The following is a 121,896-nucleotide window of genomic DNA, read 5'->3' on the forward strand; positions in this document are numbered from 1 at the left end:
GGACAAAAAGAAAAGGGAAAGTAAAATAAGTGTGTACACTGCTCTCTCTATCTGTCTCTCCGTCATTGTTCAAACAAACATCATCACTGCTGCTGCCTCCAGTCGTCCTGCTGTGCTAATACATTTTGAGGTGTTCCAGACCTCTCTAATATCCTGCCCTAAAGAGGCAATATGGGCACTACGCCACACACACCCTTCTTCTTACTACTCACACACACACCCACACCCACACACACACACACACACACACACACACACACTCAGAGTAAGTTTTATTAGCGTTGTGTAAAGGAGATAAGGCATTCCAGGCTGAAAAGCAGGAGTGAGGAGACGAGGGGGAGGAGAGTTCAGGAGATTGGGCTGTATGCTAATAAAGATGGGAGCAGCTAGCGCTCACGTCTCGTGATGGATTATGCAGGAATGTTCAGCTATTCTGGTTTAAAAAAGCAAATAGAATCTGCTCCATGATGAATAATCAGCACGCAGACATCAAATTTTCCCTCCAAACCACCTCTGCTATGTTTCAGCTGTCCTGCATGTCTGTACCGCCCCAACTTCATGGCTTTACTATGAGTTAAGGCCTGCGGACTGACAATGCGTGAAATCCTTTTTGTTTGTAGGTCTGGTTCGGCAAATCACTTCAACACATAAATAATTAAACAGGCACTCGAAGAGGACAAAACACCAAGGCCAAATACCTTATCCATCCATCCATCCATCCATCAAATTCATCCACTTATCCCGGGGCTGGGTCGCGGGGGCAGCAAGCTGAGCAAGGTACTCTAGTCATCCCTCTCCCCAGCAACGTTTTTCCAGCTCCTCCTGGGCGATCCCAAGCTGTTTCCAAACCAGATGAGATATATAATCCCTCCGGCCTGTTCTGAGTCTACCCCAGGGCCTCCTACCAGTTGGATGTGCCTAGAAAACCTCTAATGGGAGGCATCTTGACCAGAAGTCCCAAACCACCTCAACTGGCCCCATTCAGGAAGGAGCAACAGCTCTACTCCAAGCTCCTTCCCAGTGTCTGAGCTCCTCACCCTATCTCTCAGGCTAAGCCCAGCCACCCTATGGAGGAAACTCATTTCGGCAGCTTGTATCTGCGATCTCATTCTTTTGGTCACTACCCAAAGTTCATTACCATAGCTGAGGGTCAGAACATAGATGGACCAGTAAATCAAGACCTTTGCTTTCTGGCTCAGCACCCTCCTTACCATGATAGTCCAGGGCAACTCCTTGGTTCCTGCTGATGCCACACCAACCCACCTCTCCACCTCACACTCGATTTTACCCTCACTCGAAAGAAGACACAGAAATTCTTAAAATCCTTCACCTAGGGGAGTAAAATCTAATGGTTGGGCGCACGACACTTCTGAAGAGTGTTGCTCAACAGGAATATGTATTTTCAACACAGAAAAGTGTAGTGCAATACTTATTTGTTTTCAGGGACATCATCTTATTTTGTCACAAAATGTGATTGGTGTGATTGTGAAAGTAGTTTTAAGTCCACACTGACTCTGACCTGCTTTCAGCGTTTCTGTCCACAGAAGCACCCATCTGTAAGCAGCAGCTCCTGTGCAGCTCAGAGGACAGCGGCTGGCCATACTGTCTTCACCAGGCTGACTGACAGCAAACATCAACTGAACCAAAATATCTTAACGTCAGCACCAACAGAGGAAGTCAACAGTGTTTGTATTTATCGATTAATTTCATTTATTTACTAATTTTATTTATTTACTATTTATTGTCCCATTCATTTTTGGATTAGCTCTAAAAATGAATGTGTTCTCCCTTTGCCCACGCTGCATCCTTCAATCAAGTGTCATGACAATCAGGCGAGAACATTTTAGGTAATCCTGCAGACAAATAGACAAACAAACCAAACCAAAAACATAACTTCCTTAGCAGAGGTAATATTTAAGAATTCTTTATGATACAAGTTGAATGTTTGCACAGTTTTTGTAGCACTGATACAGAAGCTTCAGCAGATTTCCGTAAAGCTGAAAACTGCAATGATCAGTATATTGATGTTACAAATGCATCAAACGATGGAAATGTGATAGATGTCACTCAGATTATCCAAGTACACAGAATTATTACCCAACTCTGCAGTACCCCTCAGCTCTACAGAGAGTTTTAGCATCTTTCAGCTCATTGTTTTGGATTTCTACTCTGTTTTTTTGTAATTCAGTCTCACTGCTCTTATCAGACTCACAGTAACCCTACTCAGCACCAGCAACAACACAAAGTCAACAGTTAGATAGTGAAGATGGTTGAACGTGTAGCAGTTAAAGAGCTTTCTCCAGAGTCAGGGCCGAAACATAACTAAAAGAAACATGAATATAAAGAAGACAGAACTCCAAGTGAACTCATGTTCTTTTGTGCTGGATGCCTAAATAAGTCGAAGTACCAAAGTTAAGCTTCCAAGTTAAAGTACCAAATAGTCAGTGGTATGGTAAAACAAATTAATTAATGCTTATCAGTAATGCTGATAGGCTAATTTAGACTCACCGTTATCTTTATCATAAGGTTCAAATATGTTTTGCAGCGCCAGACAGCTTTTTTTTGTTTGTTTTTTGTTTTTCAGAAAATGTCTCTCTTGCAAGTCAATTTTGCCAACCCCTGGTCAAGACTCATATGTCACCGTAACAGTAGACCGTGTTTCAAATGTGGATGTTGCTGCTAAGAAGCTACAAATTCTGAAGTGTGGATGCTTCACACACATCTTCAACACGGCAGCAAAGAAGATCTATGCAATCAGCACAATTTCAAGATTAGTGTCACCAGTTCAGTATTGGACCAAATGTCTCCCCTTCTGTTTCTGAATTATGACATTGAATAATGGCCAGAAAAGATGATAATGTATCGGTAAAGCTGACCTTTGACCTTTTGGATATGAAATGTCATCATTTCATCATTTAATCCTATTACACATTTGCCTGTAATGTTGTCATAATTAGCGTATGAATTCTTGGGTAACAAGAAGAAAAAAATGTGTCGTGAAATCACACAATCTAATCACTCTATCTTTTAGTCCAAGTGGACATTTGTGCCAAATTTGAGGGAACTCCCTCAAGGCGTTCTTGAGATATTGCGTTTGTGAGAATAGGATGGACGGACAGACAGACAACCTAAAAACATAATGCCTCTATCCACCACTGTCTTCAGTGCAAAGGCATTGAAATAAAGGTATTGTGTGCATATGTGTGTGTACAAATAATTACTTTTTTGGATGAAATCAAGTACATGTAAATAAATACTGAATAGTACAACGTCAGCATAGTTCCCTTACCTGCCAACTTCCAAACTCACGGTCTCTGTATATTACAGTAACAAGCTACTGTAACATTGCTTGTGGTCATGATAGGGGCACTACAACCTTCAGTCAGTGTTACAAACTCACTGACCTTTAGGAATGGAACAAATTTTCCACTTTGAGCTTATGAACTCAGTGCACTGTGCAGAGATCATTCAGATACAGGTGTCTGAGAAACAGTAAACGGTGCTACTGCTGGACTTTTTTCCAGCTGACTGTTCAGGTAGTAACATTATTCAGCTGTACTTTTGTCAAGATGACTCATCCTGGACTGCTGCTTGATAAGGGAAATACCTCCAGTTTACTTATAGCTCTACAATACAGATGAGAGTAAAAAGGGTGCAGGAGAAACCATATCGCTGTGTCAGTCTGTTTTCCAGGCACTGAGAAGCAGATGGGGAAAAAATGGATAGAAAATAAGATGAAAGACAAAAACAAGTGATGAAAGGATGGATGTTGGACAGTATCATGGAAGACACTGTTTGCGTGTCGCAGTCCCAAAGCGTGGTGAATTTAACCCAGCAGGGAAACCAAACGCTGGCTTCGGTCTGACTGTGAAGCAGCAGAGCCAGATGTTGCAAACGAGACATCAAGTTAGAGACAAAAACAAACTACTGTGCAGACCAGAGGGTTTACAGAGCTGAAATTAAGAGTTGTAAATATGTTTTTACATTGAACAATGTGTGTGCGTGTGTGTACAGACTTAAATGCAGTGTACGGCTTCTTAAGGGCCACACACTCACACTCAGACCTGCAGGTTCCCCAGACAAAACTGATTACTGCATGTATATAAATCTGTTTCTCAGTGTGTTTCTGTGCATGAGATGTGACATTCGGAGCCCATTAAGCTTGTCATCGCATCTCATTCATCTGTCTGCGTCCGTGTGATTCTTTCTCTTACAGCATGACCTACTGTCACCATGGATGGAGCTGCGTGATTGGACAGAGACCAGGAAGTCCTCGGGAAGGTCATTAGCATAACGATGTTCATGGGAACACTTTAAAATGAGCGTGGTGTCGTGAGATCTGCAAAACCTCAGTGGAACCAGTTTCCTCCCATCTGCACGAGTGTTCCCAGTTAGACTGTGATTTGTTATTCATACTGGGTCTCTGCTGCCTTCAGTGATGACAAGAGAGGCCGCAAAGAGGATAAATAATCTAAGATGACTAGAACTGCAAATACAAGCATGATGGCATACAGCACATACACACACTGAAGCTTTACATGTACTGTACACACACACACACACAACTCATGAAGCATCCGTTCATTTGTGGGGAAATCCATAGTTGGAATTCAATTATCCGCTGCAAACACACTACAAAAATATTGAAATCTGAAGAATGTTGTTATGAACAAGCCTGAAGCATGAGATAAGCATGGAGTGACCAAGCTTTAATTACTACTAATTTTGGCTGTGTGACATCCAGGGTGACATATGTTGCTACATTTGAGCTGTTTTATAAAATTTGCAACATGTAAGCCCATACTTGCAATGTGATCACTGTCAAAATGAAAACATTCCCAATGATAATGGTAAATCTGCTGGAAAATAAACCAGTTTGCAACATTTTCATGAATGAAAGGATAGGATAGCATCAACAGTATTGATAAATGTGAGCATTATAACACACACACACACACACACACACACACACACACACACACACACACACACACAGATAGATACACATATTTCAGTCAGGAACACTTTAGTCACAGAAAACTTTATTTCCATTGCAGTATTATATTTGGTAGTATGGTTCTATTCTGGGGCCTCTCTGCCTTTCTTAGGGCCTACGCAGAAAGACTCTTCTACGTGCTTTCGTGGAAAGCCTTAAGGCAGAGAGAGCAGCAGCAAAGACCCCCCCAGGAACAGAACAGAGCAGCATGATAATTCAGACACAACATGAAAAGGAGGAGCTGGGGTGTAGGTGGGCTGCAAAGCGGCTTGCAGAGGAAGCAGCAACAGTAGGCAGGCCAGAGCAGTTTAAATAGGATACTGAATGAGATTTGCCAATTGGTTGCATGGAAAGGAATCGTGTGATCTATCAGTTGAATCCCTTCCATCAATCAGCTTCTCCATCAGTTGATTGGGCTGTTTGAGATCAGCTGATGTAGCTGGGATGTGAGCTGAGCTTGACATTGTGTCCTGCCTGAACTAACGCTATGCTCAATTTATGGTAGAGGTGTACATTGTTGTCTTTTCTGATACTATTGTACCACTCATGGACACCAAAGTCACTTTTTAATATTTATACTGAAGTTGCTCTGATCATATGGTAAATGGTTGCATTTTTATGCACTGTGGCTGACACTTTGGGCTCCTGTGCCTTTGCCCAGTAGGTATGTTAATGTAATCTTTCTGCGCATGGCCCAATGTCAGCAAACAAACATGTGAGATGCTTGTCTATCCTTTGGGAGCAACTTAGGCTTCAGTGTCTTGTCCAGCATCTCTACAAAGATAACCAGCTGCTGCTTGTTGCTTCATATTTAACAGACAGATATGAGAGTGATACCAATCTCCTCATGTAACCGCCAGCAAGATAGCAAATGTGCTTATTTCCCAAAAACTGTTCCTCCTCAACCAGCTGATAGCTAGACCACTTGACAGTTTTCTATTTTCTAACAAAAGCACTTGACTGTGCAGCAGGTTCTTTTTAACCAGAAAAGTTGGCATTTGGAGACTTTAGCAGTCTGGCATAAACAGAGCAACTACAACTTTTCTGACACTGAGATACTGTGTGTACAACAGGAGGACATATGAAGACATGCTGTAAATAAATACATTACAGGAGCATATAAGCTACAGGGTGATGATTGATCACACTACCTACAGTGCTGCAGACTGCAGGCTACAGAGGGCTCTTCTTGATCCCGGCCCAGCTGTGCAGGGCTGGATGTTAACTAATAATCCTCTTATCTGGGTCATCTACTGTGCTGCTCTGCTGTCTTCACGCTACACTGCCCCTGAGATAAACACACCCCTCACCTGTGTATAACTGTGCATGCTCCGGCACCTCTGTTATCTGATGGTGCTGTGCTTTTTCTGTGCCAGCAGCAGGACTGTCACTGACACACAGGTGGTGAGGAGAACCTGGTATGTGAGTGAGTGAGTGAGTGAGTGAGTGAGCCTACCTAATGTTCATTAGCCCAAACGGACAAATTTGCCAAAACAACAATACTGCTTACAAAACTCCAGTGATGGAAATGAACTACGTACACTTGCTTAAGTATGGGGTCATCAAACTGATTGCTGATGGGGGACATGAATGTTTGTACTAAATATAATCGCAATCTACTCAGCAGTTGTTTAGACGTTCTGCTCAAAACCACAAATGTCAACCACGTGGTGACACTGAAGGAAAATTCAGGGGATCACTTAAGTCATCAGGATTCTTCCTCTGAGAAGAAGAAAATTGTTTGCATGGGAGTCCATCCAGTAGAGGATGGCCTTTTTTTAGTAAAAACCGAAAGTGTCAACCAGCAGGTGGCACTAGAGGAAAACTTAGGGGATCACCAAAGTTAATACGCTTCATCGTCTGGCGACTATGAATGTTAGTATCAAATTTTATCTCAGTCTGTCCAGTAGTTATTGTTGAGATATTTGAGGCTGGAGAAAAGTGGTGGACCAACAGATTGACAATGGCATCCGTAGAGCAATCCTGTCAGCATGACAAAAAGGCACCCTAAAAACAAAGCAACATTCAGTGCTGTTTTGAATTCATGGTAAACGTGCACAAAATTTAATTCACACCAACCAATAAATGTTGCTACAATGTAACAAATGGGCGAAGTGATGCTTATTTTAAACAACATGGAGAAAGTTGTGAAGACTGTGAGTTAAGTGAGACAAATCCTAATTACCCATTGTGCATTTCTAATTTGGCGCCTATTTTTTTGGATAGCTCTCCCACTTCTTGTCACATAGTGTGGTCTGAGAAATGTACATCAACAACACCAGTGTAAATTACTGTGGAAAATACATGTTTAAAGTATCAAAGTGCACTCAGTAGAGTGCAGATCTGTACCAGGCGACCCCCCTTACCAAACCCTCCATTCCACCAAGCTGATCGTGGCCTCTCTAGACAATTGTAGTTCCAGCAGTCGCACCGCAGCATGTTTCAGAAATGACTATAGAAAACACTTAACTCGGTAGCCTGCTTTGCAACTAATGGTAGAAGCACAAATATCAAGTAACCAAATCAACAAAATCTGCAGGTCTACAAATTGAGAAAAGAAGATGCTTCATTTCTGAAATGCTCCTGGTGCTGTATGATGCCGTGTGGCGGATGGAACAAAACCGGGTTGCAGCAAGGTCCCAGAAAGCTGCAGCCATCTCACGTACAGTCAAGATGGCGGCAAAGATAACAAAAACTAGGAATTTATTCATCTTGTATCGTGCCTAGCTTCAGTGGATCATAACACGTTGGGTATGGGATTCATCTGCAGATGCTCCAGTTCCAAAAAAAGAGGCCAAACTCTTCTATGGATGTCTGTTTTTGAGCCATGACGAAGGCCAAAATGTGACCTGCAACAGACAGTAAGGTTTTGTTTTCAGGTTAGCCAAATTCCGGAAAAAATGTGCCCCCTGCTGGCTGGTTACTCACAGTGAGGAGTCAGCAGTCAATGACGTTATTAAACAGTCAATAAAACAAGTTTTTCAACAATTGTGAATCACTGCAGCTACAAGAGGTCCTTGAGCATACTAGAGTCATAAATGTGCACACAAAATATGAGGCTGATTTATTATGAGGCTGATTTATTATCCCCTCCAGGCTTACGCCTGGCGGAGATAATAAAACATATAAAGCTACAACACCCAATATGCATAACTGAAAGCCATTTCCATGTTGTTGCTGATAGTACACGGATCCAGGAGCTCCCTTACATCAGTGCTATGGAGAACACTTCACCACAGTTCCCAAACTCTTGAATGCATCTTGCTACAGACAACAGCAGCAATGCACCTGTGCCAAAATGAGGCAGAGAGCTGCACCATCACTCATCTAATAGTGTAAATATTATTGCATGAAGACACTGGCTAATCACAGAGGGATAAGGGATCAGGCCTGATTGAACCCATTGACTTTCCTTTTGTGAGGAGATGTAATTAGTTGCTGAAGGGACAGCATGGTGGAAAAACACAGACAATCTAAGGTTTCCATTGGTTCAGGAATATTTTGGACCAGTGAGAGATGTACTGCAGACAGGGAAAGTATGAGGATCTGAGAAATTTTCTGGGAACAATAGGAATTGCAGAGATGAGTCAGTCTTATGTTGGGCCATGAAAGAACTTTGACTTTAAGACGGCTAGTCAGGGAAATGTGAAGACATTTCTGAGGAACAAACTACATCTCACCTGACTGTGCAGTTCTTAACCTGATCTGTGAGGAAATGACTAGTGAAAGGAGAAGTGAAAAGACCCTGCAGCTCTGTGCATTATCACACTCATCAGATGCTCTACGATTTGTAGTGGAGCAGCACATGGGGAACATAGCCCTCATGTTGAATATCACCTTACTGTAAACTACATGATAAATGCATGGGAGAGCAGAGGGGAGGAGGGGGGCACCACTTTATTCAGAACAGGTGGCCATGCGTGCTAAGGCCTAAATGACAAGCAGCTGTGGTGGTGTGCTCGTGCCAACACACACATGCGCACACACACGCGCACGCACACACACACACACACACACACACACACACACACACACTTTCTACTAAAATCCCAAGTTTAATCTGATTCCCTGTCGGCCTTTTAAGATGCTCAGTCTCTTTTTGTCCAGCTGACCACCAAACCCTGCAGGACAGACAGTGGCATCTGCAATGCAGTTGTTTCATGAGACAGCGAGCACTGTCACTGTCACTGTCATTAGGTTAAAGCTTACTCCAAACAAGCAGTAACTGCATCAGTGTGTAAATATAATACATGAATAATGCTAATCAAAGTCTGACTGCTTGTACAAATCATCAGCCCAGACATCAGAAGAACATATTGGCATCGTACACTTTTGCAAACCACAGCCACATTACATTTGTACATTTCATATGTATCATAGATCGTCTGGCGACCTGTCCAGGGTGTACCCTGCCTCTCGCCCAATGGCAGCTGGGATAGGCTCCAACTCCCCCACAGCCCTAAATAGGGTAAGTGGTTAGGGATAATTAATGAATATGTATCATATCAGTGTTTCTAGATCGATGTAGTATATGAGCTGACTTTGTCATCAGAACAAGGAGGGGATGGTGGATGGCACAATACAAGGCAAGACGCCTACCAAGCTGCAGACATACAGTATATTGCAGACCACTGATCAAGACCAACAAACAACAATGGTTGTTATTTAGTGTCCAGATGCAGCTTTTCCGGCAGTTTTTGTGCTAGTGACAGAGTGAGTGGCCTGACATAGTGTGCTCATAAATTCAGTCTGAAGCTTTACACTGAAATGAGAGCCCTGTTGGTCAAAGACATGGAGTGTTGTATTTCTTTATAAATTAACTAATGGTTAAGTTAATCACGCATTCACTTGGCTCTGTGCTCTGATGCTCCGTCTCTCTAGACAGAGTGCCTAGAGTGTGCTCAGCCACTCTGAGAGCGCGATGTTCTGGATAACCAAACAGTACAGTGTGCTCCCACACTCAGAATGAGTATTTCTGATTGTTCAACTTGTATCATCTTCCTCCATTGTCTAAAACAAGCCAAGAGAACTTGCTAGCTTGCGCTAGTTAATGTCTGTGAAGAACTGCTTTGCCTCCAGCTACGCCCCGCCTACCAAAAATGACATATTGTTTGCGGGCAGTAAAAGGGTCGATAGGCTTCATCCATGAGACAGACACACACTCATTTGGCAAAAGAAATTTCAGAGTACAGAAACCTTTTTTGAAGGATATAGATCTTGCTGAGTTAGCTGGATTCTCTGCTAAAAATATACAGTCCCTCCAGGATGTTGCAATCACAGCAAAAACGCAGATTCAGTCAATCCCTATGCATTCTGCTGACCTTGCAATTTTGTCCAGTCACCGCAAGATTACCAGAAATGGGTAAGATATCATTTTTTTGTAGAGCTACATGGACTGTATTGATTTGCCTTCTACACGTCAAGCCGTTTCAGAGTTGGTGTGAGACTGTTGAGACAGTTTAATAGTTTGCTGCTGGATATTAGCTGCTACTGCTGTTTTAGCTCATACTAACCAGGCAGCGAGAGCAGGAAGAGAGCGATTCATAAGGAAGGTTCTTCTGAGTCAAGCAGCCAACAATCAGCTGCCAGTCACCACCCCAAATCTGGTCTTAGTTTGACAGAAAAAGGTAAACTATGGCCAGAGTACTGAGAGATTTTTGATCTTTTGGAGGGCCACTGTCCTCACATCAAACAAACTGTGTTCATCTCTCAAGTGGCAAGCTAAGACTGTTCACGACATGACTGTTGTTTTTGTTGGGTGGTTTGTGTATATCTTTTTGCTATGAATTTTTGTGTGCTTTTAAAGCATACTTGTATACGCTGTTGATTAAGTGACTGACATCCCCTACTGTGAGCCCATGTTGCAGTCACCTATGGTTTTTGGAGATCTGAGAGCTCTTATCTCTTGCAGCTAGCTAGAGCATGATGCTAGGGGCTAAGGGCACAGATTCATGCCAAGTTGCTCTCTCTTTACCCACCTCCTGTGAACCTGTATGAGTTTGTGTGTGTTTATGAATTTCAGATTGGATGAGTGGCATGCCTGTCTTGCACGAAGGACCTCTGAGTGCCAGTTTCACGCTAAAGTCCATTCCAACGTCAATTCACTTTCTCAGTCAATTTGCTTAATGGACCTCCTCACCTTTCATGTTGAGTTGTTTATCTGGCTCTCTCCCAGCCAATTCTGTTCTTCCATGGCGCAGAGAAACAGTCAGCAGAAAATCCCCACATATAAACTGCTGAGAAAACCTGTGGGTACACTGCAAGTGATAAGCTTCCATCTTTATGTCACGTGTGTATTCATAATTACACTGAAAATCAGCAGCTGGTCATATCAATAAACCTTTTCGCGCAACATGAATTTATACTGTGCTATTCCTCCATAGTTGGAACAAGTAAATACGCACATAGACAGGCAGAGACAAATAAACCATCAGCTTTGCGAATGCATGTCCAAAGACTTGATATCCGGCTGGTGTCCTGAACATCCAATCAGGTCTCAGGTCAAGTCTGAAGCCGGGCCAAGAGTAACTCTCTGTGGCTGCTCTGAAGGAGCCAGGCCGTGACTAACATGAACCACCGTCACCATCACTGAGCTGCCAGCCAGGAAATAAATACAGCTGGACAAGTTATGTTTGGTCCAAGGTGAACCTTCACAGAACGGGGAACTATAGATCAACACACAAACTTTGGACAGGCTTTTAGAGAGGATGACAAGATCTCAAACACATTATGTCACTCAGCAACCGTATATTAACATAACTATAAAAATTATTTCTTATGAACCTTTGGAACTGAAGAAACGTGTAAACAGTCAAATCACAGTTTCCGACACAACAAAGCAGAGTAACATCAACCCAGCTGCTATCGTCCAAACAAGCAATTACTGTTGCCAGGTATATTTTGTCCTGTCTTACTTTATTGTAAACTTCCTAATAAAGCAGAAATTCCATCAGATAAGCCACAGTTTTTCGCATCAAGACTAATTTATACGTCATGGGGAGGACTGCTCATCCAGTATAAATAATTGTTAAATATGTTCTGTGGCTCTGGAAGAGCTTTTTCTGATGATGTCATCAGGGTTACCTTATGCTTGAAGACATTTTCAACAGAACGCCTGTGTTAGAAACAAGGTGGTGTGAACTTCTGTCTATCACATGCAGTACTACTGTAAATTTCTGAACCAAACTGTTAAATAATTCAGTGCGTACAACATTTCTGCACATTTGTCCAGTTTCCATCCAAATGTAGCCCCAAATTTAACGGAATTTCCAGAAAACAGGACAAAGGAAATGCCAAATATTCAAGCATTTGTGTGTTTGATGCTTGTATTACGTTGAAGAAGGTAAAGCCTCAGCATTGCCCTGCACAAATCGACTGTTTTCATCTTTCACTATTTTTTGTCTCTCCAGTGGATCAGAGTTTTCAATGGACTTTTCAGTCATGCGCTTTATGTATGTTATGATCAAATCTTTTTTAAATTGCAGTTTACTGAATTTTGCTTTTACCCATACACCACTGTTTCCACCTCAGCCAGGCCTTTGAAGTTTTTGGTGATATGTCTTTTTTTTCCTTTCTAGTCTTCCAACCACTCAAAGAGCTTTTTACACTACAAGTCACATTCACACACACACACACACACACACACACACACACACACACACACTATATATATATATATATATATATAAGGTACCATTCTCACACATACCATACTCACACTGATGGCACAGCCATTGGGAGCAATTTGGGGTTCAGTATCGAACCACCAATCCTCCAATTTGTGGACAACCTATTCTAACTATCGAGCCACAGCTGCCACACGAATGTGTTGAAAAAACCACAACTGCACTGAAGGAAACACAATTACTGTCTACAGTGACAAACTGATAAATAACTCTGTAATTATCTAACTGAGTGTCATTCAAAACAGAGCTGGTCCAATTCAAGTCCGTTTAGCTAAATAGGTATTTCCTCAATTTTTTTTGTTCTAGTGCTAGCTAAGAACCATATGTCCCCAAGCATTATGTCTGTCTCCACACTTATCACATGTGGGTTGTGCACACCATAGACTGTACAGAATAATAGACGTAGCCACCATGACATCACCCAATAGTTTGTGGACTTCCAGAAGTGACCATATTTGGACAAAGGGGTGGCACTAACCCTAAGGCTAGCTGCTAGCTTGGTTAGCACAGTGCATTTGCAGCTGTGGTTAACTGTGATAATGCTAATGCTAATTTTTCCTAGCAAAAACACACACTTAAAACCATTAAAACAAATTGTACTTAACCTGAAAAAACTGAACAGCCAACTCCTTAGAGGGTCTTTTGGTACAACCAAACACTGGACAAGACTTCTTTAGGTGACTAACATGTTACAATTAACTTTCATGTACTAGAAACACACTGAAATAGCGAAAGCTTCAGCTATGCTTTTTCTCTGAATCTGGGGTTACACCATGGTTAGATTACCTAACCAACATTGTTGGCATTGTAGCAACTTATCAATGAATGGCACGAATGGCCTAGCCACGCCTGTAATTATGCACAACTTTAAGTCTTAATAAAATGTAAATAGTTGAGTCATATAAAAATTCATCCCCTTACAGTTGAGATGAACAGTGAAATTAACTATAGAGACTAAAAAAGTTTTTGTACCAGGCTGTAAACATGTTTATTTCTGCTGTAAAATTGGGCATTTTAATATGGTGGTCTATGGGGACTGACTCCCTCATGGAGCCAGTCTCAAGTGGCCATTTCAGGAACTGCAGTTTTTGGCACTACTGGGTCGGGTTAATTTTTTTTAGCCCTGGAGGTTGATGCTTGGTACACACATAAACACACACACACACACACACACACACATATATATGCACCCATACACTAGGAGCACAGAGAGTCAGGCTTACTTTGATTAGTTTTTGACAGCAGTATCAATTTTGCACGATTTCTTATTCAATTTTCAGTCTGAAATTTCGTTTTTGAGCTTTTTTTTCTAGCTGTAATGTGGCTGATCTCTAAATTTTTTATCAGTCTTTCAGTAGCTACAAATCAGTTCATCTCTATACTTAAATAGAAGTGGGATAATGTAACACTATAGCATTACTGCACATTATTCCCAAAGGGCAGTTTAAATCCAGTGGATGAGGCCATTGCATTTCTTCCTACCCATCAAGGAAAAATATTAAGCATATTATAGAATTACTGTATATTTATAAAACCAACAAAAATGTGTAAAAGTTAAGGATAGATGGAAATGTTCTACAGGACATTTATAATATACAATCCATGGCAGCATCTGTAGCCAAGTTTGGAAGGAACCCCTCTGATCCACAGCCCATTTGAAGTGCCCGGTGGAACCGTGCTGCCCAGGCCTGTGTAACTCCAGTGTTGGTGTGACCCATGTCCCATTCTCTGTGGGCAGAGTAGAGGCATTCCAGCAGCTGTCACGCTCCCATCCCTAAGTAAACCCTGCTGGCGTAATCGTCCGAGGGAAGCAGCCAGAGGAGTTGCTAAAATGCTGGAATCACGAACTCACTTAACAGTGCCCGCATTGAACAAGGCTTAGCAAGCGAGGCGGGCCAGAGCAGATCTGCAGCACCTGCAACACCTGCCCTGTTTAGTGCGGAATTTACGTCATGTGGGAGGGGAGGGACAGCAGATACAAGATTCCTGCTTGAAGAAGGTGTTCACATCAGATGTCAATCAAGAAATATCTTTGAACTTAGTTTTCTGGAGTCAACTAAGACAATTGGGTTTGGCCTCTCTTTTATTTGTTATAACCTACTGGGTATGTGGAGGGAAATATCTGCTTTATAATAGGTAATTATTATGTTTGTTCGAATAATAAGAAGATGAATATATATCATTTTCAAAAATTGAATATCTAATATTATGTTGTTCATGAGAATTTGTATACTTAGAGTTTGCTATGTGTTTTCTGTTCATTTTATATGTTATTGTTTTGTTTTTTAATTGCTACATTCCAAATATATAAATCAAATTTAAGATGCTTTCACACTATATTTATGGTGCTATATGACAACACATTAATATCATTTGTAGTAGTTTTCATTGTAAAGTTTAATGGCATCTTGATTTTGGAGATTAGTGGATCAAGGCCTCATTCATACAGAGAAATGCAAGGAGCACTAACAGGCCTACTCGATACTATTGTAAATGTATTTGACCTCAAATCCCACCACAACTCTCTGCGTTGCATTATCCATTTAAATACATAAAACAAGCGTTAAGCCTTTCAGTATGAGAGCACTTCTGACTTGTTACCAAGCTGTCAACAGTTTTCAGATGGACTATTTCTCTGGTAAATGTTCCAGTGACAGCTGTCAACAGTGAGGTCTGTCAACAATCTAGACTAATTTTTGGAAAAACACATTCAACCCAGTTGCCAGAATACATGTTTGTACTGTACATTTCTGCAAACCACAGATATGTTACATTTGTATGGTTTTTGTCGACTGGACAAAAGCAATGGGTTGCCAAAACAGACCTATGTTTGGTGGCTAAAAAGCCACACCAGAAACATCAATGAGTCACTAAAAAACAAACAGTTTTATTGTCTGTTGGTCTCTAACAGTGGTCTGCAGCTTAGCGGGCATCTCGCCTAGGTCTCATACTATTAACTGTCCCCTTCACCTGCGGATGATTAAGTCAGCTCATAGAGGACGTGATATGATACATGTGAAACGTATGAATGTAACATATTCTTTGTTTGCAGAAACATACAATGGCAACATTTTCCTCTGGCGATTGGACTGTGTTGATTTTTTATAAATGACATTTTTCTGTGTTTTGAGCGTCATGAATGACATTTTGTTCAGCTCATTTGTACTTAGGTGGGAGGCAGAAATCTCACTGACAAATCTCTCAATACTTGTGCATTGCTAGACAGCAGAATGAGAAAGTTGTGCTTTGGAACTTAAGCTTGAAAGTTTGTTCTTGACCTTAAGAAAAGTAGCATATAAAAGTGGGAGATTTCTTGTGCAGTGAGTAAAGTAAAGTATAAGTCCCTTGCAGCAGCCCAAGTTTGATTCCAACCTGCAGTCCTTTGCTGCATACTGTCCCCAGCCCCCCCAAAAAGCGCTAGAAAATTGGCCCTTTCTCATTTTGAACTCATCAAATACTGCTGCTTCATCAGTGATTTCGGCATCAGATACCGACACACAGGCAACTTTCGTGGTGATATGATATGCCTTCAGGTGGCATCAGTGCGTATCAGCAGGTAACAAGGTAATATAAAGAGCCAGAAAGTTCCCATTGGGCAGTTAGGAGGGGAGGTGGATGGTTGCAATGAATACCTGGCACTTTCACTCGAGAGCCCACTTTTTGGTTCCCATGTGGGTTTTGAGCCAAACCATGATGGTTTTTTTTCCTAAACCTTACCATGTGCTTTGTTGCACAAGGAAATAAATGTAACAAGGTGATTTACAGACTAAAGTGTACTCTGAAAAAGATTGTATGCATCTAATGAGCTGAAACTGTATATTTCCTGTGAAAATAGAAGTGTATTTTGAAAAGACACAATGCATGTAACAAGCGTAAATTGACACGCCGTCCCAGAACGTCAGCAACAGAGGAGCAGAAGCAGGAGAGTAACTATCACATCATATTTAGACATGAAAAGTCCACTGACAAAGCAGCATGCATAGCAGATATTGCATGTCATTAAAAAGCCAATAGATTAGTGAAATACTGTTATCTGGAGGCTGCCATAGTGAATGCACATGCTATTTTGGCCTCCAGACATCAGTAAATTGCCACCAAAAGGGCAGAAAGGACCACTGATGCATTTGTTCTGTGTTATTTACCACAGCAAGACTGTTCTTCTCAGTCCATACCTCCTTGTCTAACTCACACTTTCTCCGTCTCTCTCTGACACACACACACACACACACACACACACACGCACAGAGGAGGGCCTGTAAGCGTCCTCCTCAATTAGGAGTGTTTAGCTTTAACAGTGCGCCGGCGTCGGCTAAGCCACGGCTCCCTAGAGACCAAGCCGCCAATCTTACTGAGTCAACACATGCATACATACAGTACCCTGACTGCCCCACAGAATGAGTCAGACACACACAAACACACACCATTTTACACACAGTTTGCTAACAGCTGTAATTGGTGTTCCTAGTAGTTTGCTCCTTCAGCATAGAGAGCGCCCCCTCTGGAGCCGTTTCTACATACATACACAATGCTGATACACAGTTCAGGTCATCAGCCTCACCTGTCTGAGCTGTGGTTATATGCTGAATAGTGTGACAGGGTGTGTGTGTACAGGTGGTATACACTACACTCATTCATACAGAGACACCTGGTTGTCTTGGAGTGCATGTTTCTTTGTGTGTGTGTGTGTGTGTGTGTGTGTGTGTGTGTGTGTGTTTTGACAGCTGGGTCTAACCAGACTGCATGGTGTCCTCAGACGTCCCACAGAAACCTTAACCCTGTGACCTGGCACCTCAGTCACCACCACATGCCACCAACTACACCCTGCAGCTCAATTCAACTGCAGCAACATGTACTCAGTGCCAGAGTCCAGTTCTGGTAACTGTTCATCCAAAGTTAACAAGAAAACAATAGCCGGATTCAGGAGGAGTGTTGTCACTGTAGCCCCGCAGAGATGACCTGCTGGGGTCACATGGAAGACATCAGCATTATTGTTTAAATGGTGAGTTGAGAGACAATTTTGAGAAATCTCTTAAACATGACCACTGACACTCTAAGTGTGTTTTTACATAAATAATAATGTAATATATGTAGTTTATATGTAATAATAGACTCCCCCGTTGCCACCCTATGTTGCTGCTAAAGTACAAGTTACAGCTGACTGGCAAACAAATCTCTTCCCCTTTATAATACCATATGAGAAAGAGGAGCTATATATAAAATACTAAGTAACAGATAACTGTCATAGCAAAGTGTGAGAAGCTGCAGGTTCTAATTGTAAATTAGCAATTAAGATTGATTGCCTTAAATGAATTCCTCAAAATAGCAGATAAAGTGTCTCATGGATATTTTAAAGTATACTGTACTGTAGGTTTGTGTATGGCTGTCAGGTAAAAAACATGTTTGGTTTCTGAAAGTCAAGTCTTTGTATGGCACATGGCTGTAAAAGTGGTCACCAGCTCGACAGAAGAAGCCAATATAGTGGTCATGGTTAGTTCAGACATGGCAGTTTTGTTAGATGCCAGTTACAGCTGAAAGGTTGGTTATTAGTCTCAGTCAATTTTAGATGATTAATAGAAGCAACTGTGACACAGTATTTTGTTTTTAACTGCAAAAACAGTTTTCTGAATTGTGTCAGCGGGCATTTTTGCCATAGAGAGTTCTGGCACTCACTTCGCTAGTATACTTGCTAGTAGCTGCTGTTTGACCAGCTAGTGTAACCAGTGATTGGGATATCACATTACAAAAGTAACATGTCGAAGTAATGCATTACATTTTAGCAGTAACAGAATAATTTAATGCATGACTGACAGAATTTTTGTTGATATTATTACATTTACAATGTCAGATAACACATTACCTAAATGAAATTGTGTATTATTTGCAATTTTCATTTATTCACACTGTTCACACTCCTGCACACTGCTCCACTTCCACCAGTGCGCCATCAGAAAAAACATACCCTGAAGGTTGTTGTGTCTTGCCATGTCATTATAAACTACGTTACAGAAGGGTGCCTGTGATCAGCACATCTGGGTCATGCCGTGCTGTGTGCTATCATGTTCAGTGTGTTTCAACATGCTCTGTTCAGCTTCGCATCCTAAAGCTGCTAAAAAACAGTGAGGATAAGGGGCTGGCCTACTGAATGTTTTTGTTTCCTGCTGATTGGCACAAATGGATATTTTTCCATTTACATCCCCTACAGCTGCACAGCAATGCTGGCACACAGTCCTGTTCTTATGTATAGTTCTCTCTCTGGTGCTGTTGTAGCTAACTGGCACATCAGGAACTGGCAGGTGGGTCTTCCAGCTCTGGTTTATTAGTTTGTATTAGTTTGTGCTAACCTCAGCATTTCTCAACTGTTTCATATGATAGGCCCACAAATATTTATGCTTATCTCATCAATCAAGACTGTTTGAGGTGAGGTAGCAGTTCAAACAGCAGGTATTGGAGATCTAGGCGCTAGAGATGTCCGTCTTCTTTTGAATATAATGTAACTGATGGCACTCAGCTTGTGGTGCTCAAAACACCAAAAATAAATATTTGAAGATCTCAATAGCAATGCCTCTTTCCAGAAATCATGACCCATGTACTGCTAGCTAAACTAGCACCACTGAGCTAGCTAATGTTACAGTTCAGCCTAAACGGATGCCATTAATGTTCACATTTTGTGCTGTCACGAGCATGGGCCTCTCGTCCAGGAGTAGCTTCATGCTTCCCTCTGGGCAGTTACAGTTCCTAAATGAAATTGCTCACAACAAGGTCTTTCTGTATGCTAACAAACTGACAATTTTGTTTAAATCTTGCAGGGTTATACTAATATGAACTGCTGTGGCAGATACCTGAGAACCTATCTTAGAATATGGATATTAAACCCTTGGAATACATTTAATTATTTCAGAAAGGCCGATAAAGGAACATTTTTATGAGAGTTTGCACAGAGTTACACTAGCTGATAGAACGACAGCTAACCCGGAGGTGACTAGCAAGGTGAGTGCCAGGACTTTGGCTCTCTGTGGCAGAGATGGCAACCAGAGCACAAAGCACTGAGTCATGTCACCATATTTATCTAACATTGAGAATCGAAATGTTAATTTTCGGTTTTGATTTAAACTGCAAAATGTTATTGAAGACTTCATTAGTTTCAGTTTACTTGGAACAGAATTTTAAGCTCTGTAATGTTGTTTCTTGTAAAACTTCTCATTGGGTGTCATTGTTACTTCCCTCCACATTTTCATATACACAGACCTGTTCCTTTAATTCTCTATCAAAGTCAACATAGATATTTCATAGTTTGGAAAGGACATTTTCAGAACCCTGGATGCCCAAAATAAATTATTTCACCTTCCAACTCTGCAGGACCTCAATTTATTAGGGATTCTCAGAAAAAATTAAGATAAAAAATACAGAAAGGATAAACCCATCAAGCTTATTAGCCACCCTTGTGCAAAGTCTCACGAAGGGTCCCTGTATAAACTGCACAGAGAGGTTAGGTTCAATAGTGGGTATTATTCATTTTCACACAGTTGATATTGTTACATGATTCATATTGATGTCAAGTAGTGAATGTTCCTGTATGCCCGACTTGCAATAATGTAATTTTTTTGCCAGCGGTGTATTATTTTCAGGCTTTAACGTTGCATAAGGGATCCCCATTTTCCAAAGAAAAGAGTGACTGTTGGTTATAATCCAACATCATTCTGTAACATTTTGACCACAGGGCTGCTGTGTGCCTGGACCCTGTTGGGAAACACTCCGCTCTGGAGAATGTTCACTGAATCGAGTGTGTGTTCACAGTCCTGCTGTGTGTGTATGTGTGTGAAAGAGACCATGGGGTTTTAACCTATGCACAATAGTTTTTATAACTGCTGGAGGGCAGAGCCAGATCTGTCTGTATGTGTGTGTTTACATATGTGTCATACTGAATGCATGTCTACATGTATCTGTGTATGTGTGTGCATGTGCCAGATCCTAAGAATGCATGTATTGTTTATCACATTCTTGGTGCGTGTAGGGAAACAGGCAGGGAAACCTAAACCTAACAGGGCTGTAAGCTTGCTGCTCTCCACAGCCCGTCCACAGGCTGTCCCAGACAGAAAATTGGGAGGGTTGGGGTCCAAATTACACTTGGTGAGAGAAGAGAACGCTGCGTTTGTTTCCTGCACTGTGTGTTCACCGTGTGTACAGTGACAGGAGTGTGTGTTGTGGAGTGTAATGGCAGTGTGGTATATGTTTTTCTCTGGCTTGGCCCACTGTGGGTGAGGGCAGCCTCACTGTGACAGGCTCTTTAAGGAGTATTATCGATTCTATCTAAACTAAACGGGTGTCAGTGTTCAGCAGAACGTAAACACAAGAAACACTGCCACTGTGTGTGTGTGTGTGTGTGTGTGTGTGTGTGTGTGTAGTAGTAGTAGTAGTAGTAGTAGTAGTAGCAGTAGGACAGATTACATGTATTCACTAATGCAAAGTGGGATGTGACACAAAGAGGTTTACTTGAGATTGTTTAAGCTTGGGTCAGCAAAAATCTGAAAAAGCTCTCCCTTTTCTGCCCTAAGCCCCTCCCACCACCCAAAAGCTTGCGCATCACACAGTAACCGGGTACCTCACAAACATTGTTTTATTTAATCTTATTTATTTGACCCTTCACTAAGTCCCACCCCCCGAACGCAGACTGGCCAGTCATAACGTAGCATCAGCCAGTTCCTACAAGGGTCCGACAACAACGCAGCTGCTCTCCATAGACTCTCATGCAATTATTTCAGACACATGTATTCATGATACCTGGTGAGGTTGGAAGGAAATGTATGCCTCTCCCTGCCCCGCTCTCTCCCTCTGTTTATCAGACCACAGATGAGACAAGAATTAGCTTGCTAGCCACCCCATGATCCCTCCACCTGGTGGCCAGCAGCAGTGCCAGGTCTAACCTGTGTAACTGCAGCAACAGAAGGTTTGCTGATCCTGCCGGGAGTCAGGGTGTAGGTGACCAGGTAGTGACAGGGTGGACACACTGTGATTCAAGGCTCTAGTTAATGTTAGCTATACAGCTTGCTTAGCAGAAGGCTAAACTATTAACAACATTGTCTCTCCATCATTAAAACACTTCGCTAATATTGACACGTGTTTTATTGTGGTTATTGTCATACTCTCTTTTTGACACTCCATCTTTCTTTTTTGGGTTGCCTTGCAACGTAGGCAGTTGTCACCAATGCTGGAATAGCAATGTTTTCTGCAGGATTCTCCACCACTGAATCAGGCTTTCACTATTTTAAGGGATGTGCAAGTGCATCTGCATTTGCAGAGCAGCCAATTGGAAATGACCTGTGATTGGCTAAAGTCTCCCGTCACAGCCTTGATTTTCTAAAGATGAAAAACAGAGCCAAGAGGAGGTGCAGACGTCTCGTTTTCTCTCAGACCACTTAAGATATAATATGCTCAAAGATTATAATGGGATTTTGCCCATTGATGCCAAAATGAATGAATGCCTACCTCGGCTTTAATAGAGATAATAGAAAAAATCATCACTAAACCTAAATGTAAGCCTAACCCCAACTCTGTGTGCAACAGAGGTGTTCCTTTTTGTCTTTATCCATGATCTATAAGATGCTTTTAGACTGAATATGAAGCAAATTTGTACCTTGCACAGCATCTTGTTGTATACAGGCAAATATACTATGCACTATGCATGGGTCTTGAAGACCATGGTATTTTAATACTGTCTATTTTCAAACCAGTTACTGTAGGATGCTTCGTTTGGGCTGGTGTGACAGCTGTCAATGGAACTGGTGTGGACGAAACAACCACACAGGACTGCTTGAAAAGGTCCAGTCTACTTTCGAGCAGACTCCAGTTCATTTGTTGTATGAAAGCAAACTGATATGTGATTTTAGCATAATTTTAAAAGTTAAACTATTAATAAATCTGCATGCTGATCGTAACCTGTCGTCTGTTCAGGAAGCAAGCTAAAGTGGTCTGCATAAGTGATGTATATATATGCAAATCATTTGGTAACAATGGTAACATGTACGCATGTGTTACTATGTGACTTTCTCTGATCATTCAGTCAGAAATAGTTAAAACTGCATCCGTGGACTTTAGTAGTGCATTAAATCAATTATAAATGCTAAAATCAATTTATAAATTGATAAAATAATCATCAGATTAATGAAAATAATCTTAGTTATTGATGTAAAAATCTACAAATGATGTGCAGAAAGAAGGTAACATGGTTTAAATAGAGAAAGGACGTGTGTATTTAACAGATGTGCTGACAGCATAATTGGGCTGCAATGAAAAAAAGGTGACAAACATTAAACTTTGTTTGCTGTTTTAAAAAAAACTAAATGACTAAATGATCTTATTATATTAAGCTATTAATGTACAGTAAATGTTACAATATGTACTGGAGATCGAGGTTATGCCTATGGGGGTGAAAATTGGTAGAATGTTAATTCCTGGTAAACATGCTTGTATTCATCACACATTCTGTCTCGTTAGACATGTGTATGGTCGCAGGGGGTGTGTGTCCATGATCGGCAAAAGTAAACACAGTGGTGTGTTTGGCTGATCACTGGCGTTTAGAGGCTTTACTAAGTGCCACCTGGTCACTGCCAAAACAAACAAAACTCTGTGTGTGTGTGTGTGTGTGTGTGTGTGTGTGTGTGTGTGTGTGTGTGTGTGTGTGTGCGTGTGTGCATGTGCGCGCACATGCATGCGTGAGATGCATGTGTGTTTGCATGCACACACGTGGGCGAGCGTGTTGCTGCTAAGTGGCACTGTGTGTCGGCCAAAACAAACAGGCTTAATGAGAAGCAGCTCCTGGGACAGAGAGCGAGAAGGAGGGAGACTGAGAGAGAGATGGAGGAGACCCGGCCAGGCCAAACACACTGACCCCGCTGTCTCTCTCACATGGACTTAAAGGATACACTGTTCCCCTCTGTCCTCCTCCTATAGCATGACCATCACCTTCATCAGCCTCACCCCTCTGACTCCTCCACACTCCTTCCTGTCCCTGACTCTCACCCCTCTATTTACCGCGGAGGTGTGAGGGTGAAGGAGGTGATAGGAGAAGAAGGGGGGCATACGAGGTGAGTGATGGCAATTAGAAGTACATTTGTAACTGTGTGTGGGAAACACAGGGCAGCTCTGCAGAACAGGTTTGTCTGTCGATGCATTGATTCAGGGAACATGCTATAATGAGTCTACAAGAGATTTACATAGGTTTCATTTAAAACGTAAAATAGGTACTGACTTACCCAGACAGACACACTATCTCACACACAGCACACTTATACTGTTGTTGTTAACGTCAGTATTAATGAATGTGCACTAGCATGATCCAAAGAGTTACAGTGACTACATTTATAGGAATTTATAAGTTGAAACCAAGTGGCAACCACCTGATTTGAAAAATGAAGTCAAAATGGAAGTGCCAAAAAAACGCAGTTTCTTGAATGGCCACTTGAGGCTGGCTCCAAAAGCGAGTTGATCCCCATAGACCCCCATGTTAAAATGGCCAACTTACAGCAGGAATAAACATGTTTACAGCCTGGTAGACTATAAAAAACTGTTTTGGTCTCACCAATTTTCCTGTTCATGACAACTGTACAGGGCTTTATAATTTACCCATTTACAAGTTGTGTATAATTAATAGCATTGCTGCTTTGAGTAACAGGTGGGTGCTGTGTGTTGACAAGTTGCTACCACAAGGAAGACGTTGGTTAGTAGCCTAGTGTCGCCATGGTGTAACCCTAGATTGAAAGAGTATAAGTGTTGTAGCTGTTGCTAGTTCAGTGTGTTTTCAGTTCTTGGGAGTTCATTTAAACATTTTGGTTGTCTAGAAAATCTTGGTCAGCATTTGGATGTACTAAAAGACCCTCTCAGGAGTCCAATATTCAGTTTTCATGTTGTCTTAATGATTTGAAGTCCGTTTTTCCTAAACAAAAATTAGCATTAGCATTATCACAATTAACCATAGCTGTTAATGCACCTTGTTAACTGAGCTAGCAGCTAGCGTTTGAGTGATCTTCACTCTCTTGCCTAAGTATAACCACTTCTGGCTCCAAAAATCCAAGATGGCAACAGTAAAAAGCCAAACTCTAGGCTTCAAAACATGAATCCACAAAGGAATAGATATTATCACAGTGGCTATGTCCGTTACTTTATATAGTCTATAATTCACACAGGTAATGAACACTTAAAATTACTAAGGTTCCCACTTATAGGTGCTGTAATGGATGCCAGTTTGTCTTATGACGGTAAACCACAGGAGCCTCATTTTGTTTTTCAGAAAGGTTGATGAAAAAAATGTTCAGTGAGAGATTGTATTGAATTCCAAAATTTTGCGGAGCAGAGGTAATGCCTGATGAAAAGATACTTTACCGATTTTCAACCAGCTTTGCATCATAACAATGCGGATAGTATGTGCCTAGATATCCCTGCTCATCTCCCAGTGAAACTCTTCCAGAAGATGTGTTTCGCATCATCCAGCGGGGCTTAGCTGGCTCTCAGCCTGTTGCTTGAACTACGACCTGAACTTTTTATTGCATTGCATTTTGTACTGCCCGCACCATACTGTTTCCTGCATTGTGAAAATGGAGGCTGAAAAAACTGAGATCAAACTCCAATTAAATGTTAAAACTGTTTATTTTTTTATGTTTATTTTATTTACTTTATTAATCCCCCCGAGGGGAAATTCAATGTTTCACTCTGTTGTCAATTACACACAGGTCCGAACACACACTGCACAAACAGGACCTATACATGCACTAAGTGGAGAGATGTCAGAGTGGGCTGCCCATGACAGGCGCTCCGAGCGGTTGGGGGGTTCGGTGCCTTGCTTAAGGGCACCTCGGCAGTGCCCAGGAGGTAAACTGGCACCTCTCCAGCCACCAGTCCGCGCTCCATATTTTGGTCCGGATGGGGACTTGAGCAGGCGACCCTCCAGTTCCCAACCCAAGTCCCTATGGACTGAGCTACTGCCGCCCCTAAGCAGCGCTGATCAAATTTAAACCATGACTCTGTTACCGAGTTTCCTGTTTCTCACCTCAAATGTTTTCAGAAATATGTTTTAGCTTACCATTTAACTGTAATACCAGATTATTGTTAAAAGCCAGCCACCATTGTGGCAAACAGACAAGTGCACTGCAGTACATTCGGGTAGTTGTAGATTCCTCTTGAGCAAAAGCGAATGCCAAAGCCCTTTTTCTCAGGTCGTCATATAGCAGTGATTTCAAAAGTATTTGCATCTATTTACTGCATAGCGGCCCAGTTTTATGAAAATACCATATTTCCAGCAGTGAAATACTTCTTTAAAAACATTAAAAACAGAAGCCAAACGTACCATCTTCTAACTAAGTGATATTGCCTGCTGACTGACGCAACACACCGAGAGGCCCATCTGTTGCGGCCTGTCTCTCTGTTCCTCCTCTCCAGCCACATTCCCAGTTCTCCAGGCTTCTTCATTGTCATTTTCTATCCACCCACCAGACACCCTCCGCATCATCTGACTGCCCCAATCATCTGCATACTTGTTCCCGTCTGCTCTGCCTACTTACACTCACCTACGTCTCATCCCCTCATCAGCCTCTCGGTTCTCGTGCAGGTCCAGTTCTCTTCATTCCCTGCCAGTTAGTCAAAGTTGCCATATTGCTTCTTGCCATTTGCCTCTGATGCCTGTAATCCTGTTACCTGTACCTGCCTGCTGGACCTTCTGCCTGATTTTGGACTTTGGATTTCCTGCCTTCCCCTTTGGATTTGTTTGACTGTTTGGACTGCCTTCCCAGTTGACCACTGACCCTTGTTTGACACATGATTCCTGTGCCTGCCTGGAACCCTAGAAATATACCTTCACAATAAGGGACTGAACTTGTCTGCCTGCCTTGTCCAAATCCTACATTTCCTGAGTTGTGATACACTGAAAAATGCCAATGAACTGTAGTAGTTTTTGTAATAACTTATGAGCTATCAAATGATGATTAAGGATGCAAAAATAGACTAATATGAGCCAACACTGTTTAGATTTATACTGTTTTTTTCCTTTGGCTGTGAAAATGAAGAAAATCTACTGTAGAAACTACTTTTGAAAATTTGGGCCAAACTTAGATGCCACAGTGACACCTTCTCAGTCTCCATTTCCAAGCTCTTCTGTTTCTCCTTTTTTCCTTCTCAACAGGACATGCTGGAAAATGTGATAGACAATGGAACATGAATTTGCCCTGTCAAATTAATACACAGTGACAGTACAGGACAAGAGGTCCACACCTGCACTGTGAGGTAATATACAGTTTATGTCACTCAGTACCTTATTACGTTTGTCAGAGGAGAGAGCAATTTATACAAACGTTGTGAGTAGGTGTACATGAGAGCAGTCGAAGCACAGAGTGAGTCTGTTTTGTTATGTGAGAGACTGGAAGAGGAGACAGGAGATTAAGTTCTAAAGTCCCTCAGGCTCCAGGAGGATCCTGATGCTGAGAGGGGGGCGGTCCGGAGTCGGCTGTCGAATACAAATGTTTTGGGATTTGGTAGACATTAGGACTTCCCCTGAGTGTTTGCAAGGAGTCTCTGAGAATATGGAGATGGATCGCACAGTGTTCTAAAGCACTGAGACATTCTGCACCTACTTCTACTTCACACAAAGAGCTAAAACCTCAACAATCTCTCAGTCATTAACATCTACATACACAAACACCTCACCCATAGCCAAATATTCACAATACAATATACAATACAAATCTAAGTATCTTCCTAATATCAGCTCAAGCAGTTTTCAAATCAGTACACTATACCATGCCAAAATCCCAGTGTAAAAAAATATTGTGTTTGTGCAAGATACCACCAGAGGTGTAGAGATGAGAGTCGCTCAAGGACTTGTGACTTGACTTGGAATTGGGCTCAAGACCTGACTTAAAACTTGAACTGATGGACTTAAGATTTACCTCTTAATTGGTCTCAAGGACCTTAAACTTGACATGGAATTAACCACAAGGAGTTTATGATTTACTTGAAAACTTAATAGACTTGTGACTTGGCTTGGAATTAGCTTCAAGGACTTGTGATGTGACTTGAGACTTGTTCAAATAGACTTGAGAACGAATTGAACTTGGTCTCAAGGACTTGAGACCTGACTTGAGATTTGTTGTAATAGACTTGAGACTTGACTTGGAATTGTGCTCAAGGACTTGTGACCTGACTTGAAGTTTGTTCTGATAGACTTGTGATTCGATTTGGACTTGGCCTCAAGGACTTGAGACCTGATTTTAACTTTGTTCTTATAAACTTGAGACTTGATTTGGAATTGTGCTCAAGGACTTGAGACCTGACTTGAAATTTGTTCCGATAGACTTGATTTGCAATTGTGCTCAAGGACTTGAGACCTGACTTGAAATTTGTTCTGATAGACTTGTGATTTGATTTGGACTTGGCCTCTGGGACTAGAGACCTGACTTGAACTTTGTTCTGATAGACTTGAGACTTGACTTGGAATGGTGTTCAAGGACTTGTGACCTGACTTGAAATTTGTTCTGATAGACTTGCAACCTGACTTGAACTTGGCCTCAAGGATTTGGGACTTGACTTGAAATTGGCCTCAGTGACCTTAAACTTGACTTTGAATTGGCCACTTGAGACTTGACTTGGACTTGACCTCAAGACTTTTATGTGGACTTGGCTTCAAGGACTTGAGACTTGACTCAGACCTGTCCTGGAACAGCCCTCTGTGTTATCACTTGCTGGGATGTTTGTTGTCAGGAATAGTAACCCCACTGGTAACATCTTCTGTCTTTGACTCTTCTAACCAGTGAAATTCATGAAGTTTCATTTCCATCTGTTTTCCCACCTCCACACCTCATACCTCACACACACACTGCTGAGGTGCCCTTGAGCAAGGCACTTGTCTCTCTGGATCCTCCGCTGCACCAGGCACCTGTAACTGAATATGAGTAGCAGAGCGGTGTTAAGAAGGCATAAAATCTGAAAACCTTTCCCAGCCTCAAAAGAGAAACCTCAAATACAAGCTGACAGGATTCAGAGTGTGTATTTTGTCATGTTTGTATGTCAGTGTGTGTGTGTGACCCCTGCTTGTCAGGTCATATCCTGTCCATATCTTTTTCTTTCTTGTTTTTTGCTGGTTGCAGCTTGCTGTTTGCTTTGGCAACTGCAGGTCTATCAGGGTTCAGGTGTGAAGAGAGCAACCGAGTATGTGTGCATCCGTGAGGGCTTTTGTGTATGCGTGTACAGTAAGTGTACGTGTGTGCATGTGTTTGTGTGTGTCCAGTTATTTTAGGCACAGTCACCATGGTTGTTTATTTTTAGTTCTGAAAGACTTTGTGTGTATGCATATGTACATGTCTATGGGGATTTGTACACACCGTGCTTACGTGTGTGTGTGCTGTGTATGTGTGTGTATTTTTTGGCAGTGGACTGGCGAGCAGGGTTAGGAGGTTGTGGTGAGTTTGTGTGTTCAGGCCCGCTGGTGTGAAAGAGCAGTCAGAGCTGCGCTTCCCCCTGGAGAGAGAGTTTAATTTAGAAGAACAAGGCTCCTAACACACACTTGCACCGCTGCCGTCTCCTTGGCCCGTCTCTCCACACCTCATCCCTCCCCTCCCCGACCCTCTCTGCCACTCTATAAAACTTTAACCATCTCTCCATCTTCTCTTTCCTAACTTCTTAACCTTTTCATCCCTTTTCCTCCTCTGTCTGCCACTCCTCTCTCTGCTCTATATCCAACTTCAGACTGCAGACCTTTAAAGGTCTACTGTGTGGGATTTAGCGGCATCTAGTGGTGAGCTTGCAGATTGCAACCAACTGAAACTTCTTCTGTAAGCCAAGTGTGTATAAGAGAACTACAATAGCTGACAAAAAAAAAACATGAATGGCCCAATCTAGAGCCAGTGTTTAGTTTGTCTGTTCTGGGCTACTGTAGAGGACCCACTTTGTATTTATACATAAACAGTTCATTCAAAGGAAACAAAAACACAAATATTCTTAGTATGCTTTCACACCGGCCAGGTTTGGTTCTCCTCAATCAAAATCAAGTTTGTTTGCCCCCTAAGTGCGGTTCATTTGGGCAGGTGTGAACACAACAATCGCACTCAGGTGCACATCAAAACAACCTGACTGAGACCTTCTTGAAGAAGTGGTGGTCTCGATCTGATTACAACCGAACTCTGGTGCAGTTCGTTGGTGGCAAGAATGTGTTCTGACCTCGATCTGAACCGACTGCAGTCGCATTAGGGGCGCATATTTGATTAAAGGCAGTCGATTGGAACACAACTGTCAATCATTTTTGTAGCATCAAATAACAATTTAAAGCCAAAATTACCTTACCACAAAAACAAACACTTGAACCAACATCAGCGTGACAAAAACTAAATGATAGAAACCATCTTTGGGCAAAATGTTCTCAACCCCCCTGCCAGGGGGCGATTGAGACGTTTTGGCTTCACTTTTGGTGAGCTGTCATTTCGTCCATTTTTATTATACAATCTATGGCTTTTACAATGGGACTAAGGTCATCCTAGCCTTAATATGCTTTTGGTAAACAAGGCCCAGATCAGAAGTGCACAGTACAGAGCACAAGACATGTCATGTTTTGGAGAACTCAAGATTTGACATTTCTAAGAGCTTTTAATGAGTTAAAGAGTTTAAGTGAATAACTGGCACTGTTCATACTGAACTAATTTAACATTTTGTGCACAATGTAAATGACATCTCAGCAGGTTGATTATGGCACCACATAGTCGCTCTTTGCACCTGCACCACCTGATGATTGTTGCTAAGTTTGGTTCAGTCATCACTGTGGGCGTTTGTGCTTACTCTTTCCACAAATCGCTTGTCAATCAAACAGCGTGGTCAGTACTGTGACGTCTTTCACCGTGGATTTTCTGTGGGTGGCATGCTTTTCTGACAGCCATGAAAACTTCCCAACTGCCCACTTTGTTTACTGTTTTTTTCTAATGCACTTTGCTACATGAGATAAATCACATGCTGAGTATTTCCCCCCCATTGAACTCAATATCTGATGAACTATGTTGAGGCTAAATACTAGTGTGTTACATCATGTGCTGGTAGAGAATGGCTAAGAAGACAAGTAAGTTTCATATTATCATTATTCTTATTCCAGCAATGCAATTTTCAGTGTTTTCATCAAAAACCAGTAATATGTATGTTGAAGGAGCACATTGAAGCCATCCGGTTGATTGCCAAGCTTCATAAAAGTGTGTTTCTGCTTTATGCAGTGCATATGGAGCAGCAGGTCTGGCTGTTGTCTGCAGCGTTCAGCAGAAGTTGTTCTTGGCAGGATATTATTTCGAGGGAGAGCACTCTCCTGTAGTTGGGAGAATAAATCCAGGTAAACCGTTGGTATGCCATGTGATAAATCTCTATGGCGTAGCACTGCCAGAGGGCACACATCAGACCCTAGTTCACAACAACACCAGAGACTGCCACACTGTCAGGTAGTATGGTCTGAGAGGACGACTTCCTCATTTCATATGTGAGATTGTTTAGTGATTCTGTCCCTTCATAATGACTGTTTTTGTTTCTGAGGCGATAAACGTGTTCTGGACCACCCCTCGGCTGGTGTCAGGCTCACTCCTCACCCCGATGATTTAGGTACTGAAGAGGTGTCCTGAGGGGAGTCTGTATAGTGTGTGTGTGTGTGTGTGTGTGTGTGTTATCTGAGTCTAAATCAAAAGTGAAAAAAGCAGTAAAACACTCAGAAAATAGTTCAAAAATCTAAATATTCATTCATCCAACATGTGTAAGAGGACTGGGCTTCAACAGGACCAATTCATCGGAGGCTCTCCTGTCAAACTCTCCTTTCCAAATGTACCATCTCAGTCAGATACACACATCAGCTCAAGGTTGAATGATGTCACATGCCTGAAATATCTGTGTTGATGTAAACCCATGCACCCCGACAAATATATAACTGGACTATTAGGCAGGAGTGACATCTTGTGGTCAGACCTACACTGTAAAAAAGAATCCACTGGTTTAACTTAAAAAGAATTAAGGTAACAATTTATATACATCTTTTTAAGTAGTTCCAACTCTGGCATTAAACAAGTCCATCCTATGAGTCTTTAATAATTTAACAAACTCAATAATTTAGTATAACTAACATGATTTGCTTTGACATCAAAAAGCGTAATCAAGCTGAACCAACTTAATATTCATCCTAAAGGTGTGGTGATATTTAGCTATCAAATTATTTCATTTGATCTTCTAACTTACTATTCTAACTCAGTCCTACTCAGAAGTGTCAAAAAAGTTTTCGATTTTGACCAACTTCTAAAAAAAGTTGTCAACTGACTAAAACAAACCTAATTTTTTACCTAAGGTAAAAACTAATTTATTTTAAGAGCTATCCGCTAACCCGATGAATCATTTTCGAGAAAGAGTAAATGAAAATAAATTCCTGGGTGTGATATCAGACCACAAAATCTGCTGGAAACCCCATATAAATATGTGCAAGCAAAGCTGGCAAGAGGCACTGCAGGTCTGGGAAAAACAAGTCATTAGCAAATGTAATAATGATTATAAATAAAGTTGACAATTTGCCATCATTATTACTACCTATTGTAGTATCACAATGTACTGAAGTTTTGCGTGTGGTTTGTCCCAGTGGTGTTGCCCTACACCAGCAGAACACAGTTAACACTGACATTACGTTGTATTTGTCAGATAGCCCACGTGATGTCTCAGTAAAGAGTCAATCATTTATGATATTTTGATATGTGTAATTTATGTAGACAGCACAGCATTCTTTTATTGCATATTGGTATAGTATACTGTATAGCAGTACTTCCTTATGATAGTATAATATAGTTGGAAATGGGTTTTCAAATCTTTAAATTTTTTCTCTTGTTTTTATGACGGTAGCGTCAGGAGCAGCCAAAGACCACCTGATGGCAAGATAGTTATCTACAAGTGTTCGTAAACAAAAGAATAATTAGATATAAAGATTTTTTTTAAAATGCCTTACTCATTTCAATGACAATTTTTTTTTTTTTTTTTTTTTTTTAAATCTGCTTTAAATAAACTAAACTATATAAACTATGTGTTTCATACATGTTTCCCTGTACCCATAAGCAAACGGGGAAACGCATTAACTGTACATAATTATTTATCTTTATCTTTATTTCGGCCATGATCAATATTCTTTTGTTTACAAACACTAGTAGATAACTATCTTGCCATCAGGTGGTCTTTGGCTGCTCCTGACGCTACCGTCATAAAAACAAGAGAGGAAGAAATCTGAGTATCTGATTGGTCGAAGGACCGAACTGAACAGGTGATATCAACATCTGTGATCAACAACATAGACGCATTTATTTTTATCACAAAACTAATAAATAATCATGGTGGATTTACTGAACAGAGTTCCAGAATAAACGCTGCACTTAACAGCTTATTTATCTTTATTTCGCCCATGATAATTATTCTTTTCTTACCAGTTGGTCTTTGGCTGCTCGAAGAAATCTGCACTGACTGAAACACTGCATTTAACGGCTGGATTAAAAAACCTTATGTAAAGGATATAATTGCCCAGACTGCCCACCACAGATCGCCCAAAGGTTAAGTTTCTGATTGTAATTTCTCCCCATTATGTTCCGTTGTGTGTGTTTAGAGATGTTAAAACAACATATTAATGCAACTGCTATGTTTCCTGCCTTTTTTGGATAAGCGGGGAACACAGAGCCTTTTTTTAGTAAGAGGGAAACATAGAACCCGGGAAACATAGAACCTTTTTTGTGTAAGCGGGGAACATAGAACCTTTTTTGCAGGGTTAAATGGGGGACATAGAACCCAGGGAACATAGGGATGACCCCTCCTCCACTACATCCTCATTACATCTCTGATAGACGTAGGCATTAGCAAGGTAACGTTAGATACACGGAAGAGGAGAGCGAGTGTAACGTTACAACCAAGACAATCAAACGCAACCCTGGAGTTTTAAAACTCAACCGGAGTCAGTGATGACTGATGAGTTGTAGAATAAGGTTAGAGTGCTAACGTTAGATAGTAGCGTTAAAGTTACTTGTAATGCCAGGGCCACACCGCCCGCGGAAGCGCTGCGAATAGCCTTGAAGCGCCGAGAAGCGAAGACAGTTTCCTTTTGGCGCCCATGTTAACCGATTGTGTCATCCACACCAGCCTTGTAGCGATCATTTCGGTGTCTGGTCTATTTTCTGCGCGAGCGAATGTGTCAAGTCGGGCAGGAAGTCAAACAAAGGAACAACAGCATCCAGTCAATTTTCAGAATAAAACAAATTTCAAAATAAAAAACCCCATTTGACAAATGCGATATATATGTGTGTGTGTTTATATACATATACTCAGAAGTGGACATACATGTACATTTGTTAGGAAAACATGGCGTATAATTTTATGAGGTTATTTACCCAAATGTGACATTGACAACAGCTGGGAGCAGAAGCGCTTGTCGACCAGTGTGGAGAAATGCGCATCTGATGTGAACGGAAATGCTCCAGCTCACACAAGAATTTCAGTGCGCTGCGCTTCGCAGCACTTCATTGGCAGTGTGGCCCTGGCGTAAGTGGAAACGCACAAGGAATATAACGTTAATGTTTCACAGGCTACACTACAGTAGGCTATCGTTAGCCATTAGCAACTGGATGCTGTGTTGTTATATGACGTTACATGTTATATTAGAAGCAACTAACCATAACGTCCTCGGGGTGGGATACGTGTTGTGCGAGTGTGGCCAGGAGTGGGGATTTCAGCACCATGGACAGTGCGCGTAGAAAGACCTGACAAGCATCTCCTTTTAAATGTGTTTGCTGCTAGCAAAATTATACATAATAAATGAAGACAGTGACATATTTTCAATAAAAAAAAACAATGAGTTGAACATTCATTTCAAGCTTTTGTAGTACAACGAATTTCAGAATTGTGCGAGTGCGGCCAGAGAGGGGGTGGCAGTGTTTGATGCAGGAAACTCGATATGGACTTGAAAATCAGTTTCGGAGTGGGGGTGGTTCGGCGGTGCCCGGCTGGGCAGCGTGTCTGTGCTCATCTAGAGCATCATACCTTGATGAAGTGAAAGGAATAAAGATAAAGATAAAATGATAATCCTTTTACTTTTATTATTATTATCTTATTTTGCCAACTGAAGAATAAACTTGTTTATTTGGGTGTTTTGCTGTTTTCTCTAGAGCGGAAACTGACGCAAATGATCGCATTAATCAGTGAGGGGGAAAACAACATGATTCGATGATTAGTTGGCTAAAGGAAAAATCTGTCAAATCAGATTCGACTATGAAAATTCTTAGTCAGGGACACCCCTAATATTTACATTGAATCATTCAGCATAACGCTTGCCAACCTTTGTTATGTCTGCGATTACAGATAAATTAATGAAACTCAGCTCTAGAAGTTAACGTTAGCTTAACTAGAGCCCTTTGGACAACAGCTAACAGTTATGTACGATCACCACAGTTACGTTAGGCTAACTTTTGCTAACGTTAGCTAGAGATGTTAAAGATTTCTTTCCAGCAAAGTGACAATATGTTGCCTCAAACACAATGTTGACTTACCTTAAAACAGATGTATACATCATTGTTAATCTTATTCACATTGAGTTGATGTTGTGGTCTACTGCACAACTTAATCCAAAGGAGACACTTTTCTCAGTTGAGATGTAGTTTAGGAAAGGGTATAAAATACACCGATCGCCCAGCCTCTCAGGATACCTTGTGTCGGAGTTGCATGTACCCCATGCACACCGTTTGACCATTTTTAAACTTCACATTTCAATGGATGTCCAGGCAGAGAATGTCCAAGTGTATGGGAATCAGTGTTGCCAGATCTGGCGAGACAAATAAGCAACCAGGCCTGTGAAAACAAGCCCAAAACAAGCGACTTTTTCTACAGAGCCCCCCTAGGTTCCAGTGAGAGAAAATTAAATAAACTGTGTGCACGGTTTTACAGTTCGTGGGGACGGATTTTAAACTGTGGGTACAGATTGTCAATTTACATACATGTGAACAGAACAGAACAGTGAAAATAAACTGTGCGCAGTTTTGCAAAACTGTACCCACGGTACAGTTTATTTATTTTTCTCCCCCCTGAGCTTCAGGACAATGACTACAAGAGGGAGTTAAACCACCTTTTAACATTATTTAACATTAGAAAACAGATGGGATATCAAATATAGACTGATGTACCAAGTACATTATATACACAGTAAACCTCTGATAATTAAAATTTGCACACACAAATAAATATCATCCTGAATTCACAAATTCTTTATTTATTATTGCTTTTTATGCACCATCTAACTATAGCAGGTATTTGCAACTCAAAAATAATATTATCCTTAATCTTTGTTAGTGAACAATAATCTAGCCCACTGGCAAGTTTACTCGTTAGCATAGAATACCTTGTCAGCAAGCTAACTTGTTAACCCTGCAGTAGCTTATAAGGCTTTTGTTCAGTGTAACTGAAAATTTTCTTAAATTGTACCAACTTCAATTTGGAAAACTGAGCTCAGAAGAGGCTCAAAGGAATTTTTAAAAAGCATTCATGATGTCAGATGGCTGTGACTGGTTGATCACGATGTTGGTCCAGAGACGCAACAGGGATGTTGATTTAAGAGCATGTCCCACTTGGCAAAATCACATTGTGGAAAACACTTAGTTATGGAAAGGTAATGGTTTTTGAGAATCTGCAATTACTAGACACAGCCTTTAAACTTTCACCAGTGAGTTTTAGATTAATATGAACAGTTCATAAAAACAATCTGAGGGAATTTAATAGGTAGGAAAATAAGTCAGGAGACTGAGTCAGTATGAAGCACTGTATGCTTGTTTTTGTTTGGTAGTTTTTGCGAATGTAAGTGTTTGTAGGTGTAGTACCCCCCCACAAAACCTTATTTAGCAAAAAATGTACAAATCATGTCAGACACAAACAAGTAGCCTACACAACACAAGAGCTGATAACATTTTTTTAAGGTATATAAATATTAGAAAATAAGGGATAAAAACAAAATTAAACATTACAATGAGAGTCAAACATTTCTAAATAAGTTGAATATTAAAACCAATTATAATAATAACAAAAATTAGGGCTGTCAGCATTAGTGCATCAATCACAATGCACTTAAAGTCTAAACATAATGCGTTTTTGTTTAATAACATCTCCAGGCGTCTGTGACCAAAAATCATTTGACCTCGAAATCGTAATCGCGACCACCAGACGATTAATTGCACAGTCTTATCGTGTACTGCTATTTTGCCTCTTCAGTGCACTAGTCCAGCTGCTGCAGCGGCTTCCTGCATCAGTAGTGATGAAGATGACAACACCAGTGCAAATGAATGGCTCAGTTTGCTTTAAAAAAAATCAGTTAAGAAGTCAAAAGTAATATGTGCCTTGTATCACTTAAGATATCACTGAAGTACTGTCAATTGGAGCTACCACCTACCTGAATCAAAGAAGTTAGCTACAGCACTTGCTAAATTGGTGGCAACTGACTGCAGACTAGTGAACACTGTGGAAGACTCAGGTCTGAGGGATGTCCTCAAGTTGGCATGCTGTGACCAGTCATAAGTCTCACTTTCACATTACCTCACATTCCTTTTCAACTGAATGTAAAGTTAATGGAGCTATGGAGTATTTTTGCTTGTTATGCATCTTATTGAAATGTGCTGCACATTGTGGAACAGAGTAATCTTTAAAAATAAAAACAAAAAAATGTATTTCACAGAATAAGCACTTTGAAGTTGTCTCCTGCCTCTGAGTCATGGTTTCAACACCACACTGTTGTAGCAGTGCAGCACTGATTTGAAATGAATAAATCCAAAAGATCAATCAAGATCATGAAGTAAATTTCTTTGCATTGGTATGATTCCCAATCAAGACACTCTGGTAAGAATTGCTTTCCCTTTTTAGGATGGACTTCAAATCTGTTTTGCACCATCATGGAATTTTAAACATGATTAAAAATGTGATTCATTGCAATCAACGATTGAAATCCAGTGATTAATCATGGTTAAAAAAATAATCGACAGCCCTAAGAATAACAATAAAATGTTGAATATGTATTAAAGTTAATAATAATGATATAAAAATACATGAAAATCTTTAAATAAATCCAGACAGACATAAGAAAAAAGCAATTAATTTGACTTCAAAGGGTTTTATCAACTATGTTCCTGTAATATTTTAAATCTGTGGCTTTTCTATTGTTTGTTAGAGCAAGAGAGTTAAGAACTGAATTAAATTCAATTTAAAAAAGAGGTTTGTGAACCTCAAGATTTTTGAGAGTTTTGTTTTTGGCAGCGTGATGGCACTAGATTAATGTTTTTCTTTAAATGTGTGTGAATAATCCCATCAGGGGTGGGCCATGATGGAACAGCCAGACATGAAAAATAAACCATTCATTCATTCATTCATTCATTCATGTTCCATCATAAATACACATACTTGGTGTTTACAGTAATGTTAAGATGTTATGGTATGAGGTATCTCCACCAGTCGGTGCTGTTCAGGCAGCTGGGAGTCCTTGTGTTTGGGTAAAAAGGAAAAACAGCAGGAGAGAGAGTAGAGTTTGCAGGGGATCAAGCAGGTGAAATGGCTGACTGACCTGTGTTCAGACTTCACTAAAGTTATGAGGAAATCCCAGAGCATGTTGGACTATTTCATTCCTTCTCGCACAACCAAGTCACTTACATAACTTTGAAATGGAAAAAAGTTTAAAAAGTTGGGTATAAGCAAAATGTCTCGATATTTGAGTTTCTGTAACTGAAAGTATGCAGAGGCAGTAGTTGATCTAAAAAATGTATAGGAGACCTATCATCACTTTGTGGCCTGTTTAAAAATTCATCTCATGTTGCTCAGAGTCTGAATGTATCAGACAGCAAAAGCACAAACACCCAAGCTGTGGTGAGGTGAGCTGACGCAGACACGCCGACTGGACAAATGGCAGCTTAGAGGCAAAACATATCACCTCAGTGCACTTTATCTTTTTTGTACAATGAGGAATTTACAGGCTCTTTTGGGGGTTATTTCTAGGCTATTTTAATGCAAAAAGGGTGAATGCTTAAAAAAAACATTACTTCATCATATGCTCTTGTAGCCAGTAAAGTAAATGCAAAAAAATAAAAATAAAATAAATACATAAAATAAAAATGGAAATTTCATACTGCTAACTGGGTCTGGAGAACGAGACTGCAGACAAGAAAAAAACGAGGGTATTTTCTAAGAATGTGTAAAGGCTAACCAAAAATACTTGAGTGGAGGAGAAGTTTAAATTGTGAAACTGATCAGAGGAGAGAATACATATAGTCTTATTAATAATATATCTTGTTTTATTCATATTGTATTTCAAAGACAAAGGCGCTGGAGGGCGGTAATAAGGCGCAGTAAATGTTTTAGTCAGTGCCGTTTTAGTTAAACACAAAGAAAAAAAAAAGACAGAAGAAGAAGAAGCGGAACGTCACACAGCCGGAACCTTTGAACAGAAGCTTCACTGCTAAACTCGGATTTGTTTATTGGTTACTCCTTGGGAACAGCTGCTTTGAGCGGCTAGTAGCTAGCTACAGACTAGCTAACTTAACTGTAGTCAAATTATATTACTCCTTTCCACCTTTTACATTTCACGGGTAAGTGCGTCATTAACTGAAATAAAAATGTAATTGTTAATTGGGCTGATGCTTTTAAAAAAGTCGCCTAAACGACGACAAGCTAACACGAGCTAACCGGGCAAAAAGCTAAATGTTAACTAGCTTACGTTAACCTTTTACCTTAGCTTTAATGTACAGCAAATAGCCTCCAGTCAACCGAATAAAAGATGTAAGCTGCATGTGGCCAATGTACAACAAGATAGAAGACGTCTACTGAACTGTTACGATCCGCTCCTGTATTCAAAACATATTAACTACACTCAGTACTGCTCATTTTAACCAATTGTTTAATTTGCAAGTAGCAATTTATGTTAACCCATTTTAGGGTCTGGAGGATGACTTGTATGTCGGGTTTACAAAAACAAACTCTTGTATTATTTGGGGTTGTTTGTATTTTCACAGATAACGTTTTAACTGTACAGTAAGTGAAAGATGTCACGTATATTCTTACCTTAAACCTCCCAGGGTGACAGTTGCCATGGAGCCTGCCTGCCGTAAAGACAAGCCAAAACTGAACTCTACCCCGACCAGAGGAGACAGAGCCAAGCAGAAGTCTGCTCAGCAAGAGCTCAAACAACGACAGAGAGCTGAGGTGACTAACGGCACCATTTTTAAACCTGGCACACATACTGTACACTAGAGATACTCAACTTGCTTTGTCACTGTTACAAAATGAAAGGAGAATAAAGTATAGTATATAAAATAAATGAATTGCCTTTTTCCAACTTCAAATTCAGTAATTGCAGCCCCGCACAGGTCAGGTGTACACAGGGGCATTCTTAGGATTTGAGTACATTTGCCCCTCATGTCCATCCCAGGGGGGTTAACCAACTCTATTTGGATACACTGTGAATCACTTCTTTTTTTCACTGTGAAGTTGACACCGGCACCCTACAGTATATAGAACGCAGGCCTAATTTTAGTGTAACTGCTGTATATAATCCTACTCCCCAAGAGATTTTATTATGGTAGTGTGGCAAATGTTTTTTCTTCTCACTCCTATGTCTGTTTTCTTTTCTTCATTAACAGATTTATGCTTTGAACAAGGTGATGACAGAGTTGGAACAGCAGCAGTTTGAGGCCTTTTGCAAACAGATGCAGTCACAAGGAGAATAATGAGTTCAGCCCAACCTCTTTCATCTGGACCAGGCCCTGTCACCCTGCAGAAACACCATGTATGCACACTATTACCGACACAAAGTCACGCTTAAACCTACACTGATGTTCAATAATATGATCTTTGCTCTAATGTGTTACTGATTCAAATTTGTGAAGCTTTCACCTGGATATGCCAGAGAGTATTTTGTTAACTGAAAGCATTGTAGGTGAAGGAGTCCAAACAAGAACAACTGGAAGCAGAGTTCCATATTTCATCGGGTCTTTACTTATATATATATATATAATATTTGTTGCATTTCTGTAATGGTTAAACTGAGCTTGCCTGCTCATTTTTTCAATACTGTCCAAACTGAAATTTACATGTACTGAGTTTCTGTGGTTGACCAGGTCAAACTCAGATGATCTGTAAGTTTACTCACCCAAGTGGCAGCAGTGTTAATCACTCTGGAAGGGCAATGGTGATCAATTTTCTCAGGTGGTCAGATCCCTTCCAGTTAAAAGCACTTTTGAAAACGGGCTTCAGAGCTTATCACCTCTCACTAGTAGTTTTCTCAAGTCAGAAGTGTAATGTAAGCATCTTTGAGGAACAATTTTTTTCAGAGAACCATCCAATGTGTTTTGCACTCCCATGTACAAAACATCCATTCATGTGAAGACAATGAAGTTTTTAATTGATGAATGATGACTGAAAAGTTTTTATTCTGTTTTCTTTGTCACTCAGGCTGCAATTTGCGATTTGCTTGCTAACAGCACTACAGCTGGATATCACATTGTTTTTGGCTCTGTGATCTAATGAAATGCTGCAGTGTCTCACATTTGCCATGATGAAGGAAAATATTGACTGAACTGAAAAAGTACTAGTAATTTTAGCAACTGTTGAAAGACTGCAATTCATAGAAACAATGTCAGAACATCAGTGACTCATAAACATATATTAATGTAGCTTTAAAACAGGCGGTGCCCTTAAAGCCGGGGTAGGCAGTTTCATTATGGCGTCAATGGGCAAAAATCCAATAATTCTTTCCAGCATATTTTAATTCAAGTGGATAATCAAAATTAGACTTCTGTACCTTATCCTGGCTCTGTTTTTAGGCTTTGGAAAATCTAGCTCGGAACGATATCACTGTGCAGAAGGAAGTGTGCATCTACGGCAGTAGATGCACACTTCCTTCTGCAGGTGTAGTTCAGTAGAAAGAAAATAGTTCCTACATGAAACTGCTCACAACAAGGTCTGTGGATTATCTTGAGTAACCAGGTTATGGTTTCTGGAAAGAGACATTGCTGTTGAGTTTTTTTAAATGTAGTTTTTGGCGCTTTGAGCACCACACACCGAGTGCCACCTAATTCCATTAATTGCAGGGAAGGCAGACAGCTCTACAGCTGATGTCTCCAACACTGCAACTCACAACAGAACAATCTAGATTGATAAATAGAAAAGTACAGGAAAATATGTACTTTTTGATTTTGGGGTTACTGTATGTTGTGGCTGCACATGTCTGTGCTTGTCTGATGGGAAGGATTTAGGACAGAGAGGGGAAAGCTGCAGGAGGAGGGTCTATTTCCAAATTCTGCTTTGTGTTTGTTTTGCTTTCTCCAGAAAACTGCCTGCCCCAGCTTTAATATGCCAGTGTTAATGGTGCTCACCTTGAACACTGTCTTGTGAATGACATTGTATGCAGTGCCAATAGTGTCGCATTCACAAGTTTTGCAATCTTAACAACTTCTATTTATGGCGTTGACTGCAAAATATTTTTATTGTTAAGAACAGTATGTCAACTTTCACTTGAGTTATACAAGTTTGATTTAATGAAAATAAAAATGAGTTGTTTTTTAAAATGTGTGTGTTTATCGATAGTTCTTTGCATGTTATCCGTATACTAAAGTGAAACAGAGGACAACGGTTATGGCTACATGTCTAATCTTATCTTCCTTGTATTTCCTGGCCCTTGTTCTTTAAATGTGGCTTAAAGAGCAACCTGCAGGTTTAATTTTTTTTTTTTTTTACTAAATTCATACTTAGCCTTTACTGAAAATGACCATTTAAAAGTTGATACAGGATATTGTAGCCCTTTTAAATAGGAATTGTGCAAATTTGCAGGAAAGCCCAATCAGCCTTCGTTCAGCATAGGCAGCTTAAAAACAAAATCGGGGAGTGCAGCGAAATGCTGCCTGTCTACATTTGTTCATACAGAATGTGCCTTTTTCAGGGCAATGGGGGGTGTGAGCAAAAAACAAAATGTGTAGCTCAGTGTGTGACGTAAACAGTGACGTACTCCAAGGGAAGCCGCGGCTGGTCAGTCCTTGGGCGATTCTCTCATAAGTTGGCCCGTTCTTTACCGTTCCCGTCATTTGACGGTTAATGGCCCCTTCATTTGCGAGGGCAAGGAGGGCGTGCAATTCCTTGTCTCCACAGTTGCTCATCTTTACAGTGTCTGTCAGGTTTGCGTTTCCCTCTTGCTACTTGCTGCTCGCAAATTCCTGCTATCAGCTGTTTCCTGTTAGTCCACCACCAGTGGGTCGCACATACGGCGTGATCAACAGCTCCTCCCACAAGTCATCAACAGCCCCACCCATGGCGGAAGGGAGCCTTGCTCTGTTTAAACCAAAAAGGTTCTGCCAATATGTCTACCCTATGAGGCAGAAAATTGGGCACCTCGGATCAACTCGCTTTCCGGCTCTGTGTGTCTAAACGCTCGCAGCTTGCCGGCAAAACGGCCCAACATTCGCCAAAAATTTGGCAGTGTAAAAGGGGTAGCACACTTTGCTCCGGTTTGTAATTTCACAGATTCTGCCTTCTCTTTTGCCCAGCAGCCAAGAAACAAGACACAGAAACTTATTGGGTCTTTGAGGGGCTGCATTGTTTATTCATGGGCACATTGTAACCTGCACTGTGCATTTACTGCCACAGGTGACAGTCGCTGCAGTGTTGGATGAATGTTGTTATCACATACTGCTGATGTGATGTTTGTGGTCTAGACCCAGTAATATGCCCATACAGTTGACACTAGACAGTTGATACTGTTGAATTCAACAATAGCCACATTTTTTTTTAAATCATCTATCTGAGTTATTAAGTGTTGATTACTTGACCCTGGATGAGTCCCCATTTGTTATGACCTGGCTCGAGTGGTCACAACAAAAAGGAGACACACCATTAACAAGTTTTAGCAAGTGATTTTTATTTAAACAAATTAAACCATATTAAAAGGTTAACTTAAGTAATTAAAGTATGGAGTGTGAACATCAGTAAGGTCAGTAGTGCGTTATGTGCATTAGTGGAAGAAGGTGCAAAAAAGCAACAAAAAGGACTGTTGACAAAAAGGAACATAACCAAACCAGACGGGAGAGGAGCAGAGATGCAGCAGGAAAGTGGAGAGCCAGCGAAAGAGAAAGACGCAGACTACTGCCATCAACAAGTGCCATTGCCATACTTGGTCTGCAACAGTGTTCGGGTGGGTGGAGCACATCAGGTAGCATTTACATGAATAAACAAGAAAAAGTCAGCAACACTCTGTGTCCTTCGTTGGCAACTGTTAATACCTCGCTGATACAGACGGTTAAACACACAGACCGGTTTCGACAAGTGTCTTCCTCGGTGTGTGAAAAGACAGAAAAGCAGTGTGAGACATGCAGAAATAACCGCCACTCCCAATCACACAGCTGCATGGCATTAGGCAATCACCAGGGCCCAGTATTTCAAAACTTTTAATCTGGATCAGAATGATCCAGATTTTGTAGTCCTCCTTTTTGCTATCCCAGATCAAATTGATCTTGTAGATTTGGTCCTGGTTTTTCAAAGAATTTTCAGATAGGATCATTCTGATCCAGATACCACAAGATCAGGATTACAGAATCTGGATTTGAGGTCTTTGGATATAGGCTGACTACTATGATCATCCCACTTGTATTTTTACCCCTCATCTATTTTTATTTTGCTATTCTTCATGTTGCCTTCAGCACAAGATTATGTTGTTTGTCACTTGTTTTAGACAATAGATGCAATTGTGAATTCACTACAAAAGCAATTCAAAGTTGCTTTGGAAGAAAGTGTCAGCTAAATGACCCTCCACCTTTTTTTCTTTTTCTTTTTGACTTTGTTGTGTGGAGAGAATGTCAAGAGTGTGCAAAGCAGTAATCAGAGCAAAGGGTGGCTATTTTGAAGAAACTAGAATATAAAACATGTTTTCAGTTATTTCACCTTTTTTTGTTAAGTACATAACTCCACATGTGTTCATTCATAGTTTTGATGCCTTCAGTGAGAATCTACAATGTAAATAGTCATGAAAATAAAGAAAACGCATTGAATGAGAAGGTGTGTCCAAACTTTTGGCCTGTACTGTATAAAGTGCCACAGGTCAAAGCAGTAGATCATAATAAAAGGAGCTAAAGTCACTCAGCACAGTAAAAGGACATAAAGTGCTGATATCACGGTAACCCCTCCTATATATAACAAGGCATACATTCTAGTACGGCACACAAACATGGCAGAATAAGGCATAGAATAGAACAAATGTAAATATGTCTTAATAAAGTTAAAGTCAGTTTCCATAATGATTCATATCCATCTAGTTGCTTTATAGTACACAATACTATAAGGTACACAATACATATAAAGCCTGACGGTCGGCATTAGTAGGCTGGATAGAGGGATACTGACACCTTTCAATTTGTTTTCTTAACTTTACTGGGAAACTGAAGTTTGTGAAACCAGAATGTCAGATTACAAAATATAGCCTAGGCTACATTAATTCTCATCATAAGAGCTGCCGTACAAAATCAATAGTAAACAAAATACATGTTAATATTACACAAAGCACAATAAATACCAAAGCACGTTATCACATCCTAGATATTCCTACTGATCACTAGACCCAACCAATTCCCACATGTAACTCAAAATAATTTTACTTTGTTTTTTCTTTTTAACTCTTTATTTTATTCCAGATAGCCAAGACAAAACTCATCAATTGAGCAAACAGAAAATGTATGACTGCTGTCCTTTCATACATAGTTAACACCATTCAAAAAAAATTCAACCAAAAAACACAACAAAGTCAAAAAGAAAAAGAAAAAAAGGTGGAGGGTCATTTAGCTGACACTTTCTTCCAAAGCAACTTTGAATTGCTTTTGTAGTGAATTCACAATTGCATCTATTGTCTAAAACAAGTGACAAACAACATAATCTTGTGCTGAAGGCAACATGAAGAATAGCAAAATAAAAATAGATGAGGGGTAAAAATACAAGTGGGATGATCATAGTAGTCAGCCTATATCCAAAGACCTCAAATCCAGATTCTGTAATCCTGATCTTGTGGTATCTGGATCAGAATGATCCTATCTGAAAATTCTTTGAAAAACCAGGACCAAATCTACAAGATCAATTTGATCTGGGATAGCAAAAAGGAGGACTACAAAATCCGGATCATTCTGATCCAGATTAAAAGTTTTGAAATACTGGGCCCTGGTGATTGCCTAATGCCATGCAGCTGTGTGATTGGGAGTGGCGGTTATTTCTGCATGTCTCACACTGCTTTTCTGTCTTTTCACACACCGAGGAAGACACTTGTCGAAACCGGTCTGTGTGTTTAACCGTCTGTATCAGTGAGGTATTAACAGTTGCCAACGAAGGACACAGAGTGTTGCTGACTTTTTCTTGTTTATTCATGTAAATGCTACCTGATGTGCTCCACCCACCCGAACACTGTTGCAGACCAAGTATGGCAATGTAAATAGTCACGAAAATAAAGAAAACGCATTGAATGAGAAGGTGTGTCCAAACTTTTGGCCTGTACTGTATATTTTTTATTGTACCATGTGCTGCTAAGTAGTATTTTGTACATATTTTTTTCTTTTTTTTTTGGGTGTACTCAAAGTATTTATTACTCTGAAATTCTACCTAAGTGCAGTACTTGACTAAATGCACTTCGTAAAGTTCCAGCACTGCTCACAAGAAAAAAACATTTCCAACAACCTACAGTCTGTTTCTTGTAAACAAGGACAAAACACAGGCACACACCTTTGAATTCTACATTGACGGTAACAACTGAAGGATAAAGGATGACCACATTCAGCTAATTAGATCTTGAAAGGAAAGTTCAACTCCACAAAACAGGCAATGATGTAGTTCACCATGTAGTTCATCATTTTAATTCCAATTTCAATGTTAAACCACTTGACTGCTTACAACAACTCCATCCACCAAACACAGGGTAAGTCACTGTCCAGAGACAGTAACACATCATATCACTGACTGTATTGCAAGCAGTAATTTTAGTATTTAAAGTTAGTAAAGCTGCTTTGGTACCATGATGGTGGGGTTTTTTTTTGCAGATTTGTAAGTACAGCCTTCGTAACAGCAGTGTGTTTTCACAGTATGAACAGCACTATGCATAATATACAGAGGGGTAAGCTAGGTGCATAAGGCAAAGCTGGTCCTCTTAAAACCTGGAAACCTACACTCCAAGCTGGAGTCCTTACATTACTCTAGTTCTCTGTCCTCATCTTCCTCCTTTACCTCTCAGTGTGTCCCTAACTACTTGGCTCCCTTCTCATTTCTTTCTTTTTCCTCTTGTTCAGACCTCAACAGTAACAGAGCTCCCAGTGACCCGGACTCCAAACCAACCATCCCAGAACTTGGTGTCTTGTCCTCCATGTTCAAAGGAGATGAAACGCATTCCAGGTCCGTAGTCAGAAAATGTATGGGTGATCTGGAGTTTAAGCAGAGAGAAAAAAAACACTGTGACTGTCGATTCAGTAAGTGTCCCAAAACAACAAGTTTATGTTAAAGTGAAGGTGCCCTGTCATGGCCATGGTAATTAGGACAAGAGCAAAGGAGCAGGTAAGGTGACGTTTTTATAGCATGACAAAGTCTAAAATAGGTATAAGGTTGACGCAACATTGCCGTTAACACATATAGCGCTGTTTGGTTCTTCTTTCCAACAGTAGTCAACACTGCAAAAACAATGAAGGCAACAAATGTTCCCTAACCTCAATACAGTCATCATTTTAATTCCAAACCACAGTGTTTCTCTAACATTAAGCTGCATTACGACCAATTTTAGTCTTCTCTCTAAATTCAGTAGAGCCAGTCTGGCAACATGCCAATGCAGGGTCGTCTTCCAAAATAATTGAACCTGGTTCAATTATTGCCGCCATTGCAAAGCGACATCACCTGAAATTGACTGATTCTAAGTCCCGCCCCTTAGTTACTGTTGCTAGGACAGAAAAACTAAGAGACACATGGCGGTGCCAGTTTCGTTTAGCCGAATGCCGCAGTTTTTCTTAGATAGTTTCTGGGCATCAAGCAATATAGTTTAAAGAGGCAGACAGTGACAAATGATGCACTTCAAAGGAAGGATATATTTACAATGTAATCTTTTCTAAACAAGGCAAACAGTGTGAATTGAGGCTTCTGGTCTCAACGATAAAGGGTGAAGTAAAGACCAAAGATGAGAAGACTATCAGTCAACATCACTCCTGCACTGCTGGGTATGTATCCTGTACCCTGTAAAGTACTCTATGTATTAACTGTATTACTGACTACAGACCATGGTGCTGCACATCTCTCTTAAAGAAAATTACCTTAGTTACTTTTGGGGGATAGAGAGAGATAATATAAACAAAGGAGCATTAGCTTTGAACTTTTCTGGCTGATGATAATTTGTGTCTTAAAAGTATGTCAGCAACCAATCTATCTGTCCTTTCCCACATCTCTGACATTACCACAGAAATAAGGAGGAAGCAAACCTGGCCAATGTTGATGGTCTGACATTGGGCTTTGATGTAGCTATGTGCTAGCCAGCCAGTTAGCTAGCGTTTGGCTAACATTATTTTAGTTAGGATGTGACCATACAGTATCTACAGTTGTGCAGTATTTTAAGATCTAGTAAGCCTCTTAACACATGAATCTGTAGACTTCCTAGATTGCATTTTGTTGTCTCATCAGTACTTTAAAAAACACATCAACACCAACGCAACCCCCTTCAGTCTTTATACCTGAGAGCATAGGTGTGACCACAAGTGGAGTCACAGAATTAAGACGGACATTACCACTGATGGTGTTTTCCTATCATGACTTTAGTCTGTTTGATATAGAATCACTGTGCTCTTCATGCATGTCCCTGTATTCCAGGGTGAGCCACTGAATGTACAGAGCGTTCCCCTCTCTGCGCACCTGCTTCCACGAACAGTCGTCACACTCTGGGACGAGAGTCACTGGCTCAGGTTTGAACTCCTGTATGACCTCTTGATTCTCATCCAGCAGACACACGTTCATTTGGTAGGTGCAGCCACAATCCGACCTCCCGCAGTACCTGCAGGATGAGCCACCCGTTAATCAGTGACACCAACTATTGACACAAGGTGAATACATGCATGTTAGCCCACCACTGACTTACCAGTCCTCCACTGTGACCGGTGGCTGAGCGTCCAACTGTTCACTGGAGAAATCCTCCGCTATCAAGTCGATCACCTGCCTCTTCAGACACAGCCTAGGACGCACATTTTTTTAGAGAGCAGGAGGATTTTTCATGGGATGGATGACAAATAATTGAAACCATATTCATATAGCAAATCATATATATATATATATATATATATATATGGTTACAGAAATCATGTATTTCCATGTATTTGATGGGTACTCTCTCTGGAAACTGGAGCTGTGTTGAGCGGCGTGTTGATTTCTTAGTACCTAAACATGAGGACTGCAACAAACACTCACTCAAAGGAGGTTGCAAAGTATTTTGTCACTCCATCGTTGCAGAACTCGTAGCCACAGTCTCCTGGCATGTCCTCCACCTTCCACTGACTCCCTCCATTCTCTGTCAGCTCCCAGAATTCCAGCTGCTCTGGGAGGGAAATTCGCAGTTTTAGGCTACTATAGCAGTATTTTGTATTTTCTAGCATGTCCAAGATCAAGTTCAAATCCAAAAGCAAACACTTAAAAAATCAAGTCTCTGTGAGCGTCAGATCTCAGTGACTGTTCAAAGCCATACCAACCACATCCCCATTGTATAGAAACACAAACTCTTGCTAGTGGCAAGTCATTGTCATTCCAAGAGAAATGGTTTCACAGTTTCCAATTACAGTCCATCATTGAAAGGAGTCTTGTGTTTTTACTGCAGAAAACAATTTTCAAGCCAGTCCTCTTTTGGACAGAAGGCAGATGCTGCTCTCATTAGTTCCAGCTTCAGAAACTGGAAAAAAGCCATTTAGTAATTCACAGCGCACCAAAACTCGCAAGTCCGCTGTCACTATGTGACTGTGAGTGCACATCAGCTGAATCCAGTCAGTGTCCAGTGCTCCAGCACATGGGGTAAACAGCAGGAGGTAGCAAGACACTGCTTACAGAAAATTGTTTGTTCTGTGCGACATGTGGCAAAACAGGGACAAGCCTTGAGAGGCCACACTGATGAAAGTGGTAATCTGTATCAACTTCTGACACGCAGAAGAGGATGGTCCCATTTTACTGAAGTGGTTAACAGAGCACACAATAATGTACACAAGCCCCAAAACACAGAATGAAATTCTGAACATCATAGCCAATAAAATAATTCGAGGCATTGCAAATGAAATTTGGTCTTGTCCCATTGTTCAATTTTCAGTCCTTGTGAATGGTACTCAGGATGATTCTGGTGCTGAACAGGAAAGTGTCTGTCTGCGTTATGTGGACCATGACCTTGTCCCACATGAGGAGTTTGGTGGGCTTTACAGGGTGTCTGAAACAACAGGGCAAGCCATTGCAATGATGGTAGCTGATGTTTTGTTGAGGCTCAATCTGCCCATGTCTGGCTTTCGTGGGCAGACTTATGATGGTGCATCAAACATTGCAGGAAAATACACAGGTGCACAGGCAATACTGAGGAAGCAGCAGCCACAAGCCCTCTGTGCGCACTGTGGTGCACACTGTGTTAATCTTATTACACAGGTTGGCTGCTCAGCCTCCCCACTGATTTGGGACTGCCTTTCTTGGGTCAAACAGTTAGGCATCCAGTTCAGCCAGTCAGGAAAATTTCAGAGCATGCTTGAAAACATTGCTGTGTCTGAAAATACACCTCTCACCACCCTGAAACCACTATGCCCTACAAGGTGGACTGTGCGGCATTCTGCAATAATAGCTGTGCTAGGGCAGTATGAGCGGGTACGCTGCAGCCTAGAAGAAATGGCAAAAACCACATCAAGGACAGCTTCAACTGCTTGTGGCTCATATGAGCATTTCAGCAAAGGTAAGACAGTGCTGGGCCTCACACTTGCCTCAGTTGTTGGAGAGCTTGAATGCCTTAACATTTCTCTGTAGAAGAAAACTCAGACTGTCTCTGGTATGCAGGCTGCAGCATTGGTTGACTATAGATTGCACTGACTCTATTGAAATGACACATGGAAGATGCGTTGCTGGCAAAGCAGTGGATGAGTACAGGGCAGAGTTCTTTAAAGTACTGGACACTGTGCAGGTTCAGTTTGGTGACCATTTTAAGAGCCTAAAGATGGTGCACTCCTTACTAGGGAGTTAGACGATTCTCTAAATCAGTACCCTGAGCTCAACAGCAATTCTCTTTCTGTGCAGTTACCTCTCTAGCAAAAAATACCCCTGTAGCAGCATTGAAGAGGCAGCAGAGATTTTCAGAGGACTGCCAGTTGAGGTGCATGGGCTGTTTGAGGTTCTCATCAGACTTCTGTTGGTGGTGTCAATAGTTGCGTTTCCATTACAGTTTTGCACAAAGCAAATGCAATATTTCTAAAGTTTAGTTACTTGCAGGTGTTTCCATTAAAAGGTGTTTTGCGTATGAGCCGTAATTCTCGTAAAATCTTGTCCCGCGAGACTCCACTTTGTTTGCGGAAGACATTCCAAATCTCTTGCGAGCTGGAACAATCATCTCGGTTGCCACTGCCGCTGTTGCAGTAGTCTACAACTGAAGACGAAGAGAGTGAGTGGTGTTCCAAAGGCAAAGTCCTTATGTGTGGCAGCAACCACGGATAAAGGATTTCTGGGAGAGGATCATGAACGAGGAATTAGAGGACTTGAATGTCCGGTGACGTACAGTACAGGCCAAAAGTTTGGACACACCTTCTCATTCAATGTGTTTTCTTTATTTTCATGACTATTTACATTGTAGATTCTCACTGAAGGCATCAAAACTATGAATGAACACATGTGGAGTTATGTACTTAACAAAAAAAGGTGAAATAACTGAAAACATGTTTTATATTCTAGTTTCTTCAAAATAGCCACCCTTTGCTCTGATTACTGCTTTGCACACTCTTGGCATTCTCTCCATCAGCTGTCAGCTGTGTATTAACCTGACTTCTGCACAACACAACTGATGGTCCCAACCCCATTGATAAAGCAAGAAATTCCACTAATTAACTCTGATAAGGCACACCTGTGAAGTGGAAACCATTTCAGGTGACTACCTCTTGAAGCTCATGGAGAGAATGCCAAGAGTGTGCAAAGCAGTAATCAGAGCAAAGGGTGGCTATTTTGAAGAAACTAGAATATAAAACATGTTTTCAGTTATTTCACCTTTTTTTGTTAAGTAAATAACTCCACATGTGTTCATTCATAGTTGTGATGCCTTCAGTGAGAATCTACAATGTAAATAGTCATGAAAATAAAGAAAACGCATTGAATGAGAAGGTGTGTCCAAACCTTTGGCCTGTACTGTACTTCTATATCGACACGTCTGAAAAACCACCTCATGAGAGCGTAAAAACTTTTTCTCGATATTTGAGAGTTTTTTCGAAAGGTTTTATTGCGATATTTAGGTTTTGCACATTTCTAGGGTTAATGGAAACGCAGTGTCTTCATGTGAGGATGAGAGGAGTTTTAGTGCACTGCGCAGATTAAAGACTTGGCTAAAGGCTAGCATGGCCCAAGACATACTGAACAATATTACGGTCTGCAATGTACAGTACATAAAGACCCTAACCAAGTGGTTTTTGTGCCTAAACCTAACCAGACCTTAACCACAGGGCATCATGATGATTTCGGAACAACGGGACTTTGGAACAATGGGTTTAATATGGTCGGAACAATGGGCTGTCGGACCAATGGGCTGTCGGACCAATGGGCAGTTCCCGGCCTCATTGGGCACCATGATGAGGTAAAGAAGGCAGACACCTCACTAGAAAATTTACATGGATATGGAAAACATCAAGGGCTGTCTCCCATAGGGCTAGGTATTGGGTAATTTTGAGGTATTGACTTTAATAATACCAGTACCAAGTAGTATCGAAACGTCTCCAGTCAGATGATACCTGCATTCCATCTGTGAATTGTCCTGTGAATTTTATCCTTTTATTGGTTTCAAAACACCTTGCTAAGGGACTGCAGTTGAAAATTAGCCAGCTGGCTAACACTGGCACATTTGCAGACATGTTGATTAATGTGCATTGTTCATCTAAATAAAATACATGAAATGAAATCATCCTTTTTGCATCCAGGGTCTAATCGCAGACCCGAATCCTCGCCAAACAAGCAAGCTCATTCTTCTTCCAGGTAACGGTCAGCATAACGTTTGCCAATTAGCACAAGCTAACACAGCAGCAAAGGCTAGCATCAATCACTGAGCCCTTAAACAGTCCTAAGACATTCCCACTGTCATTAAGCCCATTGATAACTGTAAGGTAATGTTAGTAATGTGGTGCTAACATTTAGCCCTGTCACTGTGTGTGCAGCCGGGCTGTCACAACTGTCCCTGGAGTGAAGCTCACACTTCCACAGCAGCAGTAGAAGCCATACATCCCATCTGTGGTGTGGTGAAGTTGAGTGCGGTGTATTTGACAGAGTTAACAGTTCAGCATACCAAGATGCCACCAAAACATTCAGAAGTATGGCTAAACTACACACAACTTTATTTGCATCATGGGTATCAAATGAAGTACTCTGTTGGTATGGTATCACTTTAAGGGTACTGGTATTATAATTTTTTAAATGATACCCAGGCCTAGTCTTCCATGTAGCTGATGAGACAATCTCACCTGGGGTGGTAAGCCCCAGAGTTGATCTAGTTACATGGTTGCAGATCCTCTATGAAGAAAATGACCTCTTACCTTCCCCATTGGGATTCTTAAGCAGGTTTTTGGCCATGATTACAGCTTACGCAGAGAAGGCAGGGCCTGCGCAGGAGAAACAGGAAACAGCAACATAGATCAATAATTGCCTCTGCTGCAGTTTCTATCACGCTGCTGGATCCCATCCACCTGCTCGAATCAGCTATTGGTTTGTTCCAAACTGTATCTGCATCCTCTTCATGCTGCTATATCCTCATATTTATATCTCAAACACACACGCACACACACACACACACACACACATACAAGGATCGTCTTACAATAAAAGCCACTGACTGCTTAGACTGACTGAAAAGATCTGAAGTTGAATTTAAAATAAACAGCGGTGGACACAAGCTCATGGACAGGGTTAACCTGATTGAAAGGGTTAAAATTAAAAGCGGCCCATATGAAAGTGGACCTGGAGTCCCAAACAGGGCCGGGTCATCTCCACAGATTCTAAACCCAAACACTAATACCCTGTCTGCTGACTCACAGCACAACAGATGAAGCAAAAGCCACCCTCTTTACATGCTGAATAGAAGGTATCATAGAGGATCAACCAGTCATCAAACAGACATCAGTCAGCAGGAAAACGACCTGGGAGAGCATGTTGGCGTGGAAACCAGTGGCTAAAGGGTCTGTTTTGGGCCAGTTTCATGGGTGTCTCTCTCTCTCTCTCTCTCTCTCTCTCTCTCTCTCTCTCTCTCTCTCTCTCTCTCTATATATATATATATATATATTTATTTATTTATTTTTCTAACCACTATTACCTCATGTTTAGTGGTTCAGTCAGAAACACCTAACTATTCATTTTTCGGGGTTTTCATCAATTTTGTGTTCTTGTGCCTGATGCTTGTGGACTTTAGAGTCTGTGACATTGAAATAAGTCATTACACAAACTATAACTATTTTACAAAGAAGTAGTTTTGGTTCTTTGTTTAATAAATGTCCATGGAAGTCTTCATCTGAGGTGCAGAGAACAGACAAGGCTTTGGTCTACCAGATTTGCATGCATTAAACACTACTTAGTTGCACATTCGTCCTACATTTCACGGCTCACCGAGGCACCAAACACAAACAGCTGAGTCATCTGCTCCTGCAGACTTAAAGTCACAGGCATAAAAGATACAGTACATGTGCTAATGCTATGCTCTTCTGTAACTGTCTATATACGAAATCAAATATGTTACTCACAGCCAGGGGAAAGCAAATGCAGTCTTCTGTTTCGTTTGTCTCTTTCTCTGACTTACACTTGAGCTCCTCTGCAGGACAGCGCCCTCGTGACTGTGTGGCTTTTATAGACATGGAGCACATACACGCACATGCAGTGAGAGAGATGGGGAGGGAGGGACAGGAGGAGGAGAGACACAAAACACCCAGTCTGCAGGTTGGGGCAAGCATCCATCCAGCAGAACTCAGCACAAATGTCAGTGCAAACACATCAGCACCATCAGTGGCAGAATTTAGTGCTCTTCTTTAAAGATGCAGAGTGTCTGTTGCACAAGTTAACAAAAGGAACGCCAATACAGAAGAAACATGTAAAATGCACAGAGAAAATCAAGAAGGTCTCAGGAGGCAGGTTAAGGCCTGTACCTATAAAATAAATGCATAAAACAATATCAGACAGGTACATTAGTCCAACCTTCCCAGGTCATGCAGGAGGACCATAGCTCTGGCAGGTTACCAGGCTTTTGGACAGAGACACCTTAGCTGGCAGAGGCCTCTCCAAAATCCCCAAACACCTTCCATGTATGCTGAGGTTAGCCTTTCACTTACAAGTCGACGGTTATTACATAATATAATGTCCATGAAAAAGCTGTTAACACAGAGACTGTAATGGGGAAGATTGGGTCATGTGCTCTGGTGTCATATCTGAGGTTTTTGCAAAACATGAACAAAAACTAATCCTTACAGCCAGTTTGTTTCCCCACAACTATTTGTATAAGACAGTCTGTCCTTTGACTTTATTCCTGTTTCCATCATAAAGGATCCACATACGCGTGAACCCAACAGGGGAGCTTTGTGTACATTAACAGTAATTTCATTAATTATTTTATAATCTCCCCACACAGACATGGGATCAGTCATAATCTAATGCTTTTTGACCTTAAGTGCTTTTCTGAACATCAGACATATAGGTGAAGTTGTTCCACGCAGAATCCAAGTTTATCCCATCAGATCTTATACAGTTAAGTGGCCGTCCTCTGGATGAGTCCCATCAGAGCTCTAATAAAAATTTTATGCAACTGTTTGCATCAATCTTTTTGAGTTATGAGTTACTTCTAATGAAATAATGTTCAACCACGTAAGTAAGTTAGATTAAGTTAGATTTTCTTCCACAATCAAAGGTCTCGTTATTCAACACTTACTCAACAATTGGTAGCATAAGAATATATTTTTAAGTTGATTATGTATGCTCTGATGAAGGTCAAGTAGACCAAAAGCTTAACAAATGAAGTGAAACACTGCATAGATGTGCGGAAATCTTTTTTTTTACCAGTTGATTGCTCTTAAAAATTGTTACATCTAGCTTTTTCACATCATTTAAAAGGAATTTTTAGATGTTGTGTTTTCATAATTATGAGCATAAGCGATGAACTTTGTGAACAGGTCAAAAACTTAATGACCTGTTGGATAAACAGAGAAAAGTCTTCGTCTGTGTGCAAAACCAACTTAGCCAAAAGCTGGAGAAGACCAAAAAACACATGGCTAAGCAGAAAACCCTGAAAGAAATGTAAATTAACACGAAAAAAGAAACCAGAAGAGAGCTAGAGAGGGTGAGGAAATGGGCAGATCCAGAAACTCAGCACTTACAACATGGCTGTTCAGGTGAGGGACACCATCAGACAGAAAAAGAAGAAGGACCTTCACAATGATTTTGAGATGCTGCAAGTGGCACATTAGATCAGCCAGGACAAGTTTACAGCTGAACTCCAGGTAGAGGCAGAGGAACAAACTTCTCGAAAAGAACTTGAAAGGACCGAGGTTTCACAACATCACCTCACTGTAAAATATGAAACCGAACTCCTCATTCCCAGACAGCAGAATGAATGTCTTAAGCATGAGCTTGACGATGAAATCAAGTGTCACACAGAAAGGGTGTCAACAGACCAGCACCTGTTTCAAAATCTAAAGGTTGAGCAGGATGCCCTTCAGGAAAAAAATGGCAGCGGAAATTAAAATCCTTCAGCAAAATGCTTTGGCCAATGAATCACCTCTACGGAGAGGAAAAGCTTAAGACTTGGTTCAACATTTAGCATGAGCTGAACGAGGAGCTGAAAATTCAGCTCAATCTTCGGTTTGAGGTTAACGATAAAATCAAATCTCACGCAGAAAGGTTGTCAGCAGATCTGCATCTTACAGAAAATTTGAGGGCTGAGCAGGATGCCCTCTGTGAAAACATGGCAGAATAATATCCTGAAGCAACACACCTTGACGAATCAGGAATCTTTTGAGAAAGGGAGGGAGGAGCTGATAACTCAGTTTAACATTCAGATCTGACCCAACCATCAGCTGTCAACGGAGCTCAAGGCTGAGAGAATAGACAATCCTCATCCCCCTAGGAGAAGCCTCAGGATGAGCCATACCAACAGGAGTCTCTTCCTTTTGAACACTTGTAAATGGTTGAAGTCTCTATGGAGGTGCTCCCAGCTGAGGATGACTCATGCAAATATGAGTCTCTCCCTAATGGACCACTGAAACCCCTTGAGACGGCTGAAGTCTCTGAAGAGAACCCCTCAAAGACATCTAAGAAATCTTCGGTCTGGAAAACAACCCCCCACTTTCTTGGGTTGAGAAAACCTGAGAAGTGGATATTCTCAAATTATTCACATGCCAAAAAATTGTACAACTGAATAGATTATATTTTCATATCAGGTGTCAGGACTTGTCAGAGATAAGGTCATTTTTTCTCTGTGTTTTTGTTGCACTTCCTGTTTTATTTTGTAGTAACTCTTCTCTCGTTTCAGGTGTCTTGACTTCCTGCCCTTGTGTTCTTCTGTGTACTGAGTCAATCAGCATGTCTTGTCAGTGTTTTGATCCTCGGTTTTTGATCTTGTTAGTGTTTTTTCGGACCCACTTTAGCCTTTTCCCTTTTGCGCCTGATTTTGCCTATCTAGATTTTTGACCTTGATTCTGCCTGACCACAATTTTGCCCATTGTTTAATAAACTGGACTTTGATATTTTTCTGAGTTGTGCAATTGAGCCCTTATACATTCTTAAATATATAAAAAATATCATACTGAGATATTTATAAGTACAAATGTTAGAAATATAACTCCTGGTGATAGACCATCGATAGATATTATATGGGACACATTTGAGGCCTATAGGCCTATAAGAGGAATAACGATAACATTTTCAGTAAAAAAAAATGGCAACACTTTCTGTGAGGCCCACATCTATAAAGCGTTATGAGGGCATTTATAGTTAATTATAATGCATTTATAATGCTGTATGACTGCACTCATAAACACACATAATGCTTCCTGATGCACTGTATCAACAGTGATAAAATATTATAGATGTGACTTTTTTTTATAATTGTCTTATTGATGTTCTTGACTAGTCATAAACTGTACTACCTGTACTCACCTATACATACCTAAACAATCAACTGTAGTAAGGACTCATAGAGTAGTCCATGCAGTATCATGAAAGTATCATTGTATGTGTAAAGTAAAGTGATGTACATTATGCTTCATCATTCGTTTCATTGTTGAGTAAAGTGTGGTGAATTTTCATGTATTTAAAAGAATCTATCCTGTTTCTTAAGTGATTAATGTCTATTGTAGACTTGAATACTTTGAAAAGTCTGACTCAAGTCTGACACCCTCTCACATCTAAGACAATGTGTCATGAGTCAGAGAGTTTTTAGTCACTGAATAAGATTTTACAAAGACTGGGCATCTTATAGAGTCACTATTTGATTGTTAGTTTCAAAAAGAAAAAAAGGTTGACAGAAATTATTGCAGCCTCAAAATTCCCAGCGAGTATGCTATATAGCTAGCTAGCTAACTAACCACTTTTCCCATTTCAAACAAGGTTGCTTGTAAGCTAACAGTAGCTAGCTGAATGTTTACAATAGCCCGTCACGAGCTAACCTTGCATTTCAGCTGAATATTTCTTGCTTCAGTAAATGGTTCCAGAATGTCATTTTTGAGGCTAGCAGGCTTCAGCTGAAACATACAGTTAGTTCATAGACTAGTAGAAAACATTCCAGTAGCTAACATAAACTTGCAAGTAGCCACTACACTGGATAGCTAGCTAGCTATAGCATACTTGATGGGGATTTCATGGGCTACAACAATTTTTGTTCCACTTCTTTCATTCTCCACTCTATCAAATATCTTGTCATCACAATGTGAGGACATGTCAAACTCCTGTTCACTCCACTTTCTCTGAGAAACATCCCCCTGCAGAGCCAGAGAGCCACTTAGACATGCGCATGCGCGAGTACCATACTTGAAGTTGTATGCTGTATGAATGGAGATTGGCAAATACATTTTTGATCGTTGTTGTAAAAATAACATTAGCCTTGCATTCACAATTGCTTGTTTAAAGCAGAAATAGATTTTTTTTTTCTATTACCTAGCGCACTAGCTCGCTAATGCTGTCTGCTTATCAGCTCCTTAATCATGGATCAAAAGAGCATATAGCAACTTTAACCACAGTTTGTTTTAGGAGGACCACTCCTAGGAAAGGTCTTATTTGTTTGGATTATGGATTAGAGATACTTCTGGCTGCCAGTGTAAGCTAGCTGAAAAGTTGTCTATTTCCACTTTAAAATGTTGATTAAAGGGGTATCGGTGGCTTTATGGATAGAGCAGGCACCCCGTACACAAAGGCCTTGTCATGCAGGTTCGATAACAACCTGTGGCCCTTTGCTGCATGTCGTCCCCTCTCTCTCTCCCCCTTCATGCTTTACTGTCCTATTCATTAAAGGCAAAAATGCCCCAAAAATAGTCCAGGGCGCAGGGGCACAAGACTCCCATGAAAAAATATGACAAGCGGCCTGGCTGTAAGCCCCTGAAGAGCCTCCAGCAAACCCTGCTGACCCAGGTTGTCCTCTGCTCCTCCACCAGAAGAACCAGAGTGAGAGCAGGAAGAGCATCAAGGGAAATAGGGGCCATGTATCTGTGCACCACCGTCTCTCGTTTTCTCTCAGTTCATTACCACACCTCACAGGTCCTGTGATGTCTGCAGACATAGGAGAGTTGGCCATCGCAGATGGCAACGTCAATAAACATGTAGCCTGAGTATCGACAGAGTGGTGGCCTGTCTGCGTCTGCGTGGCATTAATCATAAGCACACATTCGCATACAAGAGGGTGATGTCTGCCACAGGTTCTCGCCACATGTGACTTATTCATTCATTCATCTTCTAACCACTTCATCCTCTTGAGGGTCGCGGGGGAGCTGGAGCCCATCCCAGCTGACATCGGGCGAGAGGCAGGGCACACCCTGGACAGGTCGCCAGACTATCACAGGGCTGACACATAGAGACAAACAACCATTCACGCTCACATTCACACCTACGGACAATTTAGAGTCACCAATTAACCTAGTCCCCAATCTGCATGTCTTTGGACTGTGGGAGGAAGCCGGAGAACCCACGCTGACACGGGGAGAACATGCATACTCCGCGCAGATCGAGGGGATCGAACCGGCAACCCTCTTGCTGTGAGGCGAGAGTGCTAACCACCACACCACCGTGCCGCCCGCCACATGTGACTGAGAAAGTTAATTTTAGGCTGGACAAAACCGTGTAAATACATGTGGAAAATGTTTTGCTTCTGTGATATTGTTATCTACTTGAATATGGAATAGGTAAGGCTTCTGTGGAGATAGATTTGTCTCAAGATTATTTGTGTGAAGGGATTGTAAATCTGTGTGTTAATGCATAATCTGTGAAACACATTTCACAAATACAAAAATAGATTCGTAAACTCTCCGTAGGCTTCGTGATATGGACACATAGTGAATACCTGCCAGTTCTAGTCATCTGCAGCACCTTTTTTTCAAGAGAATATTCAGGCGAATTAAAATTAAATAAATGAAATTAGTTGAAGTGTGTTGCAACTTATATAACTCAATGACAGAAGCATTTACAGTGATTCTGACTGTTGGTAAACAACTTACCAGAAATGAAACAAGAACAGTGTCCAGTTTACTTTGGGTAGGTGTTTTGGATGAATGTAGTTGAATTCTGTGGGACCTGCTAACAGAGAACCTTAGCCATACAGTAAATTTTATCCAGTGTTTTCATGGCCCATTAACAGGGGCGCCGTTACGGCATTCTAATGTTAGCATCACTGGATAGTGATAAATTAAAAGGGTGGCTAGAGCATGCACTGCTATGTCCAGCAAATAGGCACCCATCCAGGAGAAACCCTGTGTTTTTAGAGTGTCTCTCACAGCTATACTTGACTGTTGCCGTTGTTGAGTGCTGAAGAGTTTGCACTAGCTGCTAGCTGCCCGCTCTATCGGCTGATATAAAAATGGTTGCAGTAACATCTTTGTTGATGCAATCTACTTGCACTGAACTCACCATTAACTACGTAGCCTGTTGTGGACAATCACCTTAAAATATTAATATTTGTGATGGCACGTTAAGGAATCAGGAAACAGGTTCCGTGTAGTTGTAGTAACATAAACCACCAGCAGAGGGAGGTAATGAAGTAATGTAGTTTTTTGGATTACTGGTGAAGAAGGGGGGAAAAGGGTTTTTGACAGAAAGACAGCCAATGATAAATATTTCAGTGTTGATTGCGCTTTGTACTTCTAACATACAGTATCTCATGTCAGCTGCAGTGGGCTCTGTTTAATTTTGCTTAGCACATCAATGACACTTTGGTTGAGTATACAAAATCAGGCTTTATTCTAGGCCACAACACCAATGGGTCATAACACAATGAATACATTACACACATTAAATCATAAACGAAATACCTCCCAATATGGGAGAGGAACGATTCAAGTTAAACATTGCAGTTTGATCAGGATTGTCCTGCAGACAGTACAGTACAACATTCAAAGACCATTGGGACAAACACTGTGCCATAAATAAAGAGTGGTGTATAAATCATACAAAGGCAGGCAATTCAAGAAATATCAAACACTGGGATTGCAAACATGGCTTAAAACACATCTTTTAGGAATAAAAAAATACTGTAGCATTAGTGCCTTTTGCTGGACGTGCATTTTTTCCTGTACTGATATGGGCTGTGAAGTTCTAACCTTTTCCTGATCAACACATTGAGTATGAAGACTATTTTCCAAACAAACATCTTTCCACAGAGATCAGCTTGTTATGAGTACGTCCTTGTTGCTGCTCTTTCTGCAGAGGCTTCATAAACCTTGCTCTGATTGTTCAAATATATGTCCAAAACAGCAGTGCATATTCAACTGCATGATCCTTGTAGTCCTCCCTGCTTTGGCATTTTAGTGCAGGACCAGATATTGTGTGTTCCAGTGATACAGCACCCATAACTGTCCCTTTGTAAATGGGTTGCCTGCTTATCATTTGGGAATGTGACGGTAATTCCAGTTCTTCAGAACAGCTGCAGGGAAGGCTCCTTGTTGGATCTAAGCTTCAGAAGACGCCTGGGGCTTGAGTTGGGCCTTCTCCATGGTTGTACCATACGGATCTGACCTTTTAAAGAAGCCCATCTGGAGAAAAACACAGAAAGAGGAAGATCAGAAACAAATCAATCTGACACAAAGTCTGGACTGTAAGGAGGGATGTCTGTAGAAAAAATAATATTCCCTATCTCTTTCATGGGCCTCACTTACAGTACAACTTGTACAGTTTGAGGTTTGGCCAGTACTGTACTGCAGGAATAAAACACTTGTGATGTTGGCTTATCAGACCAGGGCTGTGTTATGTCATAAAAAGCAAATTTAGTATCCAATAAGTATCCTTTGTAACACGATAATAGAGAATTTATGAAGTGCCTTGATGTTATATCCAATTCTTTTTAAACTGAAAAATTTTGTATTGTGAAATTCTTAAACATCATCCCACATTGCATGGACAGAATATGAAACAATGGGCCCCTAAGCAGAGACCTGTAAAAGGCCCCCAGGCAGAGCACCCTGACTGCAAGAGCCACAAAACAACTACATTACATACACAAGTCATTTTATATATCTTTCTAGTCACTTTGCATCTCCTTGTTGTCTACTTGTGTCTCTTTGGAGTCACTTTTTGTCTTTTTGTAGTTGTTTTTAATCTCTTTCGAGTTGGCTGCATCTCTTGGGCATCAGTTTGTGTCTGTAGTCATCTATCTATTTTTTTTGTCATAGTTCTAAGAACCCCCCTTTATGGTTTGACCCCACCATAAGAACTAGAAACATTTGAGGTTTTTTTTTTTTTTTTTAACAATAAGGGACTTTTTATTCCGTCACTTATTTTTTCAGGTTGTCTGTCCATCAGTACATCCGTCCCATTCTCATGAATGCAAATTTCCGATTTGGCACAAATGTCTATTTGGACTCAAGGATGAAATGAAAAAGAATTTGGTGGTCATACATCAAAGGTCAAGGTCACTGTGATCTTGTCTGTCTCATTATTGTGAACAAGATTACTCAAGAATGCCTTGAGGAATTCCTTTTAAATATGACTCAAACGTCCACTTGGACTCAATGATGTGCTGATTAGATTTTGGCTCATAAGGTCAAAGTTCAAGTTCACTGTGACCTTGCATCCGTCTTTCTGTCTCATTCTCATGAACACAGTATCTCAAGAACGCCTTGAGGGAATTTCCTCAAATTTTGCACAAACTCCCACTTGGACTCAAGAATAAGCTAAAGTAAACATTCAACCACCAAATGAGAATCAAAGGTCAAAGTCACTGTGACCTCACAAAACATTTTTTGGCTGTAATTCAGGAGTTTATAAGCTAATTGTGACAAATTTTCCCACAAATGTGTAATAGGATAAAATGATGAAGTGATGACACTTTATATCCAAAACGTCAAAGTTCAACTGATCTTACGGTGAAGATCAATCTGTCATGCAAAAACACTTTTCTGGTCATGACTCATCATTACTAAGAAACAGCTCCCAGCACATGAAGAACTACGAGTAACTCAAGTGTACGTTGATTGGTCAAACAAATTCTTTTTTTTTTTTTTTAGGAAAACATGAACAGATGGACCGACAATGAAGTCTTTACTGGCTTTACTGAGCAGCGATGGTGGAAATACAACACAATTTTAAAAAGCAGTTTTTCAAAGTGAAAGTGACATTGCTAACCAACCACTGGTCGGTTTACAGTACATCACTTCAGTGTTCCTACTAGCGGTGTGAATGCAAACAGAAAAAAGCCTTTGAAGGTAGTCTAGCTCCCCAGGGGGCAGTTCCTCTCAGGGAGTCCCCAGAACTGTCTCTGTGTCTCTGTTTCCATTTATGTCTCTGTAGTAACTTGCATCTCTATGTAGTCGCTCTGCATCTCTTTTTTAAGTCATTTTGTGTGTCTTTGTAGTGGTTTCGTGTCTCTGTGCCAGGTAGACCCATTCAGTAATTTGTCTAAGCCTAATCATTTTACTAAACACATGTATAGATATAGTTTGGAGATGATGGTTAATGACATCGCATGGCTCTAAAAAATGTAGTTACCTGGTCTCTGTAGTAACACCAACTAACCCCCATTAAGACTGCACCTGAAGTGTCCTGGTTTTAAATTGTAACATATGCCAGCCAGTCAGAACTTATTTTCTTGTGTAAGCAGGGTTATGTATCAGCTTCTTACCTTGTATAGTAGATATATGAGCAGGGCGAGTAATATCAACCCAGCTAGAATAGCCAGGATGATGATCCACACTGGCACAGCGTACGGACTGTCCGGCTTGCTCCACATCAGGGCCATCACTACCTGAACAACAGCAAACCACAGCATTTAGACGAACCTCCTAACTTTCTTACCACCTTTCACTGACATCTACACTTGGATGTGAAAAAACTTGTTGAATAAAAATGTGATAAAGTTACCTTTTTGGAACCTGATGGCTTGGATTTGGGAAGAATAGCATAAGGCATGGTGTTCACCTTGTACTGAACAGAGCACTCGAGAACATACTGCTTAAAGGCCCGCTGTGGACAAAAAAAAAAAACAGATGAAAAAAGTAATATTTTAATAGGGGCTGGACTCACAGGCTTAAAGGCTGCCAGTACCTAAAATTTTGTGGCACTTTTCAGTATCTTAATCATGTATGCTTATCAAGCCATCGTCCTTCAAAATAACAGATGTTCAGAAGATTCTTGAAGGTTTTCCCCTAAAACCTTCAGATATTAAAACAATACACTGAAACCTAGGAAACCAACAGTGCTACTACTGATAACATTTTTGTGCACTATCTGATCAAACTCTGCCATTAAAGTCAATTCAGCATGATACCTATCCCATCACTGGGGTAGAACTGATAAATTCCATATAAGATTTGAAATGATCACTTCAACAAAAGAGATGTAACTCATCAAATAGCATCATAATAAATAATCCTGTCTAAGGCCCTGTACTGTTTACTACTTACTAACTTTACTAACTGGTTTTGAGTCTGCAGTGTGTTCATGCTGCCAAAATAAAATAAAAAAGATGTGTGATTTGTTGATGAGTACTGCTGCAGCCAACAGAGGGCAGTATAAGCACACAGACTGTCTGACTTCATGTTGCCGTTCTCATCCAGCCTTAGCTTGCCTCTTGAGTTTCCTGTACTACCAGATGACAGCATAGCTGCACTGTAGGGCAGTGTGTCCTGTAGTCTCACCTCGATGAAAGTTTCGGCCCAGAGTCTGGAGCGTACAGTCAGGATAACACTGGCACCTCTCTCCAGCAGCCCAACATTACACTGCAGCTGCCAGCACGTCACTGTCGAGCATGTCTGTGGAGGGACAGAAGCACACAGCTAATTTAGCATCCAGCACCATTTCTCTCAAACCAAAATGATTTGTCTGCAGGAATCATACAATATAAATGATCTATAAAAGATTTAAAAGATTATCCCCATATATTTTAAAGAGACAACTCGTGGCACAACATCTATGTAAAAGCACTACACCTGCCAATCCTTTTTAAATGATAAATCCATACTGCATCTTCATTATTACAATGCAGAGCCTGATGTAGTATTCATTTTAAAAGAGTAGGTAGTAAATTGGTAAATAGTAGATAAGTGGTAGATGTTAGAGTTATAAGGATAAATACATTCATTCATTTTCCATAACCGCTTATCCTGTTAGGGGTTGTGGGTGTGCTGGAGCCTATCCCAGCTGACACTGGGCAAGGGGTGGGCTACACCCTGGACAGGTTACCAGATATAACAGGGCTGACACATAAAGACAGTCAACCATTCACGCTCACATTCACACCTACAGCATTTGAGAGTCACCAATTGAATGATTATCAAATGAGCAGGTGGCCCCTGCTCATTTGATAATCATTCACACATACTCACACACCTATGGCATAGACACTTTGACATGTGGACTGCACGGGCCGGGGATCAAACTACCAACCATCTGAATAGTGGAGCACCGTTCTACTGGAGATGCTTCTCCCTCCAGCTCATAACTGTTATCGGACAGTTTTTACTTGTTGGCAAGATTTAAATTTAAACTGTTATTATGCGTTTGCTTCATATTTGTTGTGGGAGCGGTCTAGCTCACAGGTTATGGAAGGACAGCTAGCAGGTAATTTGCTCCCCAACTTTGTCCTCAAATAGCACTTCTCTTCTCTCTCTCCAGACTGCAGTTTTACAGGGGTACTTATGTTGCCTGGGTGGAGGCACTGCATAAAGTTAGGGAATAAAAGTGTGCAGTAAATGCCACAGATTACTATACATGAAAGACAGGAACATGATTAATCTGCAGTCTGCAAGGTGCTCAGTGACCTCTTGGCATGTTCAGGCAGGTTTATTGGATAGATAGGTATTATCCTCCAATGGAAAACTGACTACCACAGTGTGTTCAGTCCCCCGCAGTAATACAAAGCAGTTTCTTCACTACCATGTTTGGATATTTCTTTTCACTACTTTTATTCTCCATAAATCTCTTAACAAATCAGAGGTGTGGGCATCAGTTTCAAGATCTGGATGGAACCCAGGTACGATGTCACTCCAGGGACACATTAACCATTTTAAAGAAATAAACCTGATAACATGTTTTGAATGTTTATTTTTTTTTGCATTAGGTTCTGGACTTAAACTTGGAGTCCATCAAAAATCAGTCCCTTTAGTTTGACACCAATTCAAAAGACAATCCAACACTTTAACTAACATTCAGCTTTCAGACAGTGGGGCATGGATGTTTAAAAACATCAACATGTGGTCAGAGTCTCCACTTTAAATATGGTTCATCTGAATACCATATGAGATTAATTGTCAAACATTACAGTCAGTGACGCAAGCTTCACCAAAGGAACCCTGTAAATCACAAACCTAATTAACGTCGTCTCACAAACAATTACAGCAAGCAGCAGGAGATGGTGACCAGAGCTCATTACATCTATTCCCATTTCCTCTGTTGAAAGAGATAATTTCATTATAATTCAAATCTTTTTCAAGCTCAGAGGCCAGTGCTTCCTCCTCTTACACTCTGATTGGACAATTTTGGTTTCCGTGTACTACATTAATGTGTGGAGCCCACACAGGAGACTGAAAAAAAGTCACAGTGCACTCCAGTTAAGAGACACACACTAATGAAAACACACTACCATAAGAACCTCTGTGGGACTGAACACCCAACATAAGAGCTATTGACTCAATTTAAGAGCCTCTGTTGTGGTGTGTTTGGAGTGAACAGCGTCACCATGATTCCCTCCACATGCTGAGTCAAGGAGGAAAGAGAAGGAGAAAAACAAACACCTCCTGGGGTCTATGTGGGACACATGGAGTCAACTCCCTTATCCTGACGAGGAAAAACTGCTCTCAGGAAGTTAGAAAAGAAAAGGTGAATCCAACCAAAATGCCTTATTTAGTCAGTTTACATGTTTAAATTGGCTTGGTCTGCCATCGAGTGAAAAAAAAAAAGCTGTAAAAATACTACAGTTTTTGAGTTGCTGGAAAGAACATTGTTGCCTTTGACCAAACTAAGTAAACAGTTTCCCCTTGCTGCCAGTCTTTGTGCAAAGCGAGGCTACACACAACTATTTCTGGGCACACAGATATGAAACTGATATCAGTCTTCTGTCATTTTATGTCAATGTTGTACATAATTGTGAGGTATGTAATCAAGGGTCGTTAAAATCAAGGTTCATGAACATAGAGAGGCACTACGCAGACTTTATATATCAAAGTTTCCTTACAGGGGCATGGACAACGAAAAATGACTTAAGTATTAATAGATAAATAAGTAAATAAATAATAAATAAAAAAGAAATTAAAAATAAATAAATAAATAAAGAGAAGAAGAATAAATAAAGAAAAATGCATAAATAAATCAATAAATGTTGATAATTAAATAGGACATACCTAAATAGCCTAAATTTATTTCTACATTTTTGGTGAGCTTTATTTATTCATTTATGTATTTTTGATTTGTATGTTGATGAGGTAGTAGATCCTTACCTCTGCATTTATTTATTTATTTGTGCAATATTTATTTATTTCTGTGTTTATTTAAGCATTTATTTATTCTTGTATTTGTTTCTATATTTATTGTTGTATTTCCATTGATTTATTTAGTCTTGTACTTTATTTATGTAATTATTTATACATTAATTTATTTAATTATTGACACTTTTGTCATTTGATTACTGTGTCAAGTGTACTACTACATATATGACTTTGTGTCTCCAGAGGGAGCTGTGTAAAGTTGCCTCAAGTGATGTCACCTGAGTTAGCATCAGCTGAGTCTGAAGACTACAAGTTTTAAAATGAAAAAAAATCGAGAGGTGTGGAGTCAGAAAGAAATGAGCTTACCAGACCTCTGTAGCCTCATCAACACTACTGTGTTTCTACCTTAAAACCGTCTTTCAAAACAAAAACAATCTCCGTACATAAGTGTTTTAGCTCAGTTTCAGAAATAATTTCAGGCCATGCTAACTCACCTTAAAACTCATATCACAATTCCTTTCTCATAAACATGGCATGTGCATGCAGGTGTAAACCGGAGCAAAGATTTCTTTGCTTTGACCGACAATGGGGTGGAACTTTAAATGAGAGAAACACATGAGTATAAGGCAGTCAAGGCGGCGGAGAACAGAGTGGCAAGTTATTACAAAGCAAATACAGTGACATATTAGAGCAGTACTGGGAGCATCATCCATCACTGGAGGAAGCCATGGCAACGGGAAAGGATGAAATCAAAAATAGTATGTAGGCTTAGTAATAATGTTTTGGCTTGACACGTCATTACTGATAAGACCCAATCAGAGTGTCATCGTTCTTCATCCAGCATAAAACGCAAACCTAAAGTTTTCAAAGATTCCATTTCATGGGTTCCAAAATGCCGGTGTAGTGTAGCGATAAGGCGTAAATGTGGCAAACGCTACGTGATTTAAAATGAAAACCTATTAGTGTGGATGTAGCCAGAGGGTTGCGGTACCAGGCTATATAAGTCAGTGCTAAAAACACACCCAAATCTCCGACTGAACTGTCAGTGGTTCAGCTGCATTGTGGGTAATGTAGGCACCAAGTTGTGACTAGAAAGAAGAATGTTTTTTTAACTGTCAAGTGTGACAGTGTTATGGTAGTGCACTGCTAAGTCAGTGGGGTACTTTAATGTAGAAATATATTACGTATATGTGTGTGCACCTGTAAATGAACTGTGTCCATGGATACGTACCGAAACAACATGTCAGAAAACACAGTGTCTTTTATGTTTACAGCTGGATTTCCTATTCTTTTCATATTGTCTCACCAGGTTTCCTTGTTTAGCCAGAGGATCGCTGTACACCTCCCTCCTCCGGATGTGGTGCTCAGTGCTGGATTTCAGTGACGTGTGCCCCTCTGCTGCTGGAGGCTGGAGCTGCGTGCATAAAGACAGAGTCACTACCAAACATAATCAAATGTTCAATGGCCAAGAATAGACCAAGGGCGATGGTGTCACCAGGCCAACCAAGCTGTGTGTGTGTGTGTGTGTGTGTGTGTGTGTGGGGGGATGTGTGTGGTTGTGTGTGTGTGTCCTCACCTTGAGTTTCATTGCATTGAAGGTGTGTCTGGAGGAGCAGCTGAGTGGCCCCTCAGTGACCAACTCCACAGGGTAGAGCAGCCCGTGGCTGTGAGCCCTCAGAGGACACCTCACCTCTAACGTGGACTGGCTGACCACACTGGGACCGTTATTCACCAACTGAAAGAAGGAGGTTAAGTTTGAACTGTTGCTTTGGTCTTTAAAGGGATTTTTGTGATTAAATAAATCCTCATGAAGGACAGCTGCATTGCATGTCTGACACAGGTTATATTAAGATAAATACATTATCTTACATTATAATGGACTTGTGTTTGCCTTGGTGACTATACAAAAGTTACTGAGATGGAATGTGGGCTAATTCTCTTGTTTTATTAATAAAAAAAGCAAGACCTGCAAACTGCAACCTCTCACCAATATCTCAAAAAAATATGCTGTAGTTGCAATGGAGTCCCAAAATGTTAAATATTACATGAATAAATAAGTAATCATTAAATATATAGTCTCGAGTACATTTTGTAAAATATATAAATAGGACAGTTTTTTATTTTATTTAAGAAATTATTAAAACTCATCTTATTCTGAAATGTTATATACTGTTTTATTCTCATAATAATGGTTTTATAGGGGTTTGTTTTTATTTCATATTAGAAACTGTTGTTTCATAATGTCACATATCATAATTTTACTTTTTACATCCTGATGTCATGTCATGACAGTGGTCCCTGCCCCTTCACCTTTCGGCTCATCACACGCCTTTTCTTTAGTATAGATTATGTTCAATCAGCCAATCAATAATCATTAGTTAGCTCCACATGTATTGTGTTTCTGAATACAAACAGTTTGGTCCTACCTACTTCTTGTTTGAGTGTGGAGAGGAAAATAAAGCCATGCTACAGAGAAACGTGTGTTGACCTCTGCATGTGGCAGATGACATGAGAGCCATATTTATAATGTAACCATTTGATCTCTTTGATATATAATAAATCTCAAGAGGGAAAGCCGAAATAAAATCTAAATATGGTGTAAAAGAAACAAAAGCCTTCAGACTACCCTCCCTTCAAACAAAAATAACAATCATTACTTTAATTTTCATACGGTCCGTAAATAATCGCTCATCAGAAACTTTAGTCTACCCACCTTTTAATTATATGAACAGATATGTGAGAGCAGTAACAATTGTAAACATGCATAGAAGAAATGTCAACGTACTTCAAAGACCTGCTGAAGCTCAGGGCCGATGTCCTGCTCTTCCCTCAGAGTCTGACTAACAATCCAGTTGGGAGGTGGAAAGATGACTTTGTCCGGGCGAGAAACACTGCAACAGACAAAAGCAGAGGTTTTACCTTGGCAGGAACGACCATTATAGGAATGATGTTATAATGGTAATGTACTTATGTAGTAGAAGATATAATAGTAGTTGTAGTAGTAGTAGTAGTGGAAATTGGCAAAGAAGCCTCACCCCTGCAGAATGACTTCAGCCATAGCAGCCACCTCCAGCTCAAACAGCACCACCTCACTCTCTGAGTTATTTGCATTTTTACTACAATGGACAAATAGAAAGACAAAGAGTTAGAACAGTGTAAACATACTTTTCAAAACAGGACTTTGTCAAGTTGTCATAAATTCTGTAATTGTTTTTAACAGAAAATACCTAATATTGATATCTATAAATATCAAAAATATATGGAAGCAATTAAAGAGCAGGGGGAATTTGTGTGTGTGTGTGTGTGTGTGTGTGTGTGTGTGTGTGTGTGTGTGTGTGTGTGACAGTATTAATATATTATCTCCTCATAGGAGTTAAGGGGGTTTTTTGCCTGCAAAAAAAAAAAAAAAAAAAAAATCCCCTTACCTCTGAAGGCTTCCATAAAAATGTTTATATAAATATTTCATATTTACTAATTTGTAAAAAAAAGGAAAAAAAAGAACATGTACTAAACACTATACTTGCATGATATTTTGGGAATACCAAGACATGTACCTTCGTATTTGGAGCTCAAACTGTACAGTATCATGAGTGTCCTTCAGTCTAGGCACAGTGAACCGAAGGCCGGCCCATAACTAGGAAGAGACCCACAGTAAATGTATACAATTAGTCCAGGGAACATGGGGAATGAATAATATAAAAATGACAAAGATTTATTGCATTTGATTTAGTTCTGTTATTTGTTGTTGTTTTACCACACACTCATTACTTTTCTACATTCCCTCCAAAGTTTTCAGGATCTTAAATTGGCTTTGTGAACATATTCTAGTCCAGCTGATTCTCCTGTGGTTATGAAAAGTCGACCAGCAATTGTTGCATTTTTCTCACTATGAACACACACAGCCTGGACTCTTATTCTGGTCTGAGGTATTCTTCTGCTTTTGAAACCAGGGGACTTTATACAAGATAGTGTTATTTATGTTTTGTATGTTTTATCAGGTCAATTAAAAAATAATTTTGAGTTTGTGTATGAATTATGCAATGCCAGAACAATCTGACTTGACTTAATTGTACTGAGACACAAAAACTTAAAAAGGCCAAAAGACAACATGTGAACTTTGTTGGCTCTTACACTGGTACCAGACTTCATGGGGTTTCCCAGATCGCACACGAGATAGCGGGTCTGGTTTTCTGTCTCATAGCTGCACGTCAGCTGAGTCAGGCTCTGGAGAGGACACAAAAACATCAAATACTGTCAGCTCTGGTACTAAGATTACTAGATAACTAAACACATAACCTAAAATAGTTCTGTTTTTTAGGCACCTCAATAGGTTGTGGTGAACAGACAGCTGCTGTGACAAGGATTATGATATTTTCTGCCTCATCATGATTCCTGTTTGGTTTGTTTTTTGCAATTTTTCGTATATAGTGTGTTTAAATTCTGCTCAGAAACTGGTGGGAGTGTGTACAAAGTGGGTTTCCCACATCAGTGGTTGTAGCACTGCTTTCAAGTGATATTTGGTTGGAAAATCAAACACATATCAAATTATGCTACGCTGCACATTGTTAAGACCCAACCTAAGGTTTGTTGTTTATACTTCAGGTGGAGGATAATAATAATAGTTCAGTACTAAAGAAGGAATACTTCTTACCACTGATGGACTGGGGGGGAGGGGGAGGGGGTTGCCCCCCCTGGTGCCTCCTTGGTTGAAAACGCCACACTAAAGTGTCCTCTTGAGTGGCGAAAATGAGAGGATGTGCCCTATCAGCTGCCCTCTTGCATGATGAAAATGAGCAGATGTGCCCTTTTGGCTGCCCTCTTGAGTAGTGAAAATGAGAGGATGGCCCCTTTTGGCTGCCCCCTTGAGTGATCAAAACAAGACGATGTGTCCTATTGGATTAAAACGAGCAGATGTGCCCTTTTGGCTGCCTTCTTGTCCCCATGTCATGCAGTAGGTGTCCTTTTTTACTTTTCGCCCCTGCCCTTCAAACATCCTGAGTCCGTCACTGCTTCTTACCAGTATACTTAGAGACTAAAGGCATAGTAACAGTAACAGTTGTCGGCTCACCACATTGTTGCGTGCTATCCCGCTGTAGTCGGCCTCTGGGGGAAGCACCACATAGAGCTCGGCCTCATACGCCCCTCCTTCTCCCTCGTTCCTGGCATTGAACGTCAGGCTCAAGGAGTTTTCATCACCCAGGTAAACCTCTGCTCTGTCACTATGAAAGGACAACCACAATCACAGTGAGGTTGATGACAACAAAAGTTCCAGAAATATGCCCTTCTAAGCACGTCCATGCATACAGTGTTACTGTCTGCACGATGAATGTTATTAAAGTTAAAAAGATATATTGCATCGTGCCAGAAGTTACAGCCCAGTATGGTCTCCATCAACTCCTCAGGGAAATGACTCAGTCTGTAGCTGCTTAATGCTGCACTCTGTCCACCAGCTAGTTGCTAACTCTGTCTGTCTGTTGTTTGGTTGTGTACGGTGTGGTTTTCAGAGATTTTTTTCTGAAAACAGCTGCTTACTGCAGCTAAAAGCAGGAAGTGATGCTGATGAGAGTAATAAGACTGAGCCAAAACAGCAAAATAAATCAAAACAAAACAATTAGCTGAAAGATACTACCTGTATAGATCCATAGGGCTGAGGAAAACTACAGAGTCGGCTGATAATTCCATGTGGGTTTGTCACTACAAGTGACAACTTTCATATAACACACAGTAATTATATATTTGCTAATATAAAAATTTAAATAGGTGCAGCTTTAAAGCACTGACAATAAAGGAGGTTCAAATGGCTCTTAAAACTCCAGTACAGATGGTTTGTTTTCAAACACAGCAAGTGAATTCTTTTTTAAGTTTTGAAACCAGAAATCTCAAAAAATAATAGTTCAAGAACTTAACTTCACGACAGCTAATGTACATAATGGTAATTTTATGCTTTTCTGTATTGCTCTTTAACTTACTTCACATCCTTTATTTGTACAGTTACTTGAAAAAAGAACTTCAAAAACATTTTAACAATAGTTGTTATCTATATATATATATATATATCGCTGTTTGTGTTGACGTTAAGTTTTAAAAATGTCTTCTGTAAATATTACCATTAGGAGTCTCAATATGAGTAAAATCTCTCTATTAAAAAAAAAAAGCTTTAATAATGATGCAGCTTAAATCAGATTTTTAGTCATGCTAGCATGACTTGGTTCGCCTCTTTGGCCCAGACTCAATTATTTCAACATGTATTGGAGAGCTTATTATGAAATTCTTAACAGATATTACTGTCATCAAACCTATGTCTCAGTAGTGTCTCAGTAATTGTTAGATATACTGTAATGAAATTTTAACACAAATTCATGTCTCAGGTTAAAAATTCGTAAATTACAACCAAAAACCTGCAACACTGATGACATTCCCATAATCCTCAACTTCATATTGTCTTTATTGCTAATTAGCAAATGTTGATATGCTCACATGCTAAACTGAGAAGGTGAACATGGTAAATATTAGGGGTGTAACGATACATTCATCTGGATCAGCATATCTATTCAATGACCAGTATAATCAATGCAAAGTGAAAACCTAAACATTTAAACAGTGCTAGCAGTTTAGCACCAGGCAGACAATGACAAGCTGCCACGAAAAAGACAATTAGAATATTTATCGATTGTCTAATATCAATCTTAGGCCCTTGAATTGAATCAAATCATATTGTGACAAACTTTACGACATCAGCAAGTATTGTATCATGATAAAAAATTTAATTTATACCCCTGCTAAACATCAGGGCCCGTATTCACAAAGAATCCTAAGACCAAAAGTAGCTCTTAGTGACGTCATTCCCTTGGTAAGATAAAAGTTATTCACAAAGCATCTTAGGCCTTAAGAGAGCTCCTAAGGTGAAAAACTGTTAAGAGGAGGGAGGAGGACTTTTAAGAAGCCTGAGAGTGTCTTAAACAGAGAAGATGGTGGAAAGACAGAGAGAAAGGAGAGATATTCTCCGTATATTGAACGACAATGATTTAATAAGACGCTACCGGCTTGATCGTGCAGGGATAATGTTTGTGGTTGACCTCATCAGGGATGAGCTTACTTTCCCCACCCAGTGTAGTAACGCAATAACGCCCGCTTTGGATTGCAGCATGTACCAGCGCTTCTCACACTCATCGCTTGTGCGTAAAAGGAGAGGGAACGGCGCATTGATTTGTCAGGCAATGCACTCCCAAGTCTGCCTCTTCCCTTGTGCCGTGATCCCAGGACCGAATTTCCCTCTTAAAACTCCTTTGTTCTCCTCCACGAGCTGTGCCAACAGCAGGCACTGCTCTTCTGTCCAGTTCGGCTTTCTCGTTCTTTTTTTCTCCATTGAGTTCGTTGTTTTGGTCATTCTGCCAAATCAAACCGCTTTTTACAAGGAGGCCAGCAATCACAGTAATTGCTGACAGCTGAGTCTGCGTCCACCATTAATATCAAATAGTTTAAGTAGTAAAATTACCAGCATGGCGAGTAAACATAGCTAATAAACAAATCAATATAATAATCGGCATGTGAATGAGGTGCGTTCAAACATTTTGAAGCTGTGTAACAATTAATCTAATTTTGCTGAGTTTCATCATCGTGACATAAAATTATTTTCACGATTACACATTTCTTATAATACAGTCTAAGTTCTATGATCAGTTCATTTCACTGTCCATTCATTACTAGGAGCGCATTTGTTTTTCTTTTTTTTTCTTTTTTCCTTTTTGTAACAACCAATCACAGCTTTTAGAAGACTGCGTCATACCTAGCAACGGGGTCAACCACACCTCCTCACTAAGATAAAAGTTTCTGTCCCCTCCTTGCTCAGAGTTGCTCTCAGAAACTTCCTGAATCACTCTTGAGCTAAGATTCCTTGCTAGGAATTTTTAGGCTAAGTTAGGAGCTTTCTGAGAATCTTTGTGAATACGGGCCCTGGTTGATAGCATTGTCACTGGGATCATGTTAGCATGCTGGCATCAGCATTTAGCAACACCATTTACACATACAGCCTCACAGCGCCTGTACTTGTGCATAACCATTGCTTTTTTTTTCAGTGGTATTTCCCAGGAGTATCTATTACACAGCCATTATTTTTTGTCCGTCTTGAAAAGGCCATTTTTATCTACTGCAATCAAAATGGCTGAAAATAACAGCGTCCATTTATAGCCTTTATTTGCTGGCACAGCTCAGTTTCTCCTACCTCTGCTGCCGTGTTCATTTGAAGTGACTCGGTGCAGGGCATGACCAAAGTGCCCAAGAGAATTAATTGTAAAACGTAATGAAAAGCAGCGACGTGAAGTCTTTCCAGACAATGCATCTCTGTTTTAGAAAGTCCCCATGGGCCATTTTCTCCTGCATATCTGTCCATGACTGACCTGGGAAATGACCCAAATCTGATCACTGTGATTTGTCTCAGGAAACCGACCCCCACCTTATTCTGCACGTTCACAGTGACGCCCCTGTGTGCACACACACTTTCAGTGCGGTGATAAATCCTCTCGACACTCTCTGACTGCGGCCCTCCCCCAGCAGCCACACTTTGTGGTAGTAAATCTATGTTTCTATTGAGCAGAAAGAGGAGAAAGGAGTCTGGTTGAGGGTCAGAATCAGGGTTCTTCTTTCATTCCCTGTTTCCTCCTCCCCTCCCCCCATCTTCAGAGGGTCTGGACGCAGTGACCCCACGCTAGGTACGACAACCACCAGATGATCTTAATTAGGCCCAGGCAAGTTTAGCAAATGCAGAGGAAGCAACACTGATATCCTAACACCAACATTCAACAGATGCTGAGACCAGACACAAATCTGCAGCGTATAGTTGAGATGTTAACAACAATGAGTTTCATGTGTTGGGAAAATATAACGGTGGATTATGAAGCTCATAAAAGCATAACTGAAACCAGAGGTTACAAATCAAACACCAGCGACAGGGTTGTGAATGTTAAATATCCCACTGTTTTCAAATTCTTGGCTCGCAAGAGAAAAATGCTGTGTCTTATAGTATGTCAGCGAAGGGAAATTCAGTTTAGTCAAAGTGCTGAATCATTCGAGTTTGGTCCCGTGGCAACAACAAACGAGGATCTTTGAGTTTTCGTGGGAGACTTTTTGCACTGATTGTATTTCTGCAGCTAAGAGAAATCACATGGCCATCATAATGCAAAACACTCCTCATAACAGAGCTGTCTGGGGGGAGAGAGCCTGAAAGTGTGTGTGTGTGTGTGTGTGTGTGTGTTCGCTTTGTGAATAGACTCATTGCACAATATTTGGCTGACATCCATTCACGAACATGGATACACGATTGATTAACCATAACATGTGAATCTTTCCTCTGTATCTGTACTGCAGCAGAAGCATGTGATGAGCTGTACACAGTGTCTTATCATGTGTCTTAAATGCTCTGAGCCACATTATCACGTCTTTTCCTTTTTTATATCAATCCCATGCTTCTTCTCTTTGACTAAGTTGTACCACACTCACTGTCTCTTCCTGCAGATATGTTTATCTTATCTGGAGGAAGAAAGAGTGACTTATCTTCACTGATCATCACTTGTTAACTTAACTGTTTAAAGGTACTCTGTGGTGCTTTAGTGTAAGCATTTTTTTTTTCTCACCAAAATGCAATGTGTGTTTCCTTGAGACTTAAAAATATGTTTGAATGTATTAACTTCAGGTCTGAATAAATAAATATGAAAAAACAGAAAAAACTTTCCATATTGTATATACTATCAATATTATATTGTTTTTATATCATATTGTTAATTTTTTTTTTGCCTTTTTTTCTTTTCACTTGCTCGAGTAACACACTGATTGTTACAACCATCTTGCTGAACTAAGTAAAATCTTATAAATAAACATGGGAATAAAGAAAGAAAACCCGAAATAAATAACTAGAGGCATAAGTAAATAATTAATGAATGCAGAGGTTAGGACCTCCAACCTTATTTACAAACAAACACAGAAATACATAAATGTTATTGTACAAAAATGTAGAAATAAATTCAAGATATTTATTTATGTCCCGTTTGATTATCAGCTTTATATATTTATTTAAATATTTATGCTTTAACTGTTTTATTTATTTTTTATTTCTGTGTGTTTCAGCATTCATTCATTATTCTATTTATTTCTGTATTTATTTAATCCTGTGTTTATTCATACATTTATTTATTTATTTATTTATTTATTCACTTTCGACCATGGATTCATTTTGTAGTGTGAATTGTAGTAATTAACTCCACAAAAAAATATCACCCAACTGCCCCTCAGCTATGAATCATTTTAGCACCTCTCAGCTCAATGTTTTGGTTTTACAACCTGAAATTTTGTTGACTTGGTTCACTCTCGTTGCTCCCATCAAGCTCATTTTCAGCTGCAGCGTGCGGCTGTTTTCAACCCACTGTAAGCTACCTGCCCCGCACCAAACAGCACATGGACAAAGTTAGCGACAAGCTAGTAAACATACTGAAGCCTTTAGCAGCTGAAAAGGTAGATTCTTCCCTTGACAGACAGTGGAGACCAAAACAGAGCTCAAAGGTGAGTGACTAGCCTACTTACATTCATCAGGTGGCAAGAAACTAAATTCTTAATAAGTGCTAATGATGCTCTGTATCTGCTGAATATGTGAATAAAAAGCTGTTCACTAACACCTTAGCCATATCAACTTAATTTCCACTTCACATCTTGTTCTGCCTTTCTCAAGCGGCGTAATAACTCAATTAAAACTGCTTTAAACAGTACGGCCTGTGCTGTTGCAATTTAGTGTGTTCCAGTAAATGCTGTTGTTTACTTTGCTTATTCAGTCAAAGCTGTAACTGCTGCTCATGCTAAATATGCAGTTCTTCTTGTGTTCATTCCTCACTAACCAGAAACATAAAATGCATCACTTCAAGTGCAGCAGAGTAAAGACCCAGCAGACACACTGGGAGCTGCACATGGCAAATGAGAGCTTTCCTTGGTATATGTTGAAATTGTTCAGTCACAAATGGAAAAAACTGTCGGAGATTAGCAAAGCGTGACTGGAGGGTTTGAGTTTTGTTTGTCGAATCAGGTAAAGTCATAGAGCTGTTATTTCCTCTCACCCATAAACAGCCAGCTTGAGGTCAGGGACGCAGATGTTGTCCTCCCCACAATCGAGTTGAATCTGGGCCTGAGAAAGAGAGAAGAGTAGAGATAAATGGAGGAAGAGGGAGGAGCGAGGGATGGTTATGATGGGTGAAAGAGAGAGAGGTATTCGGGGAACAGAGTCCAAAGGTATGGAGAGAGAAAAGCTTTTGAGGAAGAGGATGTTTACAGAAGCCAGCACATGAGATTCATGATTTAATAAAAAGGATAAGACAGGATATAGACTACACATCTCCCCCATATATGCACAAAACTGTAACAATATTTGCAACCACCAGATGCCAAGAGGCTGTGTGAAAGCAGCATCCTTTCATGTACACAGGATAAAAGCAATTTGTGCTTTACATGTGGGAACGAAGAAAAGGGGGATAGAGAAAACATGGTGAAGGTTTAGGAGAATGAAAGGATGATGAATTCCATCTAAACAAGTATTACATTTTTGCGGAGAAGCCTCGATCACAAAGAGTGAAAGCCTCAAATTTAAAAGAGAATAGGGCTTAATCGGCTCTTTAGTCTTTCGTGACAGATTACTTGGTAAAAACCACAATAAAAGATAAATGTGATTTGATTTGGGGGGCATTGTCTTTTCCAGTGCCTCCCTTCGGCTTTTGCTTTATTCTCTCTTTTCTCCATTTCTGTCTCCACCATTTCTCCCATATAACTCCGTGGTGTCATTGTTGCCGTACCCTCATCTCTCCAACATATGGGAAACATTAGATTCCAAAAGCATGCTACAGAGAGCAAAGAATCAGCCTGGCAATGGTTAACAGTGTTTCAGAAGAGATTCCTCATTCAAGTCGCTGCTTTTACATTCGCTCGGGACCCAAGAGGCTATCGGTCATGTAACACCAAACAGACAGGAGCACACACGCTCTGTAATAGCATACTAAGATCAAGTGATGAGTCCCAACTTATCATCCCTCCCCTTCTGACCACTTTTTATGTCTTTCACTTTCATCTCTTCATCCTCCCATACGTTTGATCCATGTTTCCTCTAGCTCTTAAAGGGACAGTCCGACCCCAAATCAGAAATTCATATTTTTCCTCTTACCTGTAGTGCTATTTATCAGTCTAGATTGTTTTAATGTTAGTTGCCATGTGTTGGAGATATTGACTACCTTCTCTCCAATATAATAGAACTAAATGGCACTCAGCTTGTGGTGCTCAAAGTGCCAAAATAACACATCAGAAAAACTCACCAGCAATGTCTCTTTCCAGAAATCATGACCTGATTACAAAAATAATCCACAGACTTTGTTGTGAGCAGTTTCATTTAGGGAACTATTTTCTTTCTACCTAACTACACCTGCCAATGAAGGTGGTGTGCATCTACTGCTAACTCACCTAGCACCACTGAGCTAGCTAACATTACAGCTAAACCGAGGAGAACGCTATTAATGTTTACATCATGCATGAGCCTCTGGCCTGTGAGTAGATCCTCGTTTATTCTTAGAGGTAATAGGTTTGGTGGGTGTAGTTTGGTAGAAAGAAAATACAGTATAGTTACCACTCTTAAAAAATGACTCATGGGGTTAGTGGATAATGGTTAGAATAACCCTAACCCTAAAGTTTTTCCTGGAATAAATAAATAAATACCTTAAATAAAACAATTTGACCACCTATTATCACCACAACTTCTGGTAAATATCAATTTGTTTCAAATAAATTAACTTCAAGGTCAAAGCAAGTTATGTTGGTTGTGCTAAACTACTTGGGTTCATCAGATTATAAATGGCTCATAAGACTGACTGAGTAATGCCAGACTTGGAACTACTTAAAAAGATGCATGTAAATTGTTAGCTTCCTTTTTTTTTTAAAACAGTGGATTTTTTTTTAGACTGCAGGGTGTATATTTAGAAATTCTAAAGGTATGATTTTCAATACCTTCAATAATACAGTCGCTCCACTTTCTATTTAACTGATACGGAGATGCAGTATTGAGTTGATGTAATGTATGTAGTGCGCAGCACGTGTCACCAGAGGTCAGTCTCTACTGGTGGAGCAGACAGCTGAGTTGAGAAAGATGCCGACTGCACGAGGTGGGGATAATGTTACAGGACTTATTAAAGCTTTGTGCAGACTGACACCACCACCCACACATCATCTCTGTTGAGCTGAGGGATGTGTCAGTATCAGTCACAGCAATAGTGTCACTGGAGTCTTCCAGCAAGAATCTATGGAAGAAGGGTGCTTATTTCTTATCTATTCATTATTTTAGGGGCTGTAAGTATTTAAACTCAGCGAGACTAGTAGTAAGCATGTTGGAAACACAGCTTTGTCAGCTAGACAATGACATTCATGCTACAATGACTTTTTTCACAAATAGTTAAACGTCAGGAAGGACTGAAGGTATCAAAAAATAGATACTGCGCTTAAGTCACTAGATTATGTCACACCAATTTGTGTATCCATGACATAATTTACACATCTTAAAGGTTTTTAAAAATGATGTCAAGTTAAACTTAAGTGAAACTAGCTTTATTCGTAATGAAAAAAAAAAAAAAACCTCATAATGCTTCCACTGCCATAGATATAATCTTACTGCCATCATTATGGTAATAACCAGCAGCAGTTCTGTTACTCTTAATGCTACAATGTAATTTCAGTTTATCTATGGGATGAAATATGTTTTGATATATTGAAGGAAGCAGAGGTTTTAACTATCCAGGCAGGTCAAAAAAGCACACAGACCTCCATCCCAAATCAAAGCAGTAGCATGTATTGCTATATTAAAAGGGTGCAGAAGGAAAAATTAACTATTTAGTACAGTAAATGTCCTACATCTCTGTTCTTACTCCTAAAACAACTGTATTTACAGAACGAAATGGCTGTTGGTGTGGTCAGAATTGTGGCCTGTTGCACTGTGACCACACCCAGCAATGATTTCACATTGCACTACAGTGCATTCTTACATCACTGCCATAATATAAAAAAATAACAGATAGCTGATAACTGATAGCAGCAAAGCCATCAGCTGTGATTAATTTCCTATAATCCTTTATTGTACTGTACATATTAACTCTTGATTGGCACTCCATTTAAATGTGTGCATATGACTGGAGAAACAAGAGCAAGTATATGTTAAAAACAGTGGATGCTAAATTGCCAGCATGGGGCCTTGTGTCACTCTAAACAATGTAAAGTGAAGTGTTAGCAAAGCATTGGGGCCCACACTCTACTGGGAGATAAGTGATGTTGTCGTCATTTGATCTAACTGATCAATGGGAGAAAAGCCTGTTGATTTCTTTCACAGAAGGAGAAGAGAAAGCAACAACAGATGATTCATTCTGTCGCCTTTAAAGGTTCTAGGCTGAAAAAACTTGCTGTATTCTGTTAAAAACAAGTATATGACGTACACACTCGCGCACCCACATCACACTCACTTCACCTTGTATCTCTCACATAAACGTGCACGTTTTCAGGCTCTGACTCTTGCCTGGTGGAGGAGACCACTGGCAACATACATAAACAAACCACAACCAGATGTCTGAGAGGCGAGCACCGCCCCACCCAAACAGAGCTGTCAGTCCTCCCTCTGTGTTTTTGCAGAGCCATGACTTGCCAGTCCTGCATGAACCATCCAATTCTTCATATAGGTAACAAAAAGAAGCACTACCAATGGAGACCAGAGTGCAGTAATCAGCTCGTGCTCTACTACAGCTGACCCTGAACCTCTCACATATGGGCTTCAGCACTGTAAAGGGGCCTTACATTTGATGTCAATTTTAAAACGGCGGCCTGTAGCCCCCATCTTTGCCATTCAAATAAATCCCTGCACGCAAAATGTAAACAGTGGGAGATGTGCTGTGGTATGGAAGCTGAACCTGAACTCCTACAGTACAGAGAACCACTGTTGTACATGGTTCTAGATTGTTTGGTAATGTTCTGTGAAAACGTTCATCGTGCCATCTGTTCTGTTCTCTTTCCACTGGTAACCATTGTGGTCACTATCTGTTTAGTTCATCACATGCAAGGCGTGTGGCCATATAAGTGGTGTGGTCTAGATGTTTAGTGTGGTAATGTAATATATATAGATACATTTACAGCTCTACAGAGAGATACACTACACTGTCTTTGGAAGTGGATCTTCTGAGAAGAATTAAAGCTGTGCTTCATGGATTTCCAGGTTGGATATCTGGCGAGGATTTCGTCACTCGGATATTTCTCACATGCATTTATTGCACATCATATTCAAGCATTATGCACTATAAATGCTAAATAATATTAATTTAAAATATCTGAAGTTCAAAAATAGTATAATTTGGTTTTAACTATGGATGCTTTTGACCTAGCCTACATTTTTAACAAAGTTTCACGCAACCCAAATGCCAGAAAACACTGTGCGTTTTTAGCAAACCAGCATAAAACATTTGGATATGGTTGGGAAAAGTTAATGTTTTGGCTTAAAATACCTGTTTTTTTGTAGCACTATTCTGGCAGCAAACGCAGTGATGTCTCCTTAAAAAAACACTTTTTGTGGCACTATCCCCAGTGGAAAACCAGAGACAAAACAACCATGTTTGCGGGCTAAGAAACAACTGGAAAAGCAACAACAGGTTGGTATACACAACTGGTTTTGCTGTTTGTTGATCTCAAACAGTGGTCTGCAGCTTGGCAGGCATTTCGCCTAGGTAGCACAGATGTATAAAGAGAACTGAAAACAGCGTTGGAGGCAGTGCCTCGTTCACTCCTATGAAAGTTGCTTTGTGGCACAGGAAGCCAATAAAGCTCTATTTCCACAGTATGAAATTACCCAGATCCTCTACATAGTGGGGCCCATAGAGCAAGTAAACTAGAGATTTTCGGCAGATGAACAGCTAACTTCTGGTTTAGTGGTCTGCTCACTGAAATGGTGATAAAATTATTTAATCGTGCATCTCTTGTAGACTTTTGATCGGACCAAATGGCTCAAATCCTGATTTTGAAATGAGTCACTTTGCAGGGGTTCTGACACTCAAAAAAAGGTCTTTTTAAGCCCCATGGAATCACGAGACGGACCCACATTTGGCCACTATGTTAAATTGGCTTCAAAGCCCCGCACGGTTCCTGGAGGTTTGGTGCCAGCACACCATCCACCAGCCAGTCAGCTCATATATCACGTCACTTTAGAAATGCTGATACAATACATATGAAATGTACAAATGTAACGTATTCAAGGTTTGAAAACGCCTATGCCAACATTTTCTGCAAGAGACTCAGCTGGTTTCACCTTATTAAAAATGAGGTGACATTCAAATTTGTTTTGTCTTTATACTTATTTTTTCAAACATGTAAGAATGGATTAAATTCGCAATATCATCATACTCACTATGGACCGAATATCAGTGGTTATTTACAATAACAATAACGCAGAAAATCCTTGCGCCACATACATTGAAATCTAACAGCACAAAGCAGACAATGTCTCAATTAGTTAGTTTTAATCACCAAAAAAAGCCCACCAAAAAAAAATCGATACCAGTTTATGTGTACGTTGTATTTCGAATATTAGCGGCTTTTACGATGAATAATTGAAGCCATTATGTTGAAGCCACCAGACTCCACTGGAAAAAAAAACATCATTTCATTTTAGGTAGCAGAACACAGAGTTGCTGGTCTACCGCAGCATCGATTGGTTAGAGTGTAAGGTAAAATGGAGCAAATATTCAAATATAGCATACGCTTCCACTGACATTAATTTCTTTTAGATGGCCAAAATACATTTTTGCTGCGGCCTCACCCACAGCAGTACAATGTTTAGCATCCATGCCAGTAGATTTTGTTTAAGAAACATGATAACGAAGTATCAAAGTACATAAAATAAGCACAGCTGAAATGTCAGACATAACGGATCACCGTGTTTAACTATATATCTTTAAAGGTTACAGTCACTGCTGAAAATAACAACAGAAATCAAGACGTTTGTCAGCTTTACATATCTCCACAGTTGTAATGAATTATCAGTTTTCTACCTGGAAGTGAAGTGTTTTTAGAACGATGTCACGGTATTTCGGTCTATAGCTAAGTTACAGTTATACCACAGCTAAGATTATTGTGATATTATCTCACACTTGCTGGTTGTCATAGTAACACCATCTGCAGTTTGTCACGTTCACAGCAAGTGAAAATTGTGCCTGTTTGAGCGAATTATGGAATCATTTGTAACTATAAATATAGGAAATGTCAGTAAGGGAAGCAAATTGTAATGTGGCCAATACCAATACTGAAGAAGTTTAATAAACAAAGAATCACACAACCTGTACTTCTGATAATTACATCATGGACTTTAAAGCAAAAGTTAGAAAACATGTTGAAACTGGCAACTATGCCATGAAACACTCATTCTGAAATGTTTTAAAGGTCTGGAACCTACTGAGCTACAATATATGACCTCATCATTTTGTATCATGAGTTAATATACATACCTTCTGCTCTATAAGCTGTTCTGTCTCATAATTCAGGATTGGTCTGAGGCCATGCTGGTCCACTGAGGCATGAGGATCCAGACTGAAGTTCAGGCTGATGTAAATGGGGGACAGTTTATCCCGAAACTCATCTTCAGCCTTTAACAGAGAAAGATGTGTAAGTAATTGCTGTGAATGACTCTAATTTATGTGTTGCATGCTGCTCCAAAAATTTATAAAACTTTGTCTGGTGTATAAATGTCTGTTCTCAATATTCTGAAACAAGCTGAAACTTCCGATGAGGGGCAAAAGCTGGTTAGAAATCTGTCATCAGGGTAGGAATTCCCAGCCTTTTAGTGCACATTATTGTGAAACCCTCTTCAAAGTAAATGTAGAAGAAAAAAGTTGCCACATTATATGAAATCAAAAGCAGATGTTACAGCAGCCATTGGTCTAGATGTAGGATTTAGTCTGTTTGAAGTTTCTCAAAGATGTGACATGAATTCTGTTTAAGCAGCCACAATGCTGCAGCCCCTGAGAGGAGGAAGTGGTGTACAAACAGATAAGTGTTGACTGACAGGTGAGTAGATGGCTGGCAGTTTGTACTCAAGCCATCTCTTACCCTGTCAAAGAGCAAAGTGCTCTGATCGTTATGTCCTTACAGTAAACATCGACACACATGTGACTTAAGTGTTTTTGGCAGGCGTTCACTTTGATCAGGTCACCACTGAGTGATGAGAAGATTGGTACTGTACTAGTTTCACCTCAAAAAGCACTTCAAACAGCAACTTCAAACCCTATATATTAGGAAATGACTTTAACCTCTCTCCTGGCAGCCAGTTAATTACATTCACCTGGTGCTGCAGGTGCAACATAATCTCTGATTAGATGGCTCAAATGAAAGCTTGCAGGGCTCTGGCTCCGAGGGCCAGAAAATTTGTCAAAGATATAAAAGGAATGGTCTTGAATGATTAACTGGAGAAATAGCTTGTGTACAATACTTTTAAACATACACTATGGCATGTTTTGCTGTTAGGGGTCTCTCAGTCAAATAATGACAAATACTGAGCAATGCTGTCACTGCAGTCTCTCCTAGATTTCACTTGGCTGGGATTCCTTCAGTGTTCATTGTTCAGGAGGTTTTTACCAGCAGCCAAATTAACCACAGGGGTCTTTTCCTCACCAAAACAAATGGACCAGGTGATTAAAACCAGTAAATACATTGAATAAAGCAGTTTCATGTTAAAAATCAGTGTTTCTCCGATGCTGTTCAGCATGGCAAGAGCTGGATCCAAGCTGCCACCAACATTTGCTCAGCTTGTTTCTCTGATAACTCGAGATCCAGATGGCATGACTAAAATACTTCATCTGGTTAAAAACATATATTTAACAACAACCAAGATCTAAAAAGTTTATCATAAAAATGAGGCTTAACTATATAAAGGCAGGCTAACACTATCGTGACACATGCGCAAAGGAGATATGAAGCCACTGACAGGCAACGGTGACCAAATGACACAGACAGTGTCCTCAATTAAAATTACAGATTTCTCTGGGTTTTCACAATGTTGGAAACATTTAAGATAATGTAAGTACACAACTCCACAAAAATATATTACATTGGTCTTGTCATTTTTAGACATTTTAACAGAGAAAAGTCAGATCTGTTTTTGTTTTCCTCTTTACGTGGCAGCATGGGTTTAGAGTTAGCATTTGACAGAGATTAAACTGAAACTTGAAAAGACAGACCCGCAGATAGATCTTGGTGTCACGACACAAGCGTTCTCCGTTTGCCAGGCTGAAGGTCGTCAGCATACTGGGCTGCTGGTTATCAAGGAACAGAGTCCTCCTAATGGACTCCTTCTGGTTTTGCTTCACACTGTCCAACTGAACCTCCACCACAAAGCCTTGAAAATATACACATATGAGCACACACATGCACAAGGTAAGAAAACAGTGAACATGCACATTGTCTGTACATCTACATGGCTGTATTAAACACAAGAATGCAAGTAAATGTATGCATAGGCACATATTTGCACAGACAAATTATATGCATGCAAATGCACGCACACACAGTGGTAAACATTATTATGGTAGAGCAATTATTTTGATCATTGTACAGTATACAAAAAGAGGGCATTGCTGCAGCCCACATGACAACAACTATGGAGAGAACACAGACAATGCACACTGGCGCACTTAAAATAAACACACACACACTTTTCTAAACTGCCCGAGCCCACCAAGTTACCCTGTGTTTACATGATTGTTCTTTTATCTTGATCTTAACTGCCAAATTGACCACAGTGAAGTCCAGCATACTTGTGGCTACACAAAGAAAGCAAGGTAATAGGGACCATCTGTGTGTGTGTGTGTGTGTGTGTGTGTGTGTGTGTGTGTGTGTGTGTGTGTGTGTTTGTGTGTGTGCCTCACCTAGATGAGAGGGGAGGTGCTTCCCATTAGCCAGCAGGCAGAAACCGATGCTGACACTGGAGGTTGGACACAAACAGAAATATGGAAAAAAAAAATTAGCACTGATCTGATGCAGATGTGTTTACAGTGATCTGAGATATTTCTGTATATAGTTTCTAATTTAAATGTATAGTCTTGAGGATTTTCATAAAATCAAACCCCATGTTTGATAGCCTACTATTTATGGTCAACGTTTTTCCTGCATTAGCAATTTTAATGCATTTACACTAAGTCATAATCTCTCTACATAGTAGTTTTTATTGGTACTGGCGGAGTCCGCCATTTCCAGATAGAGACGAAGTAAGGGGGGAAGTTCCTTCCCCTCTGGTGGACCACCATGGGACCTTATTTCAGAAAAAAATACGTATGGTAATTAATGGAGAGCCATGAACTACAAATATGATGTTTGTCACTTTAAAAGATAACTTTGCAAGTCAAGAAAATCGCAGTGTGTTGTAAAACTGTTAAAGTATAAGACTGTGAAATTACGTAATTAGAAAAATTACAGGGGCGGCACGGTGGTGTGGTGGTTAACACTCTCGCCTCACAGCAAGAGGGTTGCCGGTTCGATCCCGGGTGTGGGAGCCCTTCTGTGTGGAGTTTGCATGTTCTCCCCGTGTCAGCGTGGGTTCTCTCCGGGCACTCCGGCTTCCTCCCACAGTCCAAAGACATGCAGATTGGGGACTAGGTTAATTGATAACTCTAAATTGTCCGTAGGTGTGAATGTGAGCGTGAATGGTTGTTTGTCTCTATGTGTCAGCCCTGCGATAGTCTGGCGACCTGTTCAGGGTGTACCCTGCCTCTCGCCCGATGTCAGCTGGGATAGGCTCCAGCCCCCCCGCGACCCTCAAGAGGATGAAGCGGTTAGAAGATGAATGAATGAATGAATGAAAAATTACAGTCGCATGTGTGAGGCCGTAACTTTTTCTTTTGCTGAAGCTATAATCCCTGTGTTTTGCCTGTGAGTTTCGTACCAGAATACTCACACAGGCAACAGGTGTTGCTCGTTCTTTCACTTCCCAGTTGATAGAAAGACCAGGAGTTGCTGGATAAAATACATCTGGTAAGATAAGACTACTTTTGTGCATGGACTATAGCTAAGTAAGTTAGCAATCTAGCTAGCTGGCTTGCTAACGGGTGTTGCTCATTCTTATACTAGCTAGCTTGCTAACTAGCTAGTGTTGGTGATGTATATTGTGTGGAAAAATATATAGTTCACTGAGCAGTTTCATACAAAAATAAATGGTTATACAACAAACGGCAACTTTCTTGACTTGAAAAATTATCTTTTAACTTGACAAACATCCAATGTGTAATTTGTGGCACGATTCAAACAGACATAAAAAAAAACCATCTGTCTCTCTGTGTTGACTACTGTACATATCTTTGACGAAATAGGGTCCCATGGGAGACACCAAAAGGGGAGGGACTTTCCTTCTCTTTTGCCTGCCAAAGCATGAGGGATTCACAGGAAGACAATGCAGCATGTTATTCAGCATTGTCATTCTATCTCACTGTAATCAGCCTCACTCTTTAAATCCGAAATCTTACAGATTTTAGCCCTGGTTAATTTGTAAAGTATCAAACGTTTAAACAAATCATTAGACACATAACAATAATAAAATGTTATGTAATCGTATAAACGCCTACATGAAAGGAGGCTCCACCACATGCTGCGTAAGAAATCTCATAAATTGCAAACAATATCTCATTTATTTCGAGAAAGTTACAAGCTTTTTCCAACCTTTTCAACGTTAATCACTCAATGCTCTCCACCAGTTCATCTTTCCATAGTACTTATGACTGTACCTTTCTCCCGCTTCCCCTTCTCTACTCCCTTCATCCCCTTTTTGTTACCACGGCAACAAAAACACCAATAAACACAAAAACAAGACTTACTTGTATTACCTACAGGGCAGATACTAAAACACCAGCCAGTTTGGCAAATGCCTCTCACAGCAGTCTAAAAAGGTTCCACATTTAATACGATGGTTAAAGTGAACATGTGGAAAGAGCTTCATTGAGATTGAAAGCGGGTTGAATTTTCCTTTTTTTTTTTCACTGGATCTAAGAATACTTAGTGCGTAGTCCAGAGCTGCTTGGACAGGAAACTGGCAAACATGAAGTCATTTGACATTCTCGTGAGGTAAAGTTTGGAAAGCCAAAGCTGAACTAAGACGTGTGTTACATAACATTTGCGAGACTTTTCCATGTTCTGTTATTGTCAGAGAGCTCTTTAACTACTCTTAAACTCTTAAGCTTTCAGTTAAATCATTAAAGATATTTCCGCTACAGTGACAAACACTGTATGTTGGATCAAACTGTGTATAATCTTCCTATTAAGATTTAAGTGGAGCTGAACTTTTCAAGGAAAATAGTTGATGTCCATACCAAGACACAGCGATGGTTTCCTTCCCTGTGATCAGCTCACAAGTCTTCTCCTCCTGGTTGAACATGGTTGGCTGCACTGTAAGAGACGCACTGGCACTCACTATTGGCCGAGCCCTGTTTGAAGAGACAGACCGTGAAAAAAATAAAAACAAAAAGAAAGGGCCTTTATATTTGTTACTACACACCAGCATGCTTTGACATACCTATATAGAACTGCTTTATCTGCCCCAAAAGCACCAACAATCAGATCTGCAGAAAGGGAAAGTGTGTTAAATGAAGATATCAGACACGAGGATAAAGTGTAACTGGACACCTGGTGGCGGTAAATTTCCTGCAGTACCTGGGTAGCCGTTTTGATCCAGATCTCTGTTGCCTCGCAGGGCAAAGCCAAAATTGGCAGGGAAAGAGTTGGAAGCCCATTGGCCAGACAGAGTCTGAGTGGGTGTGTCCATCAGTCCTCCGGCATGACCATTATAAATCAGAACCAATCCATGCTGGTCGTCTCCTCCATAGGGACAGCCAATGGCCATGTCTGAGTGTAAACAGCAACAACATACTATGTGAGGAATCATTGTTATAACCCATAAATGCATGTACACCATTTCATGTCTGTAGATGAAGCTGACATGCAGAGCAGCTTACAGTGAGTCCAGCACAATGTACTTTACTTCTTAGATCTGTCACAGGCCAGAGTAGGACTTGTGGTTTTGTGGGCCAGTAAAAACAGTCACTGATAATTTTATGGTGTTTTGCTTCTTTAGACTTTGGCTGAATCCAAACTGAATAAAACATAGACTCTGTCAATGAATCAGTGGGTGTTGCCAGGATGTCATTCACATTTAGAATAGTACCTGAGCTAGTTTCAACAAGGGCTGAAACATAAAAATCGCTTTGATCATCAAAAAAGTCTTTTATCAGATTTTTAAAAGGCAAAATATTTGATAGCTGCCACTTCTCCAATGTAAGGATTTGCTTTTCCTTGCTCTCTATCATTGTTAATTGAATAACTTTCTGTTTTCTCTCTTAAGTTCCCTTAAGTTAAGTAGCCATAACTTTGTTATAGAATAAACTATCAATTAGGGCTGCAAGTAACAAATACTTTCATAATCCAAGCTGATTATTTTCTTGATTCTTAATTATCCATTGTATCAATGAAATGTCAGACTAGAATTACTGCCCTGTAGTTGCATGCCCCCACCTGCCACTCAAGTTGCAGTTTATATCCATGTCTGTCCAGACTCCTATGTAGCCATGACAGTAGAGAATTCTTTAAATATGAATGTTGCTGCAAAGAAGATACATATTCTAAAACACGAATGCTTCACACTCATCTTTAACCTGAGAGTTATGGCTTTGAGTAATGGCCAGAAAAGGGGGTCACATTGACCTTTGACCACCAAAATCCAATCAGTGTATCCTTGTGTCCAAGAGGACGTTTGTGCCAAATTTGAAGAAATTCTATCAAAGTGTTCTTGAGATAAAGCATTCATGACAACGGGATGCACAGACAGACAACCCGAAAACTTAATTCCTCAAGCCATGGCTGTCGCCGGCAGACGCATAAAATATGAACAGTTATATGAATGGAAAAACAAAATACTAATCACTGGTATCCCATCTTTGCTGTTGTTATCCTACAGTTCAACACAGACTGTATGTAGCACACTTACCGTTGAATCCATCCTGGTTGAGATCACCCAGAGGAGCCAGCGAGGTGCCAAACCGACTGAAGGCCTGTTGACCCAGTAGGTGGGACTGGCTTGGCTCCAGCAGCAGAGGACCTCTCTGAAGGTATACATACACTTTACCCAGCTCTTCCAGACGCCCAGTGAACCCTCGACGCATAAACATTGGGGCTCCAACCACCAGGTCATCCAAACTGGGGATTCCAGCAAAGGCAGAAGACAAATAATAGGGATGAAGACGGAAGGAGAAGGGGAATGATTGGGATAATGATATAGACACAAGACAAAGAGAGATATTCAAACCAGATTTTGGGTCCAAAGTGTCTTATTTAGAAGTGACTTAACAGTCCTTCTGACCTTTACTTAACAGTCCTTTTAATATGTCCCCTTAAGCTTTAAGGTTACAAAAATCACCTTATTCTACACTGTCTGACAGTATTACAGTGTAGTCTTTATTAGTTTGTTTCAGCTTGTAATTGAACCCATATGATGTTTACAGAGTTAAACTTTCAACCACATGACTCCTCAAAAAAGAAACATTTCTATATGTATCATTTTCTACAAATTTCCCCTTTATACAATTAGACATGATTGGTATCTGTGAAAAGTTAAGAACTCCCACTGGAATTTACTGTAAAATAATGTTTAGCTACCGAACCAGTAGAGGCACATGGCTGCCCACCTCGAACTGGGTTTGCCTGAGGTTGCCTCTAACAGGAAGGTTTTCCTTGCCACTGTTGGCAGTGTGCTTTGCACATGGTGGTAATTTTTGGGTCTCTCTCTTAATTAAAAGAATGTGGTCTAGACAACCTGCTCTAGATGAAAAGTGTCCTGAGATAACTTTTGTTATGATTTAGTGCTATATAATTAAAACTGATTTGACGCAGCATGAGTGTGTAATAACCTTATTTTTAACAGTCTGTGGTAGTAACCAGTGGCATGGCAGTGGGGTTTTAGAGGTTTAAACTGAATCACAGATCACATTTGAAATGAGGAAGGAGCTATAAAAGTTAACTAATTAAAGAAAAGGGAATGTTTCCTGAAGTTGTGGATGTCTGAATAATGAAAGTGGCTAAATATTATGTGTATCCATCTGATACTTAATTAATAGCAATATAAAAAGACTGAATAGAAGCATGTATTGTATAAATAGCAGAAAGCTTTTTCAAATCATATACACTTTAAATGGCTGCAAACACTGAGTTCAAACAGATGATAAACAGTCATATTTAAAGGCCACACTAACGCCTTAAATTTTTTTGTTTTAACTATGTGCCCCTGTCAGGGTTGGGGAAGTGAAATTAACCAAGGGAGAACTTTACAGACAGCATGAGAGTACAGAGTATTTTCAGAAATGTTCATGACACATTAGAGAGTGACAACTGAAGTGAAGCGTGGGAAACACCCAAAGAGTCCCACTGCTGTCTCTGTTTCAGTGACCTCATCCTTCACTTTTAGTCTCTTTTTTTAGCTTACGTTTCTCTCTCTTCTCTGTCATTTCACCCCCTTTTTTTTTTGCCATCAGCTGTCTCATCGTCACTCCATCCACTCACCCGTCATTGTTGATGTCGGTGGCTGCCACTGCGTACCCAAAGTAGGACCCCATCTGGAAAGCATTACAAACAAGACCCTGTTAGCCTGTAATCACACCAGGGTGCATAGATCCCTTTCTTTTCTTTCATTTTCTTTCTCTCCTTTTTTCTTTCATACCCTCCACTGCCACCCCCAGAAGCTTTCCTCTTCAGTCTCTCAATCCCACAATCCCCTGGGGTCTCCGCTTCTCCTTTTTCATGGAGCTCAGTGTTAGAGCTTCTGTAAGCTTGAGGAGAGGTAGGGGGTCTGAGGATCAGGGACTCAAAGTCCTTTAAACTCATTCAGATAGTGCTCATGGGGCTTGGGTTTTTCCGGTTTAATTTCATACCATGTATGATAAATTAGGGTCACCTTACATCCTTGGGTGACTCTTACTTCAAAGCAATTTGAGGCTACACAGAAATGAGTTTGGAGGCCCCTGTGCAAAACAAGACTGAATACTAGTGTTGTCTTCCTGTAGCCTATTGCACATGCAAAACAGCTCATATCAACATAAATCATACTGAGGCTCAGGACAAAGTTCAAATTCACTGTGATACCCTATAGGAGCCCTGCTTCACCAGATACACTCACACTCTTAGAAATATGATCAACACTTCCTGTAAAGCTGAACCACCAGAAATGTTCATCTGACGTGAAGTGAGATCAGCAAGCTAAGAAACGCTGCCCTCAGATCAGTTTTCAGTCATCAGCTATCATTGATCGAATTCCCTCAATTCTCATATTACGGAAGTGACTTGAATTTTTATGAAAGTAATTATACAGACGTATAAAAAGAACTGGATAAGTAGATTTTATTCCTATGAAAGTTGCTCAATGGCGCATGAAGCCAAAAAAGTTTGATTTCCGTGGTGTAAAATTACCTTGATCTTACACATCATTGGGCCCATAGATCAAGTGCACTAGAGACTCTCGGCAGCCGAGTGGCTTACTTACAGTTTAGCCATCCACTATCTTGAATTGGGATAAAAAGATTTAATCATGCAGCTCTTCTAGACTTTCGAAATGTTATCAAAGCAAATTCATCAAATCCCAATAATTATATGAGTCATTTTGCTATAGACACAAGACAAAGAGAGATAAATGTATCCACTGATTTACAGATGGAACCCATGGCGCCACATGATTGACCCAGAGGTTGTAGGTCCATGGTTTGGCCACTATATGTCAAATTGGCTTCAAAGCCCAGTGCTGTTCCTGAGGGCATGAGTAGTACGTGATTTTTTTGGTCACCTGGGGTCAGTAGAACAAGCTGTGAACACAACATTGCCTTCAACCTTTAGCTGATGTGGTGAACAAGGGGAGCTGCCAGTTCAGGTGATAATTTTCTGTAGGTTCATCACTACAAGTGACCCCTTTCACATTGTTTTCACATTTTTGCTTGATTTATTATCATAAAAATATCAGTTATAGCCACTTTTTAAGTAGTTTTATCTAAAGGACTCAAGAGATAAATCTGATGCAACTGGGAGAATGTGTATCTTTTTTTATTCTTTTATTCTTCTTATATTCTTCATTATTTTTTTAGGAACTACGCTGACAAACATCTGGCAGGGGGACTACCAATGTAAATCAGCCCTTGGCTACAATTGCGCACATCTACATTTTCTTTTTCTTTCTTTAACAGGAATGTTCATTGATGTACACTGTTAAATTAAATTAAATATTTGTCATACTAACAACAGCTCACATGACGTCCCCACAAAAACTGATCAGTAGACAGCCTTAGTTAGCAACTAGCTGGTGTACATAATGGGGCATTTAGCAACTAAAGCAGACAAAGTTGCAAAACTAAAAGCTAGCCAGTGAACTATCTACAATAAAGAGCCACATATTACCCCCAGGAGGTGGTAGAGACCAAAACAGAGCTAAAAGAGAGAGAATATCTGATATGACTTCAACTGAATGCATTTCTCAGTGTAAATAAGCAACTGTTTGCTAATGCAATCTCCATATCACCTTTATAGAGTCAAAAAATGTCAATGCTGTGTTAGCATGCCAAAAAACATTGTTAATGCAGCTTCAGATTTGCTTAATTGTGCTCACTAATTATGCTAACAGAAAGCACTAAAATGATCAAAAGGCAATAGGTGACCAAAACTGTAAAAATTCAGTTCAGAATTCAAAACTGAGACACATACAGTTCATGATGCAACACTGTCTATGTCCAATGAAATTTTGATTGTGCCAGAAATTTTAATTATATACAACCTTTGCAGAGTGTACACTATATACTAATGGAAAACAATTTTTAATTAATATACACGGACCTCATGTATTGTTACATGTAATAATACGGGACTATTGACCAGCATCTAAAAGGTTTAACTAAGAAAAGATTTATAGATAAAATACCCAAATGCAATGGTAATTAAAAACCTTAAAAATCAAGATACTACTTTCTAAAAATCCTAAAACCCAGCAGGACCAGAACAGTCTGGCTTATTTATTTGCTTTGCCAATAATAGTCTGATACCTCCAGAGATATTACAGAGAGCTACCTTGGTATAAACAAAATCTCTGATGCCTGGCACAGAGGGATGCCGTGTGCTGTAAAGCATTATGAGGCAAATTCTGATTTGTGATATTGGGCTTTATAAATAAAATTGAATTGAATTGAATTCATATTGTCCCCTATATACCATCATATCGCTCAACCTAAGTATAAAGTCTGTGATTTGGATATATCACAGGTCAATAAGCAAATTTAACATGGTTCAACAGAGATGATACTGTTTCCTGACATAACAAATGACAAAATTTGTGGTTTTATTCTTCAAACAACAGGGCCTCTTGCACAAAGACCCTCTGGTGTGTTTTTGCAGCTGACTTTGACTTCACGGTCCAAACACCCACAGAGGGACCAGCATTCGCCCACAGAGAGCAGACAGTCAGTCAGCCAGGAGTTCACCACAGATCACTCTCACTATGACTTAACAGTTTACTCAATGCCTTCCGTCCTGAGACTGACACCTCTGAGTAGGCACTAATGACCTCCCACACTGAAGACACTCTCACACACAAACACACTTTCCCATGTGCTCTCCGTGATCTCATGCTCTTACATCTTGCAAAACCTACACAGTGAGGTCACAAAAAAAGTAACCGATTGGTCAACTTCCCCCAAGATGTAGCTGGAATGTCCCTACTTAAAGGATAGGTTCACTTTTTTAAGTTTGTCTAAGTAAGGGGCATCGGTAGCGTAATGGATAGTGCCGGTGCCCCTTGTACAGAGGCATTGCCTTGCTGCAATGGCCGCAGGTTCTGTTCTGGCTTGCGGCCCTTTGCTGCATGTCAGTCCCCACTCTCTCTCTGTCTCCCCATTTCACTCACCGTCTTGTCCATTAAAGGCAAAAAGCCCACAAAAATAATATTTAAAAAAAAAAAACATTGCCTCAGTAAGGAGGTTTGTTTGAGTTTTTGGTCTGTGTCATTACTATTCCTGTCCATGCTGACTATAAATAAAACCTACCTACTCACTAAAGATATTTCAATGGAAGTGGTGGGGGACAAAGTCCATAGTCCTCATTTTGTGTAAAAATTTGTTTTAAAGTTCAACAAAAGCTAATATGAAGCTTCAGCAGTCTGAGTTAGACAAACCAGGGGGGAACTTCCAAAGCTACAGTCACATTAGTGCTAAATCCCCACTTGGTTTTACTGCCTGTTTTCTGCATCTCAGTAAGGACTTAAGGTTTCCATCCACCATTTTTTTTGCGCATTTGCAATTGAAAACATAAGCGGAGACACCGTAAGTTACAAAAACACTGTAAATATTGCAAAAGACACTTGCCTGAGGTGGAAAAGATGGTATATCGATAAAAACAGGAGCAAAGTGCAATGGAAACAGACTTGACAAATAAATCCTGATGTACAGTACATGAAGCATGAAACCAGAAATGGTGGCAGAGTGGGGCAACACGGAGACTGTAACCTTACTCAGATAAATACCTGAACCAAACAAAAATGACATATTTCCATCGTATTTTCTGCTTGACTTGTACGGTTTTATGAATGTCACCTTACAGCATTCTCTTCTTCCGCAATGTTTTAATGGCACCAAAGTACAGAGTTGATGTCTACGTGCCCAACCACTAAGATTCACATGACAGTAGTGGATAAAAAAAAATGCACATTAATTTGTCATTTGTTTGCCAACTTCCTGGAAATTTGGTTAAAATTTGCACTACATTTGGATGGAAACCTAACTTCTGTCTGTGGAAGTACAAAGAGGGAAGCTGTTTACATGCACATTAATGTTCCTCTATTATTCTGAATATAACGATCTTCTAAATTTGATACGGGTTATGTAAATAGCATATTTCATTCAGATTTTCCAATTTGGCCTTATTCGAAATGTATAATTTTCTAAATAAGACATGCAGGATTTGCCAGGATTTGGGTCTTAATAACATTCTTTGCACATATAGGCAGCCCATTCAGAATATGCGTCTCAGTTAGGGTTTATACAAACGTTTAAGACACACAACCTCTTTCTTGTTTACAGTCAGCTCTATGTATTGGATATCTTGTACACAAACTAACCAGCCAACACTTTGTGGTAGAGATGCATGCCCAAAAAAAAGCCCACATTTCTTGTCTGAAGAAGAAACACACTTACTTTTAAGCATTATAAAAGACTTGGATATCAACAGATTTTTGGATATGTGGAAATATTGGAATGCCGACCTTTTCAAGAAGGTGATTAAAGGAATGAAATAGGTGGGGTGTGTTCACACGGTCAAACAAGTCCACTACCATTGAGTAAACTTTGAAAAAATCCTGGCAGAAGAAACAGCGTTTCCAATTTTCCATATTTTGATGTGATAAACGACATGTTAGGGCACGTTAACTGGAGCATGGATGATGGCATGTAAACAGAAATACTAGTGGAATATTCATTTCATTAGCCGTGTAAACAGTTTAGTAGGAATATTGCAGAATAAGGGCAATAAACTTTTTTTTTGGGCATGTAAACATAGTGTAACTTGAAAGTATACCCACTTCATTTAACAGACAGCTGGAGCCTCATATTAGTTTCAGCTGAACTTCAGAGAGCTGTGTGGGAGCAGTGTGGGAGTTAGCGACATTTAGTTTTAAAAATAATTCATCTGTGGGTTATATTTTAAGAAATATGACGGAAAGCTCAACATGTGTCTGACTCACCAACACTGCCATTCTATGGTACTTCCCATTTCAAAAGCACATGCTGAATCAATACAGTAACAACATGAACTCTATCCTTGGTTGTGTTTCTGGGTTTGATTTACAGCTCTTAGAAACCATGAGCTGTGTATACTGTAAGCCGGACCTCTGACCCCTGGTATAGGCCTCCTCTCCACAGGGCAAATTCCTTCATCTTCAGCCCTCCTTTATACATGCTACTTTAATGTGTACCCACATATGAAGATAGTGGTCAGGCTCTTATAGACAACCCCCAGCCAGATGTGCACATACCTGTTCCCCTGTCAAGTTGAGCAGAGACTTCAGATCACTTCCATTTAATATGGACACCTATGTTGAAATGGACAAAAGTCATTATCTGAGTTTACTGCACGTATACTCTTTCATGTTTTTCAGACTATTTGCAATGTAAAATGAAAATGTGGGGACTCCTTACTACACCATACAGCATGACTCCTTTTGGAACTCCTGTGATGAAATCTGCAACGAGCAAAGCAAGGGGCAAAGGGTTAGGAGCTGAAACAACACTGTTTACACTCTTATCAGATTTACTTTTTGATTCTTTGGGTCTCTAAATGTTTTTACTTCCTGAAAAAAACGTAATAATCATTTTCCATAACAACACAATCATGTATGTCAAGACTGGGCAGTTAAACATTAGACAGACCCTGTACTCAGCCATGCATTTTGGCTCTCTGCACTGTAAATATGACCCTCACCTTCCACGTCATCCCCACTGAACTCGCCACCAGCCACAGAGTACCCTGTAGGAGGAATGAAGATTAAAGATCGAGTGTTGAAATAGTACATACAATTAAAGGTTTAATGTTACATCACTGAAATTAAAAGTTAGCTAATAATCGGTTATTAGTAGAGGGACAAGCCTTCACACATTTGTTGATCACAACTGACTTCCCTCTAGTGCGAACTTTAAACCTCAGACCCAAGTTAATGACGTACTGTCAATTTTGCTACTTAAAGCAAAAAGCACCCACAAAATGGTCACTTATACATTCATAACTAACCCTGTGTTATGTGTAATACCTGAAGTAAACTTTATTTTTCTTGCACTTCTCCACAGCGAATGGAGAATCCAAATCAGAGAAAATTCTTGATGAACTGAAGTAAAGGGGGGCCACGTTCAACAACAGTAAAACTATATCAAAACATCTGTTAACAACTCTCACACAACTCATGTAGTCTGATCCATTTCTCCATTTGAATGCGTAGTATTTCCCAAAAATGCATTTCCGCTTAAACCTTGATATTTAAAAACATCTGCATAAACAGTCTCCAACATGGACGAGTTGCACACCTTGGAAAGCGCATGCGTTTAATGTCTGCTCAATGAAAGGCACAAGCAGGCTTTAAATGCATGCACTTGTCCAGGCACACTACTTGTATACGGAAGTGTTTTAATAGTAACATTTTTGCAAAAATGCATGTGTTTGGGAAGTACTGAACATGTGACTGGATAAATATGACTTGGATTATATTGCACCAATTAAGTGCAAGTTTGTTAACGGATAATTTGATGTCATTATGCTTTATATGCTTTAAATTAACTTGTGCAATAACTCTAACGTCATATAACATTTCTTTTTATACTGATATTTAAACATATATTTATTTTTTATTTATTTTTTTTGCACTATACTATATATCTTTCTACTCTTGTAAGGAGCACCTGTAATGCCAACAATTCACCCAGGGGATCAATGAAGTATCTCTGATTCTGATTCTGATTATGTTAAACGCAGTCAGCTTTTACGTCAATTAACCAAACATTTCCTCAGTTTTGATTCCTTGCTCACCACAGAGTCATGTGGTAAAAAAAACAAAGTTTTCATCACAAATTCAACACAAAGATTTGTTTATATTCACACGAGACACCGAGGCACAGGCCTCCACAGATGGCTCACACTGAGGAGTTTATGCTAAATGCATTGTTTATTGCAATGTGCTCCAAATCGCCAGGCAGTGTACAAACAAAGTAAGATAAGCAGGAAGTCAATAAATGTTACTGGAAGAACTTTACCGGAAAAGTAGGCTGCCGGGCAACAGCAGTAAACACATACCCACTGCCACACACTGTATTTGTGCACCGTGATTATTATAGTTGTTTACCTCCAAGTCGAATGTATTGCAATTTTGTCTCTTTTAGCTTTTACAGCATCTATGATGTTCTTCCACACCCTGTGGCAACACGGCACTTCTTTAACCATTTGGTGGAGGATTCCTCTCCAAAAATTTTGAGGTGAATTTTACTGTTCCGCACATGAAGAAGAGTCACTATTAGAGATCATTAGAGATGTCTGTACAGGGGAACCTGCTCGGCCAGTCTTCCCTCAAAGGCATCCATGTTGAGCTGAAAAGTGCAACATGCGGAGTGGGCGACGCAAAAGATGTGATGACATCATTTTGTGGCATTCAAAGCACACTGGTGACACTATGGCAAGCATACAGCATACAGCACAGCATACCCAGCTTAACGGGTGAGTAACTGATATGCACATGCTGATTTTGGGGTGAAGTATTCCTTTAAAGTGGGGCTAATAAAGCAAAAAGCAAAACGTCTACTGTATGCTTAGGATAGCACTACAGAAGGGTAATAAAGTAATAATCATAACTTTATATCCCCTTGGTCGCATGATTTTGCTCAGTATATTTAATGGCAATCTGACACATCGTCAGACTCAGATCACACACAATATCTTGAGTCATTTCAAGAGTCATGTGTTTGCCTGATAGCGGAACAAGAAGAAAGGTCAAGAGACTAAATCTCACAAGCATAATTATTGCAGTCAGACTGCAGTGTACAAAGTTGACAATTTGATATGAGGGTGGTGTTAGTGGAAAGCTCATGAGCTGTCCAATATGGAAAGAATTCTTCCTCCAGGGAATATGACTAAGATGAGAGAATTTTAGGAAGATTTTCAAGTTAGATTTTTTTTTTTTTTTTTTTTTAGATTTTTTAAGATTTGGCCTGATAGTGCCACTGGAGTTCAAGGTGTTAATTTTTTCCATGACAGGGACTTTCCAAAATTTAGGCCAAAATGTGGACTTTACTGAGGCCCTAGAGAAAAGGTCATTGGATCACTAACACCTCAGATATTAACCTCTGAGCACCATGAATATCGACATCACATGTCATGGTATCCTGCTACTAAGATATGTTGTTCTTCACCAAATTGTTTAGGCAGATGATAAGAAAAACCAATCAGCTTGGATCTGCTGGTTCTGCTGCTGGCAGGTTGCTGCAGCAGTTGTACTATAAGTGGCATTTGTCATATCAGTAGCAGAATTGTTGGGCTAATAATTTCAGTAATCCTGTTTGACTCAAGTGTATATCCTCACCCAGATAACTGTCATCATAGCTCCCCTGAGCCTGTCGTGTCTGAATCTGCCCAGCGACTGACAGCAGGAAGTACGAGGGGTAGTAGGCCTTAACGATCTCTTCTGTAGTGGCTGAGATCAGCTGACCTATGGGATGAATGGGTAACAAAAGGTTAAAAGTCAGAGGTTAAAATAAGACACGTAACTTTTGAACTCAGGCTCCTGAGTTGTTTCACTTAAGTTTGTTCACGGACAAAGATGATGGATTGATTTTATGACTCATTCAAGGGAAAAATCTATTGGAGGATATCTCTTAAAAAATCCATTGCTGCTCCACATTCTTGTGAGCTCACCTTGCCAGTAAAAGCTGCCTGGTCCTCCAAGCACAACCCTCCCGTCCTGTAACACACAACAGTTGCCAGAGCTGAGGAGTCTGTGTGTCACCAGTTTGAGTTTCAAACAAACTCTGCAAATCTCATGTACACTGCTTACATCAGCTCAAACAGAGAAACAGTAGCTATGTGATTATGTAGAAACCAGCAAAAACTCCAACAAATATTTCTCTTACCTTGGTGAAGTCTGCACTAAATCCGCCCTGACAGTAGCCCTGTCCAACAGGTCCATGTCTTTCTGCGAAGAACAGCAACAAACACAAGAAACACTAATAACCTTTCTGTTTCATGAAAACTAACAAAACAAACTTTCTGTTCTGTTCAGAGGTAGAAATCACCAGTGTTGTCATTGTCACATTTCAAATGTTGAAAACCAGACACTTAGAAGAAAAAGGAGAAAAAAAAGACAACGTTTTAGAGGTCAATTTGTAGCTGTGGGTTTATCTGGTAACGTGTTGGTGAAGATTCTCTGTCGTCCAGGTCAAGACCTTTATCTACTAACAGTTTGACAATCTGGTTCTCTTGATAACTTTACAGAGCTGACCTAAGGTGTAAACAGCATCCTTCCTAAGATATGCTGGTGGCTGTATTCTGAATATTCAATGCAAACACACTTTATACCAACTCTAAAAATGCAAGAAAATATTAAAACTAAAAATAAAAAATCCTGAACTAGTACTTTTTATTTTCTTCTCTACAGTATGTCGCAGGTTTACAGCAAAGGGAAAATATTTGCACACTCTCCTTTATCCATCACCACAGGAGGTATGGGTGCTGCTGTTGTATGCTGGTGCTGCAGCACCCAAAAATGTATTTACCCAACAATATATAATTCAAAGGAGCACTATACAACATGGGTTGGGAAACAGTTGAGGCCCCGAGCAAAGGAGAACAAGTGTCTCAGGGTCATTGTTCATGAGAGAGGGAAAAATATGAGAGAAAAGAAAAAAAAATAGTGTGAGATGGATCGGTGGTTTGGCAAGGCATCACCAGTGATGCAGGCACTGCGCCGCAGAGTCATGGTGAAGAGGGAGCTGAGCCAGAAGGCAAATGTTTCGATTTACCAGTCCATCTATGTCCCCACCCTCACTATGGTCATGAGCTTTGGGTAGTGAAAGAAAGAAACTCAGAGCTCAGACAGCCAGACTGAGCTCTGAGTAGAGCTGCTGCTCCTTTGTGTTGAAAGCAGTTAGTTGAGGTGGTTCGGGCATCTGATCATGATGCTTCCTGGGCGCTCCCAGTTAGAGGTGTTCAGGGCATGTCCTACTGGTAGGAGGCGCCAGGGCAGATCCAGAACATGCTGGAGGGATTATATAGCTTTTTCTGGCCTGAGAATGCCTCGGGATCCCCCAGGATCCCCTAAGAGCAGCTAATGGTGCTAACAGTGCTAAACAACGACAACAGTGTTGACAAAACTAACGGTTTTAAGCGGGAAGACCTGGAGGGAAACCGGAGGATGGACCTTACATTTTCACAACCATGAGCCACCATGGGTCAGTAAGTGAGTGCAGCGCAGAGCTGCAGAGATTAGCTGGCCAGTGGGATAAACACATAGGAACTCAGATGCATTAGCATGCATGTGCGGCAAGACTGTCCACCACAACAAAGAACAGCTGAGCTGAACAGAAGTTATGATTCAGAGAAGCAGTCCGATTTTGGATTGGAATTGCAATAATTGGGCAGTTTTAAAGTACATTAATTGCTGATTACTGAAACAACAGTTACTAAATTCTAGTTGTTTTTGGAACAACAGCATTGTTTGCCTCATGTTTATCCCTCCATATCCATCCACGGTTTCAACTCTCTCACATCCTCAGGAAGGAACATGCCTTATAGTTTGAAAACCTCTGGATGAGACAACAGTTGAGAATGACTGCTACAGAAGTGGTAGAGTGCAGCTCTTCAGAGCTTTTTTAGCCCTTTTAGCTCATTCTGGTTTTACCACATTCACTGTATAATTGAGTATGTGCTGCACTCCAGTCTACCCTTGTAGGTAGCTGTTTTCAGCAAACAAAATCCAGTAAATCCACACAGTTATCAGCTAGCTGGTAAATATACTAAAGCATCCATCACCTGAACACAGAGATATTATTCTCAGCTTATTAATAACCGAGCTAAAAGGAGATTTAATACATGTCTCACATTGATCTAGTGGACAGACACATGATAACACATAAATGCTAATGTTGCTCTGTGTCTGCTGGATTAATGTAAGTGTGCTGGCACGTTCGCTGTACCCCTCCTGGAGGTTGGCTAATATTACAGTAACTCACCTGTTCGGCAGGGGGCATACTCCACAAACGTTTTGAGACTGTCTACAGAGAGGTAGCAGGTTCCTGTGACATCGGCAAACGGTGTATCATGTTCGGTCCTCCAGTAATACCTGGGAGCACAGGCCTGGCAAGCACAGAGAGACAGCTCTGTGACCAAAGAACATGACTACATTTTTCAGCTGAGATGAGTTACATTGACCCTGAACTCCTTGCTCGAACATCAATTGTGCAATCATAGCTTAGCAACTGTAACTACACACAGAAGGTCTGTCAAGCCTTAGAGACTTTGAAACAAATCAGTGAGAACAATTCTTGGTATCATTAACTTTAGGAAGTTGAGCTCATTTTCTGGCCAAAGACTAAAACACAAGAGCAAGTACAAGTTATGGATGAAACAATATGTGCTGTGAAGTACCTACTGCCATGGCCAAGGGGTTACATTACATTAGTCAAATAGACTTTCTGGGAAAACAGGTTGTTAGAAATAGCATTGCTCAGGAATGTCTCAAACCTAAAATGTTTATGAAACATTAGCCAACTTTTAAGCAGCAGCTGTGTACTGCTCTGTATTTCATTTGTATTTGATGTCATTTGTCTCATTGTATAACCCTTCATCCTTGTAAAAGTGAAATTTACTGTTTGTAGTACATACAATAAACAGAAACCCCCAAACTGTGTTATTATGTGAGGCAAGGTTATGGTACCTGCAGCAACTAGTCTACCCCGCAATACAAGAACAACATTGATCCCTTGTTTCCATGTATTCTACGTGAATTATTAACTGCTGAGGATGCTAACTTTTTGCCTAGGACCTGTCAGTCATTGCATTAGCTAAGGTAGCATTATATCATGAACATAGTCATTGTTATTCCTGTTCGCATTCAGCATTTCTGACTCTGAGAAAGAAGACTAATGAAATACAAACAATTCAACCCTATCTAGACAGTGACAATATTTTTAGTAGCAAAGCATACTTTAAGGTGAATGACCCTTTCCTGATCTGTTCCAAGGCTGGATATTGTTTCTAAAATCATGATATCATTAGCAATACTAATACCAGTGCCCCAATACCAGTACCATAATACCAGTACCCTTGATACCCATAATGTGAATGGAGTGGAGTGTAGCCACACTTTTGAACAGTTTGGTGGCATACACTGAACACACACTGATCTGCCAACTCCATCAAATACACCAGGCTCAACTTTACCACATCACAGACTGTAACAACAGTAATATTTTTCTCTATCTGTGTACAGAAAGGTTTGATACATTTAAGGTACTGAGTACCGATTCTGAGCCCTTGTCTGTATAGTAAATTAAGTGAACCAACATGGAGTCCCAAACGCCCATACTGACAAATCTCTGCTAGCGTACCAACAATGCAAGTGGTTGAATTCAGTTTAAAAAATTGCATAGCATGTAATCACACAGCAGAGATAAATTATCCAAACAGACCCACCAACCCTGACCCAGCCTTACCAAGATGCTGTTACCATGGGAACGCACAGTAGCTCCAAACCACTGATGGGACTTGAATTCAACCTGAGTGTTCACATCATTTATATAAAAATATCGATCACCTAGAAGAACATAGAGAAGAAAAACACATTTAAGAGCATATTTACACAGAGTTGTACACAGCTCTTCTGTGACTCTAATATAAGAGAAACTTCAGTGATGTCACAAGTTGCTATTTTAACTTAGTCAAAAATCCCCCTGTCATCGGCGTTTGATATTTGTGCTGTCAGGGCTTCATTTGAGAGCGTTCCCCACATGTTCTTGGCTTTTTACATGGATATTTTATGGCCTTGTTCCCGGGGTCTGCAGTCTTAATCCATCCTCCATGCTATGGCAGACATCAAATAGCTCAAAGGGACTTGGACCTTGTTGTTACTGTAACCCAAACGGCTGTACTTCATTGTCAAGATCTGTTTTAAGAAGAGGCCCTGGCAGTACGAAGGCAAGGAACAGTGATGAGGGAGAGGGTGGTGGAGTGCTACAAGTGTGTGTGTGTGTGTGTGTGTGTGTGTGTGTGATTTCCCTGCCAAACGCTGTACTTTTGCAGCCTCAGCAGCATTACACCTCCATGATTTTTGCTTTCAACAACAACATGCTCTTACAATAATTAATGTGGAAAAATAAGATAGTTCTTCTTGGACTGCTATTCCCCCGCAAATCGTCTGAGCCAGGTAGGTGAGCCAGGTTGCCTTTATGTCCTATGGAACACTGTAAAAACAAGTCCCTGACTTGGAAATACCATCCCTATCCTTATCCAAGTACTGTATAAAAGTTTGTGACGTTGGACTTTGCTGTCAGATCCAGCATGCAAGATTTTTGTCACAGTTTATGCCATTCAGCATCCTTGAAAAGCCATTTCACTAAAACCTGGCGCCTTAAATCATACTTAAATATGCCTGTAACTGTGTAAGCTTTACTGTGGCACATTTTCTGATATATGTTCCTGCTGTCTGCAGCAGAGTGGTGACATTAAACTCTCCTGGCTACAATTCGCAGTGCCTGTTTGGTTAATAGAGTCTGGGCTGTGTCCTCAAACACACTATGAATCCTGAGGCCTGTAATGGGAAATGCAAGACTACAGAATGTAAAAGCGCATATATATGTGTGTGTGTGTGTGTGTGTGTGTGTGTGTGAACATGAGTGTGGTTTAGCATGTTTCTTCTACGCTGTATCACATTTCAGAGGCTGTCTGCAGAGACCATTTGTAAACAGTTTGTAGGTGTGTATTTATGTACGCAGAGTTTGCACAGTCACAGCTCTCGGTCTGTGTAAACCGGGACTTGTTATCAGCATGCACGGGCGTATGATAAGTTCAACCCTGTGATCCTCAAATGGTGGTCCTTATCGCTTCCTGTGTTTCTGATGGAGGTGATTATTTTTCTGGCAGAGCCGTGGGCAGCCCCAGGTCCTCTGGGGTCCTTGTCCCTCTAATGACTCTGCCCTAATTAAAGAGCGCTCACAACACTGGGCCACAGTCCAGCAGGAAATCAAAGCTCTGTGAAAACACTGCAAAATACAACCCGTGTCCCAAAATGGAGACCTTAGCGAGGGAGGTGGTGTGGAGGAAACCTCAGTCACCCTTAAAACACGGGAGAGACATCAAAGGTTGGTTTCAGTCAAAACAGAGAAGTGTTGGAAAAGGAGCTGTTGGGTGGCAAGAAGTCGGGTATTTGACCTCAAGGTCAAGCACAGCGGTGCTGAACTCGGGATGCTACCTATAGCTTCTTTCAGCCTCTTTTATGGCTGGTTAGAGACAGCTGAGAGTTTACTGCACAGTCCTGTCTCAACAGTTTAACAGCACCGTTGGGGAAAGTGACATTTTTATATCCTGGAACAATGTGAGTTACCAACTACTGCTGTGATTATGATGTAGGGAAAATTCTCTCCCTTGGATTTTGAATATTGAGCTTGGTTTTTAACATATCACATTTTTATCTTTGTGGTTACAAAGAGGCCAACCGTCAATTTAGACTTAACAAGACACCCTACCTTTCTTGTCAAAGTTGATCATGCTGCAGTTAGCTTGGCTCCAGGGGCACAAGTACACAGCTCCTCCTTCGGTGATATTGGGCTGAGTGGTGTTGGCTTTCGGAGCGCCGATCAAAACACTGATACTGGACAGCAGAAAGGAAAACAAAATCTTACTCTGTGGTGAAGGGGTGTGTCCAGGAAAAGTTCAAGATTACACCAAGAAACATTTGTTTTGATTGACAGTAAAATCATATGCATTTAACTTTTCTTAGAAATAATGTTTTGTTACACACACAGCTGATGAACGAAGTATGAATCTGGACAAAGAATTTGAAGGGTAAAAAGGATCTGAATTGGGCATTTGGCACCAAAATAACAATCTATTGCCTTGATCAGAACTAAAATCATGACAGAAGAAACCAAATTATCTTAGTCTGCAGAGAAAGCAAGCTACAAAAACAATTAAGATGTAACACTATATACCACCCTAAAGAAGAGGAACCAAGGCTGATGCCTCCCTTTACCACCCCCTGCTCCAGCTTACGGAGGCTTATACGTAAGGTACAGCACAACACTTTGATATCAGTTATCAGCTTGAAGATCAGTTACCTCAGTGGCTGTACTGCAGATCCTGGATCATTATCACTAACGGTTGGTCATGGGGGGTTTAAATCTTAGATTCAAGAAAAACAATCTAGGTCCAGCATTAGTGCCTGGAAGGTTAAACATCTGTCTGTGATCAACAATGCTCACATAATGTTCACATAATGTCACATCAAGTTAAGCCAAAGCTCTGCAACCTCAGCGTGAGGTCAAAGTCAGCACCGTTGTATCCTCTGTTAATGTGTGAATTAAAAACCAGTGTAGCCAGAGGAGCCTTTTGAAGAAGCCAAAAACACTATGAAGTTTATGCATGAAGCCAAGTGAAGAATTCCTCAGCAGCAAAACCATTTTTCAATACTAGATGTAATTTATGCAGAAAATAAGGTCTGGGATTAACATGTGCCAGTGAGGTCTTTGAAGGTGAAATTTGAACTTAGTGTAGATTTAAACCTGCATTCATTTTTCTGGCGCAACAAGTTGTAAATGCAACACTGACATATTATCACCTCATAAAGTTGATATAGCAGATGTTTACCAGCTAGTTTCAGACTATGTCTGACTGCTGATTGGTGCTGAGCAGGTAATGGGTTTATCAGGGCTGCTGCTGCTGGAAACAATGCTGACATAGCTGTGAGAGTGAACCAAAACAGTAAAGGTGTGGGCCATAAAAATCAAAACAATGAGCTGAAAGACGCTGGGAAAACTCAGTAGAGCTGAAGGGACTGTAGAGTCTGTTGATAATTCTCTCTGGGTTTGTCACTTTAAACCTCTTTTACATTATGTAGTACATTAAGTAGTTATTTCATTCATGTTACTCTAAAATATAGACAGGCTTTAAAGTTAACTTGCTACAAAGTTGCTATCTTAGCAAACATATTTACCAGATCTATACAATTGTTAAAACTGACTGCAACTGCCATGCTAGCTGCTGTTATATCTGCAAAATGGGCGGGAAGGTGGCATTTATCCCTATCAACAAATGTTCTATAACAAAAGATGACACATTACAAGATGCACCAATGGTATGAAATGGTATACACTTCCTGTCTCCTAAGTGGGTGTAGTCATCTCTCACCACCGCATCCCCCCATTTAATTTTGAAGTGTTGTGAGCAATGTGTGGATGGATGAAAGCAGATTCAAAACAATACAATGAGGGCTACTCCTTGAAAGTCGGAGATTCGAATCATCAGTTGGAGGCCCATCAGTTGACTGAGACTGCTTCAAGTCGAGCAGTTGGGGGTTTTGTTGTTTTTACAAGTTAGTGAACTGTGAAGTGTACTTCCGGGGACATTTTGGTCCCCTGATATTGTTGATGACTGAGCGCTCTTGACTTTTATGCTACTCTTTGGTACAGTTAGCTGCGGACACGACACAGCAGCTCAGAGGTGGACAGACTCTGTACCACGAGGCTCCAAGATAGCATTATCTTACCTCTTCTGCTCAGAAGTTGTAAATTAAAAAAAAAATCCAATCCCTCATTAGCGCCATTAGCAGATCTGATTCAACTGGCATAATTTGGAGTCAGGTACAGCTTTAAATACAACAGTATTTAAGGCAGCACCTGACAGTACAAATTTAATGTTTGTGCCTTGCTGCTCATATCTAACTGCTTAGTATCTGATATCAGCTGAGTACAACATAATATCAGCTGTTGCAAGATCTCTGCAACTCTGTCATAATTTGTGCTAACGTTCATTCCTCCCATTGGAATTAACAAACTCAGGACCACCGCTAGCGTTCTATGGGCGTGGGGCAGCGGTGAAACCCATGTGACACAGATACAGGAAATAACTCTAAAATGTGCTGTCTCAATTTTAAACCATCTCGGTCCCTATCTCCAAAGGTTTCAGCCAAGAAATGAATAGCAAGAGAAGGATACAGCGAGGTGTATGTGCAAATATCATGCACCCTCCAACATGCAAATTTACATGTGTTTGTGTGTGAGGGTGCATTACAAATCAGCTATTCTTTTAAGGTTTTCAGACAGCCCTGCTAAAAAGGCCTGGCCCACAGCGCATGGCACAACTTAAGACATTGGTGACTGATGACATTAGCAGAGATCAGACAGACTCTGTACTTCCCCCCATCCCCCAAAATGTCTGGAGAGCACCAGAGGAATATTTACATGGCTGGATAAGCTTTCCTTATAAACCACTCACTCCACAGCCACTTAGCCGACCAGGGTGCAGGCTTTCAATGAGCTTCTCTTACAAAGGTACAGGACTTTAACCCACTGCCACCCCCTGTGATCTCTGCACGACTGGATTTGTAAGAGTCAATTAAAAGCACTTGTAATGAAAACTTAACAGCCAACAATAGCCTCCTCTACAGCATGATGTGGATCAGTGGGATGATTGATGCCTCTGTTGAGACCTGAAATGAGGATTCCTTTCCTTTCACTCACGTTCAACAGGAACATCTGCAATTGGGGAAATGGCTTAAAGGCATGGCCAGGTCAAAGATGCAACATGTAATTTTTACTAAAGGATTTATGAGCTCCAGTGAATGCATTTGCATAGCGACATTATTCTGTAACTAGTCATATCTTAATGGTAGGTCTTATTGAGTTTAAGTGTTTGTATGCATCGTAACCTGCTCAAAACATTTCTTCTGTGCAAAATTATGTTTATTTTTCATTCTCTAATACCTAAGTTTCTCTCTCTATAAAAAAAAAGCTGACTAATTTTACCCTCTAGGTTATATTACACACAACATATTGTCATGTCAAACATCTGAAAAAAAGGGTCACATCACATGCAGATGAGTCATTTAAAGAGGCACAAGCCAAAAAGGTCAGGAACCGCTGAGGTGTAATGATATGATCTTCTATTACATTTAGTAATGAACACAATATTTGTTCATGAAAACCAACCGAGCCTCTGTATCCCAGCTGACCCTGTTCAGTTTTCTCAAGATTTTATCTGGGTTGTTATAATAAACAGGATATGATGCTTGTATGAGCCAGACCCCCAACTCCAATATCTGCTGTTTGGTTGGCATTTAAATACATGCATTAAACTTGTGCATATGTGGGTGGCCCAGAATAATATGACTTAATATTAAATTAGTTGTTAGCTTAATCTACATTAAAGCTACAATAAAATATAGGCTGCAGTGGAAAAATCTCCACTTTCCTAGACTGTACATTTGGTCAGCTGACTGGTTCTAATACCAATATAAAAACCAGATCAAGATTCTCTTGATATATAAAAGTAAAACCCAACACAGCACTAACTGTGACTGGCTGTGTAGTAAAACTGTGCTAGCAACATAAGCTCTTTGGTGGCTTCATATGGCTTTAATGTAGAGCTCAGAGACAGGTTGGGAAACATAAAGAAGTTCATCGACATCACAGGATTTCAACAGCTGTGTCCCATTTCTATACTACAGACCATTTCTATACCAGCTACCACCACAAACAGAGTCAACTTCTGTGGGAAACACTGCATCAACATGCTAACATGCCCACAATGGCAATATTAAAATGTTGAGGTTTAGCAGGTATAATATTTATTATCTTAGCTAGTGAGGATGTCATTAGTTTTGCTGGTATTTGGTCATAAAAAAGTATTGGACAAACATAATTTTTTACCTGATGTTGGTGCAAGCTGAAAAGTGAGAAGATCATTTAAATTCATCCTCTGGGGAGCATGAACCTAATTTTAAAGATATCCATCTCATACTTGTGGAGATATTTCACTCTAAATCCAAATTGCCAACCTGTTGGAGGCACGACTGGAAAGCCAGAGGGTCATCCGAGTCAGATTAAAGGCAATTTTAAATCTTTGTCTTTTTGCTTTATTGAATATTTAGGTGAGATAACTTATAACCCTTTAAGGAGTTTTTCATCTCACCTGCACAATCTGTTTTTTGTTGTTGTTGTTGTTGTTGTTGTTTTTAAAACCAATTGTTTTAATACTGTGCAAATAAATAATATGAATACGAGTAGTATTTATCCTCTGGGAACCATGAATGTCTGTGCATATATTCAAGGCAATACATCCAATTGCAGTCACAATATTTCACTCAGTCTGTTTTCTCCCTATGAAGCTTAAATGGCAGTGAAATTCTAAAGCCACAGCTTGACTGATTTTTGGCACACTGTATCGCATCACATTGTGTGCAGTTAGTAGTATGGAACTAGGACACAGCTTAAAGTATATCAAAGAATTACAGCTCAATATTTAAAGTGGGGTTTCAAACCTGAATGAGCCACTTGAGCACATAAATATTTGTTTAAGACATCTGTGCATCCCTGTGTAAAGACGACATGAAGGTTCTATTGCTGTGGATCGTGATAAGTTATTGACCGTGTTATGCGATGTTGAAGTATAATAACTGGTAGTACGAGAAAATATAAAAATAGGTCATCGAGTCAGTAGTGGACCATACGAGATGTAATTTTGGGAGGACTTGGCCTGCTGTTTTGTTTCTTTTTTTGTATTCTCAATAATCCTTGTTCAGCTTTTTCCCTGCCTTGTGTCAGTTCTGTGGATCGTCAGAAAAGGAACAGAAACGTCAAAACTGACACCCCTCACAAACTAGGTGGCTTGGGAACTTTGTTATGTTGAAACTTAGGGTTGCAAATTTTCAAAGTTGGAAACTTTGCTGCACACAGCACACTGCTTACTGCAGGGCTATTGAGACCACACCCCTTACATGCACTGTGCATTCCTCCATCACGGGAACTGATGATTTCTACAACCCTGGAGTACTGAGGCCACACTTTAAGCACAAAACTATTGAAGCACATTTGAGCTTGCGGACTACATAAAGTCAAGTAAGTTTTGATAATATTATGGGGTAAATATAGGCCTATTTGATCTATGGCATTAATGTTGAACTTAATGTTGAACTGGTAAGTTAGGTGCCAAACGTAAGCTAGCTAGCACCATTTCATTGACCATTTAAGAGGCTAGCTTAATATGGTGCTAGCTACTTCAAATGTGATGCTGTTTCTTCTGCCTCCTGCAAGACAATACAAGAATTTATACATCGATTGTAAAATATTTGGAAGAGTATTCCAGTTGTTTAGCTAACTATATATCTGTTCATGCCATTGCATTAGTGTTTTTAAAAGCTTTTTTGTTATCTTATTTTACAGAAAAATGCCACAGTTGCCATCCAATGTGTGGAGGCAGTTTCCAATTTGGAATATTTCCAAAATTTCCCAGTTTAACTTCCCATGGTTCCCAAGTTTCTGGAAGTTTACCAGAATTTACTGGAAATTGTACGCCCCTTTGCAACCCTATTGAAACTATAGGCCTACTCCCTCAGCCAACCTTTGGTGAGAGTCAAAGAAAGCAAAAAAATAAATATATAATGTCCCTTTTCTGTCTGTTATTACCAGCCCAATCAATGTGCCAAATCTCATTTTTCTGCTCAGCTTTGTTAATCTTTTTATCGGCCAAAGTAAACCAGCCCTACCAACACACTTGATATCTACCTCCTAAACTAGACTTACTGACTTTATCTGGACATGCGGGCTGAGACAGTGAAAACAAAGATGGCATGGTGAGCAACAGGAGCAACTTTTAACAAGGCGCCCTCCAGCCAAACAGTGTAGTGATTGTCTGCATGCATGACAACCAGCAGAAACCATCCCCATTGGCAGAAAGACAACACTGGTCTTATTCAGGAAAGCATCTTCCTTCTACCGTGTTGTTTACCCACCACAAAACAAGAACCGCTCGATGCACATGAAGATGTTCAACAATAGCTGTAAGCTGTCAAAATACATGTATTTGGTCAAAAACAAAATGTTGTATTGTTCAGTGTAGGCAGGCAAAGGGGGGCGTCATGTGCATACATTGGTCTAAATCAACATCTCAGTAATGGCTCAACAACATGGCCTTGAACTGCCAGAAGCTTAGTTAAGCAAACTGAGAGAATCTTAACCAATTTCCTCACAGGAAAAAATATACAGTCATTAAAGCAACACTGATTTTACTCTGTCAGCCCCCAAGGATGTGGGTGAGGAAGAAGTGCTGATACTGGAGTACAAGTAGCAATGACAAAGAAATAAATGTCCTGCATTTACAAAAAAATAAGTAAGTTAAAGTACCAAAGTATAGGCATCAAAATATCCTACTACCAAATAGCACTCATGATGCTTTCAATTTCAGAATAATGTATGTTGCTGGATAACTCTTACGATGCAGCCATGTGTTCATCACTTTAATGTTACAGCTGGTAAAGGTGAGGCTAATTTTAATTGCTTTATATACTGTATGATTGTGAGTTTACCCCACAGGGACCAATAATGTCTTAACATATGTTAACCTGTAATATTACATCATAATTTATTTGTTGATTTTATTTTGTATTAATGTCAATCTGCAGATTAATTACAACTCGTTTTACAGGAGTAAAAGTATAATATTTCCTCTGAATTGTATTGGAGCAGAAGTATGAAGTAGTAGAGGATGAAAATACTAAAGTAAAATAAAAATAAAAATAAAAATACCTCTACATTCTACATTCTACAGTGCTTGAGTAGGCTAAATATGACTTTCCATTACTGGTAAGGAAATACTGAGACACTGAGAGCTGATAAGGTTAAACAGGATATTACAAGGCAAAGATCTGAGCACCTTTCACAGGAGCAGCTATCAAATATTGTACTCATACTACAAGCTTCTCTCCAGCAGGTTATCATAAAGCAGATTAACAGCTGATATACAGTAGATTTCCGTCATCATGTATGAAGGGCTTTCGCATGATGTAACACATCCTACAGAGGCCCTCAGCTCATGAGCAACAGCAGCTGTGAACAGCTGGTTGAGAGAGATGTATTTGACTGTCTCTCTCAATAGGCTTTAATACACAGGAAGGGATGAATCAGCTTGTTCTATGTTTTTCTATGTTGTTCGCCAGTTATATTTAGGTTTAATGTAGCATCTGATCAGCTAGCCATTAACGTCTTCGAGTGGTGGACAAAAAAAGGGTTTAAATCAATACCATGGAAAATACTACTCAAAGTATGACAATTAAGAAGTCATAATGAAAAAAAATGTTTGTTCTAAGATTGTTAAGTTCTTCATGTGTAAATAACCTGTAATAGAAAGCTCAGCATCAGAGGAAAATGTTGGCACTTTATGTTTCTGCAAACCACAGATATGTTAGATTTATATCATATCGACATTTCTAAAGTGACGTAGTATATGAGCTGAGTTTTATTTGGATGGCGTGTCAATAAGGCATGACACCTGCCAAGCTGCAGACCACTGATCGAGACCAACAAACAACAAACTGACTGTTCTTAGCGAGTCATAGCTGTGTTTCCAGCAGCCTTTTAACCACCATCACTGTGTTTCCACCATAGACTGTCCACCAGGGATAGTGTCACGAACAGCAAGTGTTTTTTACTGAGACATCGCTGCCTTTTCTTCCGGGATTGTGCCACAAAACGTAAACCTAACTACACGATGACCACATAATAATGAAACCTAAATTTTCCTAAACTAAACCTATTCACATAATGTACAAATGTAACGTGTCTGTAGTTTGCAGAAATGTATAATGCTAACATTTAGGCTATGGGTTTAATCAGTCCAGGTGACACTGTATATTACTACTGCATTTTAGCAATGCCTACTTTAAGCAACAAAAAAAATCATATTTTATAAGCTTTTAACATTTAAAAACACAGTAAAGTTAAAATGTAAATGTTCAAATAAAGAACCATTATTTCTAAATTCTCCGCACATTACTTGATGTGTCTACATTGGATTTATGCTAACAGATATAACTGATGGCTGTTTGCTAAGTTAGCTAGCTGTTAGCTAAATAACAGCTACAGGTTAAAGTTAGACTGTTGTCATTGATGAACAATGGCCGCTGTGACAATTATGGGACGATGGTAAATAGGAAATACAGCATAGCTAACAGTAGTACGCAGGACAAGGGTTGTGAAATCAGCTAACAGTGTCTCACTGCAATATCTATCTAGCTAAAGTTCACTAACGTTGGCTAACATTAGCCACCAAAAGCTTCTTACCTGACAAAGCCTGTAGTGGTGAAACCCCTGAGTACACAGAAATGAGCAAGGGTGCTTTAGCTTGCTTATGAATTCAGTATTTTTGATAGGAAGAATTTATCTTATTTGCAAACGTCACATCAACTAAGAAGTTCCCTGAAAGCCTCAGTAGAGACATTAACTACAGTGAAAACAAAGCAAAATGTAGGCTAACCTGTAGGTTGTGAATCTGCTTCTAGGTAGCCACAATATGTACAACAACCAAAATATTAACGTGTTATTTTGTACAGTAATATAATCGAGTCTGACATACCATAGGCTTATAAAAAAAACATTTTTGTAAAGCATAGCTCTGTAACTCAATGTGCACAGAAGCACAAAGTGTCTATGAGGAGCCAATTAATGGAGGACCAAAAACACATTGACCTCGGTTGATATACTTAACTTCATTCATATCCAAGTTACTCAGCGTGTGTTTTCCCACACAAGTGCCGTGGGGAGAGTTTTCTCAATGAGCAAAAACAGGTGACGGTACGTGCTGTGTGTAAAGGAAGAAGAACATGTTTATCTCACTCAGCAGTTCTTCATCTGTCAAAAAAAAAAAAAAACAGCAGGAAACCCCTACTGTCCCTTCAGTGCATACTCAGAAGATTAGCATATTTCTTACTTTGCTGTAGGTTAACCCCCTCCTCTCTGAATCAAACACAGACTTGTATGTCTGTTTCCAATCACACTTGGGCTGGAATCCAGTGTGTGTGTGTGTGTGTGTGTGTGTGTGTGCGCGCGCGAGGGCAAGAGAGACAGAGAGAGAGAGATGTATGCTCTGCCTATATGAGTGAAACTTTGTACCCTAACATATCCATCATTATGTCACTATGAAATATATTCAACAGACTACAATTAAACTTTAAAATGTCCTTTGTCTTGTATGTTTTGTAATGAGTTTTAAAGTAGTAATCTTATACAACAATGTAGGCTGCTCTGCAAACACATGTCAAAGTCCCTTAAATGTATAAGATCATATAAATGGCTATGACAAAATCACTTAAACTGAATGCTATCCACACAAAACAATATAGGGATATTGCTGGGATCGTCTCCTACACTGTAAATATTGTACTATATAAACTATTATCTAAAAATGAAGCATGTTTGCAGACCTGTCTCTTTAGATGCACTGATTGTACAATGGTGATTTCATAAAGGATAAGTTTTTGAAGGTACGAAAGGCAACTACATTGATGGGGTCAGTCACTCTTTCATTCATACTCTACCTAAAGGCCAATAAAGTATGATGAAGTAACTTCTGTAAACTTTCTCCCACTGACTTGCGCAAGTGAAGGACAACATGAAGCTCTGAGATGCTGCACAAAGACTGTATACCTGGATGCCTGACTGAAGAACTCCACTGAATAGCCGAAATAACTTCCCGGTGGTCCGGTGAAAACGACGCGTTTCTCCGTGTCCAAGTTAAAAGCAGTGCAAAGCTGGAGCCAAAGCACCACTACAGGTACAGCCAACACGGTGTAGTGACAACATTTTCCCCATGACCGGGGAGGTGAAAGTCCAAGAACGGTGCCCATCTCTTCTTTTGCGCGTCTCTTCTTTCATTGAACAGCTGAAGCGCAAAACGCATCATCCGTGCTGTTCCTTATGTGGGCTAGTAATCATAAACTGGTGTCCTGAATAATAATCCCTTCAGCTCCAACAGGTCCGATGTACTGATCCAGAGTGCATAGTGAAATGTAAAGAAAGGCAGGACAGTCAGAGAGAGAGGGAAAGAGAGGGAGGGAGAGGGGGATGATTGCAACCTCATTTGGGGTGGAGCTTTAAATATTACCAGACAGTCTGGTCCCCTCAGAAACAGCACTGAGGTAATGTTGTAAAACATGACACAACACAGAAATGCAAATATCTGCAAAACTTCAATCTTTTATTAGATTTAGGTCAAAGGAGAAATTACATAGGAATATAATACAAATTCTTTATTAAAGCTACAGTAGGTAACTTTTTTAAACGAGAAACTGTTTGTGATGTTTGATATCCTGACAGTAGTACATGAGGCAGATAATCTGTGAAAAAAATCCGGATCCTCTGTTCCCTCCTAGTGCTCCTAATGCCATTTGCAAAAATCCACCAGGCCTTAACAAAAACAACCAATCAGAGCCAGAGAGAGTCTCTTAAACCCTGTTTCCACAGTATACTACCGTACGGTTCGGAATGCATTTTTTTTTTTTTCATACAGGAAAAGTTTTGGAACCAATGGAACCGTTTCGTACCATTACCATTTTTGGTACCCCTTCTGTTGGGGTACCTATCACACAGATCCGCTGTAAGTACCGAATGTGTCCGGGCTGCCAGATTTGTCCGGGGTCCCGCGCTAACTGATGACGTTGCGCATTATGATTGGCTTTATGGCAGTCACAAATCCTGATTGGTTGTAGCCATGGTTGTGGCTGGAAGTTTGAGGAAATGGTTGTAACGTTAGAGAGTTTGAGGAGAGAAATAAAAATAATAAATCGAAAGTTTTCTCCTCAGTTGTATGCTGAATGAAGTATTAAAACATTAACCTGACAAGCAGCAAACATTAACGAGATCGGCTCGGTTTGGATTAGCCTTTTTTTAAGTTAGCATTAAGCTAACAGCTAGCGGCTAATAATAAAACAGCTAAAAAGAAGAGAAATACATAAGAAACATAGGAAATTACTGTTAGATCGGCTCAGGGTCAGAGAGCATCTCACAAATCAATGTAATGTTTCACAAATATGTGAACATATTTGACAGCATAACAGCATTGCTCCAAGGGTCAGTGCAGCCAGTGTTCAGGGTCTCAAAACAAAGAAAGACAGAACATAAAGTTAGTTACAATGACATGCTGTTATGTTTATTTATTTTTCATACTGTATACAGATAGCCTACACGTATAGTGTATGATACACTAACCCTGGATTCGTGAAACACTGTACATTGATTTGTGACACGCCCTCTGACCCCGAAACAGGCATTAATAATGTCAGTCGTTGCTCATGCATACACTGCACTAGCCCCCTTTTTCCACAATATCCTCAGCGCACAACAATACCAACAACAGTGTACATGGCAGAGACAAGTAAACAGAAGAAGACCTGCAACAAAAACGCAAGCTAAAAAGAAAGAGCATCCCCAAGCCAGCACTGGGACACTGGATGAGCTGAGAACAGCTACCTGCTGTTGCCTAAAATGACTCCATGAGAGCAGTGAAAGTGAGCCCAAACAATAAAGCTGCAGCTGGATAAATCAACAACATGCTGAAACTCAAATTTTGGAAATAATTTTATTATAATTGTTTGAACATTCAAATTGGCATTAATGAGTGACATTTTTAGGACCTTAAAACAAAATGTTAAGGACTTGGACTTGACTTTGGACTTGTAGGTCTTGACATGAGCCTTCACTCAGTACTTCATAAGCAAGACTCAAGGCTCTGTACTTGTGACTTCGTCTCTCTTGCACCAATAATTGTGTATATTTTGCTACTTTCTATAACAGATTCACATTTGACAATTGTGAAGTGTGTGCAGCAATGAAAGCTTTTACTTTTTAACAGAAGACATTAATGTTATGTAGGTAAGTATTTTACATGTTCAGTATGTTTGATGTAAATGGAATAAGAATGAGTTAGCTGGGGAAACAGGACAGTGATGAATGTAATGAGTCGGCCAAATGCTCAAAACACAAGAAATCTTCAAAGTGAGCTTGAAGTCAGAAAGTTGAGGTTTTGTTGTAACTTACTCTACATGTCAGGACAGCATTCAGTGTGACGAAACCTGGAAAACCCACAGACATCCATCTCCAGCTCTGTCTCTCATCACTGTGTTGGAAGTGAACTTGCAATCATGGCAGGCTGACAGACAGGCAAGTATACAGTATGTGATTATTTGTAAGTCTACTCATGGTTATGTGTGTGTGTGCGCACGTGTGTGTACTTCATAGGAAAAGAGGGTCCCATTTTAAGAGCGGTGAGTCAAGATGTGTTACCTGCCAAAGGCAACAGGAACTTGGACAAAGAGCGTTTTCTCTCTGTAAAAACTGATTTTCACATGGCACAGAGGCAGTACGCTGTGCCTTGTTGCAACTGATAATACAATAGTTAGCTCCCTTCATAAATTAACAAATGTCAGCTGATGTACTAATGTGCTGAGAGTGACTTTATCCAGCAGTTTATTTCATGTAGAGGTGAAAAAGGCAACATTAATAATGATTTAAATGGACTGGTTATTATACACAGCACAGATGTCATGTTATTATTTGTTATCTGCCCATAATTCACTGTAAAATCTAACAGTCAATTTAAGTTCAGTGAATTTCTGGATTACAAGAACTGTGTTCCCTCAGTTGAGTTGGCTGTGTCTGCTGCCTCCATCAACCTCCACCAATCAAAAGCTCCAGGTTATACATAGTCAACGTAAAGTTAGTACTATGGCTCAGAGACAAAGACTCAGGAATATGAATTACCGTATGTAGTATACATAGCCCAGGTTTGACTTGTGATTAAAAAGAAATCAAGCAATCTATAACCTTTATTGACCTCTATTGGCATGAAGCATGAACTGCAACATGCTGTGCCTCCACATTAAACAACAGATCTGAACAAGTTGTTAGTACTGCTGTAGTTTTTTAAGGATGGTCTACAGCTGCATTCACAGACATAACTGACACAGCTTTATTATTTGGTTCTTAAATGTGAGCCACCTGATGAAGTGACTGTGTTGATTAAAATCATTGGAATGAGTAGTACTGTGATAAAAGCCAGTAAACAATGTCGTTTTCCCCTTCAACTACCAACCACAAACACTTGGAATCACTGGCACAGTACATTAAAATGTACTGGCATAAAAGACATAAAAAAAAAAAGTTTTAATTTGTTTGTTTGTCATAGTTGCGTA

General features: G+C 40.2%; 3 protein-coding genes across 5 annotated transcripts; 1 reads left to right on the forward strand and 2 right to left on the reverse strand.

Moving 5' to 3' along the window:
• Window positions 1–39,170: 39,170 nt before the first annotated feature.
• On the forward strand, window positions 39,171–42,278 carry LOC125891503 (small vasohibin binding protein). Its single transcript, XM_049580846.1, has 3 exons — window positions 39,171–39,302; window positions 39,789–39,915; window positions 40,353–42,278. Exons 2-3 carry the CDS (start codon window positions 39,802–39,804, stop codon window positions 40,437–40,439), a joined length of 201 nt encoding a protein of 66 aa, XP_049436803.1. The 5' UTR covers window positions 39,171–39,302; window positions 39,789–39,801; the 3' UTR covers window positions 40,440–42,278.
• Window positions 42,279–46,561: 4,283 nt separating this feature from the next.
• On the reverse strand, window positions 46,562–54,833 carry fbxo2 (F-box protein 2). Its single transcript, XM_049580859.1, has 6 exons — window positions 54,690–54,833; window positions 53,493–53,558; window positions 49,165–49,291; window positions 48,839–48,931; window positions 48,616–48,754; window positions 46,562–47,149 (listed from the first exon to the last, which is right to left on the reverse strand). The coding sequence occupies exons 2-6, from the start codon at window positions 53,527–53,529 to the stop codon at window positions 47,015–47,017; spliced, it is 531 nt and encodes a 176-aa protein (XP_049436816.1). The 5' UTR covers window positions 53,530–53,558; window positions 54,690–54,833; the 3' UTR covers window positions 46,562–47,014.
• Window positions 54,834–61,356: 6,523 nt separating this feature from the next.
• On the reverse strand, window positions 61,357–118,739 carry LOC125886590 (integrin alpha-5-like). Of its 3 annotated transcripts, XM_049572926.1 has the most exons (32): window positions 118,355–118,496; window positions 117,417–117,509; window positions 116,993–117,019; window positions 108,407–108,531; window positions 106,379–106,479; window positions 104,897–105,020; window positions 102,800–102,861; window positions 102,585–102,630; window positions 102,253–102,378; window positions 99,615–99,659; window positions 99,332–99,375; window positions 99,169–99,225; window positions 93,675–93,727; window positions 92,107–92,315; window positions 90,777–90,968; window positions 90,640–90,685; window positions 90,437–90,550; window positions 88,007–88,062; window positions 87,320–87,477; window positions 85,592–85,729; window positions 79,145–79,212; window positions 73,117–73,267; window positions 72,180–72,272; window positions 71,603–71,682; window positions 71,084–71,164; window positions 70,834–70,939; window positions 69,625–69,783; window positions 69,355–69,462; window positions 65,265–65,378; window positions 64,489–64,590; window positions 64,250–64,372; window positions 61,357–62,165 (listed from the first exon to the last, which is right to left on the reverse strand). In XM_049572926.1, the coding sequence occupies exons 2-32, from the start codon at window positions 117,419–117,421 to the stop codon at window positions 62,082–62,084; spliced, it is 2,997 nt and encodes a 998-aa protein (XP_049428883.1). In that variant the 5' UTR covers window positions 117,422–117,509; window positions 118,355–118,496; the 3' UTR covers window positions 61,357–62,081. The 3 variants fall into 3 exon arrangements, with proteins under 3 accessions (XP_049428883.1, XP_049428888.1, XP_049428877.1); XM_049572931.1 differs by lacking the exon at window positions 116,993–117,019; XM_049572920.1 differs by lacking the exons at window positions 116,993–117,019; window positions 117,417–117,509 and having other exon boundaries at window positions 118,355–118,739.
• Window positions 118,740–121,896: the final 3,157 nt, after the last annotated feature.

The sequence above is a fragment of the Epinephelus fuscoguttatus genome, linkage group LG1 (assembly GCF_011397635.1).
Source record: "Epinephelus fuscoguttatus linkage group LG1, E.fuscoguttatus.final_Chr_v1".
NCBI lineage: Eukaryota > Metazoa > Chordata > Actinopteri > Perciformes > Serranidae > Epinephelus > Epinephelus fuscoguttatus.

What these genes read in the sequence shown, in the direction of transcription:
- LOC125891503 (XM_049580846.1), top strand. Translation starts at nt 39,802, where the DNA reads ATGGAGCCTGCCTGCCGTAAAGACAAGCCAAAACTGAACTCTACCCCG. An exon ending in AACAACGACAGAGAGCTGAG is followed by an intron (nt 39,916 to 40,352) that starts GTGACTAACGGC and finishes CTTCATTAACAG; the next exon opens with ATTTATGCTTTGAACAAGGT.
- LOC125886590 (XM_049572920.1), bottom strand. Translation starts at nt 118,554, where the DNA reads ATGGGCACCGTTCTTGGACTTTCACCTCCCCGGTCATGGGGAAAATGT. An exon ending in CCCATGGTAACAGCATCTTG is followed by an intron (nt 105,021 to 106,378) that starts GTAAGGCTGGGT and finishes TGTGCTTGCCAG; the next exon opens with GCCTGTGCTCCCAGGTATTA. An exon ending in CAGTGGGGATGACGTGGAAG is followed by an intron (nt 99,376 to 99,614) that starts GTGAGGGTCATA and finishes TGCTCGTTGCAG; the next exon opens with ATTTCATCACAGGAGTTCCA.
- fbxo2 (XM_049580859.1), bottom strand. Translation starts at nt 53,529, where the DNA reads ATGGCCAAAAACCTGCTTAAGAATCCCAATGGGGAAG. An exon ending in CCGGTCACAGTGGAGGACTG is followed by an intron (nt 48,755 to 48,838) that starts GTAAGTCAGTGG and finishes CTCATCCTGCAG; the next exon opens with GTACTGCGGGAGGTCGGATT. An exon ending in ACGACTGTTCGTGGAAGCAG is followed by an intron (nt 47,150 to 48,615) that starts GTGCGCAGAGAG and finishes CTTAAACTCCAG; the next exon opens with ATCACCCATACATTTTCTGA.